At 40.5% G+C, this 106,213-nt stretch overlaps 13 protein-coding genes and 2 long non-coding RNA genes across 18 annotated transcripts; 12 read left to right on the top strand and 3 right to left on the bottom strand.

The window, feature by feature from the left end:
• Positions 1–3,029: 3,029 nt before the first annotated feature.
• Positions 3,030–6,484, top strand: LOC116651624 (uncharacterized). The gene is made up of 3 exons (XR_004304632.2): positions 3,030–3,213; positions 3,270–3,447; positions 5,920–6,484. It is a non-coding gene; the product is annotated as an uncharacterized lncRNA (long non-coding RNA).
• Positions 6,485–13,645: 7,161 nt separating this feature from the next.
• On the bottom strand, positions 13,646–15,482 carry LOC6628994 (casein kinase I). Its single transcript, XM_002052061.4, has one exon. The coding sequence runs from the start codon at positions 15,409–15,411 to the stop codon at positions 14,425–14,427; it is 987 nt and encodes a 328-aa protein (XP_002052097.1). The 5' UTR covers positions 15,412–15,482; the 3' UTR covers positions 13,646–14,424.
• Positions 15,483–15,601: 119 nt separating this feature from the next.
• On the top strand, positions 15,602–16,096 carry LOC6628995 (uncharacterized). The gene has a single exon (XM_002052062.4). The coding sequence runs from the start codon at positions 15,602–15,604 to the stop codon at positions 15,989–15,991; it is 390 nt and encodes a 129-aa protein (XP_002052098.3). The 3' UTR covers positions 15,992–16,096.
• A 3,532-nt stretch (positions 16,097–19,628) lies between these two features.
• LOC116651583 (protein insensitive-like) lies at positions 19,629–20,414 on the top strand. The gene is made up of 2 exons (XM_032438226.2): positions 19,629–19,765; positions 19,823–20,414. The coding sequence occupies exons 1-2, from the start codon at positions 19,689–19,691 to the stop codon at positions 20,343–20,345; spliced, it is 600 nt and encodes a 199-aa protein (XP_032294117.2). The 5' UTR covers positions 19,629–19,688; the 3' UTR covers positions 20,346–20,414.
• A 935-nt stretch (positions 20,415–21,349) lies between these two features.
• On the top strand, positions 21,350–22,322 carry LOC6628997 (probable proteasome subunit beta type-2). The gene is made up of 2 exons (XM_002052064.4): positions 21,350–21,517; positions 21,579–22,322. The coding sequence occupies exons 1-2, from the start codon at positions 21,427–21,429 to the stop codon at positions 22,181–22,183; spliced, it is 696 nt and encodes a 231-aa protein (XP_002052100.1). The 5' UTR covers positions 21,350–21,426; the 3' UTR covers positions 22,184–22,322.
• Positions 22,323–22,996: 674 nt separating this feature from the next.
• On the top strand, positions 22,997–24,310 carry Or23a (Odorant receptor 23a). The gene is made up of 2 exons (XM_002052065.2): positions 22,997–23,734; positions 23,793–24,310. The coding sequence occupies exons 1-2, from the start codon at positions 23,004–23,006 to the stop codon at positions 24,232–24,234; spliced, it is 1,173 nt and encodes a 390-aa protein (XP_002052101.1). The 5' UTR covers positions 22,997–23,003; the 3' UTR covers positions 24,235–24,310.
• A 444-nt stretch (positions 24,311–24,754) lies between these two features.
• LOC6628999 (probable proteasome subunit beta type-2) lies at positions 24,755–26,321 on the top strand. The gene is made up of 2 exons (XM_032438465.2): positions 24,755–24,924; positions 24,996–26,321. The coding sequence occupies exons 1-2, from the start codon at positions 24,828–24,830 to the stop codon at positions 25,568–25,570; spliced, it is 672 nt and encodes a 223-aa protein (XP_032294356.1). The 5' UTR covers positions 24,755–24,827; the 3' UTR covers positions 25,571–26,321.
• Positions 26,322–34,770: 8,449 nt separating this feature from the next.
• On the top strand, positions 34,771–36,577 carry Trf4 (TBP-related factor 4). The gene is made up of 2 exons (XM_002052067.4): positions 34,771–34,913; positions 34,966–36,577. Exons 1-2 carry the CDS (start codon positions 34,894–34,896, stop codon positions 36,482–36,484), a joined length of 1,539 nt encoding a protein of 512 aa, XP_002052103.1. The 5' UTR covers positions 34,771–34,893; the 3' UTR covers positions 36,485–36,577.
• Positions 36,578–41,988: 5,411 nt separating this feature from the next.
• On the top strand, positions 41,989–42,912 carry LOC138911200 (uncharacterized). The gene has a single exon (XM_070208928.1). It carries the CDS (start codon positions 41,989–41,991, stop codon positions 42,910–42,912), a length of 924 nt encoding a protein of 307 aa, XP_070065029.1.
• A 344-nt stretch (positions 42,913–43,256) lies between these two features.
• On the top strand, positions 43,257–44,501 carry LOC6629002 (Gustatory receptor 23a). The gene is made up of 3 exons (XM_002052069.3): positions 43,257–44,111; positions 44,169–44,327; positions 44,394–44,501. Exons 1-3 carry the CDS (start codon positions 43,257–43,259, stop codon positions 44,499–44,501), a joined length of 1,122 nt encoding a protein of 373 aa, XP_002052105.3.
• A 1,414-nt stretch (positions 44,502–45,915) lies between these two features.
• On the top strand, positions 45,916–46,522 carry LOC6629003 (uncharacterized). Its single transcript, XM_002052070.4, has 2 exons — positions 45,916–46,077; positions 46,140–46,522. Exons 1-2 carry the CDS (start codon positions 46,036–46,038, stop codon positions 46,434–46,436), a joined length of 339 nt encoding a protein of 112 aa, XP_002052106.1. The 5' UTR covers positions 45,916–46,035; the 3' UTR covers positions 46,437–46,522.
• On the bottom strand, positions 46,463–47,112 carry LOC6629115 (uncharacterized). Its single transcript, XM_015173274.3, has 2 exons — positions 46,913–47,112; positions 46,463–46,855 (listed from the first exon to the last, which is right to left on the bottom strand). The coding sequence occupies exons 1-2, from the start codon at positions 47,046–47,048 to the stop codon at positions 46,518–46,520; spliced, it is 474 nt and encodes a 157-aa protein (XP_015028760.3). The 5' UTR covers positions 47,049–47,112; the 3' UTR covers positions 46,463–46,517.
• A 1,778-nt stretch (positions 47,113–48,890) lies between these two features.
• On the top strand, positions 48,891–49,889 carry LOC116651577 (uncharacterized). The gene is made up of 3 exons (XR_011416697.1): positions 48,891–49,388; positions 49,464–49,488; positions 49,666–49,889. It is a non-coding gene; the product is annotated as an uncharacterized lncRNA (long non-coding RNA).
• A 3,135-nt stretch (positions 49,890–53,024) lies between these two features.
• On the top strand, positions 53,025–105,577 carry Tmtc1 (Transmembrane O-mannosyltransferase targeting cadherins 1). 3 transcript variants are annotated; one of them, XM_070209061.1, is made up of 10 exons: positions 53,025–53,108; positions 53,661–53,681; positions 62,110–62,461; positions 88,542–88,640; positions 95,889–96,432; positions 96,943–97,807; positions 98,202–98,316; positions 104,338–104,821; positions 104,884–104,968; positions 105,042–105,577. In XM_070209061.1, the coding sequence occupies exons 3-10, from the start codon at positions 62,388–62,390 to the stop codon at positions 105,380–105,382; spliced, it is 2,607 nt and encodes an 868-aa protein (XP_070065162.1). In that variant the 5' UTR covers positions 53,025–53,108; positions 53,661–53,681; positions 62,110–62,387; the 3' UTR covers positions 105,383–105,577. The 3 variants fall into 3 exon arrangements, with proteins under 3 accessions (XP_070065162.1, XP_070065161.1, XP_070065163.1); XM_070209060.1 differs by having other exon boundaries at positions 53,599–53,681; XM_070209062.1 differs by lacking the exon at positions 53,661–53,681 and having other exon boundaries at positions 62,134–62,461.
• Positions 76,824–78,298, bottom strand: Trf5 (TBP-related factor 5). 2 transcript variants are annotated; one of them, XM_015173272.3, is made up of 3 exons: positions 78,237–78,298; positions 77,864–78,167; positions 76,824–77,801 (listed from the first exon to the last, which is right to left on the bottom strand). In XM_015173272.3, exons 2-3 carry the CDS (start codon positions 78,136–78,138, stop codon positions 77,180–77,182), a joined length of 897 nt encoding a protein of 298 aa, XP_015028758.1. In that variant the 5' UTR covers positions 78,139–78,167; positions 78,237–78,298; the 3' UTR covers positions 76,824–77,179. The 2 variants fall into 2 exon arrangements, with proteins under 2 accessions (XP_015028758.1, XP_015028759.1); XM_015173273.3 differs by having other exon boundaries at positions 77,864–78,179; positions 78,237–78,259.
• Positions 105,578–106,213: the final 636 nt, after the last annotated feature.

Genomic DNA, 106,213 nt, shown 5'->3' with positions numbered 1-106,213 from the left:
TGTGTATGTATATAAATCCTACATATATGCATTTGTCAGGCGTTCGAAATCAGTGTGCACAGGTTTGAAAGCGATTTGGGAACTGGGAGCGGAGCTTTGAATTGGGATCTACTCTTGGTCCACACTAAGTCCACATTCGCTGCGATTCGGCGTTGACAAGCGGAAATCCTTGAGGTCTTAAGGACACTTAAGCAAAGTGCATTTTGCCAACTAGTTTCACAGTTCATTTCAATTGCTCTTTTTGATGTAAATAATTACTTGAGCGCCTTTCAACTTTAAATATGAAAAATAATTTAAATGGCCTGCAGTAAGACTCAAGAGTAGATTATTTGTGATATCAAATATGAAATAGATAAATTAAAGATAAGTCAAAATTCTCAATTTCTTTGCTATTGCTCTACGATAATTTCCATAGATTTTACCTCTATTCCCCCGGTATTTTAGTGTCGCCTTCAAGCCTTAATCAAATTAAATAACAAAATATGAAGTTCTTTATATTATCCACTCTCATTTTAGCAACTACTCTGACTACTAATTGAGCTTTATGTATTCATTTCTTGTGCTCGTCTCCCGCAGGCATTGTGCTCAGGTTCATCAGCGTAAATGAACTCAGGCAACAACAAAACAGCTAGAGACTCCCCGTGGGTGTCCATTCTGAGCAGGTCCTTAAAGCTCTCATCCCTGGCGTAATTAGTTGGCAAAATGTTAGAGTACTCGAAAATGTACGTAAATTGTTTAATTGTTGCGCAAAAGGAACTGAATAATCTGCTCAAATTTCATTCATTACTTGTCTTCGCATTGGCTTCTTTTGTTTTTTACTCCAGAGCAGCCAACCCCTTAGCTCTGGCCTGGGCTTGGCGGTTCTCTTGTGCATGCTGAGAGTCGGCGTCATAGAAGCCACTTCATTTGCATAAATGAATTCTGCAAATTTTGAGTAGCACTCGACGTGCTCCACGCCCCCGCAGCACTTGGCCACAATCTCAAATGTATTGCAATTGCCAGTTCCCTATTTTCCCACAGCCTATCTGTGTATCTGTCGGATGCCTGTGCAGTGGCTGCTGTTGCTCTACTCATCTTGTGCTTATCCATAAACCGCAATTCAATGCGTAGACCAAACAAATTGATATGAAAGGCAGCGTTTCCTCCTTTTGTTCTCATCTGCTCTCGACTCGACTCGACTCAACTTGAGTTTGGTTACGAGTGGCTCGCATCACGCATACGCACTGTTGTGCGGCTGCTGTTTGGGCTTTCTATTTAATTAACATGTGAACTTCAGATCGTATGCGTATTCAATGTTGCCATTCAAGTGTGCACTGCTCTTCAGCTTCATTTCGCCCCTCCTCTGTCTTTTTTTTAAGTGCTTTTACTGCGCTGCCACTTGCTATTCAGAATTCACAATTTGCGAAAGACAGCAAAAGTCCATTGAAATTCTTCTTGCATGGGATCAGCCCTTTTAAATTAATCCACAATTTGTCTCGATACGATTCGACTGCATTAATCAACTGCGCCATGCGCTATATGACTACGTGAATATTTTTAACTTCAGCTCGGACTATTTTCAGTTACCCCACGTGGCAACACCTTTCGCATGGCCGCGGGATACCCAACTTTTATCATTATGATGCGCAAATGGGCCAAACTTTGCATCATGTACCGCAGCGTAAATTAGTTACGTTCTAAGCGATTTAGTTTTGTTGATTAAACTTTTTGCATAAACGTTTTGACCGTGCCCGGGGCTGCACCCATAAATAAATATCCAACATTTTGCATGTTTTAAAATATCACACATACGACGTGTTTAACGCTTTAACTATTTAATTATTGTATATGATTTAATTTATGGGAAAAGTCTTATTGCTTTATGTGTCTAATGCCAAGTGCATTCTGAGATTTGGCCTTTGGGGAGAATTCTTAGTCTAGAAAAAATTTGGGTAAGATAACGCACAATTTCCCAAGCCAATTAACTTCAGTTGAGCTGATACCATATGCTGCTGAGCTCATATCTAGTCATCTACAATCCATTGTTGGCCTTAATTGGCGCTGATTCAGAAGCCTTTTTAATAACGCTTCGCTGGAGAAAAATTACATATTTGTGTTGAAACCGCGAGGCTAACCTCAAGCAAAGTTTCGCAGCAATTAAACATTAATTACGAAACCTCAAAGAGGCACATTAGTGGCCGCTGTTGCAACGAGGAAACGAGCAAAGGACTCCAAGCCCAAACCTGAACCGAGTCAACTGCAGAGGCGCCTCGAATTATGCTACATAATATAAGCACGACTTTGAGTGCCGGCATGAGCATGGGTATGAGTATGAGTATAAGCACGTGTACGGTACCCAGTATTATATTATTCGGTTGTGTGTGTGTGTGCCTGTGTGTAGCACTCGTCGGTGCAGCGGCAAACTAATTACGCGCCTCTTTAAGAAATTAAATGCATTTGGGCCTTGTCAACATGCAACACCAACTGGCAACACCAGCAGCCAACAGCCAACAGCCAACAGGCAACAACCGACGACCGACAACAACAAGCAAGGAGCGCTCCTTTTGCCAATTTGAGTGCACACTCAGCGACTGGGTGAGGACATAATTGCCACTTGGCACTGGTCCTTGAGGAATGTTTCTTTGGTGTGTTGAAAAATCAAAAGAGTTGACTCGCAATTAAAATATTTGAAACGTTAAATAAGCCGAGGACCTTCACACAGAGCGAAAACGAATAAACGTATCAACAAAAGCATTTAATTTTTTATTTATTTTTTCTCTTTTCTTTTTTTTTATCGCAGCGCAAGTTGAGGCCATTAAATAATTAAGACAAAAACGCTGAAAACTCAACCTGCAGACAATTAAAGAATCAATTATTTCAATTATTTCTCGGGCTGCAAGTTCTAAATAAAACATAGATTATACTGGGGCTAACGGAGAAGTATTTGACACAAGTCAAAATATTTTGTATTGCAAAGATTGCTAAGAGCTTTCTGTATTAATTAAGTAAATTGCAGAATAAATATACATTTTTGTTGTTGTTTAATTAAATAAAATTTACCAGATTGAATTTAGTAAAATGCCTAATCTAAAGACTAATTAATCATATAAATAAAAGTCCGTTCTGCGTTTTGCTGGTTTAATTGAAATCTTTTCAGCCAGCCCTCGCATATCATATGGGAAACGGACATATGCATAGGAGTATTTGTGATTGTTTAGAATTTTGAGCGGAAAAGTACAATTTGGAAAATTACATTTAAATAATTGAAATAACAAATGTTTTGCCTGTAGACAATTTTGACAACGTTTTATGTGTCTAACGAGGTCGCTCAATTTGATGAGATCCAAGGCCCGATGAATTATGCATGCAAAAAACAAAACTAACTGCGGGCGGACAGCGCAGGGACGGGGATAAAGAAGCAACCATTCATTCACAAGGACTCACACACACACACATACAGTGAGAAATGTAAGTGCCACATGTTTGTACTTGTTTTGACATAAAGCAGGGGACGGAGCAGGGCGCGGAGTGAGCCGTTTTGGCTGTCTTAGGTGGCTTTAAACATATGTACGTTTAATATAGCACCCAGGACACACAATGCTTTGGCATTTGCTGTGCCAGCTGTGGGTAATTTGTAAACGTCAAAAGGCAAACATCGTGTCGTCCTGCCTGCTGCCTGCTACCGGCTGCCGGGTGCCGGCTGCCTCCTGGCTGACTGCCTGCTGCCATGTCAGGAGATCAGAATGAATTCGCACGTGCCCAGAATATGGAGCAGTTGTAGATGCTTCTTTCATTTTAAATACAATTTATTGTGCATGCCAGCCAAAAACTAAAACTAAACGAACCGAGCACTGAGAGCACTAGAGCCTCACATAATCCACATTTGCGTCGTGGCCTTTTAATATTTCATGTGGCCTGGTTTTGACCTCAACTACACATGAATTGGTAGCACAAATAAGTATGTTTATTAATAAAATGGTCCACACAAAAAAGAAGCGCCCAAAACGCTTTATTCCAACTATAAGATATCCTGTACATGTTTCTTTGAGTACAGAAAAGAGCTTGATTAATAAGATCATAAGATCTTCTACAACAATTTTAAGAAGAATTTAAAAAACTGTAATGGAGCTACTTAAAATTTTTTTTTAAGTTTCCAGTTAGATTTAGTTTTTAGTTAGAAATATCGCTCCATATACTTAGGCTTACAGGCGCTGAGATAAATAAATAATTGAGTATATAGTCGTTTCGAATTTTGCTGCTCAAGTTGGCTTTTAGTATTTATTTACCCATTTTTATGTACCCGGTTTTATGATTGCAAAAATGTGCGTCATACAAAGTGCTTGGGGCCTAGACATAAATGCCCAAAAAAAATAAAAAATAGAAGAAGAAGAGTGACATTTGTTGAAAGGCATTTGGGCTGAAACTATTCCCCATATTATTGGCCCACTTCACAGCTTCGATGTCTGCGCTGCTGTCAGTTGACTCACGTTCCGTACGTGTTCAATTTTAATATTACGATGCATTCGCCTATGCCTCAAATTCATAATTTACTGCTCGAAATGTGCGCCATCAAAAGCCTAGAAAATTGACATATGAAAAATATTGGCATTTAACCGAACGTCTGCCAAGAGTTTGTAAAGCTCTTAAAGTGCTTTCAGTATTATAAAGTAATAACATAATTCATAATGTAGAAGATTTTGTGATTTTGTCTGTGGTCGATGTGGGAAAACAACTCTTTGAACGTATGTAGATGAAAATCGAAGAAGCAGGAAGGAGCATCTTCTACCCCATTACATCGATATAATATGTCGATCTTTCAAGTTCTGGATATATATTATTCTATATTCTACACAGACGGTGTTTGTCCGTTTGACATCGCCTCTAATTCACATAGCATCGCTAAAGGCTTTCAGAGAATAGTTCTAAGATTATTAAGGCTATACAAATCAAAATCCCCAAACTTAATATAGTTTTAACAGCAAGACAGTTCGCTTTGGCAGCTTGTGTCCTTAATAGGCTTAAATATACATATCTCTGTGGTAACACGTTTTCAAAATGCAATGCCCTTAGGAAGCCGGGAAAGAGGAATAGGTTAATCTTAAACTTTGGATGTCATTAAACTCTATGAATTGGCTGTATCACAAGCTCCGTCACGTTGCCGGATATTAACTGGGCCTCGTGGCACATGCAAATGAAATACAGTGCAAACATAATCGCAACTGCGGCGTTGACATTAGGTTAATAGCAGTTGCAAGCACATAAACATCGTATTACAACAGTCCCAGCCAAACACACACACACACACAAACTCGTACACACGCGTAGAATCAAAACACGCAGCAGCAGACATCATCTAAATGCATTTGCCCCCTTAAGATGTGGGTGTGTGAGGATGTGGATTCTCTCGCCTGTCGCACATTTGTCCATTGTTTGCTCTAGGTGCATTTTGTCAAGTGTTTGGGGTGTTAGGATGAGGTCTCCTGCAGCTGGCACACTTGGCACGTTCGCCTTTGTGAGCCCGGCTGCCTGTTTGGCAACATGTACAGACGAGTGGCCACTTGAAGATAACTTCTGTCGCCCCAGCAATTGTGGCCCGCAGGCAGCCAGAGTGCCGTGCCGTGCCTTGCCTTGCCGTGCCTATGCGAGTTTACCTTAACCTGCCGCTCTCCCTGTCCCCTTCCCTGCCACAACCACAGCGCCTAAACAACAACAATGTTTGCCACTTGAACTGCGTAATCGCGCCTTTGTAGAATGCTTCAAGTTAGTGCTTAAAATTTGCATTTTTAATGAAAGAGCAACACAAATAACCCCAATGGCTATATAAAGTCGATCAATTTATGCATACAAGTCCAACTTTAAATGGACGCCTGACAGCAGGCAAACTACACGTAAATTGGTTTCCCTTGTTGCGTAATTAAATTTGTATTTTATGTGGCCCAGCGACAAATGAGCCCATAAAGCTGGCTAAAACAGAAACAGACGCCGAAGAAGAAGCAGAAGCAGAAGCAGAAGCAGAAGCCAACGCACGGACTCATCGTGAAATAAAAATTTGATGTCACGTCATTTGCCAGGGGCCAAGGGCGAAAGTGATTAAAACTTAGACGCAGTGCAGCAAAAATTAATAAAGTTAAGTGTCAGGCGACATAAAAATGTCAATCGATGGTCATTGCCCATAAGACAACACATGGCCCAAGGTCCGCCCAATGGGAGCGGCATTCAAATGGACTCCCGCGAGTCGACCAACCATTTGCGTATCTGACAGCGGTGGCAATTTGTTTATCACGTTTGACGAACATAAATATTGAATTTATTAATTAAAGAAATGACGCCAACGACAACGGTTGACATCGAATCCGACGAAAAAAGCTGATTTTTATGAAAATAAAACATTGTTTCATATTTTTAAGGCAATCCAGAAGACTACCACTAGTTCGACAATGAGATATCCCATACAAATATATTATCGAACATATTACAAATATATATATGTACATGTTTTAGTCTCTAAATAAAAGTAGTTGCTCAACAGTAAGGTCTGTTCAACTTTATAAAAATGGATCCTAAGCATATTAATTTAAAAGTCTAACTTTTTTATTTATTGATAGATTTTAACAATAAAATGCTTGCTTATTCGAAGCGTATAAAATAAATCATTTAAAATGCTGTGCTAAACGGTCTAGCAAATTGGTTTTAATTTTTTCTGAAATTTTAAGGCATATGGATTTTTTTCTCCTAGTTAGCTTCCGTATTAGAAGACGTTCAGGAAGCATAATTAACCGGTATACAGCCAGACCTGATTGACCGTTTCCTTAAAGCGACCTTCTCAAAGCTTAAAGCGATTAATATTTATCTTTATAAGACATGCTCTTTCTGTAATCACCGAGCAAAGCTAGGGGAGAAAATATTTGTATCATTTGTGTTTGGGCTTCTGTAGATGTTTTTTATGACACCAAAAAACAGTGAAAGTTGTCAGACAGGCAAAGGACCGACCAAGTTCTCTTAGCCAATAATTTAATTAAGTCATGCTATCATTCATTAGTGTTTTTCTAGATGGCACTTGAACGCCTTTTTTGTGTTTTTTCTTGACTTTTTTTTGGTATTACTTTGGCAGTTTACCTGCCTCTAGCTGTGCTTAGTATCAAGAGCCGTGCTAATATTTTACTACAGCTTAGTTTGCTTGCTTTTCATTTGTATTTACTCGCCAGAAATCACTTTCATAGCTCATCACCGCAAAACCAAAATGAAGCCTCAGCCGCCACGCCCCGGACAACAACATTATAAATACTTATGGGCAAGGTCGAAAATCAGCTTCTCATGCTTGTTGGGGCCCACTTTGTGGGAGGGCAGCTGAAGGCGGCGATGACTGACAACTTAATTGTATTGCTGGACAAACAAGTTTCCATTTTGGGGGCCGCTTAACGAGCAGGTTAAAGTCGCGGCCAACTTTCAACGAGCCGCATCCAATGCCAATGACAACACCATTAATAATTCAATTTGTTGTGTGTTGGTAAAGGAACTTGGCTCGAAGCGCCCACGTTTTGTTGGTCGCGTTGAGTTGTTGTTGTCTCAATATTTGGCAATTACTTTCAGTTTCGCTTAGTTGGCGGCAGGTGTAAGGCGGCCCCTTAGCCCGACACTTACTGGTAAGCGATATCCTTAATCTATTTAACCTGCATGTCAGTCTGGGTCTCAGGGTCTGGAAGTCAGCCTGCCAGCGGCAGTCACAATCTAAATTACCTTAGCTTCTGCACCACCGCAGGATGTGTCGCATATCCTGTAGTTCATGAACACCAGGGTTGGGGTAACAGAAACTGAAGTATCGTTTTAATAAGCGTTTCGCATGTCTTGCGCTTGTTTTCACTTTTTGGTTAATGGGGCACAAGTTGGCCATTGTAAAGTTGCCAGCAGTGCCGACATTATGCTAACTGCTTCCCATTCTGGCCCATAAGATGTTAACCCCGAACCTTTTTATCCAGGAAATGACCGTTCAAACGACCGTTCCTTACGCCACATGCTGTTTAACTGCTTATGTGTGTGTGTGTGTATTTAATGTTTTTCGAGTATGTGCTTATATTCTAAGGACCAATATGTTGTCTCCCATGATATTTCATTGTATTCATGAACTGGAAACGACTACATGAACGCATGTTCAGTGAGTTATCATATTTTTTGGGTCTGATCTCTGGAGTAGCTGCTTAGAATTTAAATAGCTCCTTGAGTTTTGAGTTTCAAAAAAAGGAGCAGAGCAACTGCAAATACTATTCCAGGTGAACATTATTAAAGCCAATAAATTGAATATATAAACATTTGTTTCTTCTTTAAAAATTACATTTAAAAACAGGTATTAATCAAGCTATTATATATATTTTGTTTTGTTTTATTTTTCTCTTATCAATTGTATCTTACAATAATTATGGGTCCTGTTCTTGTAAGAGTAGATATACCTCAGCCTGTGGAATGTGCTCGCTACTGCCCCTTTTACATTTTAGCCATTATACACTTTTACCTCTGTGGGCTCTCAATAGGTTCAGAGAACAGCTCAAATGTACTTACAGTTACCAACTGACAGAAAATGTTTAAAAAGGAAAAAAAATACTGTTATGTATCTATGCATACCATACATGCTATGATTCTCAACTGGCTTAAGCGCATACACAGCTGCTAATTTCCTTAGATAGATTGTAGGACATTTGCAAGCTGGCCTGTGTTGCATTTGATGTACTTGATTGGATAATTGTATAGAGGCAGATAAGCATTTTGCTTGTAATCGATTTACTCATTAAGTCCGATGCAAGCTGTCCCACCCTTAGCTCTAATTCTCAACTAGTTTATACGCTTGCATAGTTTCTGCTCTTACACTGTATATTTTGCGATAGGGGCAAGCTGATGTCTTATATAAGTGAACAATTGAATAGTGTTAGGTAACCGTATATTTGAAGTTGTTTCTCCAATTAAATCTAATAAAAGTTGTCAAACATAACCTCAATTTGCACGTATGCCATTTGTCTGGTATTTTCGCACTGGTTTCTTGACTATTCACAAATACGGACTCTGCCTCTCTGACCTCCTCCTCCTCGTCCCTTAATAGATGCTTGGTATTTATGCGTTGCTAAGTGGCCAGCAATTTCAAGTATTTCATGTTGTTGTTCTTGTTGTTGTTGTTGGGGCATTCACGTGTCAATCAAATGCTAAAAGCATCGACTTAACGGCATCACGTTGCATTTGTATTGGGCTAAGTGGCCATTTATTTGTGTGGGCAAAAACTTCAAGAAATGCGCTTTAATGTGTGCGTGTGTGTGTACAGCTCAATCTGTCTACGGGGAAAGGGGCTGAACTGGTTGGCTGGGGTAATGCGTTGGGCAATTTGTAAATGTAACTGGCAGATAGAAATCCGCTGAGAATGCGTTCATTTCCGACAGGCGGCAGAGGCACATAATCAAAATTAAAATAAGAATCTCATCGCTCAGGCGCAGACACAAGGACACCGCACAGGGCAGGGGCTAGTAGGTAGGGGAGTGGGATGACTGCCGGGCTGCAGATACATTCTAACAGATATGACACACAGAACAAACGAGCCAAACAAATTACACTTTTTTCTACTTTATTGCCGGCAATTTATACGCTGGCTAAATTGAAATACTCGTACACACACAATTTACCTGCAGACGTCATGGCAGCGTTTCGGCGGCCGCGTTGTCCTTGCCAAAGGACTCTGCTCAGCCATTGACTCTGGGGTCGTACTTAGCGAAACGTTCACGTTCACGTTCGCCAGACGACAGTGACATCATCTGATGGCGCAGACAAAAGTCATTTCGGGTCAACATTTCATAAGCCGCAACTACATTTACTGCCCAGTGCCAGAAGCTAGATATTAGCCTTTGATGATATGGCTAGTGAGACCAGAGCAAAGTCAGGCTAGGCCAGAGTGCTTGACTTGGTGATATTCTGTGTCAAGGCTTAACATCTGATTACTAGGAAATTGGCAGGAGAGCTTAAAAGTATGCATGCATAATCGTATAACCCTTTTTTTAGTTAGTCGACGCCGCGGTTAATGGGTCGAGCCAACTCCCTGCCTTTTGATTCGCTTCCTGATCCTGGTTAAACTTGATCATGCTTTGAGGCTGAGTCTTGCTTAAAAGTTCTGTATTTTGTTTCGATTCTGTTTATGGTGAATTTTTGATAAGTGGAATCCGAGTGGGCTACTTTTTTATGCGACTTGATGCCTTGCTTATACTACTCGTTATGCTGCGTTATATAGGGTATAACGAAGTTTGCTAAATCAAGTTCCTGCTGTGTCTGGCAATAGAGCTGGCGAAGTTCTGATTTTAATTTAGATAAAGTGTGCTATGGAAATCAGCAGCAATGGCATTTGGCATACCTCCACTTGGTTTATCCAAGCTCACATCAGTAGCACAAAACTAAACACTCCATAAACACACAAATCCTACGGGGTGGGGGCGTGAGGAGGATCAGGTAAAGCTGTAAATAGCGCGCTTTCATGTAGATAATTAATCACTGGGCACTGCTAACAATTTTCTGCGAGTTATTTGCAACCGCTTTTTGCATTTTGCTATCCGTGAAAAGTTTGGCTCGCTTTGGGTTGGGGTTTCGGATTTGCGTTCGCTTCGTGTTGGCTGCGGCTTGTTTTGTGGCCAATCTAAATGCATTTTATGCAAATTTATTTCTGATCTTATCGCACAATTTTCAAGTTCTCAGCCGTGGCGGGGGCACTGTGTAGTTTTCAATTTATTGCTTAAGCTTTCGTGGCAGGCGCGGAAATGAAATCAATTATCCGCCCTGTTGGCCATTCGATGCACGAAAGGAAATCGAAATTATACGAATTAAGTGAATGCCATTAAACATTTCACCCGGCTCCGGGCAGTATGGGCTTAAGCTTTACCTACGGGAAATTAATATACTGGTATCCCTCCGTTCGATTCGATTTAGCCGTGCTAATCTATCGGGATGTTTACGTATCTGTTAGCGAGAGCCAGAATGTTCTACATTTAACTGCATTTAATATTTGTGAAATTTGTATTATTATTATTTTATTCTATTCCACATATTAGGTTGATAAGTAAACGGAAAGCTTTCGAATCGCTTAAGCTGTTGGGTTTCTTTATGTACACAATTTAAAAACGTTGGAAGGGGGTGAACTTTTGGCCCGGGAAAAGCGGCTAACACCTGACAGCATATACGCTTTGTGAATGTGCATATTATATACAATCGGGTATTTACAATTCTCAGTACTTATTGCTGCCTCCTCTATGCATTTTGATAAGCAATCGACTCTAACTACTAGAAGATGAAAATTGGCAACGAAAACTATTTGAACATTGCGCACACATGCATAACTAAGCTGGAACTGAAGTGGAATGAAGCGGGCAGGCTGTGGACTGGAGTGGAGTGAGTGTGTTGGAGTGGTGCTCGTGCATAAGGACGTGGCAGTTGCAAATGGCAAAATATTTAAATGTAACTCAATTTGGAACGCAATATTGCGCTGGAAACCACTGCAATAAGGATGCAGGCCAACAGCAAGGAGAAGACAGCAAGTGTGCCATTCTACCATAATAACAAGATATTTTTATTTGATTTATTTATAAGTGCAATTTGTGCACATTTCTTTTGCAACGCTGCCAGTCCCCAATGCCTTTTGAACTGTGATACACACACATGCATGTACACACATATACGAATATAAGGCGTGGTCCTGCGACTGCAGGGAAATGCAATGTTTTATTGACGACGGGCAATTCAATTTGCAGTCTGTAATGTATTTTGATGTCAATATGCAAGCAAAAATACTAATCAATAATCAATTGAATTCAATTGAAACGAGTCTAAGTTTCATTCCTAGCATAATGAGTAATATAACACTACGCACAACCACAAAATATGTACACAATCAAATATGGGATTTAAGATATTTAAAACAACAATTAAGTTCATATCTTAAAGAAAACTTTTAAATGTTAAACAACTTGTAGTCAGCATAGAGAACTTATGAAAACAGAACACATGGTGGAAATTGAAAAGACCCAGATTCTATTTCTAATGTGCGTGGCAGAAAAATATATACTTGATATAAGAATAACTGTGACAAATCAATTTATAAATAATAATTAAGATTTCAGACTACAAATATTATTCGAAGTAAAATCAAGTAGACATCGGTCAACGAATATTAAATTAATCAAAATAGTTAAACTCGAAGTAAAATTAAAAATGTTTAATATTCCTTCCTTCCATACCCTGTTAATTAACCTGACATTCAGTTGTAAATTCGGCATATCCAGACGACTTTTGGCTTATCTATGCACACACCTTTAGAAAAATGCTAACTGTTTAGGGCTGCTCGAAACGGTGTGAACAAACGCAAGAGAAATATTAATACGGACACCTTATCAAAAAATGGCAGCAATCAGCACGCTCAGTTAGCACCTCATTATAGGCTCTAAGACAGGAAGGGTGCAGGCAGCCAAATCCTTTGCTGACCAGCCCATACACCCATACCCATACACACACACACACACACACACACACACTTATGTTAAGCGTGGCAGCAAAAACATTTCGTCTTCTGCGGCCAGCCCAGTGGCTCTTGCTGTATCCGTCGAAGCGGGTTTGCTACACGCCCGTCAAAGCCAAGTGGCGTGTCAATTGGCCATTAACATGGGGTCCTGCCCGATAAATATAAACACACAGCGAGCAGCTCTTCAGGCAGGCCTTGCCCTGATTGATGCTGAAAGTGTGAAGCCAGTTAGCCCACCTGTCTAAGTATGCTCGTATTTTCTGCTATTGCCAGGCGGTCAGTTTGAAAAATATATTTCAACTTAAGGGTTGGCTGTCGTGTTGTCAGGGGGAATTGCTGCAAGTTGGCATCCCAAGCGTGATACGAAAAATTTTAATTAAAAAATTAAATGCGGCAACACTTGGAAATTTGTAAGAAAATGCTCATTAAAAGTTTTCACCTGGTGAGATGCTCAAAAGCGCAAATCTCGACACTAGTTTTCTTTTTTCATGTAATTATGTGCATCAACAAAAAAAAAAAAATAGAGAACAAACTTGCAATGCAACTAGAATGCATAACGAGCAAATACCCTGTGCACATAACTTTAGAGAGATTTTAATATGCTAACATATATTTTTATATTTTTCTGATTATCATATAGTGATCGATTTCAAATAAAGTAAACCCATTCAATAAATGAAAATGTAAAAATTAATATTTTAGATAATAATATATTCAAAATATAAACATAATGGAAAAGGTTAATCTTTTCATTGTTTTTTTTTTTTTTTAATTACTTCGACATTCCCTAGTTCCCTTTCTTGGATTCGAACTGTCTCTGGCATAGTTAGGCAACGAGAAATTTTTTAAAAATTTTTACGCAGTGCCTGTTTTATTTTACGTCCCTTGCATACCAATCTTCAAGATACCCTCTTCACCTATACATTTACAGGGTATTCAAACCTTGCTCTTGTGCTGCATGCAATTGTTTTTTCAGCGCCTTACACCCTATTTTCTTTACACACTTGTGTTGTGGCAAGCCAGGCAGGGACTGTTAGCACAAAATGTTTTCACTCTTGACATGATTTGTGAGTTGGCCGTGCGTTGAGTTGATCTAAAGCTCAATTAACTTTTAGTTAACTTTTCGTAAGCCTACAGAAATAAAATTGAGATCAAAATTTAATAAAAAATAACAACAGACTAGTACATTTATAAAAATATGGCCGATTATACAAACATCTTCAGATGCCGCCGAATGGTTGTCGTATTGGAGACAACCCTGCCTGCCTGTCGAGGAAGCCGAAACCACACCCAACTGGAAGAATCATACCACAGCTGGATGTAATGTGTGTGTGTGTGTGCCTAAACATACATTTTAATAAATCTTCATACTGATAAACTGTGAGCAATTGACGTTTTATGGGCGAGATTGGGTTCAAGCAGATCTGCTGCTATTATGCCGTGTTATGTGCAGCCAGGTCCCAATGGAGCTGGGTGGGCGGGGTTTCGGATTGGACAGTCGGAGAACTGCAAGCTAAATCAAAAGTGTCTGTTCGGTGTCAGTTTAATTGCAAACGTAAATTGGATGCTGCCATTTACAACGTTTTCATTTGCTACGAATGCTCCGGCTCCAGCTCCAATGTTGGCCCTGACAGACATTTCTGGCAGTTGCTTCGAGTCCTGTGCATGACCAGGACGCCGACCCATCCACACACACACACTAAATGCAAACGTTGCACAAATCTGAGTTGTGTTAATTGGACTCATTTTAGAAAAGTTGGAATTGTCTATTTCGGATTGGCAGCTCGGACGTTTGACAGGCTGTAAAATGGATTGCAACCAGAAAATCCTGGCTAAAGGAAAAGTCCTCATTTATTACAATACACACACTCTCTTTCTTTGTAAAAGATTCAGAATATAATTATATGCAAAAATCAATTATAAGCAGACTCGTCAGCCTCCTCCTCGTCGTCAATCGCCTTATTCTCGTTATTGCTCTGATCCTTAATTGATTGTATTGTATGCCAGTCATAAACACCATCGTTCACATATTTAAGGCGATTAAATAAATCGCTGAAGCTGCGCCGCAGTCCCAGATAGTTCGGTTGTTTCTCGAATCTAATATTGCGACAATAGATCAGGTACGAGGCGAACTCATCCGGAAAGCCCTTGCAAAGCTCCTCCGGCTTGATTGACTGTTTTTTCTCGGCCAACATCTCGTACTTCTGATGTTTCGGCCCCGATAAGCCCTGCCAGGGCAAGCTGCCACGCAGAAAGTATATGAGCACATAGCCCAGAGCCTCCATATCATCGCGTCGGGCTAGCTCAAAGCCCAGCAGTGCATTGATCGAGGCGTAGCGTGCGGTGCCCGTCATCCTGTTGCCCCACTTGAAGGGTATATGCTCGTTCAGTGCGGAGTCGTAGTATCTTTTTGCCAGACCGAAGTCAATGATGTACAATTGATTGTTATAGTTCCCGACGCCCATCGCAAAGTTATCGGGCTTGATGTCGCGATGCAGAAAGCTCTTCTGATGCACAAACTCAATCCGTTCGATCATCTGGAATGCCAGCATGAGCACCGTCTTCAGTGAGAAGCGGCGCGAACAATAGTTGAACAGATCCTCCAACGATGGGCCGAGCAGCTCCATGACCATCACATTGTATTTGGGCTCAGTAAAATAATCATACACACGCGGTATCCCAATGCCCGAAAGCAGAAATTTATATAGTTTGAACTCAAAAAGTAGCTGCGGATGATTCGCCCCAGTGTGCTCCAGTTTGAGTGCTACGCGCCGGCCATCGGTCTCGTCCTCGGCCATGAAGATGTCGCCAAAGGTGCCGTTGCCAATTTTGTTGATGATGCGGTATTGGCGTATATAAACGACATCCTCGCTCCCATTACTAGTCGGCTGGCCAAACATGGTAAGTGGAAGGGAGGCAGAGATTTGTCCAATTTGCACGCTTTTTGTTTGTTTCTCTCTGTTGCTCAACAGAGTTGCAGCTGCTTTCTCTATCGTTTCCGTTTGTTTCACAAAATTATCGATTGTTTTTATCGTCAGTATTTATCGTATCGTTGCGTTTGCAGGCGTTCTCACTTTCAACGTTTTCACTATGCCGCTGCATTTCGACGTTATGCGTTCCAGCCACGAGAGACGTATACAGCAACTGGAGCAGGAGGTTCTTGATTGTTGCCGAGAACTTAATAAGCTAAAGAAGGAGAAACAATTTCTGGAGAATCAAGATATGTTCATCAACTATATGAGGACCGAGACGCATTTAATTTGGAAATTCGACATGAGCGAGTTTCCAGTGAAAAACATCAAACTGGAGCTTAAGAATAAATGCATCAAACTGCAAGCCTATCGCAAGCAGAAGGGTCAGTTTATGGAGGTCTACAGAAAGTTCCTGTTACCAGACATTGTTGAAATCGATCTGAGCGCTAAAATGGCCATCAATGGTATTCTGACCATACAGGCTCCATTAAAGGCGACAGGTGACTAAGCTGCAGTCAAATTTTGGATTATATCTTTCTCACCTACCTCAGCTCAAAATGGGGATGACTTTATTTTCTAATAAATGCTTTGCTATACTTTCGTAAAGTACAATTGTTTTGGGTCTCCAAGTTATTCGTATCGTTGGCATGGCTCAGATTAGAGCGGTGCCCAGCATTTCAGGCCGGGTTCCGCAAGGCAGCATGAGTTGACATGTGTTGGGCATATGGGGCATGACTGGGCCTCTGGAACACATGGGAACAAACTAATTTGCGGCGTTGGCTGCTGAAATTGTAGTTGAGCATTTAATCGTTGCTCGCTCCTCAACGCATCCAGAAGTTCTCTCTTCAGATCCTCCACATATGATGGACGGCAATCACAATTCGCAGGCTGATCACTGCTCAGCTTCGGACAGCACAAATTTCCGCATGCTTCCTGATTTTTCCACAGGGGATTTGCAGTGCAGAGCAATTCTACCTTGTTATAGCATGGCGCAGTTGCTGGTGGAGAATTTAGAGTGCAATGCGCAACCGATTTACACGGTTGTACTTCGTTTAAACATTTACAGCAACACGACTCTTCTGCTCGGCAGGCATTGAGACAGTGGCCTGCTCCGACTCCGCACTGCATAGCTCTGCCCCTATATGGTGTGCTTTCCAGAAAAGCAGGACTATCACAGACATTTCTTTTGCATGGTTGATTTGGCTCAATTATGTTAAAAGATATGGTACTGGCTTTCTTACATCCAGTCTTCGGTTGCTCGCATTTGGCTGTGGAAAGTATAGGCTTTGGCGTTATGATGGTCTTTATGCAGGTAGTGCTGGTTTTAGGAGTATTAGGTTTTGATTGATTGCAGCGCACGCTCATAAAGTCATTTTCCGTACAAGCGATACTCGTACGGCTTAAACAAGGCGAAGGTGGAATCGACTCCGACACGGTAACTCTACAGTTGCTTCTAGAGTTACAGGGTAATGGGGGTCTTGACATGCTTAAGTTACACTTGCTTCCCGAACACACGGGGTTGCATGCAGAGTTCGTTTTAATGGCACAAGTCGAAGGTATCTTATGGCAAGAGCTGGCGCAGTTGGGCTGTTCCGATAATGAAGGCTTCTTACATGACGATATTATTCCACTGGGACAACAAGGTAATTTTGTGAGGGAGCAGCATGGCTTGGGCATATCCGATACTGCAACGCAACTGTTGATTCTTGAAGCCAACTGGCATCTTGTTCCACTATGGCATTTCGACTCCAAGTGACATTTGTCTGCACTCGACTTCAATTGGCATTTTGCTACACTGCTTGTTTTGCAAACGGGTTCGACCAATGTGGTTGTGATTTTGGGCGGTTCGACCAAGTTTCCGCTGGTGGTGCAAATAGTTAGGTGTAAATTTATTGTACTAGGCACAGTAGGAGTTTCCTTTTTGGAACAGATGGAGCAACAAGATTTCCGTGCGTCAACCTTCGGGAAGCAACAAGGTGTAGGTTCCTTAACATTATTTTGGCAGCTATAAGTGCCGCATCCAAGATCGTTATCTGCATTGTTATTAGCACAGCAACAACGGATTGGGGCAATATCCTTATCGGCAGATCCACAAGAGCCGGTTGCCTCAACACATGCTGCTTTTTGAAGAAAAACAGCACCTTGACACGATGGCTCGTCCAAATTTCTGCAATATTCACTGCAGCATTTAGAAACTCCCCTGTTTTCACACTCAAACTTAGAGTTATTTACCTTCGGAAGATAATTGGTGCATGACATGCAGGACAGTTCGTCACCACATCTCTTCAGGCATCTGTTTTTGTATACCGTTGGGTAAGCGGCGCATCTTGTTTTCCGGATCGATGTGCCGCAACAGCTGGGTTTAATGGGGCAGTTTGGGTACCGCCCACACCTAACGCCACATGATATGCTGCTGAAGGAATTGCAGCAATCAACGCAGGGTTTACTATGCATACGGTTCAGATTGCAGACTGAAGCCTCAACCGGGCAACAGTATCGCAGATTGTGCCTCCGGCAACATTTTATCCGAGACTTGCATTTCGACCGCTTAAAAAATCCAGAAACTTTTTGCTTTAGCGACTTCTGGTTGCATTTTCGAGGCACATCACAAAACTGGGAATGACTGGGCCGAGTTAAAGGATTATAACCATGGCACGACTTCTGACAGCTACTTGGCGGCCAAGGCTCTATGTATGTTTTGACCGGCCCTTGTGGATAGGTCATGCTATAGATATCACAACCCGAGTCTGAGCACTTAAGCTCCGGCTCATAATCAAAGCTTGAAATATATTTTCGCTTCATTCTCTTATATGGGATTTCAACAGCCGAAGCACGAGAGCATAATTCGTATTCTGGATATCCATATCTTTGTTTGGGCATTGCTGCACATTTTCTTGCTTTTTTTAATATGTTATATGGTATCTCACAATCATTAGGGAAAAAATCAACAGATTTCCTTCGAACGGGTGGAAATCTATACATCTCCGGATCTTCATAACAATCATAATCATACTCATAATTATTATACCTATTAGGCTTTGGGTAATAGTATTTTCCAGCGTTTGGAATTGCTGCATTGTGATAAAAGTCCCACTCTGAACCGTAATGTACTGGTGAATACATTGGCTCGGGATTATAGTAGTTATAGGCTGCCACATAATTAGGATCGGTATAACCAGAAGCCTGCCTCTTTTCTTTATAAGGAGCTTTGTTCAATAGCTTGTTATGAGTATACTCATTATGCCCAGAGGGATTCAATTTGTATGATTTATCAGTCACTTTTGTCGGAAAGTCGCAGTTATAAAAAGCATTGTAAAAGTTATTATTTCCTTCATAGTACTTTTCGTGTCGCACCTTCCTTGAATGATCCCTTTCCCGAGTGCGCTCTCTATTATAGCCAAGTTCGAATGGTTCCTTTAACGTTTCTTGTAATAGCTCTCGTTTAGGTTTTCTATGAGTCCGTTCATTGTTTGGCTTATAATTTGCAGAATTATAATTTCTTTCATACGAGTTCAAGTTTAATCGGCTTGGGCATTCGTAAGACTCCATGAGATTTCGCCTGTGCGGCAATTGATTTGTATGTTTATTATTGTACTTTGGATAACGCTCAGGCTTGTAGGGCGGTTCCCTTAGACTTTTGTTATCTTGTTTATAGCTAAGGTGATCGAAACTCATAGTTGACCTCCTACGTGTTGCATTTAACCGTCTATGATATTTGTCGAACCCACTCAAAAAACTACGACTTTCGGCAAAAAATTTGTTTGGCACCGCACAAGACATCGAACTATCATTATTGCATTTATCTTCTACAGCTCCAAATAGACCTCCGCCTGGATTTCGCCCTAAAATGCAATCAATCTATGAAGCATGGAGTGTCCAAGCTTTGATATATGGTTTAACTCACCATTTTGATCTGGTGTAACGACATTGTTGAAATTATTGTTACGATTTTGTACAACCTCCGAGATGTCAATACTAAAGCACATGGATATTCGTTTCAATTGGTCCTCGTCTTCCTCCTCCTCCGAGTGCATGAAGCGCAAGCTGCTTCGCGTTTCCATTTTAGGCCATACAACAAAGAGAACCGCACAACCTCATGGGTCCACCAGCCCAAGCTTTACTCACATTAACTAACAATTTTTGCGCACATTTGTTTTTCGTGCTAATATGCTTAGAATCATCATAATATTTATCGACATATCGATATGTTTCATTCCATCGTTCCACATGAACTACAACTTGCAAATCGGTTTGCTCAGTTTAAAGAGTTACGCCATCTTAGGTAAGCGCTGGCGTATGTGTTTGTACAGATGTTTCTTAGATTAGATTTCACTTTCAGTGCAACTGCCATGTCGGTTATATCTCGAGCGACACAAACGGAGCCCGCGGATCGTCTGGCAGCTATACAATTGCGCTTGGAAGAACTGAAAAGCGCCTTGCCCGAATACGCCGACTTGGCAGCGAATCGTGAGGTGCAGTTTTTGCCAAAACCCATACCTGAACAAATAAAGCTGCACAGCAAAAAAGAAAGATCAACAATCTTTATTGGCCCCAACCTGACCAGAGTCGATCGGGCCGCCTATCAGCGTATAAATTGGGACTGTTACTCACTGGCCACGCGGGCTCTATTGGACGCAGTCTTTGACAAGCAGACACTGGCCACGAGGAATATTTCGGGCATAAAGCTAGGCTCAATGGGCCGCATGCGGTCCACGGATTATATACTAGATCCGCTGAAGGTCAGCGATATTGTGCAGCTGGTGCAGCACAGGTGCAAGGTCAGCGAAACAGTCATACGAAAAATTATCACCATCAAATGCTCGGACACAGCCAATACCAAGCGCTTTAAAAATATTATTTAAAATATCACAATGGATAGTTCTGTTAAAGTAAAGATTTAAATATTGTTTGGTTCTCATCTGCGGCTTTGTGCTGGCGTTCAATTGCAGCGCAAATTATTTTATACTGATTGAAAAGGCAACAACAAAGAAATCGGACGTCATTATTATTTCAAGAGTCCTAGAAAATATGCTCTTAATTGCGGAAATATATTTCCATTTCAAAAATGGATGTGATAATTATACAGAAATGCGCGCATTACCATCACATTAAAATCTCAAACAATAGAGACAGTAAAATGCAGCGCCCGAATAATGAAACACCAAAACCCAATGCCGCCGAATACCGAATGACTGAAAGCGTGTTCAAGTGCGGAAAAGCTGAAAATTATTGTGAAATGAAAGTGCTTTTTAAGTACCCTCCCCCTGCATTTTTTTCAGAACGAGCCACTCGTTACCCTCCCCGGCAACGAATGCAGTTTCGCGACAGGCGGCAATCGCAATTGCCGCAGGCGACGAACATTACGATAGAGCTGGGTGGGATTATCTAGCTTAAATTGTAAGCTTTATGTGCAATCAACTTGGTTTTAATTCAACCCATCAGGTGTAGCCATACTCATATCGATATTAATCCATCTTATTCAAGTTCATATTGTGTAAATATATTAGAAATAATTATTTCGTAACCAATCAAAAGGGTATCGTTCTTATACTGTGTCGCATCAAGGCAAATATCTTTCATGTTTTAAGGAAATGGTGAATTCTTACTTAGTCCAGCAAATACTACAAAATATTGAGCCTGGTTATAGAATATATTGTTCATGTAACAGAGTATATCGACCAGATATAATATTTAGGCTGGACAAAGCTCTATAACTTAAGGACTGAGTAAAATAATAATAATAATAATAATATATAAATACCTTATGTTATAGCTGGTCAAATATATTCCCAGATCAATAGTTATCCGATTTTTATTTCTGAGTACCTCAAGTAGTTTTTGTTTAAGCCATCAATTTACTCCGAGCTGCATATCGTATAAACTTTTGCTCAAATCCCGTTTATTTTATATTTTTATATTTTTTTACTTTAATATCCAAGCAAAATGGAAACAGTCCTGGGATTGAAGGGAAAGGATTTTGTTATGCTTGCTTCCGACACAATGCTGGCAAAATCTATATTTTTTTTAAAGGACAGTAAGTATACCTTACCTGGTTGCAGGGTGCTGAGCAGTTAAGCAGCGGTTGTTCCTTGCAGACAATACAAAAATACGCCCCATTTCGAGCAATAGCATGATGGCGGTTGTTGGCAATAACGGCGACACCTTGCACTTTGCCGATTTCATAGCAACAAATATTTCACTCTATGAAATCAGAAATGGCTACGACATGGACACGCCAACAGTTGTTCACTTCACACGCAACCATATCCTTGACAATATACGTAATAAAGTAAGCTCTCAGGTTGCCATGCTGCTGGCCGGCTATGATTCCGAATTCGGACCGAGCTTGTGTTTTATAGATGCCCAAGGCACCACTATGCCACTCAACTACTCCGGGCATGGACTGGGACATCCGATATGCACAAGCATCTTTCATATGATGTGGAAACCAGATCTGACTTTCCAAGAGGGAGTCGACATAGTTCGCAGGTGTGTCGTGGAGATTCAAAACCGATTGGTCATCAATCTGCGCAACTTTGATGTCTTTGTAGTCGACAAGGACGGAGTTCGCAAGCTGCCGCCATTCGGTCCAATGGCAATAGGTGCTCCTATGCCTCTACTTACTACTTTAGCAATAGGCAATCAGCAAGTGCCAAAGTCTGTTTCGAAACCAGAAATAAAAGAAGAAAGTTTAATATAATACTTGCTTTAAAGACTGCTCCAAAAAGTCTTTGAAATTGATTGACCGCCACCTCTATCTAGAAGTCGGTATCATTTAACTTTGGCTGAACTGTGCCATATGGAATTAATTTCACAATTAAATTATATATATATATCTATCTATGTCTTTGATTTCATGGCGCCGCAGATATAAATACCCTAAATATTTACAGTTTTCAATATGTTATTCTTATACGACTTTTAAATTTGCATTTCCGCAAGCTTTGGGCGTGCTCTTGTCTGTTTCGAGCCTGCCGATTGTAAATTGCTTACTGATCGAAACATTTGTTTATGTATTTAAGTGCCAAAACGTTCATAGAACCTATTCGCCCCGGAATTCCAATTTAATTATTCTTATAAACTAAACAATAACTCAATTTAGTTTATATTAAATCAGTCATCAAACTTGGTTGGATTCATAATAAAAAACTTTTGATGTGGACTTGTCTTCAAGAAAATGGACTTATCTAACCATATTTGGCAGATGGACCTCTTGATAGCCCGAATCTTTATAAAAATATTTATGGAGTGCAACATTTTCAGTAGATCGGGCAATTATAAATAAAATGTTTCTGCTAATGAACCCAAAGTGAAGCGTGCATGTTACAAAGCTGTACTGTAATACCCTCTGACAGGGTATACGAAGGCTTTTCGCAATTAAACGTCGCAACGCTTGTCTTTGATGTCGATAATTGTACGAATTAGCCTTAAATGCTGTCCACACAGTTGTCCAGGTATAAAAGCCGCTAGTTTGGTTCCCATTGGTCTTAGATTTGGCTCAAAAGGACAACGCACAAGTTATGTCAGTCAACGGAAACAGACGAAGCGTCTACTTCGGCATTATTTGGTGGGCGTGGCGATTGTTAGGCGCAGTTGAGCTGAATGCCAGAAGTCTAGGCAGCTATCGTTTCTGGAGAGCCGTGGCCTTAAATGCTATCGTCACAGCAGCTTTCCCGGTGATGCTTATTTTGACAACGCTTAGCTTTGAGCTGCCGCTGGATAATCTGATGAACTTTAACATTTCGCTCACTTCGGTGGCCACCTCTGTGAAGTTCCTGATCTATGTCAGGCAGCTGAGAAAAATTCCGGAGATTGAGCGGCTGTTGGCTAAATTGGACACACGCGTGAGCACGAACGATCAGCGTGTCCACCATGCGCAGACGAGCCGAATGTTGAGCATTATATCCACATTGTATAAGTTGAGTTATGGTGCGACTGGCATTAACTCGAATGTAGCCGTTTTTTTTCGCGAGCAACGCTCTTTGCCCTTTCCGGCCTGGTTTCCATTGGACTGGACCAATTCGCTGACCAATTACTTCATTGCTCTGATGCATCAGTTTCTCGCGATATCCATGCAAATCCTGCAAAACTTTGTAGATGATTTATTTCCGCCTTTAGTGTTTATTCTCATTGCTGGTCACTGCGATCAGCTCGTCCTGCGCCTCTCAGCTATTGGCTACGACCAAAGTGATCGGCGCAGCAACGAGCAGGAGCTCATCAAATGCATTCGGGATCATCAAATAATCTGTAGGTAAGTCGCTCAATTGTTGTTTACTAAAGCAGTTGTACATTTTTGCGCTAACTGGCAGGTTGCACCTGCTCGCCATGGAGGTCATCTCGTGGCCATTACTGGTCCAGTTTATTGTGATTTCCATTGATGTGGGCGCCGCCTTGTGCGCCCTGCTCTTCTATGTGGAGAGCATGCAGGAGCGTCTATACTATGCGTCCTTTATTTTTGCGCTGGCCATGCAAATATTTCCTGTTTGCTATTATGGCACCCTGGTGGAATATTCATTTGGACGTTTGCACTTTGCGGCATACAGCAGCAACTGGGTCGACCAGAGCATCACCTACCGAAAGAATCTGATTATCTTTGTAGAGCGAACTCAGAGGCTGCCAAAACAACGTGCAGGCAACTTTATACCAATTGCGCTAACCACCTTTCTAGCCAACTGTAAGGCGGCCTATTCCTTCTGTACTCTGCTCGCAGACAACGGGACCGATAAAGAGGAGCTATCAAGACAGCTTTAAAATCATATAATATATATATAAAAGCTTTTCGAAAAACGTTTTAGGTGTTCCGGAAAGATTAATTGGAGCTTTAATATCTTTTCAGCATACAATTTTATGTTGCTACTTTAAAAGCTTTACTTAATATCTAGAAAACAATACGAGCAAAAAATAAATTGGCATTTGATTATTTTCTTTTTAAATAGACGTTAAATATGCCACATAATATTTAATGGGATCAAATCAATGTTAAGTGTTTGCATATGAAAGTAAAATATTGAAAAATGAACTTTATTTTAAACTCTATTACTCTGCTTTCCTTTACTCTTTCTCCCTCTTTCTTCCTCTTTCCCTTATATTTCTCTCTCTACCTCTCTCTCTCTGCCTTTCTCTCTGCCGTATTTTATTCCTTTTTGTGAGACACTGCCATTAAATTTAAATTATGTCCAAATTAACCCCAAAAAGCCCATTTTTTAACATCGAATTCATTTGAAGCTTTTATGAGATTAACTGCATCGAGTTATCAATATGATTTCATTCAAATTTACGAATTAAATTTGTAGCTCAAACTATTTTCTTTTCTTTGGAGGCAAATATCAAAATTAATCTTCACAATGGCAATGGAAACGATTTTGGGCATAAAGGGTTCGGATTTTGTGATGCTTGCTTGTGATACAATGCAGGCAAAGTCTGTGATCTTTATGAAAGATGGTAAACCAAAGCACTCTCAGCACATATATATATATATGAATGAAGTTTATCATTAAATAATGTTCAAACAGATCAGTCAAAAATTCATCGCCTCTCCGAGTTCTCAATGCTAGCCGCGGTGGGTGATGGCGGCGATACGCTACAGTTTACTGATTATATAGCCAAGCACTTGCAACTATATAAGATATCCAATAACTATCATTTGACTCCACGCGGCACAGCGCACTTCACGCGCAAGAATCTTGCGGACTATATAAGAACAAATACCAGATACCAGGTATCGATGCTAATGGCTGGCTACGATGTCATCGAGGGACCCGATTTGCATTATATAGACTCTTATGGCGCCGCAATGCCCATTAATCATGCTGGCCACGGGCTGGGCAGCCTGTTCTGCGGCAGCATTTTCCAGCGGTATTGGACAGAGGGGCTTAAACCGACCCAGGCCTACGATATATTGAAAATGTGCGTGGCCGAGATCCAGAAGCGTTTGATCATCAATTTGCGCAACTTTGATGTGTTCATTGTGGACAGGAATGGAACCCGTCAGCTGGAATCGATCAATCCGGCCTCCTTTGACGCTGATATGTTATGTCTTTCGCTCTCAGCTAGTATTCAAAATTTAGGCAAAAAGTCTTTAAGATAGATCTAAGTATGGATGATATATGCACATATGGCTATCACCTTGCAAGTTTTAATGGGTTAAGCTAAATGCTGTGGATATCAGTTGATGTGTTAAGTTCTTTGAGAAAATTCCGAACTGTGGGTATCAGACAAGCAAAAAGCCACAGGAAACTATAAAAACTCTTTATTAGGCCGTCTACCTTCTATCAACTAGAAAGAGCCCAAGGTTAGTAAGTGGTTTTGCAGGAAATTGGGAAATGCATTTCCACAGCTCCGGGCAACTAAAAAACGGAAACGTTGACAAGTATGATAACATAACTCCACTAATTCTTTCTAAGGGTAAGGGATGGCATCCCCAATTTTTTTGGGCATCTGCCGCTTATCAACTCAATAAATTTTCTACTTCTGCAGTAACTAGATACTGATCCTCAGTAAGGCAGAATTTCTGCGGACTGCACTGCTATCTTGCACAATAATAGCTAGATTCTCCCCAGTTATTTTCTTCTAATTTTAGACATAACTTTTCAGCCCACTCTGAGGAAATTGTAAATCCTCCCGACATTTTTGACATTTTGTAAACAAGTCTGAGCTTACGCTTATAAAACCTAGCCCTTTAGCACATTCTCCATTTCATCAATCAATCAGTGTGTCAGTCATACAGCTAGGGCAAACAGTTTCATAATATAGATGCTGATAATAATATTAGGTCTTTCAGGTTTATATATATATATATATATGTTATTATAATAGACCCATATGTAATATATATATATATGCGTATTATGTATATGAGTATCTGAATGTCTAGCACATTAAATGCTGCTTAGCTTTTATCGATCAAAACTTTTAATGGTTAGAGATAAAACCTCGATGGGATTAGTTGGATAGAGGGGAGCTGGTGATTTAACTGAGGACATTCTATGGTTGGCTGCGTTCATGTATTAGCATATGTGGCCTGCCTGCCTGCCAGTATGAGGATTTGTTTGTGCAACAATGGGTAAAGTTGCACATAGAGCAACACATACACACACACACAAACATACACAGCATACATGCTGTGGCATATGGCAACGTCAACTATTGCAAATCGGAAGCAGAAAAGCCAACATGTCTCTATTTCCCCATTTGAACACAGCAGTCAGTCATGCAGTCGGACGGACAGACAGCAAAACTCATAAAAATGTGCACAGCTTGCAACAAAATGCAGTTGCATGGAACGTCTGCGTGTGGCATTGTTGTTGCCAGCTATCGAGTGTGGGTGTGTGTGGGTGGTGTGTTGCCAGGAATTGGCCGTCAGCGATTTTTATTTGTTTGCAGCCGACGTTGCCATCACTAATTGGCCGCACATGCCAAAGTGTCACTCGGCGAGATGTATCGCTCGCCTGAAGTGAGTTGCTGTATGGAGCTGAAACATGAAAGCCCGATGAAAATGAACAAAAAAAAAAAAAATTGAATGCAAATAAAGTAAGAGCTTGCTTGATAGATATACAACAAATCTGTTAACCAGCGAGTTATATCAATCCAATGTACGTAATCGAGAAAAAATTCATTATTCGCGCATGAAATCCCAAATGATTTAAGCATACATTTGGTGATTACATAATAAAATTGAATAACTACTGGAAATTAATATTTAATGAATGAATTATATACATATTTAATTGATAGAAATTGAACGAGATGTCGAATATTTTCGTTTGCATAACCCTTAATATGACTATGTGTAACTATATTTGCATCCACTTCACATATTGCTATTATTATTATTATTAATATTAATATTAATATTGATAACACGACACGGCTTCCCAATTAAAATCGTTTCGAGATAAAATGCAAAATTATCTAAGAAAGTTTTTTACGAGTAGGATTAAACAATTATTATTCAAGTTGTTTCCAAATGATAAGCTTTGTAAACGAAAAACTATTCATCCATCTATTCATCAAAAATTCCTTCTATTCACGCTTGCATCACCTCAGGTAACTAACAACCAATCAGTCAGTCAATCAGTCCGTCAATCCATTAGACAGGAGTATTCACATAGGCTGAAATATGGTGTATGTTCTCTGGAAAGAGGTTAGCTTCGTTGATTCATGCTAAGGAACAGACCTACATATTTAGGTTTAAGCACCTGCTTACAATGTAAACAAATTTCAACTCGAGTCACTTGAGGTACTTCTGTTAAATTAATGTGTTTCTCGCACCTTCTGAAGAATACTTGTGTACATGGCAAAAACTTTTGGTTTCTTCTTGAACTAAGCTCTTAGATAATGCGCTTGTAAGTCCTCCCAACCACCACAAACACACCCCTCATGTCACCCCCTTTTTTATGCACGGCATTCGCAGGCACGACATGCCAGCAATTTGTGACGTTTAAGGACGCAACTTGGAGGCAGCGACTTCTTGACAGGACATTAACTTGCACATGGATAAGTTGAAGTGGAAGACAGTGCGAACTGTCTAACTGTTTTGTGTCTCTATGTGTGTGTGCGAGTGTGTATGTGTGTGTCATATGACTGCTCTGATGATGATTCATGATGATGATCTTTGCCTTTGCCTTTGCCATTGCTTGCAGTTTTTGCCTTGGCTATTTTCGTTGTCATTTTTCACTCGCAAATGTTGTGTGTGGTGGGCAGTGAGGGGTTCGGCTGTGGAATGTATTCTACGACTGATAGCAATGTTTGCCTTCCGACCTGCCCGCCGGCCGCCTTTTTCGACAGCCTATTAGTTTTTATTATTTGTTGCAATTAGTTTTCGGCCTCGACAGGGCCCTCGTCTGTTGTGCACGGCCCGACGCGGCTCGGCTCAGCTTTTATGACACTTTTGTGCGCATTTTTCAACGGAATGAGCGTCATCTGTTGCCGCTGGGCTGCTGTTTTTCTCGCTGCCATTGACAAAAGCCAAACAACAGCAACAGCAACAAGAATAACGACAATAAGTGCGAGCTGCCTGATATCTATGATAAATTATGGCCAAAAGTCAAAGTCATCAATCAGCGGACCATGTTCTATTTGCCTCGCTCGTGGCCATTTGCCATTTGTGTAGTATGCACAACGACGGAGCCACGCCCACGCCCACGCCCACGCCACGGCCTACGCCAAGGTTTCTGTTAAGGAGGGAAGACATTGTACATCTGCTAGCCAAAAGGATTAAATATAAATCAGCAGTGCGTTGTGTAGCTCAGGTGTCGCACATTTCGATTTAATTTTCATTAAAATTCAGGCATTAAATATGCAAAAGGTAAACTGCGGCAACCGACCGCTTTGGGCCCCCACCGCATCGGCCTGACCGAAGCCCATTAAAATTCCTTAAAGACCAGGCCAGAACACGGCTTGGCACGACTCCTTTTCATTTTCGAGTGCTTATTAATATTGCAAAGCACCAGAGCCAGGATTTGCGGACATTATGATGCGGTGAATGCGAATTTATGCGACTCGTTGCCCGACCACCCCACGTCCAACCCTGCTGGCTGCAGCTATAAAATTCTCTCGCCCAGCTTTTGCCTTTTTAATTATGCATTTTTATCTGGCAACAGTTGCCGAGTGGGCCAAGCAAAGCCATTTTGGCAGCTATTTTTGCCACTTAGCTATATCAACGGCACATCTATTGCATTAACAACTCTTCACTGCTGTCCCACATGGCGTATGCGCAATTTATGAATCGAGCTCTCAGCACATTGCATTGATCACCTCTGAACAGCCGTCGAGTTGAATGAGCGTTCTCGTCAGTGCTTGGCACTTGTGCAACGCCCCCCTCAGCCACATTCAGTGCACGAGTGCCCCTCTCTGCAAGAGGGCAGACACGGTAGCTGCCGCCTGTCAAGTTGTAGACGAAAAATCCTTGACATGCATTGATGCTGTCAACCGCAGGTTTCTGGCACTCACAATTAGAATCAGTTGTAGTTCAAATAAGTTTGATTTTAGGAATTATGAAGCAGATGATAATTGAATGACCTTTAATCAGAAATCTGGATAAAGAGTGTATCAATGAGACAATATTATATATTGAATGATATGTGCCTATTTGCATCTTCTCCTTTTTCTTTATTTTATAGATTCAATCTTTCATTCTTCCCCTCTGTATATATTTTATAACCCTTTCAGCTTTGTATTATATCGCTAACAGTGTAAGAACTTGAGCTAAATGTCTGCTTGTCCCATCCCCTGGACACGTACTTGAATCAAGCTTAAAATGAATTGAAACCTTTTTTACCTCAACACCTACGCAATTTACCTTCACCGTGCCATACCGTGGTCCCTCCTGGCCGCTGGCGCATGTTTTAGATATGCAATGCGGATGCCTTTGGGAAATTAACGGCACATTTTAAGAGCACCGTCAACGCTCGCTTAAATGTCTTTCATTGTGGCAAGACTTCAGGGAGTATTGCGCAATCAGCGAAATTTGCACAATTTTAAGATGTGTGTCGTCAACTGGAGATTGAGAAAAGGGAAATAGGTGAGAAGGTAGAGAAACCCGCAGAAAAGAAGAACAAAGGCTTAACAAATATTTGGGGATTCATTTACATTTTGACATATCGGTTCTCAACCTAAATCATTTGGCTTGTAAGGAAATTTGAGAAAAGAAATTAAAGAAATCTGCAAATCCAAAAATAAAGTGTTAGAAATAATAATTTTAAAAATGAGCACAGTCATCGCCAGATAAACTGTCCAAGTCACTTTGGCAACTCAACAGTCAAGATTCGAGTTCGTCTTATCAGGCAAGTTGTTGAATGTCGGTTTGTTTTTGCCGCAGATCAGCGATATTTTAAAACATACTCACTAAATTATAGTTTACAATAAATTAAATATCTAATCACATGCAGCTTGTTCTCATGCTTAGCAATAGCTTAACGTGTAAAAGCTGATAAAAATGAAAGAAAAATTTTAGATGAAGAAGGTACCTTCAAGGTAGGCAAATATTGCACTTGTTTTCAGTCAATTCGAACTATGGATTCATAGTTTACACTCATTTAAAGATTTTATTATATAGAGCTACGATTTTTAAACGAGTTTATACTATTAAATTGCACACAAAATTCGCGGTATACCTTCACAGCACTTAAATCTGTCATGAAAATGTGAAGTTGAAAATTACATCATGTTATGCCCGGCCAGAGCCGATAAACAGCCTATAAATCACTCACTTTGATCTCATCGATATTTTCCCAGTGCAACAATTTTATTTCGTTGCATTTTGGTGCGCATAAATCAAGTTGCATGTGGAGTGCTGCGCGGGGTGCGCAACCCAATCAACCGACTTGCAACAATGCCAGCTTTAAATACCAACGACGGCATAATTTATGATGGTACGCAGATTCCACAGAGTCGCATCGACCGGAGACAGATGTGACATCTACAATGACCAGGACCACTGGGCGCGAATGGAGTGTCGAATTTTGATAAAGGCTGCCGGAATTTGAAAACATCTTTCAAAAGTTGAGTTATAGGCTGAGTAATATTAGGGATGAAGCTCTAGCAAGTCTATAAAACATTTCAGGGCATATATTGGAACACTTTAAGCAAGTTGGCAGCCCTTAAAATATAACGCTATCAAAGGGGATTAGAAACACCTCAAATTGGTGTTCCTATGAAAAGTGCAATAAATATTATATTATATTAAATATATTAACTCCAAGCTAGTTGCCAGCTCACAAATAATTTAGATAGATCAGAGCAGACATCCCTTAAATTTGGCCAATTCATTGGTTTCAACAACATGACTAACAAGGTGGCTTCATTCTTTCGACTAATCTCCTTGAATGTAACAGAATCAAAACTTAAAATTGGTATAACTATAAAGAATATAGTAATTACTTTCTTCAAGCTATACCCATCGGGATTAACAATTACACGCTTCAATCTTGTAAGCAGGTTGGCAGCTCTCCCATTGACAGGATCACATATATTTGTGTACATGGAATATTCTATGTACTCGTAGTCTTGTGTGCGAGTGTGGGTGAGCTGAAATATAGAAAAAGTTGCAGTTGAACTTTTCAGCATTTGTCAGAGAGTCAGAGGATTTGTTTGCCTTTGGGGGCTGGCCAAAGCCAACAATTTTGCTGGCTGGTCCGCTCCTTCCGTCGTAGTTTTGTATTTGTTTGTTTATTTTACGTTCGCCCCACTATTTGTTTTCTTTCCAATTTTGTAATTTCAAACTTTTTCTATTGATTTCTTGGCACGCATGAACACCTTCAGCAACAGCGCCGATGACGACAGCAATTGCTATTACGAGTCCTGCGGATGGATGCGAACGGATGTGGATGCGGGTGATTCGAAGACAGCAAGTTGCAAAGTTCTTAGAGCACAGGGGGGCCAAGAGACGAGCACTCAATTTAAGTTGTGGGCGAATGGGATTGCCTTGAAGCTGCAGCTGCAGCAGCAGCTCCTTCGTCTTGACCATGCGTGGAAATGCACAATTTAAAAGAAAACAAAAAAAAAGCAGCTAGAAAGATAGAGAGAAACTTTCTAATGCACTTAACACTCTATTTCGCAGCCAAAAACTGTCAGCGGCACTTTTCAACATTTATTAATGTGTCAATCGGATGGAAACTTGTTTCTGCCCTCTACACCCATTTGAACCTTTATATTTTCCACGGAAATTCTTAAATAATTCATATGAAGCGCACACAATATATCTCACCTCAAGCGAAAATCTTCAATAAATAAAAACTTGACGGTCAAGGGCCTTACAGGATCATCTCTGGCGAATTCTGCTTGGTGCATATAAATGAATAACTTAATGATGTCTGAAGCTCCAAGAATAATTTATTTTAAAAACTCAGCTTCATCGTCGAAAAAAAATTCCAAAGTGGGCTGAAAGTTTCCGGACTTGCTTTCGACCCATAAAATTCAGATTCAAATCATTTTTTTATAATAAGTAATATAATATGATTAGATCCTTTTGTTTTTTGTTACTTTTCATGAGTACAATAACATAATAATAAAGTCTAAAAAATTCCTTTGATTTTATATACTTTTTTTTAATACATTATCTCTACTATTTCCTATTTCAAAAAATTTTACTTCATTTAAGAAACCTTATGCCTGCCTTTTCTCATCCAAGCTAAAAGCTTACCTACAAAATAGTTGAGTATTAATATTCTAATGTTTAGTTGCCATTTGCAGCTCGCAGCGTGACTCGCTGCAACTTTAATGCTCAGCGAGTGTTCATCAAATATTCCAACAAATTATAAAAGCAAAAGTCGCAGCACAAAACGATTACATGACTCGAACCCCCAGTGGAAATCAGCCACAGAGGGCAGCAAACCAACTGCGGAGTAATTCCTCGAAATGCACGTCTCCCCGCCTAATGGCGATTAGGTAAATGAAAACATTGCGTGCTGGCGACATTTTATATGCGACTGCTTGTCGGGCACAGGGCGCCGCTTTATTTGCTATATTTCATGCCTGCCTGCACTTATCTCCAATTGTTCATCACACCCACCCGGCAGAGGCACCCATTGGGTCAACTGCGTCTGCGATTGGAACTGGGACTGGGATTAAAACCGAAACTGTGGGGCTGGCCAAATGTCATTTCAGTTGGCAGCAAGCTTCGTTTCAACTTTACGTCCTAATTACTCGCACAACACAAAAACGCCACTTCAATTTGAATTAAAATGAGTGGGCAACACCGCAAGGCTAACAGACCATGGGATTTACCCATCGCCCATGGTGGGTCACAGCTGGCGCCACAGTTTTTAATTACCGCCTACACAAAATTACCGCTGCACTCCGACCACGAAAAAATCTATTAATTGCCGACTGTGTGGGGCGTCGCTTGTAATGGTTTATAATCGATTTAAGCAGCGCCATTATGGGGCCCCTTTCTAAATTGCATTTTCGACTGTGACAAATGGGATTTATGTTGTACAACTTTTTAGATTGTTAGGACAGCGGACTATGAGGTTATGCCTAAATATTACTTATATAGACAGGGTGCAAACATGTTCTTTGGACTTAAATACAAATAAATATGGGGCGATTACATAGATGTGTAGAAATTTGATCGGACTTAAATAAACTGACACTTGCGCTAATTGTAAGCCCCTAGTCAAAGAAAGTATTTTGTTCATTCTTATATTTATTTATTTTCAGGAAGGGTTTTTGTGCCTTCTTCGATTTTCAATACTTCTGCCTAAGATTTAGTATGTTATATTGGAATAATTGATTGATTACATGAGAATCAATCGATATTCGGCCGCATTGGTTAACCCGTTGGATTGCGGTTTGCTCCCTTTTCAAAGTGAACTTCCAATTAGAAGCTGTTGCATGTAGCAGTTGACCATCAAAATCAGTCTAGTATAAGAGACATATTCCTTTCTCTCAGTCTCCGTCTGTTGTCGTCCCTTTGTCACCATGTGCACCACCATCATGGATGGACTGAGGTTAGCTCGTTATTGTTGCCACTGGCTTCGCCGTCAATTGCAGCTGACTGCACCACAAAATTCAACGCAATTTGTAAAATGAAATCGATTCAATTGATTGTTGACTTCGCCAAACACACACACACACACACAAACAGAGAGATGCACACACACACATGTGGCATTGTGTGTCCCTTATAAAGCACTGGATGCCATCCTGCAGGAAGCAAGTGCCAGCTACGGTGACAGGTGTCTGAGGGGTGAATGTGTTCAATGTTGTTGTCCTTTGCCGGCCTTTATTCAGTGTGTGTGATTGTGTTTGTGTACGTGTGTGTGTGTGTGTGTGTGTGTTTTGCACTTTGCTTGATTAAATTTCAATATTTACTAAAATGTCGCTGAACTCTTTTTGACAGCTCTGTAAATTTCATAACCAGAATGGACATAAAATATGGTCAACAGTGTGTAAATTTGAACATGACAAGGACATAAAAGGACATAAGTGAAATGAAGAGAAACCATTCGATTTTTTTCCCCAATCACAATTTGCTATAGTTTGTCAAGTGTTTACAAGAGTTTTATTAAAGCGCAGTCTCAGATCAAACTACAAATTCATTTTTTATGCAGTTAATCAGATTTAAATGGAATTTTGCTTTTCATAAAATATTTATAAATATTTTCATTTGTCGATAAATATTATTGATGGCTTTTGAATATTACTAGGATTCGAATATTGATAAGTTTTAACAAACAGAAACTCATGCCATTTAAAATTATATATGTAGGATGAGATCCTGCTACTTTTCTCAAAACACATGCATACATATTACATTAGGTTCTTAAAAAACGTTGATTTTACTATCACAATTGACAACTAATATTTAGATTTACACTTTTGTCGCTTTAGTTTGGTGTCTCTCAAAAAAAAAAATATTTTGCATGTTTGATAACAACTTGTTGCTTTGAGCAGATAATATTATTAAACATGGATCCTATTGAAGATAGGTAAGTTGTATTTTTGAGAATTCGTAGCTGGGTTCTACTAATCGTACATCAGTGTGTGTCTTGATAACGATAATGAAAAGCTTGTCGCTGTTCGCAATAATAATAATGCCGAGGAAACAACAGCAGTTTGTTTAGAAGTAAATGAGGTTCCGAGTAGTATCAACGACGAAGATCAAAATGAAAAGATTAAAGGCTTAATCAAGATTGAGTTGCATGGGGAATTGGATTTTCCAGGATATGCACAACTTGGAGAGTTGACTCAGTTTGATTTCCATGAGGAATTGGATTATCCAAGTCGTATCCAAGAAGCTCAAAATGAAAATATTGAGGATTTGGTACAGTTTGAATTGCATGAAGAGTTTGATTATCCAAGTCGTATCAAAGATAAAGATCACGATGAAAAGATTAGAAAGTTGATTCAGATTGAGTTCAACGAAAACCCTTATGATATAAAAGAAAAGGCACAAGATGAAAGTATGAAAGATTTGGTTAATGATGACAGTCCCTGGTACGAAGAGGAGGAACCAGTCTATAAATTTGGCAACTCGAAGCAAGTAGAATCAGAGTATATTGATTTAGACTGGGACTTTAGTTTTGGTAATACCAAAAGTGATGACGATATAATTGGAGATTTTGTCAAAATTGACTTTCCCAAGGCAGAAGATGGTAGCGTGAGCGGTATCTACAGCGGCGATATTGATTTATCCAAAATGGAAAAACTTTTCGAGACATCGGAGATACTTTCCTTGAAAGAAACTCTCGAGCTAAGCGGCTTTGAAGATGCGCAGGAAAATCCGGTATGCTCCGATACCCACTCTGTCGAGGGTAGTTGTTGCATTGACAATGAAACACCCATAATACCTGACTTTGAAATTGATTATGATAACATTTATGAGAACATCGCAAACGCGAGCAAAATTGAAAAGCACCTGCAGCTGCTTTATAGACCCTTCACCTGCCTCGTAGACGTCAGCTGTCGTTTCAGCCTGTACGAGCTGGCGATTCTTTTGGATGACGCCCGCTATGAGCCAGCCCATCATCCGGCATTGTTTGTCCGCCTACGTAATCCTAGTGCCGAGATAAAGATATACTCTGGCGGCAAAATAACCTCCATGGCCCTGACAGCAGTTTCCGCGCGCACAGCTCTGCTAAAGGTAATCCACATGGTCGAGGAGCTTGACTACAAGGCGGACATCACGCACTTTTGTAAGAACAATGTGCATGCTTCCTTTTGCCTGCCCTTCAAAATTGACCTGGAAATGCTGAGCGAATTGCATAGCGAACAGATTTCCGCTAATCGTGAGGTCCGACCCTTCATCACCTACAAAATCGATGGGACAGCAATCAGATTCGCAGTGTTCGCCAATGGCTATGTGCTCGTCCTGCACTCCAAGCAGCACAGCGAGACTCGAGCGGCCATAGCTGGCTTTCTGCCGATCTTGGCGCAATTTCAGAACGGTTACCTAACTCCCTCCGAGAAGTACGGCACCCTGTGTGGCGATATCTCGTTTAAGCTGCTGTGGGAACGCAAGCTCGAGGAGGATAAGGAGGGTGTTTTACTCTATTCATGAGGGCTGCTTTTCTACAGTATTTCTTTGTCGTTCTTCTTTTTTTTTGTTTCAAAAATGCTGTGAACATTTGTCATAAACCAAACTTGTGTAGTACGTGCACTGTTTACACTCTGAAGTTTGGGGCGCACTCGCCAACTTGTTTAAATACGTGATTTATTTACCATCCAGCTGCTGCTACGACTGCGACTGCGACTTCTACTGCGACTGCGAATGCTGCGGGGCCATCACTTTACTGGCGGTTGGTTCTGGTAACTGAATATAGGGCTATGTACAACTCGAAAGCCACGCCAAAGTTGCCAAACACAACCAGCAACACACAGCGCACACACACACACACACAAACACACTCACACCTCCACAAATAGAAGAACAACATACAAATTGCAACAGAAGTTGCCGCAGAAGTTGCAACAACTGTAGCTGCAACAGGCGCATACATAAATAACGCAACACTCTGCGCAACACAATCAGTTGAAGAAGATGTCACATTATGCGGGCACAAAACTTGCTCCAAATACGTTTTAGACGTGCTAAAAGCACCTACTACTCGGCCTTAAATGGCACGGAGTCGTGGGCACTGCTCTAATTTTGATTTTAGAGATCTTATCTTAGTCGGAATCGAGTCTATTTAGCGATATGTTAGTATACATCAAAAGTATACTTATTTTTAATTGTTAAACAATCTATGCCAGCTGCATATCAATTTGGCGATGAATTCCTTCGATTACCTTCCGAATCGTCCAAAATTAACTCTTGAAGAACGCCGTTTTCTAGATGGAAGAGTTTTTGTACCGCAATTACCTCAGAGTTAAAACCGTGCGCACCCAAACCGTAATTTTGAATACAATGTCTGTATATTTAGTCATCTGACTAATCAAATAATCAAAGTATTGGCAATTGCATTAGTTGAGAACACAAATGTTGCTCTACATTTATGTAGCTAATCAAAGATTATGTTATCAGCATTAATTGGTTAATAATCATCTGCGCAATAAAATAAATATCGAAATCAAACCGCTGATTAGCAAAAACATTTATTTATTTATGCATTTTTCGGTATCGCATAATGCGCAGTTCTTTATTGCGCATAGCCAACATAAATAAATTGTAGATAAGTTTCCATTTGAAAATGTTCAACAATTGCATGTAATGCGGTCCGTTTTGGTATTAGTTTTTGGTCATTAAATGTTGGCAAGTTGCCAAGTTGCCGACAGTCCGACCGTCGGACAGTTCGACTGTCCGACCATCGACGCCCATTTTAGTCGCATCATTTGGCGCCAGGCGTTCAAATAGAAATAGCAAAAAATAAAATTATTCTAGCATATCGGTTAAGCATTGCTGAACACGTACGATATTATGGCACATACGAGTAGGAAAAACGAGAAAAAAATGTATATATAATTCCCTGACAGCAATTTTACACAGAGAGCAAACAATGCATTGGGGCATGCCCCATATGTTGTTTCTGTTTCAAATGGCCTTTATAATGTTAAAAGGGACAAATTAAAACAAGAAGCAAGATATACGAGCATGTGACATGCTGAAATTAAAATAATTGCGTCTGTTATACCATCCGATTCAATTCTAAACAAGTAGGAATCTTTTAGACGGACAATATTAGCTGCACAATACTCTGTTTTTGCAAAATGTAATGATAATTGCAGCTGTTTATCTCTTAATTCTTCACACGATGCACCAGATGAAAACCGTCCTCCAAACTGACTAAAAGGAGATCTTAGAATACAAGATCATAAAGTAAGAGATAAGCTGAGCTTATGTAAGTTATTGAAGCCATTCGATCCGCAGAGTTGGAAAACAATCTATTTTGTATGGCATTCGATCAGCAGATGAGATGGGATCCATTAAGAACTTTTTATATTAGAAAAGTGACAAATGGATGCTGTCTTTATATTTAATAAAATAAAGATTACTTTATGTGACAAGAGAAAAGTTTGGAATAAATTAGTTCAATTTATTGTTTGTTCTCATTCTCATATGAACTAACAATATGAACATTTGGCATGCGGTGTCACGTTTCAGATGACTGAACGATACTTGAAAGCAAGTGCGTAATATGAAAGGAGCATGTTGTTCATACTAGCTGCTGCTGCTTGATATGTTTAGCACACACGTGCATATACACATACATATACTGTATGTATAGCATACTTATGGGGGCTGCTTTGTGTCGAAGAGCTGTGACCAGGGCCGAAACGCCAAAAAGCTGCTTCAATTTAATTTGACTTTGATCGCCAGCTGACGCAGTTGGTGTCATCCCCATGTCATGTACTCGTCCTCCGGCTCGCATATACATATAGAAAACAGCCCTATTAGATGGGAGCTTGTCGCATTTTGTTTATGGATATGTTCGCAACATCCGCGCAAGCTGTGCACAAATTACAAAACGACTCAAATATCGTATTCAGAACATTTTGTAATTTCAATCAATGAAATTTATGAAATTTGTATCAACAGTTAAATATTTATCACAATATTTTTTATGCTCTTTTGCAACGTTCTTTTTCAATCAGTTTTTTAGGCACTTGAATGTAATACTCTTTTACACTTGAGTTGGTTTATGGAAAATTTCATTTTTATAGCATTGCGTTTATAAACGAAGACAGTAGGATATATTTTTTTGCCCCATCAAGATTATTGTTGCTCTTGTGTGTGTTGTGTATTTTTTTTTTTGTTTTTTCATCTACTCTGCGAGTCTTTAAAATGTAAATACATAAACACAAAGTTGTGTATCTCATGTCGAATGTGGGTTGTGTTTTATTGCCAAAAGTGCTGCGAAGTAGCTGAAAACTTCATAAATCACAAAAGTTTGTTTGGCCATGAAAAGGCTTAAGGGTTTATCAAAATGAAAATTTATTGGTGCTCAAATACTTGGAATTTTAGATTTATGTATTTTCGTTTCCCTTGTCACTGGCCTTAGGAAATACGCATAACATCGATATCTCGTAACATAAAAACGAGCAACAAACTCGAAAAGAGATTTGCTCGAAACAAAACGAAAATAGAAACAAAACCCAGCTCTACGCAATTTCCATCACAATGTTAATGCAATTCTCTCCTTATCGTAACAGTAGAAAATTGCTGTTAATTTCAATTTACGAGACAGTTTCAGAAATGCTTCGCTGCAATGCAGGCCAATTTGGCCAGGTAAACGATACCAATTACACGTATTCATTACAATTGAATCCGATTGCGGGTCAGTTATGCTGCAGCAACACAAATACAAGCAACTAAGTATGCATTTTTTGTTAGATTTGAAGTTGTTTCCATTGCTGTATCCTGTGCACATTAAAAATAACTAGAATGATAAAAAGAAACTGAGGTCGACCTCATCTAGATTATTTCTAGCGGAAAGAGGACCTCGGATACCAAACATAGATAAGGTTTGTTTCGGGTAAGAAGTTTTCTGCTCAAAACAGGAATCTCTTCCAAGCTATTTAAAACGCAACGCCAATTCTTCTGGAAACAGCTTGTTCTCTTATCTATATATAAATCAAGTGAATGCAAGGTGTATTGATTTTCCGAGGGTTTTATATTGGTAACCAAAACCATCCAAAATCTATTTGATATCTATCCCAACCAAAGTGTCTCGAAATACCCAGAGATTTCCGTGTCAGACCTTACTACAGCGTATCTCCTAGTCGAGCACTCTCAGCTGTTATACTCTCACTTGCTTTTAGCATCATTTTTCAAAGCGACTGCGTTTCCTGCAGCATTCTGTTGCCAAGTGAAGCAGCTGGCATTAATTTTCATTTAAATTCCGCTTGTTAAATATGCAAAACTCTCTTTGTGGTCCAGTTGGGCAGCACGGAACCCGCAGCCCAGGCACCAGAACATTTTCTCACCAATCTCTGACAGTTGCCTGTTAACGAACCAGTTGCCATTGCGAGTTATTATTAAAATTGCAATGCTCCGTTCTCCACACCTTGGCCGAGTGTGTGACGTAAAATCTTTGTGGCTTCTCACAAAGTTGCAATTGTGAACAATTTCTTTTTGTGTCTTTGTGGATGTTTGTGGCCACAGTCTGTGATAAAGTATTTATGGAAATCTTAATGAAATGATAAGAGTCTCGCATTAAACAAGCTGCACATAAAACTGTATATTTCCGGGCACATCGGATTGCATGTTAATCGAAATTGTGAGCGACAGAACTTTCACAAACTATTTTTCCATAAATTATACCCATTGATAATTGTTAAAGAGTGTAACCGACTTTGTAATTGGCTTCAAATTCAATACAAATATCTTTGGAGCTTGTAAAATCCCTCCGGTCCAGTGGGGTACAACATAATATAAAGTATTATTATAAAAAATGTACCGCGCAAAGCCGGATAATAGTGAAATATTTTATATGCATTTGAGCACATATGTAAGCTAGGCTATGCTCTGTTAAAGGGTAACTTCTAGTTGCTTTTTCAGCTGTTCTACTTGGGCATTAATTATGAATAAATACTTATTCGCAACTCCAGGCAGCTAGTATATAAGTATTTGAGAATTATGCATTTTGAGCGCAATTATAAATGCAGTGGGTGACTTGGGTGTCGACCACAGGAGCTGTGGCAATACCAGTTCAACCTAATCTTCAAAGCAACCACAACCCTTTTTAGTTGCCATCCAAGTAGAGAAAAAAGTGGATAATTTTTAGCTTTGAACGCAGAGTCCCCCGCTGGCTAGAATACATAATTCATAAACCGGCAGCCATTTGAACTGCGCCCACAATGCTTCTCCGCAGAGCAAGGGAGCGATAGACAAGGACAGTTGAATACAGATATAGTGTGCGAAAGGGTTAGAGCCAACTTTGACGGTTCAACTTTTTAATCGGATTCCACAGCTCGATTGCCACCACATCAGCAGCTACCATCGGCACTTTCTCAGCGGTTTACTAAGAAATTTTGACAAAAAGTGCTTCGGGCCACGAAGTTTGCCTACTTCCACAATTTGAAATGGAGAAATTTTGTACTATTTACCCCAGCCCTGAGATGCGAACTGAATTATCTTATGCATGTAAATCAGAAATTAGCTGAGAGTATATATTGTGCAAGAAAATGCACTTACTTTTCTATTACGAATTTTGTAACTCATATATATTCTTGAACGGTATCAACAACCGGGTTCTATACATTACAGAGCTTAGCATTTCAGTTTCAGGAAAAAGTTATGTCAGAATCGACCTAATCAAATCACTGTATCATTTGGCTGACAATAATTCTCGGTCAAAAATTTTGTTTATACATGTTTCATTAAATATAGCTCGTTTGAAGTCAATAATTTTTTCTTGTTGGTATTGCACTTGGCTAATTTTTTGCTTCCTTATACACATGAGCCATTATTCCAACGTTCGACTGACAAACGCATTTAAACAGTCATGCAACTTAATTGTTTATATGATTTATTGGCTTACTAAAAGCCCGATTGAATATGTTTAGGTCTTAAAGTGTATTTTAGCTGTGCGGCACAGTGTGGATTGAAAGTTCTTGAGTTGCGGTATGCATTCGCTGGAGCGTGTGACCGCACGTTGCCTGTTCGGCATCTACTGGTGGATGGGTCTGGTGCCCCTGCCGCTGAGTTCTCAGCTTTTATGGTTGCTGGTTGCTTTGCTTGTACGTTGCATTTGGCTTGGCTACTATCTGATGATGCTGTACATTGGTGTCTTGTATTTATGGAATGATAAGGGACTGAACATCAGCTACATCAGTGGAACGACTCTTTTCATAGGCTACTCATTGCTGGGACTGCTGATACAGGCGGAGAGCGCACTGAAGCATCGAACCTACGCGCGCTTTGACATTTTGCGAGTTCAGTTGCGACTACGGATGCAGCGTCTGGGCATGTCGCGGGGCTGTAGCCGAGCCTGGCGCCTGCTACTGCTGCTGGGCACACAGATCGGCAGCGATGCGGCCAGATCCTGGGCCAATGCACATTATAGCATATCACCTGTACACATTATTTCCCTGCCCCAGAAGTGGCTGCTGCGCCTACGCTACGTCCAGCTGCTGTGGCAGGTCATGGAGCTGAACCAGCGTGCCCGCCAGCTGCGCCATTCGCTCCTTGGCCTGGCCGCTGGCAATGACCTCTGGCAGCCGTACGGCTCGCAGGAATGGCAGCAGCTGCAGACGCTGCGACTAAGCTTTGACCGCATCTACGAGTGCTACGAGGCCTTCAGCGACTGCTACGGCTGGGGCATGCTGGGGCTGCAGATGATGTGCGGCCTGGAGTTCGTGTCGAATGCCTACTGGATAATCACGGAGGCCTACATGACACAGCGGGTCTACATGCTCATCTACAATGGCAACAGCTGCTTTGCCATGGGCACACTTATCGTAGCGCTCTTCTGGTATGGCGACGCAAGTGCCAATAATGTGAGTATAATCTACAGCTCGAGATCACAGATGATCGCGCTATATAATTGAACTACAACCCCCCAGCTTTAAGCCCGCACTCCTCAAAGCATTTATTATCTTCGACCCTATTGTTTCCTATTGATCTGCGAGGAAAACAAAAAACGCAAGAGAAGAGCCCAACAAGTTCGCCACAAGCCACATTTAGGGTATTAAAAAACACGCTATAAAAAAGTAAAAGCTGTCCCGTTGAGCCACCTAATTGATCCGATAATCTCTAAGAGAAAGGAAAAAACTTGAAATTACTTCAATAATTATGACAGTGATGAATTGGTTGAGCTTTGACCTGTGAGCATGACTGACACAACAGAAGCTGACTCCTTCTGCCTGGTCTTGGCACCCAGTTAACAGTAGACATGCAGCTCTTGAGCGGATCGGTGTTGGCGAGGGAACTTTTTCACCTGGTGCTGTGTTTATTTGGTGTGCGATGGAATGCGCGGCTGCATCGGCTGCAGTTCGTGCCCTTTGCACTTTGGCTCTGCTGGTTTGTCGTGATTTGGTTAGGTGCTGCAAGGAATATAACACTATTTCCGGATTGCAAACTCGAGTGTCTGATTGCACTCTCAATGTTTGTTACGGTGACCCTAGCACATGGCATCATTTTACTGGACACCTTTCTGCAGCGTCGCACACATCGCCAGCTCGAACTGCGTTTGGATGTTTCCCGTTTGGAAGTACAGAATCAGCGACATGTGTTGCTGCGCGTATCTGGCGTCGTTGTGCCCTTTCTGGTGGTTCACAGTCTGATCGTCTGGTCGAAGATAGGTCTCGCGTCGCAGTGGTATACGCCAATCTTTTGGTTTGCCTCGCCCAGTGACTGGGGTGTGCAGCTGAAGATGATTGCGTTTCTTTCGGACGTCTTGTTGGCCAATGAGCGCGTTCTCTGTGTGCAACAAAGCCTGAAGCAGCTGACCCGACAGCCCAACCACGGCAGACAGTCGCCGAGTGTGGTGTCAGTGATCAGATTTAAGGAAATGTACCGAGAGCTGCATCACCTGTTTGTGCAGCTTAATTTCGCTTATGGCAGCAGTTTGCTTATTATTTTCATAGTATTATTCTTCAACTTTCTGTTCAACTCCTTTTGGCTAGTTAGACACACACTGACCCGGCTTAAGAGTCCAGTCTATATATACATACATTTGGGCTGTTTACTCAACCTAGGACTGCTGCTCTCTGCGACCTGTTGGCACTGCCAGCAAAGCTTTAATCATGTGAGGCATAATCCTACATTTGATTTTATTTAATGTTCTAAAATTCTATTTTTATAGAGTCGCCAGATCGGCTGCTTGATACCCAAGCTAGTGAACCCTATGGGTAGCAAGCGCTACAACGATTTGGTCAGCGAGTTCCTGTTGCAGACTTTGCATCAACGTTTTGTTGTGACGGCCAAGGACTTTTTCAGCCTCAATTTGCACCTGCTAAGCAGTGTCAGTTAAACGCTTAACCTTTTTTTGGGGGGGGGAATAATAAGGTTGTCCCTTCTCTTCTTGCAGATGTTTGCCGCTGTGGTTACTTATCTGGTTATTCTCATACAGTTTATGTTTGCCGAGAAAAGCTCCCAGGCTACACCCAGGCCGGAGAAAATGACAACCAATGACTAACAAGCGGTTGTGAAATCCTTTCAAAAGCGCATAAGAATATAAGAACAATTTACAACTAAAAATTATCTCAATACACAAACTTGTTCTTTAAGATGAAGTACACATATACATAAATAATATTCAGATATATAAATATATATATTCCCTGCTTTATACAGTTTTCAAGCTTATTCTACGTGTTCTTAACCTGATATACGTGTTTAGAGGATAAAAAGGACATGCAAAGAAAATCAGAGCGAGCTTATATATATACACCAGCTCTCTTGCTCGAGAATTGCATCCTAAGTATCCTAGTTTAATTCCAATAAAAAATAAAGCATCACAGATGTGCTTCAGGGCTTTTATTCTTACAATTCCCAACCACGTTTAACACAGACTCATTGACATGGTTTGGCTCAAGCCGCAAAGATTGTTAACACAAAGATGCTTCCTATGTCACCGCAACAGCTCAGCTCAGCTCAGCTCTTTGTTTTATTTTTTTTTTTTTTACATTTCTGTGAACTACAGTAGACACTGATGGGAAGGACTTAAAGATAGCGCATCTGCTGCCGTAGCTCACCAACCACATGTGCCTTAATTATTTATGCCGCCCACAGAGCGTTTTTTGGGCTTGGGCGTCTCGAGTGCCCACATGGAACTTAGACTACATCAAGTTTAGTTATTCTTAAGCAGACAAAACTACTTCACGCATATTAAACTGGCATTTCACAGGCTGAAAAACTTTTTCTAATATGCAAATTCATGCCGAATCCTTGTGCATGCCACAGAAAGGATAAAGTGGCGCCAGCAGCAGGGGCACATCCTTGAATTAACACGTGCGAGTTCGCATTAATTTGTAAACTGCTCGGGGGGCCTACACCAAGCTGGTGCTATGTTGCCTGTGTTTTATCAGTTCAGAGATACTAAGAGATTGAGAGACAGAGCAAGAGAGAGAGAGAGGTAGAAAGCCAGAGAAAGAGCTTGGGAATATAGTTTTTGTCGTTAGCTATGCAAATGCCGAGACATGTAAATATTATTTACCACATGGCCAGATGCTCGAAATGTAACTGTGCCGCCACTTCTCGTGTTAATTAACATAAAACAACTAAAACACTCGATTTATAAATATGTATGAGCCCCAAGCATTAGTGCACTAAACTATTTTTATATGCTGATCATGTTGAAGAGGTACCAAAAATTGACATGCGCTTGCACTGGATAGAAGACGGCTCTCACTTGGACTCCATAATAGGGTCTAGACCAACTATATGGACTTATTGAATGTAGGAAGATCTCGAAGAGACTCGTCTAAGTCCAGAAAGTCGTAGATCCTAGGAAGCAGCATGACTATCTTAGAACCTCTTATTTAATATAACCAAAAAAAAAGTTTCTATGAAAACCAGGCAACCATTGAACTGCTTGTCAAATTTGGATTGTTTTGCAAGTCATTGCAGGCTGTCAAAGTGCCAGCATAATATTAAAGAACGTACAGAGCAAAGTAGCGAGGTGGAGTTTCATTTTCTATTGAGTCGGAATTATCTATGCTAGAAGCAGCATGAATCCCAGCTTTGAAGAAATGTGGAATGGTTCTGGCTCCGTAAGTTGTTGTGAATCTGTGCTAATCGCTTGAGCTCTATCTTATTCAAGATATTCTAACAGCCGACGGGCAATGAGCTGGATGACGACATATTCGCATCGATGCAACCTTATCGAGTGCCCCTTGCGACAGCCGCGGGCAGCGATGCGCAAATGGCGATGGCCTACAGGAAGGCACACGCGTGGAATGTTTACGAGGCGACCTACGAAATGGAAATGATTAGCACAAAGACCATTTGCAGGAAGTGCCTGTTGCACGTAAAGGTCTGTCGCACATATGGCCACAACCTGAAGAAGTACGAGACAGACCTGCAGATGTCCAATACAGCTGAAAGCTGTAGAAGCAGAGACTGCAATTAGAGGGTATTCAAAGAACACAATTCCTCTTATAATATACAAGCTACAATTCTTTATTTATACGAATTAAACTACAAATAGTTCCTAAATCATCTTGGGCTGATTGGGCAACCGTATGCGGGCCATTTTGCTGGGCGGTGCGCCATTCTCTGGCAGATTGTTGCCCTCCATTTCGGCCAGCACCTGCTTTAGCTCGGCATTGGCGCCCACCTGGCAGTTGCGCCACGGCGGTAGCAAGAGGCTCGTGGTGGCCGAGGGGGTGGAGAGCGGCTGCACAATGGGTTTGGCCAGCAGCAGTGGGCCGAACTGGAAGTCGTCGGTCTTCTCCATTTTGGCAATACGTAAGTCTTTGACATCTATAAAGGTTTTGTTGTTCAGATTGGCAAAGCGACGCGCCTCGACTAATTGATTTCTGGCCATGGCTGGCAGGGCAAATCATGTTCAAAAGGAAAATGTTATCGTATAAATTGGCTTCTTACTGTATGATAAATCCAGTAGATAACGACGTGCATCTGGCTCGGCCTGAGCACCATAGCATTGCAGCACGTTGTCTATAAAGTTCAGATCGAATCTGAGATTCAGATTGGCCTCAGTTAATTTGTATTTAGAGTCCATGTGCAAAACTGAAACAGGAACAACTTTGACAGGCTGCAAACTCTGCAAGGCACTGTGTTCGAAAGTAATCGATAAGCAGAAGCGTTACCCAACACTGAACCGCAGTGTGGCAAACAGTTTTACAGCACTCTCAACTCTCAATCTTTTTTTTTAAATATCTGCACGTTGCAAAAGCAAGATAAGTTTTTGCGGAGTTAAGAGTTAAAGCTAATTGCTTTTTAGAGTGGACGAATTATTGGCAAATCCAACTTTTGGACTAATAAAAAGTTGCGTGCATGTATGAATATTTGATTCATTTTACAAAGCATTCAACTTTTTTGATGAATTTTCAATTTGAAGAGGCTTTTGTCTACGAACACCCAAACGCAACGATGAGGCGAATCATTTGGCAAAACTTTTTAAATATTCATAAAATTCCAGCAGACAACTTTCCAAATTTAATTAGTCAAATGAACGAAACGTTCAGCTCACTTCAGCTCAGATTATGCAGACAATAGAGTTTAGCCCTTAGAGATTTACTACTTATTTAGCATGGGACTCAGCTCAATTTAAAGTTTGAAATAGATTTGTAATTAATGCAAAAAAAAGCAACTAGCTTACATGTGAGAAGGCGTGCACTTTTCCGATTGCACACTGTACACTTTATGGCAAGAAAAAAGGACGAATAACAACGGCTAATGGCAAGCCATAGTTTAAATACCCTTATAAACTTGCTTCTATAAAAAACTTTGTTCCCAATCGATTGTTCCCAAAGGAAGGTTATAATAAAGTAGTTTGATTGTATAGCCATGCAAGGCAAATAGAAAGGCGCGTTCTTTTCGAGTTCGGTTGTTCGATCTAGTCGGTTCCGGAATATGAACTGCCTAAACAGAGAGATGGACTTATGCTTATGGCTTTAAAACATAAAGACTAGTTTACATAAAAACTGACAGACGGAGAGAAGAACTTGTCGGGGTCGGATATACCTTCTTTCATGTATTACAAACAAGAGCATAGCAGCAGAAAAGAATAGAATAAAAAACCAGTAACTTATTTCAGAATGAAATTCAATTTGAAATATAAAGCCAATTGGCTACAGAGAGGCAAAGGGTATATACCAGTCGCATACGCCCGACCAGCGCATTAGTACATCTTTACATTTACGTTCTATGCTCGTACGTATGCCATATAAGCCCGTTTGGGTTTATGGCCGGCAATCTATTGCCATTTGTAGGCTGGCAAATACGTTTTTGCGCCTCGTTCTGCCCATTTGCCATTTACGTTGGCCGCAATGTGCGCAGGCGAAATCGAAGTTTTATGCTAATTTCTGTAACAGCACACACACCAACACACACACACATGCACACCTACACACAAACACACATGACAAAGCGTCAATCTTGTTGCTCTTTGCAGCATTCCATTTCCCACTGACTGAAAGGACCTTATCTGTTAGTCGGACGCCTGTCAACACAAGGTATTACAAGGCAATTACGAATTTGTTTATGGCACTGAAATCTGAAATTTTTGCGGCTGTGCCGAGCTTAACCAAAGATCTCAACAATTTACAGAAAAGCAAGCAATACCCACCTTTTTCTAGTTGTTCAACGCGTCTCACTTCAATTTGCCAATTAAATAGGAATTCACCTAGAAATAAAGTACAAGAAAACAATTCAATTTGTGTACTTTATATTTTTCGAAATCGGTTTAATAATATGTTGAGTATTTTGGCCAGCATTGAATTGCAGGCTGTACAAATAGTGTTGGAAAGCAAGCAATAAGCGCATTTTACTCAACACGGAGCCGCACTGTTAAGTTCAATTTCCAGCACTGGCACATAGCAGAGATTTTTCACCTGATTTTCGTTTTTGTGGCTTTCAGAGTAAAAGTTTAGGTGTTCTTTTTTTTTTTAAGAAAAGTCCTAAATAATTGGTATGAAATTTGCTCAGTAGTCAAGAAATTTAGAAAGCTTGTTAACATGGACACTCCACAAGGAAATCAGTTGACTTTTGTGCAATTGATTGGAAAAGAATTCGAAAATGAGGAGGTCTATATATCTAGGGATTTGAGTGTCGGGCACACGTAGCCAATGTAATCAACAGCTGTAATCAAGGTCCACACATGCAGAGCCACAAATTACTGCACACAAGTCAAGCCTTATAAATTGTACACTCCATCCATAATAATCCTCTTCCACTCAACCACCTAGAACGCTGTCCCAAGTGCCCAAGGGGTAGCAACGGAAGGCGGAGGCGAGAAAGAAAAAAGTGCGTCACTTAAAAGTTTTGCACTCACTTGACCAGAAACTTTTATTTTCTGTTAGGAAATTTCCCACGGGTGCCCAAAAGCCAGTAACAAAATGTACGTAGTGCGACGAATAAAAGTTTTCGTGTCCACAAATTGAAAATATTTCACAGTCATATTTAATTTTAGTAGAGCTGCGACGTCACAAATCTCAGAGGTAATCAAACAGATTGAGAGCCGCATTTTGTTCAATTTCATTTGGCGCAAAGCCCTCAGCTACACACAAATCCATATGTACACATGTATATATTTATGTATAGTATCTTTACTACATACATATATTTAATTAGACTCGTAAGTGATCGCCTGGTCGTCGACTTGGTTTATATTTCAGCCTTCTTGACTTTGTCGTCTGCAAATTTAACGCAGCACAATAAAAATGTCAAACTACGTACACAACTTTGCGGACAAAAAAGAACAACCAATGGCGCTGTAGGCAGGCATGACTGACTAGAATATACCCTCTACTTAGCACAATTACAATTTAAGAATACACATATTTTTTAATAGAATTTTTATAATAATATTGTAAATATATAGAAAAAGTAAACACCACAACTAGCTAAATCATCAGCAAATGTGTTATTAAATAAATTTGTGTGGATTTTATGTAGGATATTTTTTTACTAAAGTCTTGTTTTAAAAGTCCTACTTTTTAAAGTTTGTAAATTAATAAATTAAATTTCCTTTAATATATTTTGTGTTTTTATTAAATTCTTTGGAACTAAAAGCTGGGGTAAGCTCCAACAAGAAAATAGGCCATTCTCGAATTCTTGTTTGAAACAATAAGAATATTATTAAAATTTGAATTTTCAAGCAATTTAACAAAATATCGTTATTACAAAAATCATTGAATTTCAATACAATTTTTAATTGTTTTCAAAACTGGAGAAAAGTAGAAGGAAAAACTTCAACAATAAAAATACCAAAAAAATAATTGGTTTTCTTCCAATTCCACTAACTTTTACAAACCAATCCAACCCATTTGAGCGAATCCCCTAAGTGCAGGGTATTGAAAAAAGGAAGTAATGAGCACATAGAGAAAGCAAAACTAAATAAATAATTCAGTATAAAATGTCAGGAGCATCAGAAGCGTTCATCATGGTGACTAACAAGGAGAGTGTGGAAGGGAATCGGCGTGGACTCCACTCTACTCCACGGCTCGGCCGAGGACCGTGGAGCGAGGAGCGAGGGAACGTCTCACAATTTCAGCGGAAATGGGATGACAGCGACAAGGACGTAGTGGAGGCGGCAGATGCATTCAAGGAAGCAATTGTATTGTCTGACTGCTGTTTTCCACTTTACTTTGCCACGCCTTGCAGCCCCCTGCACCCTCGCTGCGCCGCCCCTCGCCCCATCGCGCTGTGTGTAACTTGTTGACGTTGATAGTTGTACGTGCCGAAGGTGAATGGCATCTGTGGACGCGAAATTGAATTCGTGCCTGGCAAGTTTCACACACAACTGAATTGAGTCACAGCGACAAGGCGTCAGGAGATGTCCTGGCAGGTGCTGCTCCCTACCGTTGGCTAGTGTTCCAGTGCTTGCTGCCTGCTGACTGGTGCCTGTTCCTGGCTCTGGCTCTGGCTCTGGCTTTACCCGCTGACTTCGATATTTTGTCGCATTACGTTGACAATTTAGATGTTTGTCTGCGCGCATTCTCGCAGGATTCAATTTCGAAAATGCAGCCCGGAAAATTTGCAATGCGTGCGAAGTGCAAGCGCTCCCCGCTGTCAAACAGAAATGCGCGCAGACAAAAATCATTCGACTAACGCTCAAGGCCCACGTGAAGGCGGAGGGGGAGGGGGGAGGGGGGGTTGTCCGCGTCGTACTTTCCAGTCATTCATTAGAAACCATAATGTGCCACACAGTGTGCCCAACAAAATCTGCCATGTACCAAATAAAAATTGCAACACTTTTTATTCTGTTCTACTCGAGAACTGTCACACGCCAAGCCAAGCGCAAGGGTTGCGCCCCGCCCCACCGCTCCCCGCGCGACCCGCATCTAAGCCCTAAACCCTTGGAAATTGTAATGTGAATGTCGCTGGCAGCGCAAACCCAACTGGCATTTCATTGTTGTGCTTTTTTCACTACATTCTATTTTATATAATGTGTCTCGAATGTGTGTGTGTGTAAGAGGGTGTGTGTGTGTGTGTGTGTGTGTGTGGGAGGGTGTGGGTGTGTGTGCGTTCTATCAAAGCGCAGGAAACACGTGCGGGTAAAACATTTTTCAAGCTTTTAGCGCTGCATACAAATCAACCCCAAAAAACAAAACAAGCCAAGGGAGCGGGTGCCAGGGGGGAATGGGTGCCGGGAGGCGGAACTAAAATCCCATTCACAATAATTTGTTGAACTTCATAAGAGCCCAAAAGTGCTGGGATGATAAGAAGCTTTCCTACTCAGCAATCTGTTGCATTATGATTACGCTAAACTCACTCATCTGAGAGATTCACAAAATGTGATAACAGTAATCACCGGAGTCGAGGCAGGTGAACGACAAATCACGTTGATGCACTGCATCAAGCTAATGAATGGCAATTTCAAGGGCAAAGCCAAACAAATCATGACCTGCGACTAGTTTAGCAGAGCGCAAATAAAGACTCCGGCTTTAAACAAGACCCAAGCGAAACTCAATTAATCCAATTGAATCCAATTTAGTTTCGCTATTATCTTGCAAAATGTTCCCATAATTGAAATTAGCAAAAGTAGAGTTACGAAATACCCTGTACCCAGCTTTGAACAAGAAGACAGACTCATCTCTGCAGAGGTTCGTTCTGCCCTCACCTACACGCTATGGAAAATGCATTCTTGGACAACTTCGCTACTTATAAGATTCTCAAAGATCAAAAGGATATCCAAATAACTGTATCTCCGGTATCAAAATTTGAATATTTTCTTTTGTTTATATGAATAAATATTAGCTAATATAATTCATCTTTATTTGAAAGAGTTGCTTACATACTTTACAGGGGTGCACGGTGCTCTAGCAATAACAGATTTGATTTACAGTTTTTAACCTGTTTACTTTGACATTATGTTCGCTCTCGAGGTCAGACAGTCGGCGTTCACTGTTAAGTAACAGAATTATAGCAAGAGGGGTGAGTTTTAACAGCAAATGTAAGCATTAACATAACAGCGGATAAAATTTAGCAGCACAATTATCAATGTGCATCTTAAGCTTATGAGGTCAAACTCCACTTTTATTTAATCGGAAATTTATTAATGAGTTATATATCTTGAAATTTTAAATGGCTGGCATTTGAAAGCTTTAGTTATTTAATATTTAAGGTTTTTTAGGGCTTTGCCCCAGTTCTAACCCAGCAAGAAAACAAAAGTTGTTCAGAGCCAACTCAACGCCAAACTGTTGCTCCTTTTAACAGAGCTGCATATTCACCACGATAACAGCAGACGAGAGAGCAGGCGCTTGCGCACAATTTCCGCACGAGCTGCTGTTACAGCGAGTGGGTGAGAGGCGTACTCTCTCTCTCTCTCTCTGTCTCTCGCTCTCTGCTTATTGGCGGTTGTTGTGGGCAGTGTTGAGGCCGATGCGCGTCGGCTACTCGTTACAGCTGTCGCTGCTGCTATTTATGTTCTCGTCGGCAGCATTGCCACCGCCGCCGCTGCCGCCTCTGCTGCCGCTGCTGCTGTTGCTGTTGCAGCTGCCGCTGCTGAGCCACACTCAGTCTGCTTGTTACATTTGAATCGCATGGTGGACTCGGTCGGCTTCGTGTCTCGTGTGGGCCGGCAAACTGAGATTTTCGAAATACGAGTTTTGTGCACGTGTGTGGCAATTACGAATCGCCCGAACACCCAACCCGCTACCCTTTGACCAACTAGCATTCATAGCCTTATTCCATTTGCCCGCACTTCCCCGCCGCAATGTCCAAGCGGACGTCGTGTTGAAAGCGCCCAATGTAAATATGTGCACACATGCAGCCACATAAATTAAATGCATTTAAATCCGCAAAAGATTCAAACTAAAGTCAAAATACTACAATAATTAAGGCACAATATTCGCCAGCACAAAACACTCGCACACACACACACACACACACACACAAGCACGCACACACACATATAAATATATATAGTGTGCTATTACAGGGAAATGTGCTGTGGCGACATCTGTTGGACGACGTGTGTGTGAATTCCAATTTCCGCTCAAAGCGCAGACTTTAAGCAACCTTCATCCGGTTTTTTCAGTTTATTTTATTTTATTTTTTTGTGTTTTGCTCTGTTTTGGGTCTCGATTGCGTCATTTTTAATTAAGTTGTTCCTTTTGCGTAAATCCCAACCATTTTGCGGCTATTTATGGTGCTTTTTTTAAAGCAGCTAATCACAGAATTAAACTAGGTAAGTGTTTTATTATATTTATAAGATAAAATTAGATATCGTGGAATATGTCAAAAAAACAATTTGCAAAAATGACACTTAATTTAATTTTGCAATTTTGAGCTATATATTTACAGGTACTCTTACTTCTTAGTAAAAATACATATATATATTTCGTTTCGAATTAATTTTAAATTAACTCGAACTTTAGCATTAAGTGTTGCCTAGTTTTCGGCGTTCGACTTGGACAGGTGACTTCAGCTGTGCACAGCTTAGGTACTTTGTGTTTTATATATCTACAAGACCTCCTTTTCAAATAGTAGTAAATGCTATCAATAACAAGAATTATGATAAAGAGCTGCATATTTTTCAATATGCTAGCCCTGCGGCAAGCATTGTCTGGTTATAGTTAAAGCTAAGCCCATTTATTTATCGCAGCGATAAACTAAACGAAACGAAATTTCAATTTCCTTCTCAAAATATCCATAGAAATGGCTATTGAAATGAAAGGCTTAGCCCTGTGCCGCTTTCAAGATAAACAACAGCAGATACAGCATTAAAATGGCAACTTTAACCTTGGCCAGTGGTCAGTGGGCGTTGGGGATGGGTAGATGGGGTCATGGGGCATGCAACCGCATCAAGGCCACAGCCGTCAATGCACAAACACGGCCCCTTTATGGCATGTACTGGCACGCCCAGTGTTTGTTATTTGTTATTTTTACTGTACACATGACAATAACGCCGCCGGCTGCCGATGCTGTAGCCGGGCAAGGAAACGTCGTTGCAGGATGCAGGCGCCCGGGCTGGGACCGGCGCCCAGACCAGAGCCGTACACTGGCCAAAGAGTAGTCGGCTTGTGGCAAGTGCAATAGTTTTGAGTGGACGGGGCAACTTTTTCCATTATGAATGGTGCGGTTGCGCTTTTGCCCCATTCATTATTTACGAGTTTCGAGTGCAAACTTGTTTCGCCAGCAAACAAGTGGCGGCCAGAGAATTAGAAGCGCCGCTCGACCGCTTAAAAAGAACGAATGCCGCTATGAGACGGCACTTCAAAGCAGCACTCTGCAGCTTGCTCTGCGCTCTGCGCTCTGCGGCTAAGTGCTAAAGTTTTCTGCCATAAACCAAGACAAAAGCAAACGCCCACATTGAGTTGAGAAATCGCAAGAAACAAAAAAAAAAAAAAAACAAATAACCAACTAAATGAACAAATCCAGAATCTACAATCGTTATGCGTGCTGTTCAGCCTTTTGTTACCCTTGCAGGGGGTCTTACAATCTTGTCAGAAAACATGTAGAGACCAAAAAAGAGACAGGTATGACTTGATTGGTATCAAGGGATTATTTTCTAGCCGAATAAACCAACCGAATCGAACCACTATATCATACAGCTGTTATAAGAACAATCAGTCTACAAATAAATTCTTGCATAATAACTTTTCACCTCTTCAAGATATCTTGATTAGGCTTGGCATTAATGAGATATGTTAGGCCCCATGAACAACCTCGAACCTTAGATGATATAGCTCTATGGGAATGATCGGTCGCAATATAAGTTTTGTATGGAAATCCTATATAATCAGCTACAGATTTAACAATTATGAACTGCACAATTCTGCTCACATATGTACAAGAGCGTAACGCCATATGTGTGGAAGGGTATTTCATCTGCGAAGTGACATGCTCTCTTGTTTTTATTGTTTTATTTTTTTTTGTTTTCTGAATTATGTATTGATAAAATGGTTTCAAAGTTTTCAGGCTTGAAATGAACGAGCGCATTTATGCGTGTGCATAATTTTCAAAATCACTTGTGAAACAAAGTCGCAAGTTTTTCGGCACACACACCCACATCCCCACTCCCACTCCCACACACACACACACACACACACGCACACACACCCATCAGAGTTTAGGCTGTTGAAGGAAGCACCCACTAGCCCCGCCGCCATCAGGACACAACTTCTCGTGCATGCAGCACATTCTCTGACATTGATAAATGATTTTCCTTCACCCCACATAAAGTTGGCGCATAAGAAAACCGAAACAGTCGCAGCAACGCTGCATTCTTGGGCAACAGCGGGGCAGTGTGGGACGGGGTGGGATGGGGAGGAAACGGGGGTTTTGGTTATACCGGATGCATTCATGGCTAGAAAATTGTTGTTGTTCACTAAACCGTGAACTCTGTGGCTTACTGTGAATTTGGCTAGCCGACTGAAATTATCAGCAGCAGCAACAGCAGAACACTCGACGCCTGGTGACAGTTTCGGAAGAAAAACTGTGGAAATCATAAATAAAATATAGATACGACTACTTCGCACAGACGCTAGAAATGTAATTATGCTCGCTGCAACCGAAAAAGAACGAGAGAGAGAGAGAGAGAGAGAGAGAGAGAGGGGAGGAGAAAAAAGAAGAAAGTACTTCAACACAATTCATTCACTTAAAAGTCGTTGGGAAACTAAGTTCGTCCAAGCGAATGCAAATGAAAAACCGCAACGCATGCTCAAGTCGAGTTTTCCACAGTCGCCAAGTTTCGAGTTTTCCTTTAGGCCAACATGTAATTAGAGCCCTAGCAATGCGCGCACTTGCCAAAAATGTTGTGGGCGCAGCGCTTTGATGTACACACACACACACACACACACACACACATTTGTGTATAGGTCTGTATACACATATATATAGGTGGTTCGCAGTATGAATACAGCTGTGGGAGACTGTGCAACAGTCAGCAGCTGGCCGGACCACAAAAGTTCAAGTTTGCTCAACTCCGAGGACGACGCTGCTTGTCTGGCGCTGAAGTCCTTGGAGTGGCTCTTGCCTGCCGCAGGACCAACTTGTCTCTGTGTGTGTGTGTGTGTGTGTAAATTGGACGAATGTGCCGTTATGTGTCGATGTGTTGACATCCAAGTGCACAAAAACTGCAGAACTTTATTTGATGTCGTTGAGGACCGGGGGACCGGAGACCGGCATCCAAGCCCATGCCCATGCCATTGGAGTGCGGTCACAACAGACCATAAGAAAGTTATGCAATTGGTTTCTATGCTATTTCTACTCTCTGAAGATATTTTAAAAAGTTACTCACAAACATTCCTAGGCAAGCATGATAGCGGCTAACAATTTCTGCTTTATTTAAAACATTTTTTTAACCAATTACCATTAATTACGAAAGCGATCCTTATGCGAAATGTAACTCTATAATCGGAGCGAAAGGACAGTTTCTTAAAATTTGAGTCAGCTTATAAATATTTAACATTTCGATTAGTTAACACAAAACAATGTTCAGATCAATTATTGTTTTTTTTTAAAGCTCTACATACGAACTTAATGAATACGTGTTTCAGTGATTTGGGAAATATCACCCGCAACATTCATTAATTACCGAAAAACATTTGTATGAAGATGCATGCATGCCTACATACATACATACATACATACAAAATAAAATCACCAAAGAAACAAAAAAAAAAAAAACACCAAAAAAATACTACACTACTAACTAAGCCTGAAAAGCTGCAGAGCCTACTTGAATTCTTGAGAATCGAGGAGTAGAGCACTTGGTAAAAATCTGTTTTATTTTAATTTGCAGCATAGCGTCAAATATGCTTGGACTGCACTTGGCATTAGAAAATAAGCATACATGCTTATATATATAAATGCATAAATGCATACACATAACACACAGACACACACGCACACATATATACACTCACACACATATATTATACGCACTCGTACAAAAATCAGTATTATTATATGCTTTGTTACAGATATTTCTGGTGTATTGAGTTGATGAGGTAGGTCGCAGGGGTCTAACCTAGGAAGCGCCTCTCTCTAGTGGGAATTAATAATTTAGAGTATATTCAACTTACATTTAAATCTGTTTTTGTAATAATCTAAAATTTTAAATATTAGAACAGATTTATATGCAATGCTGTACTTAATTACAATGCTAGCTAAACATCAGTACATCAGACTAAGGTTAATTCCAGCTGGGAAAACAAATCATTTTATACTTGCGAACACGCATTTGAACACGAGTTTATTGCGTAACAATTAAAATGCAATTTTTTAAGGCATTTTATGGGAGTGTGGAAGGCGGAACTGCGACTTCGGGCCTCTTGACATTCGCAGTGAGAAGCAAAAGTCATAAAGTGGCATACTTGCAATATGAAAATGTTGCATAAATTGAAAATTATAATTATTTATGGTACAATGTGTCGTATAGAAAACGTTAATGCGAGACGTGGGCTATGCAGTTGGTCAGGCAGCAGGTTGTTTGGCGAGCTCTTAAATATAAAACATTTAACGCTCGCCTTTGTTGACGCCTCAACTCGACTCCACTCGACTCATACGCTTCATTTGCGGGGAATGAATAAAGCTGCCGCCTGCCGCCTGCCGTAGTTTCCATTCATGGGTTGCATTGTGAGTTTTTCCATCATTTTGTGTTTTTGTTTTTTTCTTTTTCCATTCAAATAAGTAATGAAGTTCTCTTTTCAGCCTGTCTGTTTGTGTGGCAGAGATCGCTGTTGCTTTGTTGTTGCTTTTATTGGATTTTATATTTTTATCGATGCACGTTAAATTTTATTGCAATTGTTATGCGCACATCTTTGCTGCAGCGTGGTTTTTATATTTAATAAATTTAAATCACTTTATATGTGAGTTTTATGTGCGTTAATAATGCGCCACACATCAGGCGCGCGGGCGAGCCGGAGCGGGAAAGCGGAAATGCGTTTTAACTTTTTCTCATTCACAATGAACCAAAATGGCGCTAGAGGGTGAACAAAGGGGAGAGCGAGTTGAATTTATTTGTTTCTGGCTTATATCAACTAACAAACTTTATGGCCACGTTAATGGTCTGCCAAAATTTAAAGTATTTTCCGAAACGATAATACTTATGCGTTCGTTTTATGATTTTGCAGCGGGTAAAATGTGGAAACATAATATATATGCCTTTTGCCGCGAATTGCGTCTTCAAGGAATTTATGAAATAGTGAAATATATTTTTTTTTAGTTTTTATATCAAAAACAATTTAGTTTTCCAAATAAAATTCAAAAGTTTATGTAATTTCCTATAATTTATTAATGTAATATAATTAACCAAGCCGCATATTTTGTTTATTATGCAAAGAGAAGGTTACTTAAAGGACTTCTAAAAGAAAATTAGCAAGTAAAGAGCTATTCTTTTTTTTTTAAATTTATAGTAGCATATTATAAATAAGCATCTAGGAAAATTACAAAAAAATGAACCTAAAATAATTGATATAAAATTAGTTTTAATATATATATAATATATTATTCATTTTATTGCTAGTCTTCAATCATTCCCTTAATTTCTTTAGCAAGTGCTATTCATCTAGTCTTCATATAACATTTAAAATGATTGTCGCTTGCCTTATATAAATGATTTTTTCTCATAACATTAATTTCCCCTGCCCAATAGCCAGGGGCACCCGCCCTACAATTCAGTGTAAATTATAAATGCCTTGAACAGCGAACCGCTGAGTGCTGCTGATATTTCAGTATTTTATGCCATATTTCATCTTCAGAAATAATGATGCTAAAAATGAAAATAATAGGTACATATTGATGAAATTTAATATGATGAGAAAAGCTCAATTTGCGCAATGCCAGCGCAGGAGAAAAGCAAAGCGTAAAACAACAACAACAACAACAACAACAACAAAATCAACATCAAATACAACAACAAGAACGTGCAAGTAAAAACGTTTTTGTTATTTCGCATCAAATTTCCAATTAAACAAAAATTCTAATTTATTTTTCGTTCCACTTTCGTGTTTGTTGCTGTTTGCCCCCGCTCCGCTGTCCTGTTGTCGGTATGTGTGTGTTTGTGTGTGTGTGTGTGTACATCGCATCTAATACTATTATATAGTAAATTATTTCGAGGTAATTATTTGCTGAGAAGTTGATATTTGATGCCAGCAACTTTACGTGTGGCAGCATACCCAGTCTCAATAATATTACACAATTGAGTACAGACAGCAGCAGAACAGACAGAAAATGTAGATAGTTTATATAATATTATTATTACATTATATTTAATAGAGACATATAGTGTACACACGGAATGCAAGAACTTGTGAATATTTATTACGCATGTGGGAATCCAAATCTTTCGATAGTTCGTGAGCGACAGACAAAGGTTAAAGAAAAATTAAATGCATTAAACTTAAGTGTGATGAACTTTCAAACAGGCATTGTTGCTGGCAACTCTTAAGAATGTGTATTTTATTATTATTATTTATTGTTATTATTTTATAATAATTTTGTATGATTATTAATTATTATTTCCTAAATAATTACGTAATTATTATTATTATAGATATAACGTTGATTAAACATAATAAAAACTAAACGAAAAAATTTTAATTTGAAAAAGATCTCTTTTATCTGTGTGAAGTGAAATATATAATTTAAGTAAATTACAAGAACTTGATACAGGATGTGACATAGTCAATCAATCTCTTCTTATTATGCTACATGTATTTGTTTAAATAAACAATTATTTTGTTTCTTTTGTGTCTGATGCTAATTTATACATTTCGAGTTGATTGCAATGCCATTAATTAATCGTTAAGCGACTTTGTGCTATGTGCATAGATACTTTTAATATATATTTTTATATTTTATGCAAACAAAAATATATTTTTAATTTTCCAGCTAATATTTGTTTAGTTTGCTGTGCACGTAATTGAAATTGAGGCCTAATTAGTAAAGGCTTTCGCCTCATTTGGCCAACAAAGCGTTCTGCCTGTGACGCGTGTGTGTGTGTTTGTGTGTGTGTGTTTGTGTGTGTGTGTGTTTGTGTGTGTGTGCTTGCATATGTGTGGATGTGTGTTTGTATTGGGCGCGTGTTTCTGCATCTATTGGCTGTCTATTGCGCGCTTTGGTGTTGTTTCTGCTTTTGTCAGAATGTCAACCGCCGAAATGCGTGCGCCTGACAGTTGGGTACGCCAAATGGCAGCGCATTTGTATATGTATCTAGATCTGTATCTGTATCTCTATGTGTGTATTTGTGTTTGTGTATGTGTATGTGTTTGAGTCTATTATGTGAAAATGCGCATGTGGCCTGTGGTGGCATATAAATGTCGTTTTCAATAATACAAGAGACCCAAACGCACACATTTTAAAATCGACTTATATTCACACACACACGCACACACACACACACACACACAATATCACACACACACAAACGCACACAAGCTCAACACATGTATATTGAGGCAAATCGGTAGGCCAAAAGCCCAAGAGTTGAGCGCGTGTCACGCACATTTATCCCCATTCCACAGTCAGATATAAAAAATCAGCCCACCAATTTCTATGCGCATTTTTCTATTATTTATTATTTTATCGAGAAGCCTTCTGGGCTAAGATGTGTATGGTGGAGCGGACGGAACAAACACGTTGACAGCTGCCATTGATTTCGCTGGGAGACGCTGAAAATTAGCCACGTTTCCATTTTATTTGCATGCTGCATAAAAATAATACTGTGCGTTCATATGCGATATACCATATTAATAATACATTTGTATGGCGCATAAATTGCGCATACGCCACTTGTGACGCCCAGTGGGAACAGCTGCGAATTTCTAAGTAAATTGGATTGCGTGTTCCGGAATTAACTAGAAGTACAGGACAAAATCCGTAAGATTGTGATTGAATCAACAAATTTAACTTACGATTTAAAGGCAGACATGCGAATAGTGGGCCCTTAGACATTTTGGGTGCTATGGATATTATTATCGATAGCTTTTCAAAAATATCAAAGACTTTTAGTATCACATTCAGCTGTTACTTGGAGCTATCTGAGTAAAGATCTTCCTTGTACCTCTTACCACTTTTCCTTATTGTATTTTAATATTCACAAACAAAATATAATAATCTAATTTGATTTGCAATTCTATAAATATATAGAACTTTACAAAGCCCATGCTATGAATTTTGTTCTCTATAAAAACGCTGTTTGTTTGACAATTTGAATGAAAAGCTTCCAGTTTCGATGTACTTTTCTTTCTATACTTATTTATTTTGTTGTATTTTAAGCTGTCGTACCTATAAGTTATTTGGCTGCCCACCTGTTGGCGAAAATGGCCAAGTCAAGTACTTTGCTTTGATTTATACACAAAGAAGATGCAAAAAGTATGTAATACGCATTGTGCATTCGTGCTCTTTTCATAAAAATATATTTTTTCTGCCCAAACCCATAACATAATTACTTGCGAATCAGAAAATCATTCGTAGGGCTTTAATAATGGGACTGTGGCCAACAATGGGTAACTTATATTGCCAGCACAATAATGCGATATGTAAAGCTCTCAAATTGCATTTCGCTGTTACAGAAATATAAAATAATATCAGTTACTTCTTTGTACCTTAATAATAAAATACCAAACAATGTAATATAAATTGAAAAATATTTAATTCTTTTTTTGCAGCTCGTAAATGTTTGATAAACGCAGGGAATGAAAAAAAAAACCCGACTATCGGAAAATATAAAGAGAAATTTAATTAAACCTTAAAAGAATTCGCTTGATTAAAATGGTTGCCTCGAAGTGAAGTGCCTGCTGCAAGCAAAACAAAACAAAACAAAAAAAAAAAAAAAAAATAGTAATATTTATCATACTTGTATGCAGTGCGAGGCATGAAAAGTCATAAAAATTTCATAACTATGTGAAAACTATGGGAGAATGCATTAATAAAATCATGTGTAAATATGGCAACAAATTGGATGAAACTGAAAAGTGAACAGCACTGTCACAACTGCAGCACCAGAAGCCGAAAACTAAGGTAGGATAAATCTAAAAACACTTGAGAGTGTACTCTTATGTATATATATATATATATATATATATATATATATATATATATATAAATATTTATATATACGTACGATCTGTATATACAATATTTTGATACAATTAAATTAAGTGCGACGTGCAAGAGGGCTGCAAATTTAATAAGAGCAAAAAGCTTTTCTTCACATTCAAAATATTTGGACAAGTTTTTCAATAATGCAATAAAGTTGCCAATGGCCCCAAGGAGCTGGGCAACGACGACAAGGACACTGTTGATGAAACAAAAATATTGCCCACAATTTGTTAGCAACTCGCCATCGACTTTGGACCCGCCATTTGCGGCCACTTGTTTATCTTCCGGGTAGAGCCCAGAGCGCGCAAGTCGGCCGAGGGTGGGAGAGGTGTGTATGGGTGACTTTTCAATAGACCAAACGACGGACAGTCCGCAGCGCATAAACAAATAATAAAAGTAAAAGAGAGCCAAAACCCGCGACCCTGGCAACGACCTTTGTAGCTAGCTCATTTATCAATGCACGGCACGAAGAAAGCCAAGCGCCCGCGGCTCCAAGCACTCCCTTTCCTCGACAAAGCGAAAACAAGTGCCCGGAACGCATGCTGCTGAAGACAGTCAAATCTGAGCAATGGCCGACAAAATAAAAAACAAAAAAACAACAACAAATTAAAGTTGTACTAAGCACTTTAAGGCGCCGCCCAACAACAAATCGAGTCAATCAACAGTGACAAAAAATAAAAGGAACTGGCCACAAGCATCTGACTGAGTGGGTGGGTGCATGGTGGGGTAGGGTATGGGGTGGTGGGCAATTTTTACAAGATTTACCTGACCGGCATAAGTAATCAGGCTACCAAATGGCGCTCCAATCGAATTCTAAACTGTCGTCCAAAAGCGATTTGGACACAATGCTCCAAGCCCAGAATGAAAAATCCAAGGAAAAAAAGTGAAGCAAAGGCCAAGGCAAAACGTCATCAATCGGAGCAGTCGTATTAAAAAATACATATGTGGATGTTCCAGAAATCAATTTTTGCCTTGTTTCGACCATTTTTTTACACGTTATAATCGGCTCTAGGATCTCCTGTGACACTTGACATTGACTCACGTCAAGGTTGGCAAAGTTGCGTGCAAGAACTATAATTAGATTCGATTTCCTAATAATTATAGATATAGGAAAAAGGTCTTTGTTTTATTTTTTTTAAGCTTTAAGGGATATACACGTATATAAAACTAGACCCGACACTTAAACAAAATCAGTTCAACAAATTGAGTCTAGCAAAAACGATCTTAGAAGAAAAAAAGTCATGTTCAGTAAAAACATTTTGACAAATGTATATATAAAATATACACAAATTTAACGAAACGCAAAACCATGCTGTCTGAGGTTCTGTTAAACCTTTATGCACAAATGCTGCTGACCAGCCCCGAACCCGTGGAAGGGCTTTTGAATTTTGGGAACACATGCGAAAAGCTGTCATCAATGAAATCGATTAAGTTCGCATGTCGTTGCAACCCCCACCCCGCACCCTCTCACTCCCTTTGGCACCTTTTACTGGCAGGGAGCAGCAACTCATTAAAAAGCATTAAACGCCAGGAGCGGAAGTCATTGGACTATCAGACGGAGACACGCTTCCGCTTTGCGCTTCAGTACAGCTCGTCGCAGATTTACGGGCGAAAGTGCGTAAAACGTGGCGAACAGCAACAACAAAAAGCAGCTGGAGCAGCAGCCGATTGTGTCCTTGAGTTTTCTTGTTTTTCTCTTTTTCCTTAGCTTTTCTTTTTCTTTCGTTTTTATTTTTTTTTTGTTTTGGTACAAAGATTGTCACCGGGCCAATTGCAGGGAACGACAACTTCAAATGATTTATCGCCAGATAGTTGAGTTCAAAAGCGAAACGCAAAGGAGCGAAGGCAACTTTGCTGGGCGCACAAATATTTATTTATAAAATTGTTATCCTTGCCAGCGACGAGGCCAGACTCCTTTAATACACCTACCCCACCCACCCACCGCTCACTACAGTGTCTGCGCTTTGTTTTGCTACAGCTTTTGCCACCATTCTTCGTTGGGGGAGTCCGTGCCGCGTGCCTTGCTCATTGCCAGGCATTCGCTCATTTTCAAATCGGATTTTATCAACTGAATGCCATTCTTGTGCAAATATCTTATCTCTCGCTGGCGCACAGGATAATGGCAACTTTTTCTCAGCCCTCCATCCGCCATCCTCTACCGCCTGCCATCTCCACCCGCACCACAATTTTCACTCTCTTCTCCTCCGTTCGCTCTCATTGTTCCGCTGAGCGGAGCTGAGCTCAGTTCAGCCTCATCTCGGTTCATACAGCTTTGTATGGCTTTGGAATTATTTTGAAAGCGGAAATTGATTTTCCTTTCTTATTGTGCACGACTTTTGTGTTGCTTTGCTGATTTCTTTCTTACATTTTTTTTTTATTTGCTTCACACCCACCACCCCACCTCCACACCTTTACTTAAAGCTGCCCACTTACCCTATCGGCGCACTGGCTTTACATACATATAAATAAACACATCAATTTATAGGGTATCAATTGGTGCGATCTGAGCTTGTCTGGACTTGGCGACTTGTTAATACACCCCTTAATTATAATTATATCAACAATATAATATCTGAACGGCTTCGAATCGCCTCTTGGACTCTCTATAGCTTATGAGAGCGCACAACAAATATCAAGGCACGAGTTATCGATGTTATGTCTTTCGATTTTATAGGCTCAAGCATCTGCTGGGGTTGGAAAAGTCTTATTCTGCCTCATACATTTGCAAAAAATCAGCATACCCTTTTTACCTATATTATGTATTACCTTCTAGCAGGACATCAAACATAAGTACTGACAAATTGTCATATTCTGGAGCTGCATTTAAATTTAAAGATAGATTCGGCTTAAAGGATGTTACCTATATAATATCCCTTCAATAAATAATAGAAAATTCTTATATATTCCAAGGCCCAAGCGTATTTCACCTTTAAAGTAAAGAGAAATCGGTCATATGATCTGACCCACTTTATGCACATTCATTTTAGCAGTTCCCGCTCGTTAGAGCTCCTGGGCCTAGGCCCAGCCTCTGCTCTGAAAGGGCACCACGTCGGCATCTCTGGGTCGAGGTCGGGGTCGGTGCAGGGTCCTGTTCACTCGCGTCTGACATTATGAATGATCAGCATAAATTTCGCGGACTCTCACGAGCTGCAGCTGCTGCAAAAAATAGGAGACACAGACGCGGGCTATGTAGATAACTAGGAGAGCACAAACTGAAGGACGGCTCAGAAATTCATTTCATTTCATTTCCTTTGTACGTGAGTGAAATTTTTTATACAATTTCTAGTCTAATAATTCTTTCAGTCTTTGCTAGCTGACTACGCACCACTTGAACTGCCAAATACAAGAGTGTTAAGCATTACAATGTCTAGGCGGAGTACATAATTTTAAGCAAATAATTTAATTTGCAACAATTAAGTGTGTAGGAATATGAAATTAAATTATTTTATAAATGAAATTTAACCCCTATATTCACATAGAACACACCACAGTTGTTTGTACGCGTTCCATAAACCCTTTTTCAAAAATTTGTCTGAAAAGGAAAACGCATAGCCGAGCAAATTGTTGTGCCAGTTGAATGCCTTGTCGAATAATTCAGCAACAAACTGGCAATGAAGACAGCAAGCAAATGCCAAAAACTAAATTCAGTTTACATAATATGGCTCATAAAATATTTTTCGCCCTCGACCTCTCTGGCTCAGGCCAACAGAGAGGGGGAGACAGCCCTTGGCGACAAACTAGGCCACACTTCAATGCGCCTTGAAACACAGTTTAAGCATAAACAATAAAGAAAAGCGACGAACTTGAAGGAAATAAAAGTTGAAACTCGAAATATTTACATATGAAACGAAACCTCTCGCCCACTCGACACGAACAGCCAAAATTGTGGCGGAACATTTTGGTTTTGGGCGGGGTAAAAGTGCCTGGAAATTGGATACAAGCAAGCCGGCTGAGGGGGGGCTGAGCAAAGGGAACTTGAGGAAGAGACAGCAGACTAAACAGCACTAAATTAATTCTGCACAATTTGCATTAAAATATGCAAATAAAAAAGTGAAAGAAGCAACGGAAAAAAAGACACCCAAGTAAGCCCCACTCTGCCCCAGAAAGCAGGCAACGTTCAAGCCAAAAACTAAACCCACACCCACAGACACAGCCAGAGACAGCGCCAAAGCCAAAGCCAAAGGCAGAGCCAGAGACATATTCCCAGCCGTAAGCGTTAAGCATATGTGTGCTCGAGTGCCTGACAGACAATGGATTGGGGCTCCTGGAGCCTTTTAAATTTCAAGTGTGCCCCGTTACGGCTTTAATGTGGAAAGAACCCACAGGAGGTTTGTGGCAGGCTATCGGCACCGGTTAGCTGGCATTTCGATTATGAAAGTGCTGCCCCTCCGAATCGAGTGCCGCCCGCTACCAGCCACAGCCCAATGCATGTGCAACAACAACAACAACAGGAACAACAATGAGAATATTATGCCCAGGGGCAACAACAGAAATTCAGCTGGCTGCAAATTTGATTGTTCTTGAAGCTGCCGCTCCGCCAAGAAAACGAAGCTCCAACAGAAACAACCACACGGCGAGGGCGCTGGCGAGAACGGGTAGCGGGGGGAGTGGGCATTGGCGTCGGCCTCCATTGAAGCATGAAACTTTAGCGCACTTGCAACAGTTTTTTTTTTTCAATTTTTTTTTCCCCTTACATGGGGCATTTCAGTTGCGTCATGTAATATGTAACGCTTTGCAGGCAAACGGCGTCAAATTTGGTAACTTTTTTTGTTAAACAAAATGCTGCTTGGCAAGGATTCAGATGGATTAGGTTTGATTTTATCATAAGCATATTATTTTCAAATCTATTTCATATTGTTTGAAAGTAAACCGGGTTTAAGCTCTGAAACCTATTAATTATTAATTTCTTAAGAATGCAAATTGAGAATTTGCAAAAAGTTCTGCTAATTCATACAAGTTCTTAATGATATATAAACAAATATCACGCTTATGTAAAATCAGATAATGTCTCAATAAGCATATTCTTAAATATATTTTATTTTATGTAGCTTGAAGTATATATGTACGTGCATCTATATCCGATTTATTGTTTACTATCCGTACCATATTCATTCCAATTGGTTTATATTTCCTGCACTAATTATCCCTTGAACTTTGAATATATTAACAACTTGTCAGCCAGGGTATTTAGTTTTCGGACCTCAGCAATTCTTTTTCCCTTCTAATATTTGTTTTACTATTTCTTCACTTGCATTTCCTGTTCGCCTTTCTCCAGCGCTCACTCTGCAAAAATATGTTAGCTGCGACTTTAGTAATCTGCTTCGACTGGGACAGTAGTATGTGTGGGTGCGTATGTCTACGTATCCGTACATCCGAGTATATCCTTACACTTACACACAAATACACACACACACACACACACAAGCGAGTGGCAATGCTGAAAATGCGTGCACATTGCACAGCGAAGTGGCGCAGGAAAAAAAAGAGAAGTTTAACTTCTTTGTGCAATACGCACCGAAAAAAAAAAGTGATTCGAGCAGGGAAAAAACGAGCTAAATGCGAATTTTCAGTTACTTTGTGGAAATGGCGTATAACTAAGATATGTGTTCTCCAAACTAAGCAACTAAGCTCTACAATTTATGAAAACAATGGCGAAAAAAGTGTTTCAAAGTTCCAGTTTGATGTCGGGAGTTGAAAAAATGTTGAAATGCAAAATAAAACCAAGGAACAAGCTCAAAGACAACTAGCTCTTATTTAATAACCATTTAATTTCGTCCAAAATATGAGTATCAAAAAAATATATGAAATGAAATAATAAAATGATCTAATTAAAAACCCAACAACAAAAATAAGACGTTATAAATTGGGGAACGTTTCAAAATCTTAACTCCTCTAGACTCGCCGACGTTACCAATTGAAGAATAAAAAAGAAATATAGAATAAACATCGAATAATTCTTGAAATTGAATTTATTTACTTATTTTCTAATATTTTTCCTTTCATTCGTTTCTTTGAGAAATCTGATACACAATCAAATAGATTAGACAAATTGTGTAAGCAAAAACATTATTATATATTTTTCTAACAAAGCCAAGAAAAATCGATACAGATAATTATTGTCTGCTTTACAATAAAAACATAATTTTTGTTTAATAATTTAAAGAAGCTGAAAACATATGCTTCTCTATATCTCCTTTCGCAGAAACATTTTCGTAGACCTCCCACCATCTTTGCTGTATCTAAACATTATCTATTCCCTTTCGCCTAAGCCTTATTGTACTCCTTCCACCATGTGCGCTTTATCTAAACATTATCGTAAGCTAAGTTATTCCAAGAATCTACTCAAAACAGTTCCATGCGCCATAAAACAAGCAAGCCTTGTGCCCTTTATAGGCCGTTTAATAACATTCGTGTACACTACTTAGAGTAAATATATTGGCGAGAATGCGAAGGCAATGCACCCATTAGGCCAACCGGTAAATGAGCATTGAAACAATTCATAAAACTAGCCAAAAAGGCAATTTTATTTGCAACAGCCACGCGTAAGTGGACGCCACATGGAATGAGATCTAATCCCGACCCTAGAGGCACTTAGAGGCGCCGAAGTAATGGGCGCGCCGGTCGGCCCATGGTGAAAACGTGTTTACGCTTTTATTATGTAGAAGAAGTCAGGCAGGAGCCGCCATAAAAGGCAGGCAATTCCAGCTGCAACTCCAGCACCCAACTCAACTCCCAACTCCAGACCACACAAATCTGCGCCGGACACTCACACGCGCCGTAATGTATGCAAAGTAATTGTGCGCATTTATTGTTCTGTTCTGTTCTGTTCTGTTTAGTTCTGTTGCCTTGTAGTATACCCTGTAGATATTATGGGTGCACAGCGTGTAGCATAGTTGTATATTCAAAATGGTTAAATAGCGAATGTTTTTGTGAAAATATATATTAACATGTAGAAGGAAACATCTCCCCCATAAAGTGTATTTGTTTTAGTCCGTCCCCGTGAGCACGTATATCTGGGCAACTAAATATATATATATTGCCCTATACCATTTCCGTTTGGGTGGACCAAGAGAAAGATTCCCTTGAAGCAAGTATAGAAGGAAGCTAGAATGTCAAGGTGAGTCGGCACTGATGTCGGAATATTTTCTAGTTTAAGAGGACAACAGTAGCATTTATCTTCGTACAGAGTATCACTAATTCCATCACATGTATCTAGCTTGGTTTTTAAGTAACTCTTTAGGCATGCGGTTTTTTCTTTGGCAAGAAGAAACAATTAAGAAAAACAGAAAATGAACCGCGTATCATAAAAATGAAAATTATGCAAATGCAAATTTTAAGCCAGCAAAATGCCAAACAATATGAGAGAATTTACAAAAATTGTGTGTGAGAAAAAGAAAACAGTGCAGAAGACTTGCCCGTGTTTTGCTTTTGCTATTGTTTGCACTTATTTCCCTATTCAGAGTATGCAAATCCCATAAAAACTCATTTTGAGCCAATTGGGCGCATTGTTGTTGCTGTTGCTGCTGTTGCTGTTGCTGCTGTTACTTGCAACCGAGCTGAAAATCAACATTGAAACTGACGACGTCGTCGTCGTCGTCGACACCGCGCTCGTCCTGCTCGTGCTGCAGCAACACTTCCCATTAATTAACTAAAAATTTGTTTGGTCTTTGTTGTTGCCAGTTAAATGGAAAATGAAAATGAAAACGGAAACGAACACAACACGAATTCATTCATTTGTAAAAATTGTTCTGCGCTGCAATCAACAAAACAAATGTAACTGCAACTGCTACTAGAAAACGCACACATACACACACACACACACAAACACACACATACACACACACACCCACACATTGTTAATACAACTGCAGGGCAATGGATGGCTACCACAGATCCGAAACCCATATAGACCCGCTGTTACACTCTTCCATTAGCATCGCCATATGTAGTGTTGGTTTTTAATTTTATAGCCAAACAACAAAATGCTTACAGCTTTCGGAGTGAGCTCTACATTTTTATTGCAAATCGATTCTCAGCACTGAATCTGCTCTTGAACTTCTGGTCTACATAGATATATGCACGAGTAATGTATATGGGCAAGCAATATGGCATAATCCCAGTTCAGTTTGTGGCTTTGCAATTTAAAAAAAACATAGCCACATTTGAAATGTGATCTAACCGAAAAGGCCATTAACCCGTTGAACTATTGCAATTTTAATCCCTGGGATTGGTTGTGGCTAAAGTCAAGTTTGGAGGGGATTTACATACCAATTGAATAAAAAGATTGTTTAAATTCAACTATCAAATCGACAGCTGCTATCTATTTTGTGTTTTCATTTCATTTCTAAATCAAACGTTCTTCGTTAAATGTTTTTACTAACCATTTTGCAATTTTGCTCTTGTAGGATTGTCCTACGTGTGGCGCCAATAATATGCAGCTTACCTAAAAAATAAATTTGTGTTATAATTCGGTTAGACATAAGCTTAAAAAAAAAAATTTAAATAAATTTATAGAGATATATTTTAATATAAATTTTATTGGGGATCTCCCGTACCTCCTAAGAAAATTAATTTCACTGCCGAGATTCCCTACTTTGGGCGCAAACTTAACATAGTTTAAATAAATATATTTTATATAAATATCAATCAATTTCATTCGATGGTCGAATTTACTCGACACTAGGCAAAAAATATTTTCAAGGGAATTTTTAGAGATGAAATACATAGCACACATTTGCTTAAATACATTTTTTCCATTAAGCCGAGTCGCTTGATTATATTTTTTGTTAAGGCTTTCACTTAACGAAATGCTTTCTTTTCATTACCTCAATCTGACTTACTTACTGACTTCTGACTGGCTCATGTTGGGCGCCAATGAGTTAAAAAATATATTTTCTCGTTAAGACTTGTATTAGACTGTCTAACCAAATGTTTCTGATTATTTAATACCTGTTGGTTTCATTGCTTAAACATTGTAACATCATGGTTAAACTCAAAAATTAAACTCTGACTTTTCAAGTGCTCCAATAAGGTAATATTTTTGGCACTGCACCAAGCCAAGCCATGGATTTAAGCCAACTAAGCCAGCTACTTGCCACAACAGCCAGCAACAGCAGCAGAAGGAACAACAGCCATGTTGTAAGTTAGCAGGCAACTATTTTCGAAGAAATACCCGTACAAATTTTCACAATTAATATGCACTTCCTGTGCAGACGACTTGCAACCATTTTCTGAGTGCAGCCAAGCAACAAAAGTTGCACCAACAACAACAAACAATGCAGTTTATGTATGTGTGGGTGGCAAGCGAGGGGCTCTGCCTCCTCGCCCGATGGGCTGACATTCTTCAGGGCACACACACACATGCTCACAACAGCCCACGGCCCACGGCCCACACTCTATTCACATGTGAGTTCATTGCTGCCATTAATGAATACGTGTGCAGCAATAAAGCCATTTTTTATGTGCAAGAGTCACGTGAGAAACTATTTAGTACAGTTAAGTCACATGATGGGGCTGAAAGTGGGCGGGCCTGAAGACGCAGGCGAAGACGAGTCCAGTGCAACTTTGTGCCTGGCACAGTCAAAAGAAAGCCAACTTCATTTTTACATAAATACTGCACACACACATGATTGTATATATATATATATATGTGTGTGTGTGTGTGTGTGTGTGTTAGCCAAAAATGGAATCACAGCTAAAAAGTGAAAATATTTTTACCACATACACAGATAAAAACTAGAGGCATTTTGTGAGCTAGCTGAATTAATTTTTTGGCGTTTATCAACGAGGCAAATTGAAATCGTGTTTGGTTGGAAAACATTTAAGCATGTGTGTGTGTGTGTGTGTGAGTGTGCGTGTGTGTGTGGCATCTTTAACCCAGTTTTTTGGCAAAATTGATGTGAGCACTCGGAACAACTTTACTTGCCATGTTTAGAGGGCGTATGCCGTTGGCCGAGTGTTAAATAAAATGCATCGTACTTGCTCGGAGGAAAGTTTTTGCTAGCAGCGACTTTTGACAGGCGGCAGCAAATTTTCCTAACTTTTCTTTATACACTCTTTTCTTTTTGCTAACAGCATATCAACTAATTGATTTGCAAGTGGAACGCCAGCATTTTTTGCTACTTGAAAAAGTCTTTCGGTATGCACTAGAATGCTAATTAAATAATAAATATTTAATTAGCAAAATTGAAATTGGTTTTTATCGAGTAGAAATAGTTCCGCCAATAAACTAGTAGCTCTTCCATCAGCTTTAATTAACATTAACATTGGAATTGTGTATAAATTTAAAATTTTACACACTGCCTAAAATAACTATATTGAGTTTTTGTTTTCTTTTAACAACGAGAATTTGAACATTTTTAGAATTAAGGGCATTGTTTACTCCTTGAGTCCATAATAATAGACATGAAAGCAAAATTCCTTATTTGAAATCAATTTGTTGTGCTACAACTTGAAGTTGAAATATCACATTTAAGAAAATACTACTTCAATATTATCGAGCTTAAATGCAAAATACTTGAATTGAGTTAATTTGATTTCCTGTCGTTGTTATACAACAATGTTTGGCCGTGTATGGGCCTTTATTGCAATTCGTGCATTTATACTTTATGTATGGCATCCATTCCAATTACCCATGAATTTCATATTGCTCGGCGGAATGAAATGTGGAGTGTGTGATTTCAATTACTCGTATATTTGACTCAATAATATAATGAAAAGTAAATGCAACTCTGAAAGCGAAATGCGCGCCCCGTGTCATTCCACTTGTAATTGCGTAATAGGGCTGGAATGCTTTAAAGCCGCTTGCTGTTAACAGGCGACATGATGAGGAAAGCGAAATGCACGTTGGTTAAACATGAAATAAAATAACATGTTATTGCACTTTGCCTTAACTGAATGCAACGCACTTCGACGTGTGCTTTCATCCTTTATTTTACAAACCACCCCTCCCGCCCCCAGCATGCGCACAGATGACAATTGCCAGGCGCTGATAAAGTCGGCGCATTTGTGGTTGCCTTTCTCGCACGGACATCGTGTCGTCCGCCCTTTTTGCACAGATTCACAAGAAATGCAATTTAAAACCACAAAAATAATTAAAAAACTTTACGCGTCCATTATGCAGAATCCGATTTACATACATATACTCGTGTACATATATAGTACAGTGAAGCTATAAATGATAAAATCAAAGGCAAGTCTGTTGGACTTAACGTGCCTGCAGCCTGCGGCCTGCTGCCCTCTGTCCACTGCCTGCTGCCAGTTGCCCGCCCCGCGGTTAATGAAATTGTCTCGTCTCGACTGCGGCTATCCGCTGACATATCAGTTGATGGTGTGGCAACACTGTCCCTCCGCCATCTTTGTATATGTCTGTGCCGTGTCTGCAGCTACCTGACGGACTTTGATGCAAGCTTTCGTTCTCAGTTGCTTTTTGGTTTTTTCTTATATTTTTATTTTCAAAGCGCAAAAGCCAAAAAGTTTACGGAACATCTCGCGCGACTAAGCAAAGTCAAAAGCGTCAAGTACTTTCAGTAGCTCTCGCTCACAACCACTTTATCGCTCTCTCCCTCCCTCTCTCTCTCTCTTTTAGTCAGTCTCCCTCATGTCTATCGCTCTTTGTCATTGCAGTTGCTTCATCCGTTGCGCTTTAGGTGCGACTTTCTTCTTCTTTAATGGACATCTGCGGTGTACAGTGTGGAGCGAGGGGTGCGCGAGGGGTGCGCTGCGCTCCAAGTTTTTACTCTTAGGCTCTTGGACTTGCGAGCGACGCTCGTAAAAAACATTTGCGCAATGTCAACAAATTTGCGCGCTTATTAGATTTTCGTGGTTGCACACAATTTCGCCAACTAAGACCGCCACAGAAAGATAAAGTGCAGCAGCGGCAGCGGCCCAGCAAAAATATGAATAAAATAGCGAAAACTTTCAGAAATGAAAGTGCATGCTGCGTTCTGGCTTCGGTTGACCAGCAGCAACGCCCCCAACTCTCCCTTTGGGCATTCGCACGCCCTTTGCCGACAATTCTAACGGCATACTCGCCGTCTCGGTCACGGTCGCCGCTTCTGCTAATGAGTTTTGTTGTCAGTTCTTGCTGGCCCATGCACAAATTGGGCAACGGCTGCTGCGACCTTCTCTCCCTTGCTCTTTGCTTTTGCTTTTGGTTTTTCTCTGCGTTGCGTTTTACATGAATAGCATGAGAAATTTTGCACACAATTTATGTGTGTATATGCATGCATGTGTGTTTGGTTATGTGTGTGTGTGTGGTAAGTTAATATTTGCTGCATAAATTCCACTGCTTTGGAATTTGCTGCGCTTCGTTTCTTCCTTTTGCACCATTGTCATGCCCCTCGTTTTTTGTTGTGCAGAAATTATGAAAATGCAGGCACAAACACGCACACACACACAGATTTCTAGCCTCTTCCAATAACAACAAGAAGCAGCAGCTTCGTGAATGCTTGGTCACTCAGCACCCCGCCGTCAGCCCCAGCACAACAACAACAGCATGTCATGGTCACTCTAAATATGTCAGCACCCACGCAACAAACCAATATTAATTATATTCTGCATTCTTAGCTCTGCTTTTTTGCGTTTCTAGTTTAAATTGAGCAGATTTAATAGTTAATTTGCTTATAGCGCAAATATTTTTGAATGCTAAAGTAAAATTTTCATTTAGCCAAGAGCGAACGACACCTACGCAAGAATTTTTCTAGCTTCGTGCAAAAAATGTACGCCAGAATTCTTACTGGCACAATTAAGATTATTAGAGTTGCGTGTATGAATACTCACCTGGATTGCCCGGCAAGATAACAATTAAAACAACAAATAAAACAATTTATAACTGAAACACAAACACGCACAGATTTTAGTTTAGGACAACTAGCACCAATTACTATCGATAACACTTGTGCACCTTAAGCGACATATCGATAATGTAAGCACCTCTCGTAAGCAATTGACCGTTGCTGTAACGAGCAAATTTTGAAAATGTGTAAGAGAAAGGCTATTATGGTTTGTGCAAATGTGGGTACCCGGGAAAATTATGGCACATTTTCTCCCATTAGTACCCTTGGTCAGCATCAATAGTCAATCTGCCAGAAAGTATTAGAACTACAAACCTTCTATTTTTTTGAGGTAAGAAAAATCAAAAGGGTATACAGGGTATACGCCAATCTAATGAATAAGCCCAACAGCCCACAAGCCACTCAAACAGAGCGAAAACAGGCGAAAAGCCGTCAACGGTTCAAAAATGTTTCAATACAAACAAAAGCAGCCAAACGCGACCAAAAACTGCAAACAAAAATATTGAAAATTATCCGCTTATATCGTAACCGCTGCAGCCATATCGCTCTGGGCCAGACCGGACCAGTGAATACTCTACATGGGTGGGTGTGTGTATCGCAAAACAAACACAAATGCGACAAGTGCACACAAATATGGCACTGAATTGTTTTTCACGCCGACGAAAACTATTCAAATGCAATAGGTCTGAAATGGCCAGCAACTGGGCGAACGACAGTTTCAAATTTCATTTCACACATTTGCGCTGCGATCCGGTTTCTCGTGGCTCTCGGAAAGCTCAACCTCAACCCCAAACTCAACCTCAACTCCAACCCCAACAGTCCCTGCCCCACCATGTGGCAAGCCCTGTCACTGTCATTTTTATGTCTGCCAAATGCAAACATGGAATTCGATGAGCTGCATTTTGAATTTACATTGTAAATTTGTGAGTGATTTTTAGTGTTTTTGCGCCGCGACCCCTTAAATGGGTTGACATTTGTGTGTGGAAGCAAATGGAGCTAATGACTTGTAAAAAACTCACATAAAATATAAAAAAAAAAACAATAGAACTCTAGTCGGCAGTGCCCGACTAGCAGATGCCCTTAACCAAGAGACGAGCTGCCGTTCAAGCATGAGAATTTCTTATAATCTTTTTTCTATTTGCCTTAACTTCACTTTATGGGACCGCCGAAAATTAGTTCAATTTTGGGCAAAATAGGGGGAGTTTTCCAAAATGTGAAACATTCGAGAATATACATAGCAAGCTTTATATTTATAGCTCCGATAATCTCCGAGATATGCCTAAGAAAGCTTGTTTCAAAACCGATATGTATCGATTTTTTATATAAAGACGGAAATGGCTGAGTCGACTGAGATTGATATTGATGTGATCGGAGATGCCTGCTTCTGCCTGTTACATGCCTACGCATACAAACAGGATATCATTTCTTAACAATTCACAATGGGTACAGGGTGTATAAAAAAGGTGATAGTAGAAATATATTTTCATTTATTTACTTATAAAATTTTAGCTTTCAGCATTTTTCTTTGTTTTCGCTTGGAATTAGCTATGTACATATTTAAATAATTTGCGTATGTGTTGGTGTTCGTGTTCGTGTGTGTGTGTGTTTGCATAACGGCTCTTGTCATTTAAATAGCCGACTAAAAAGTTTCCTGTGCTCCGGGCGCGGCATTTCGACAGTTATGAGAATACACCGGATATGCATGCTCATATAGAAAACTTTGATATTCATATATGAAAATTTAAGTTTGGCTTCAACGCCAGCGCATAAAAAGCAACAACAACAACAACAACAACAACAGCGGCAGCAATAAAGAATCAACATTGTTGAACAAAGTTATTGCTCATCTGGAATATTTAAGAGTGCCTTGGTATGCGTTCTGGAATTCATTTTCCCACAGCAACTTGAAATTGATGTCGCCGCTGCTCAGCTCCGCAACATTGGGCCTATTGGCGGCTCTATGGCGGAAGAGTATGGGCATTATGAAAGCGATTGCCTTTTGGGTGAAACGCGGCTGGGAGGACAGAAGTACGTACACATAGCCAACGTGAAAGATGGCCAATTTAATGGAGGAGTTGCGTATTTGGTATGTCAGATATGGACGTGTTTCTGGATTGTATAAGCAATCCTCATGATATTCTCTATAAAGCTGCTCTAGGTGAATGCTAAATGGCATACAGAATGTCGCATTGACCACATTAAACTTGGGATTCTGAAATACGGGCGAGTAGCCCAGGTGCTCCATGGTGCCAATAAAGCGATGTATGCCCAGGGCGGCGCTATCGTAAGAGTAGCCCTGGCAGCAGATGTTTCCATTATCGTAAAGCCTTAAGCTGCATATTGGACTCGAGAGCCGTATGAGCAGAGCCGAGTGCTTATCCGGCTCATAGCGCGTGTCCGACAGAAAACAGTCCAACTCTGAGAGTTTGAATTCGCAATTGGTTTTCACGAAGCACGTGAACGGACTGAAACGAAAACTTTTGTACACACTCCCTCCATGCACATGAATCGGTCGGTTCTGACTTACCGATAGAGCATGTTCAAATAGCGCTCTACAGCGCTTAGTTTTGATATATCCGCATAAATGCTGAGCACATCGAAGTCGGATATGACCGGCTCCGTCTGCTGCTTATTGTCGCCGTTGATCTGTTGCTCTGGATCGCTGCTTATTGGACCTGATTCCGTCTTGTGCTTTGCCTCTTTGTCTCTCTTCTTTGACTTTTTTGAATCATCTCGGTGCGTTTTTGAACGTTTCTTATCTTTTTTCGCCTTTTTGACTCTTTTATGATCTTTATGCTTCATTTATATATGCCCTTTACTTTACGTTCCTTCTGAAAATCATACTAAATATATAAAACGAGCAACTTATTTATTGTTAACTACGCTCGGGATGTACTTACATCAAATTAATTTCGGACAATTCGTTTATCTTGTGTTCTTTTCAGTGTGCCCAGCTTTTATGTAGAGCACAGGTTTGCTGCCCTGAAACTTAGTATTTCTTCAAACAGCTAAACGATATATCGTATACCACATTGCTTAACATGATTATGTTAACAGAATTTAGTTATTGTGTTTTAATCATTATAATGTTTTTAGGATTTCAATATGTATTTGATATACTTTTTGAATATGATATTGTTACATCAACTTATTTACCGAAATTATTGGTAGAAAACTAAGTTTTAGTATAATATATTTGTCATTTCTACATTTCATATACACGTACATAACTCTGTAGAAACAAACGACAAGATTAAACTAAGAAATATGTACCTGAAGAAGGATTACTTGGTCGAAACTAATATCTAACCAAATTTAGTAATAGCTTGCTGAACTAATCTCCATTTAAATATACGTGACCTTACTCAACAGATCTATATAGGGCCCTCTGCCAAAGAAAATCGAATTTTCTGGTTTTTATTTCAATGTAAATGAAGATCTTATTTCTATGAAAATGGGAACGGACTTGGAAATTTTATAATCTGCACATTAATCGCTCATTCAGCTAAAAACTTTGAAAAACTAACCGGCAAAGCAAACAATCAAAATATCATTTAAATTCAAATCGCAGAAATTGCATAATTGAAACGCCATTGAAGTCTATTAATAACTTTATTATGCAGCCAACGAAATGCAAACACGCACACATAGACAAACGGGCACACAAAAGCGCACACACACACACACAGACGCAGACACAGCAAAACAGAGCACTCATATTTCCAGGGTCGATGGGTGGTGGGTGGACTTTTGGGCGGTGCAGATGGCTGACGTTAGCTCATCAAACCCGAAAAACCACTTTGCTCAACTCTTTTCAAAGTGCATACATCATCAACGCTAAGCCAAAACAAAAAAGTGTGGTGCAAAAGCATGCTGGTTGATTGTGGTGGAGGTGGTGTAGGTGGTGCTGCTGTTGCTTGGTGGTGCTGGCAGCTGGCATCGGGCGCTGAAAACTTTTGTGCAATGTTGATTTTTCCGCAAGACTCGGTCGGACGTCGAGACGTTCGAGGGTCGTGGCTCCATCGGGAGCAGAGCGGAACAGATGCCGCAGGCACTTTATAAAAAAACCCGCAGCTCAGGCAAAAGTCTTTCAATAATAAAAATATTGAGGTACAGGAACAACCACAATAACAGCGAAATATTGAGTGAAAGTGCACAGTTGGGCGGAGAATAATATGAGGATGTAAAAGGTAAGACAGAAAGTTTAATGCAACCTATAAAGAGAAGAAACTAACTGACAAAAAGGTTCGATGCTTCATACTTGTGTCTATCCAGGTATTTAATTAATATGTTAAATAATACAAAAATTTAATTTTCTTCAACTAAAACTAACTTGGATTCTTCATTATCCAACTTGTCCGGTTCATAATTGAATTGCCATAAAATTCTTTGTCGAACACGCGTGACTTTTTTTTTTTAATAGAAAACTAAAATGCTAGACTTGTCTTTAAGCTGTTAAGCCTTTAAGCTGGCCAGCCCCCTTTTGGCCAACCGATGATGTTGCCCCGTTGGCCTCTGACGCTAATGTTGATGATGACAAACAAAACAATGGAATCAAAGCGTTTTAATGGCTTTTGTGTGTAAAATGAATGAATGCGGCAACGTTTCCTGCTTTCATTTCCAGCGTCATTTGCTTTGTGCCACCAAAAAGTACAGCCCCAATCCAACGCTGCCCCACACAGTGCGCCTGCAACCCATATTAGCTTATATAAGTTAAAGCACAGCAAGCAGTTGTTGTTGTTGTTATTGTAAGTGTGTGTGTGTGTGTGTGTGGGTGCACACACTCATAGGTAGAAACAGTTACATGCGCTAATCGATAAAGGGGCCAGCTGAGCCGACCCACGCATACCCTCACTCACACTCACAGCTCGAACCACCCATAAGGATGCTGCATGTGGCTACAAGTACAATCTCAGTGCCATTTCATTATTGGTTTTTTCTTACAACTGGCAAAGCAAGTTACGAACTTGCCACAACGTAGCTGCCACCCATACAATGTTGTGTGTGTGTGCCTGTGTGTGTGAGCTTGTAAGAGTGACAATTAAATGAACATGTATGTATGTGTGTGCACCAGAGTCTGCTCGACTCAGATATGCATTGAAAGTCTTAGATTTCATTCGACGTCAGTTTCAGTTTACCAACTCAGGCAAACCAAATGTCACAATTATGATTTTCATTTACGACTTAAACAAACGCATATTTCATTAAAATGACATTTTCTGCTAATTTTTTTTTTCATTTTAGCGCCACAAGACAAAAGTTTTGTTAGCCCTGTGGCATGTTTAGCAGAAATTTTGATTAACTGACGGCAGCAGAAACATGTTCGATTAGGATTTTACTATGTCGAATAGTATGTTGTTCTAAATACAAGTATATCCACTTTTAGATACTAATGTATAAATTCGATTTAAATTGATCGAACAAATTGACTAAGTCTATATAAAGCAACGCAAAAATAATTAATAATAATAATATAATATATTATAAGCTATATGTTATGATAATATAATTATAATTTAAATAATAAAATTAATAATTCTAATAATTAATAGTTACATTAAATAGATTTAGAGACAAGTCTGTACTCACTGCCAACACTTTTCGAATAGGCACAACAAGTGGCTCCCATTTTGTGCGCCGCTTCAGCATAAACAGCGCAATCTTCCAATGCTGGCAATATTTTATTTATTTATTTAGCTGGAAAATGATATGTTTTGCTGTGGCGCCGAGGCGACATTTGAGCTCAAGCTGAGCGCATGAAATGAAACCAATTTGGAGGGCAGTTCGACTCACACCCTTTTTGCTTTCAGTGTAGGCTTGTGGCTTGTGTGCAGTCTAATCGAGTCGAGACAGTTATGCTCTACACTGTTACATTATACATTTAGTAGCATTGTTTCCAATAAAAAGCAAGTCTAGAATATACTCTACTTTATACACTTGAGCCTACCCTTCATCTGGAATTTTTTGAATGCCGTCGCATTAAAATTTCCAGTTACGCGCAGTCAAATCGAAGCCAATGTCAAACATTCAGCTAATTAGACGATCAAGGGTCGTGCCCATGTCAATGCACGCCCCTAAACTCATTAGGGAGGTGGTATTGCGATTGTGGAAGGGGAAGCCGAAAAATCAATAGCTCTATTATTGTGGCACAGAGTGACGCGAGTGGACGCGTTGATTGACAGCCCAATTGAGGTTCCTGACTTCTTTAACTTTTGGGGCCAACGACCGTTTTAGCCCCAGTCGAGCCATTGTTGAATTCTGATGTGTGCTAATAATAATATTCCAACAGCAACAGCAATGACAGCCCCATTTGGACAACCCTTAAGACATTAAATATTTGCTGCAGCTCACACTTGAGTATGGCGTGCGGCTTCCGTTTGAATTTTTTATTGATTGAACTGTTTAATGTCAATTGCTGTGCAAATACTAATCAAACGCTTGGTTTACGCAATTAAGAGGCAAACACGGTCCAAAACGCCCCCGCCCCCACCAAAACACACACCCACGCGCACACACACTTTGCCACGCCCAGATAGTGGCATGTAACGGGTCTTAATTAGCATTTACATTGCGTGCAACACAGTGCAACAGAGGACATAAAATAAACGCCCAGCACGAATGTGGCAACTCCCCCTCTACCATCTCGACCCACAATCCCTTCGCCTTCTTCAATTTTGGGCTAGCAAACGTCATGGTTAAAACCCATCTGAAACATCGGTCAAAAAACCCGTGCAAACGGCACAACAATGCCAAAGTCTGAAACGGATATCCAACGTAGTTTGAAGCCGGCCCATTAAAAAGTCTCGTCAGTTAGTACTTCAACCGCCTCCCCCCTTCCCACACACTCCCACCCCCTCAACAGTTATTTCCAACTTTATTCCGAGTTGAGTTTTTTTCTTTTTTCTAAATGTTTGCTATTGAACTTTCAAAGGGCTGAGCTCTGAACTCGGTTTGAACATGACATAACAAAAGCCTGGTGAGAAAAGTTAACGAATATTTTATTTATGCATAGTTTTTTTTTTTCCTTTATTTGTTTGTTACTTGGTTCAATGGCCCAACGATGGTTTATTAAAAGTTTCACGCCAACCGTATGGCGGCGTGTATTCGTTATAAAAAGGAATTGATTCAATTAACAATAAATAGATTTTGTAAATGAGCATAATTTGCGTACGAAATCTGCATTTGATTTATTTTTTATTAAATAACACAATATGCTTCATTTAGATTGAACCATTTTAACAGCTCTCTAGTTAATAATTTAAAGGAGAGTATTTTAAGTGGTTTTTAATGTTATCACATTGGATTCGTTTATCGAATTATATAATCAATAATTGTGCTAATTTCTTACACCTGAGTCGATATATATATATTAATGCTTGATGCAAACTAATTAGGTAGCAGCTGCCCAATTATAAACTGAACCAAAACCGAACTACATTTATTCAGAGCTAAAATTAAGAAGAAATGTAGCTGAAGCACGAACTTATGCTCCTTGTCATAATTAGCTTTAGCCGGCAGTCCATAATAATTTTGTAGCCTCGCAAGCTGACAAAATGCCAGACGCTGGCGCCAAGAAAAACGTCTGTTCTAATAATCTTTGCAGAAAAAACCCCAAACTGAATTGCATTCGAGTGTTTTAAAACGATTCCCATTGCACTTATATGCTACTTACTTTGGACAACATACACACACATGCACAAACACCCTGGGAAAGACATGATATCCGTTTGTGCTCATTCAAATCGCATGTAAAAACTATGTAGCATACTTTTTGGCACAGCCCGAGGAGTCAGCACTTGGACTGGTTCCAGCAGCAGCAGCAGCAGTAGAAGCAGCTGCGGCGGCGGCGGCACCACCAAAAATAGCAATATAAAACGTGGAATGCTTTTGGGCGCTTCAAGGCACAGGAAGCGGCGGAAGCACATAGCGCTGAAATAAAGTGTTGCATACTGTTTGGCGCAACAATAATAAAATATCGCATATTTTGCGGCTGCACAAAATTATAACAGCGCTTTTTATGGGCCCCCTGCCACAGTGCTTCACTTGGTTGAGTTGTTTTCAAGCCGCGAGCTAATCTGCTGCATCTTTAAAAGGATTTCTACAACAAGCTTATCTCGCATTTGCGCTGAAATCGAAATTTTTGTTAGCTAGAAACCAGTTGAAGATGGTTTCGATAGCATTTAAAGGAGGAAATTGCGATTTTCAGTTAGATAATCAACAATAATATTATCGATAGGCGAATCTTTAAATTGTTTCGATTTTCGATAGTTTTAAGTGCCAGTTTTTCTTATGTCATTTCATGTTAAAATTTATCGATGTTCAGAATAATCGATCGGAACGATAGCTTTTTATCTCCCGATAGAGTTTACTATCGATTCTATCAACAGTCATATCGAGCATTTTCCAGCACTTTCAGCTAACGATTAAAATGTAAATGTCCAGAATATTGTGCATCCATTTCTCTTTCCCTACTTGCTTATGCTGCTCACTGTACCCTCTGTTTCCAATTTCAAAGCAGAAAACTTTAATGGCAACAAACGCTCTCCCGCCAGCTTCATTTTATATTTGATATTTTATTACATTACATTTCCCTGGCTTATTACATTTTGGCTTTTAAGCTGTTGACACAACTTGATTTCCGCAATCGTTTCGCTGCTCCCACGAATCGCCGCGCCCCGCACCGAAGCCGTGACTGGTCAGCAGTGCCCGAGTGCAGTTTCGGGGTCCTCCTCAGGTTCAGTCCTTAGTTTAGTCGAGTTGTGGAGTCTATTCGCTGTTTTGTGTCACCATCGAGGGCCACCCACGTCGTTTTGTTTTAGGTTTACGTTGCCTGGTTCTTTGCTGTTTTGTTCTGTTTGCTGTGTTTTTGTGTGCTTCCACTTTTGGGAGTTGGAGCTGCCCAGCTTGTCTGCCTGCCGCCTGCTGCCTGCTGCCTTCTGCTGCTGCTGCTGCTTTTTGTGCTGACGCCTGACCCAGAAAACAGAATTGTGTCTAATGGGTTTTTGTTATGTTTTTTGACATTTTGGGAATAATGTTTCCGGTTCCGGTTTAAGGTGTGCTGTGCGCCTGTGTTCCAAGGCACTGTATGCGACAATTTCCGCCCACTTGGCCCCCACATTGGGCGCCAGAAATAAGGTCAACATGCTCTTTAGCTGATTTCATAAAACAAAAGTCTGCAAGTCACCGAAAGCCAAAAAGTCTAAAGTTTCTGCTTAACTTAGAAATACTTGCAAAGACACCTATATATAGTATAGCATAAATTGCTGTCACTGGGCGCGACTTCTGCGCGCTATCAACATCAAAGATGGTAACATTTTGATACTTTCAGCTAATTTCAGTGCGCCGTAAACATGACAATGTAATTATTTTTTTCTGTCATCTGCTTTCGCCTCTGAGGGATGCTCCACAGTTAGTGCCGCACGATAAGAAAAGCCCCGGCAATGGGTGGGTGACTATACTGTGATTAATGGCACAGGGCCCAAGCGACATTTGCATACGAAATTGAAAGCAAATATTTGCAGTGATACAAAAAAAAAAAAAACAAGTAGCAATGCTCTAGTCGGGAATGCACGACTAGCCGATACGCTGAACCTCGCGTCGAGCGCACTGTGAGGCATTCCAGCTTCCTTCTTTCATACACAACAACACGCATACATACACACATTCTGCGCACAGATGAACATTCAGATAGACATGGCAAGATCGGGTCGACTTTCTGAATCAATAATATATGAATATATTCAGAAGGTTCGGAGATCCGTTCTGCTGTTTGTTACAAGTGAAGATGAATACACCCTTTTTACACATTTTCAATTAGTTCAGGGTATTAAAAGTAAAATGCGAAGCCAAGCACACAGCGTTGCGCTAATTGCACTTTGACTTCTCAACCGTATCAACCGTATGGCAATGAATTTGCGACATTGTGTATACAGTAGAGCACGGTGTAGACACATGATCAAGAACGTACACATGTGCTGGAATTGGGGCTGCTAGTTGGTCTGTTTGACTGTCTGTGTGTCGGTGTCCTTTTATGTCTGGCTTGACAAAATTAGCAAAGTGATTCACAGCACGGTGTCAGTCTCAAGGCCTCTTCATGTCGCCCAGACGGTTGTTTTCGGGCGCCATTTGATGAATACCTTCATTTATTTTTATTGCGTCTCAGTCTATTTATGACAAGCTAAATTAATTTCACGGCTAAAGGTTAAAGGTGGAAGATTCTATTGAAATTTCCAGCAAGCACCTGCTAATTTTGGGCTACCAGTTTTTCAATTTGTTATCCTTTCCAAGCATAAAGAAAAATCAATATAAATACCTAAATGAAATCCACACCGAGATTAAAGAGCCATTTTAAAGCTACAAATGTAACATTGGCGTAGGCAGGAATCCCACGAGTCTAAGGCTTGAAATAATGCTCTCATTTCAAATGCGCATATTCCGGCTCGATGAAAGACTAAACACAATTTATGAGATTTGCATAAGCGAAGTAAAATGTTGTTATTTATATAAATGGGTTCGGGGCTAGCATAATATTTTAAGTACTTTGAGACTTATTTTGGGTTTATATTTGAAAAATTCATAAATATGCATTTGCTTATAAATGGTACTTGACTTATCGACGGAAAGTATTCATCAAGAGCGGCATGGAAAAACATGTTTTTCTGAATTTTGCTTGGGGATACCCTAAACCTTCTTCGACAAACACCTAATGCAGCTTTCGCTAGGCGGTGGCTGTAGCTATAAAATGAGAGATGCTTGATCTGTATACCCATATTATTCAAGAAGAAGAAACCCTAAGAGATTTGCTCAGAAAATAGAATTTCGAGGTCTACTTTTATCGATTGCTTGGGGAAAAGTTATCGACTATCGGAACGTTTCAAATTGGTAGTCCCTGGCTCCTATAGGTTATCATATCAACCCGTTCCTACATACGGACGGATAGACGAATGGACGGGTACGGCTAAATCGAATCGGCTTTAGATACTGACCAATATATATACAACATGACATGACAGCTATTATAATAGATTGGCATTTCTTGTAGGCTCAAGTCCCTTGGGCAACTCCCGAGGCCCATCCACAGCAAAAACCATCAAAAGAAATTACGAATCAGCAGTTGAGGCATTTATGAACTTCAGCCTGCAACTAAACTAAAATTACGTCTATTTACGTGGCCCCAGATATATATATGCATATACCCTGTATTTATTTTTAGTACATGGCAGCGAAATATTATCGTTATTAGAACTCATTAGCAGCATCATTTCAGCTATAGATATAAAGCGAAGGGCAGATAAGTGGGTGGATGGCAAAGCGAAACGATATACAATCTATTTGAATAGGTTGGGGCTTGAGTGTTAGCATGTGTGAATGTGTGTGTGTGTGGGCGCCTGGAGTGCTGATATGAGCCCAGACAGAGCAGCCATGAGTATTGAATGTGAGCTAATTTGCCTGAACGCTTGGGGGCGCTCAAGTAAACTGAAATGCGTTATTATGTTTGCCGAACAGCCGGTGCTTATCATTGGGAGTACTAGATGGGGGTCTTGGAATGCTAGGCTAGCTCAATTGGATCATATCATTTTGAACAAAACAATTCACTTAATTTGTGCAAAGTGAAAGGAAAATAAAAATAAAAAAAAAAAACAAACAAACAAACAATAAGTTGGAAAACTAAGAAGAGCAAAGAGAATGAAACAAAAGTTTCACCTGCAGCAGCGGAAAGCCAAACAGAATGACAGCAACATTCGCAACGAGGCGGCGCGCAGTGGAATGGCGACCATTGTCATTTGCAAACGGTGCGACTTAATTTCTGTGCTGGCGCGTGCACATGCCGTGAGATGGTCGGTAGCAGGATGATAAGGGGTAAGGGCAGGACATTCGTGTCTTTTGGGGCGTGTACATGTGAAAATGCCTGCCGGAAATCGTCTGCATTGTGCGAGATAACAATTTTCATGCAATGACCGAGACGACCCAGCCAGCTAACCAATGCTCCACCCAACTACCTACCGCACTCATTACTTGTAATGGCGCTTGATGGTGATGATGACAACTACAGCAACAACAACATGAGCAACAACAACAACAACAACAGCAACAGGAGCAACAACAATGGTGTCCAGCACAAAAACAAGCAACTGAAGCGGAACCGGGCAGCGGATTGCATTTCAAGTGGCATTTCTGGATTCTGCATTCAGTTGTCCACCGAAGCCGATAGCCATGCACCATGCCAGGCCAGGCGATTCCAAATGTACTCGTAACGTTTAATTTCCGTCACACAGAGAGAGAGAGAGAGGGAGACAAAGAGAAAGGGAGAGAGAGCAATGCATACAACACACAACATGTCTGCGGCTAATATAAAACGAAGAATGCCATGAGGTACGACGAACAGCGCATTATGTGCAATGGCGATGACGATGGCGATGAGGATGAGCATGGGTATGGAGCTGGGACTGAGGATGACAACAGTTCACCAGATCCAGTGCCATGTCCTGGTCCGGTCGTATCCGCATTCGCATCAATTACATAACATTCGAGCAATAATCGTTATGAACGTGCGTTACGCTTTGTTTGAACTCAACAGTTTTTGATTGCTGATTTGTTCCCGTTATGGCGACACGTTAATCCAGACCAGAAATATTTTGTTATATCCATTACAGGTTACAAACTGGGAGCATGTGTATTGGTAACATCTGTGGACGCAGGAATGTTGCTCATTGCTATTGCGTTTCGTTCAAATTCGAATATTTTAAAATTGATTCCAAAAGCGAACCAATTCCGAAATAGTTATCAGAAAGTCTTAATGGAAGTTTTTAATATTGACTAATGAAGAGTTATTTAATGAAATTTCAATATCTAGAACTTCCTTCTGATTTCATGACAAAGTAATCTGAGAAGAATATTGGGCGACAAGAGACATTTTAAAGATATTACACTTCTACCTTTAAGAATTGTAGTATTGTAGCAAAGAAACAAAAAACAACAAAAGCAAAAAAACAAATAAAGAGAAACCCAAAAAAAAGTGATTGCCAGCTGGAGATGGGCATAAAAGCTTTGCCTCCGCCAGGTGGGATTATGTGCTTTGTTGTCGAGCCTTTGAGAATTAATTTGAGCATATATTTTATGACACTCAACTTTAATATTTGTGAACATATTTTCTTCATTTGTCTGACTGTCTACTTTTGTTTTGTTTCGGCTCGCTCTCTTTGCAGCATGGAGGCCACCGACTACGCAGGACTTGCCGGCTGCACGATGCTCGCCTTTGTTCTATACTTAAACACATTAAACGCCGGATTTGTCTACGATGACAGGTGAGAGAAATTTAACCGAATTAAAAATTCCATATGTCAGCAAGTTGACGAAGGTAAATGGGACTCCAGTTTACCACGTCTGGCTCTCAGCCTGGACGACAATTCTGGCCAACTGGATGAGCGGTTGGTCTCTGGGTGGTGCAGAATGCTTATGATTAATTGGGCCGCCAAGTGCCGCCGTTCGCTTGATAAAAATCACAATAATAAATTTTCGGTTTGCCTAATTGTAAAACTGGCAACGAGCTGCCAGCTTATCGCTGTATATATTTTCTTCTATTGTCAAAGTCAGACGATGGCTGCTGGCAAGCAAATTAAAAACAAAAATTGTTGATTTATGTTGTCGTTTTGCTGGCAGTCACTGTACAAAATTGGTCTGAACTTGTTCTTAGGCTCATTCTGTTCGCTCACCTAGCATTGAAATGCTGCTAACGCAAACCCAAACCCAAAACCAAGCGCAAACGCAAACGAAATTACCCATAAATATCAAAAGTCATGTACAATGGACAGGAATTTCCCCCGAGGACGAGCACTTGGACCAGCAGCAGCACCAGCACCAGCAACAGTCAGGCGGCAGCCACAGTTCACAGTCTGTACACCGCCGGACACGGAGTGACCCCTCCCCCAATACCACCACCCTATGCCATTTCCATTCCCATTGCCATAGACGAAGTCAACCGCTGCGTTTCTGGACGCCAAGTGACGCCACAACTACAAAAACGAGCAAACAATTGTACTGTGTACAGCCAAATGGAGGGGGTCTGGGGACAGAGCTTACGAGGGGGTCGTAGCATAAATGGGAAGTTATGCACAAAGTGCTCAGCCAAAAGCTTCAGTTGTAGCTCGTTATTTTGTGCAGTTCCTCCTGTTTCTATACCCAGTACCACAGAACGGATCCAAGGAGGCATGCTAATGCCAAAGAAATGTGCTATGCCAGTTAGAGTCAAATGTCAAAGCTTATCAATATAATTGCTTCTTAATGGACATTATTATTATTATCATAATACGTTTAATGACCTCAGCAAATATAAGATTTTAAGCTAAAGCCTTCCACATATTAACATATTAGATAGAACAGCTCCAAAACTTTAGAAAGTGCTTACTGTAATACCTGGCTTTGCCATGTTTTTTTTTCTACAATTTTGAGAGACCAGTTTTCCACCCATAAGAGCTTAACATATGGAATATGGAATTTCTAAAAAACGCTGAAAGAAATATATATCAAGATAATTCACTCATACCACCCGTTGTCGCCATATTCGGAAAAGTGTTTTAAGACTTTCGAATGAATTTTCACAAAGATCTTTGTAAGCAAGTCTCAACCCGATTGGAAGGCTAATAAAAAAGTTGCATGCAACCGTTTGCCACTCGATTTTTCATAGTCGCAGCTGAAAATGTTCACTAAGAACTTCAGCTATACAATTTTAGATATGCATTTAGAAAAATTATTACCTATATACAGTATCATCTAGTCAATGATTTTGTGAATAGCGCTTACTTTGTTGTTCCTTATATTTTTTTTTTTTTGGCTTCGCCAGAAAACAAGCACAAAACTTACAGACAGACTCAAATAATAAACGCAACTTATATAACTCAGCTCCACCTTAGCCCCAATCCCCTACAGCTACTGCCCCTACTAGCCGAACAAGGCGTCCCTTTCGGGGACAAAAAGTTCTTGGCGAGTTTATGTTTTTTGCCCAACAGCGGATGCTCCTGTGGTCACTTTCACGCAGCTGCCAACACCACTGGCAGTGCCTACCTATGTAGCTCCTATTGTTGTTGTTGTTGTTGGCGTGGTTGTTGTTGTTGTTGTTGTTGTTGTGGTTACACACACAGAACATGGCCACAGTTGCCACATGAGCACAAGTTATTATTGTCAAGCCAAGCCAAACAAAACATGATTTATTAAATGGCAGCATTCCCTTCAATTTGTTTCCTATCAACTGGAAAAAGAGCAATGGCCAATGCTTATACAGAGGCGGTGGCAAAATTTTTGTGGGGGGTTTGGGTGTTATGGTGGGGTAGGATCAGGTGGAGGGGGAGGGGGAGGAATTGTGTGGCATAGCGATCCATAAACATTTTTCACGTGTGTTGTGAATTGTTTCATGTTTCGTCGTTTTTACCATTTTGTTTATACTCACAGGATATCACATTTTATAGGTATGGGTATAATATGTATGCTGTTGTACAATAGTTGCAGATATGAGCTGTTAAAAAGTTTCACATGATATATTTCGGATACAAATCACAAATAAAACGAGTTATGTTCAAAGTTACGGGCCATATATCGTATAGTGATAATAAATCCATTTAATTAAGTGTTTCTGATGATAGGATAAGCAGAGATTATATGTATAAATTTAATGCAAACATAAGAAAGCTTTTAACTTCAAAAAATGTAGTAATAGTTAAGCAGCACATTATTTAAGAGCTCACTATCTTCAATTATGCTGAAGTATCTTAGTTAAAAAGCTTTAAACATGTTTTTAAGCTCTTTTTACAAAGCTTTAAGTTTTAAATCATATATAAGATTGAGTTTCATAACATTGCAATTTTTCAATGTTTGGAAATATTATTTCAAACTAAATCAACTAAATATTTTAAATTTGTTTTCTAGTAAGTGCTTGACTTTAAATATGTTGACAATTTTAGAGAGCTTTCATGTGATTTTCAAGTTATTTTGCTTAGAATAACTTTGCGCATGCTGTATGCGGCTTTCTTTAAAGTCATGCTTGTAATTTTTTTTGTTATACTTATGCCCAAAGCAGTTCAAATCTGTAATGCTCTCAAATTGTGCCCATAAAGCTTAGTTGCCCAACAGGTAGACAATGTATATCATTTTACCGCCCAGGTGATACTCATCTCTGCTTCAAAGAGTTTTCATGGCAGATTTTAAATAGGTTTGCCTACGGTCAAGCGTTTTACACCTCACAACTTGATATATTTGCCTTTCCGAAAAAATAAAGGTAGTATGGAAAAAACAAGAACAACAACACAGCTACAAAATGTTACCAAAGAGCCAATCTGCAGTCTTACAATAATTTATGTGCCATATTAAAAGGACAGCGACAACAAACGCCCAGCAACAAAAAGGTATAGAGCCAACGTTACGTATACGTAATTTTTTGATGGCCACACGCTGGTAAGGGTCCAAGCGCACTTCCACTTCCACCTGTGTAGAGTAGCAACGGCATTTTGTGCTTCTTTTTTTATAGAAAATCGAAAATTTTCACTTTACATAAGCAGAAGCAGCTCCACAAAACATACAAGTGTTTGTGGGTAGCCATAACGCCGGCGTGCCAGGTAAGGGGAGCAAAAGAAGGTGATAAAGAAATGGGAGAGCAGCGGAAGAGTGGGTTAGGAAGGGGGAGCCAGTTGAGTATGGTATGTTCACATTGGGTGTCCTCCTCGCTGCTGATGCTATGATATATTGTCTTCAACAAAAGCCAACCACAGTCCTGTGAGTGCGTGTGTGTCTGTGTGTGAAGGCGAGACTCCAGAGCACAGTGGAACGATTACCTTATTAAAATTCCCAAATTATTGAACAACAAAAGTAGTCAAAATCATGCTTATGCCAACAAAGCTAGCTATCGATAACTTACAATAAAAATCGAATTAAAACCGATGACGATAAAGTCATGAGAAAAGCATATTTTATTCAATATCGATAGAGCTCATCGACTGCAGTAATCGATAACCTGCCATTGATAGATATACATAAACGATAACAACCGAAGATTAATAAAATTTTTAAAGCGTGCCCATCACATTGCACTCTGCTTAAATATCGATATCACTTATCGATAACCACAAAATTATTATGATAGTATATATATCTGAAACACTTTAGCGCGTTGCTTGCTTCTGTCTACAGAGTCCACTGTCTCAGCCTGTGCCTTGTGCCTCTGGCTACGGCTCCAGCCTTGGCAGCTCCTGCTGTCTACTGGCTCCAGTGCCGGCTCCTGCGACGGCTCTCGACTGCGAGTGAAAAGCGAACGATAACGGCAGCTACTACATGCCACACTTGTAAGCTGCTTCAAGCTTGGCATTTTCGTTGCTGCTGTTGCTGTTGTTGCTGCTGCTGCTGACAAAGTGCCCCACCAATGTTGCCTGCTGCTGGTGGTGTTGATGTTTTCGTTGTTGTGCACCCCCCCCCCCTACCGTCCCTGCACCTGTCCTGAGAGTATTGCTATTCATTCACTAGTTACGATGATAAAGCACAAAAAAGGCACTGCGGAAATTCTGCTGATGAGACGATAATGTTGACGCTGACGTTGGGCGACAAGTTTCAGTGTCGTCAGGGCAAGCTAGCTCCTACCTCCCCGCTCCCCTGTTCCCGCTCACCACACCCCAATCTCCACCTTGACTTGTGCGTTGCGTAGCCAGAAATTAAGCCGAAAGGCAGCACACACAGCATGGGGCATACAATGTCCCCCGGCAGCTCTTCAAGGTATGCAGCCCGAAATGCTTTTCAATATTTGCCATCGTTTGGCTCCTCTGCTTGAAATCCTTGCAAATGAGGCGTAGCTAAATTTTGTTATGCGTTGGCATAGCGAGAGCAAGAGAAATGCAAAAATTGAAACTGCAAACCTAACACTCATACACACACACACACACACACACACACATGCACACTGTGGCAGCTACTCCAGCTCAATGTTCAGTTTTTCTTGAGCTTTGTGCGCTTCCGATAAGAATTTGTTTGCTCTCAACAACATTTTTGTGGCTGCTTTGCGCAGAATAAAATGCCAATTGAAATTGAAGTGTGGATGAGTGGCCCAAGTGATGGCTGCTGGTGCTGCTGCTGCCCCACCAATCACTTATCCGCGTCTCGCCGTCGAATTTGCCAACCCAATTTGTGGCATATACCGCACCCGTCCGCACCCGCACCCGCCCCCACACTTGAGAATCCGCTTTTATGCCACCATTCATGCATATGAAAAGTTTCATGCAACACAAACACATAAATGCCATAAAAGAATTGACGCCATGCAAACCTTTCACAATATATACTCATGGTATTTCCGGCCAGCTGCTAAATAAAATATTCGTATTAAAATTGAAAAATGCATTTATACATATATATATATAAATATACATACAGATATGTATGTATATATATATATACTGCTTTAGAAATTACAAAAATATTTTGGTTTTGCATATGAAGTGCTTTTATTATTTTTTACTTTTCTTTTATTTATATTTTTTGTTTTTTTTTTTATTTATGGTTTGAAAACAGATTCGTCCCTTTTATAGCCTGCAGCTAGGCAAAAATAAAGCCATTTGGTTGTGTTAACTTTTGAGTTTGTATGCCAAAAACCTAAAACTACAGCCCGCGGGGCAGTTAAGACCAAAGTAAACACAAATTACTTTCGTGTGAGGCCCTCTGCGTGTGTGTATGTGTGTGTGTGTGTGTGTGTGTGTGTGTGTGTGTGTGTGTGTCTGTGCTATTATCTATGGTATATTAACAGAGCTTAATGCATGAAACAAAAATGTGTGCACATTTTATTTAGGAACACAAATAATTCATTTTTTTTTTTTTTCTTTAACAAGATTTGTAATGTTAACATACCTTGCCATTTGTTAAAGTTCACTTTAGACAAACACTTAATTATATTCACATTCTTAACCTTTTGCAAACTAAATGTTAATAATGTGCAACATCTCAGCAATAAGCGGTCAACTTTGTTCGAAAATGCATTCACATTATTAGAATTTTCACATACCTTTCCATTTTTTAAAGTTCACACTAAATGAAAACTAAAATTATATTCATATTATTATTTTTCAACTGAGTATTAACAATATGTACAAAATGTACCTCATGCACTTTGACAAGCAGGCAACCTCTCAGCGATAAATATTGAAAAAATCTCAGTGTTAAGTAACTCTTTGTTAACATCTCGACTGAAACTATTTTTCTGGTGGGTTGACCAAATAAACAGCAGGAGGCTCGACTCCCGGCTCGATATTTTTCCAGTTTACAAAATTATTATTTTAAGCGCAAACAAGCTTGTTTGTAGCTCGCAAAGTTGCCAGCATTTTCATCTGACAAAATTGTAAAATTCTTCATTTGCTTATTTGTTTTTTTGTTATGCAAATGTTAATTTATTTTATGTTCACGCGTATTTGGCTCTGTTAAAATGTTGTTTTTCTGGATACTGATCAATTGGCCGTCCGCTCGTATGATTTTCTCTCTTTACCTCCCTCTCTATGGAGACAGTTATAAAATATATAAAATTATATTCTTGATCAGTATCAACAGTCCGCCCGTTCGTCTCTCCATACCATCATAAATACATAATAGTTATTTTAAAAAGGCCTCTCGTAAGAAAATCAATCACTATGTCGGACCTTGATATCTTACTTTTGTTTAATACTTGCTACATTCTTTTTTTTATCCAATAACTTTATTTGTTTACCTTTTATCGTTGAAGCCTTGGGTGTGTAGGAAGTGAGGGAAAGTTAATTAATGGAATTTGCTGGATAACGTTGAAAACTAATTATGCATAAAATAGCTAAGGTATTATTGCAAACCTACTATAAATTTCAAACTGTGCAACAATAACAACAAAACAACACCGAGAACAACAGCAGCAATGGCCTGGAACTGGGCCCCAGTGCGGGTGGGTGAGGACGTTGGCGGAGGGCGGGCAGATGTGCGGATCTGGGGCAGACTGGAGACTCTGGAAATCGATTAGAACAACAAGCAAAGGTACAACGGTGAGGCAATTACCAAAGAGCCGTTGACTTTGCCAGTGACAATAGACTGAGCAGATGTGTGTGTATGTGTATGGCACAACAAATACAATAATAACAACAACAACATGAATAACAACGACACCAAGTGCGCCAACAAATCGGCAATTAATCAAGGCACGAAAAGGGGGCTAGAGGAGTCCTGTCGCTCGGCACTTTAACAATATTTATGCCGAGCACAAAAGCAAAAGGACAATAAAATAAGCAAAGGCACAGCCTTTGAATTTGAGTAGCTCAAGTTGCATGTGGCAGGCAAGCCGATCCGAGCTGTGCCCAATAGAGTGAAGCAGAGTGGAGTCGTGTCGAGTCAAGCGGCGAGTTAAGTTTGGCAGCAGGCAGTAGGCGGCAGGCCGCAGGGCCTGGCCAGGGCGGACAATTAATCATTTTAATTAATAGGACAGGTGTGCCACAGGTTGTTGTCGGGCCCAGGTAATGCGAGCTCATTTCTTTCGCTCTATCTTTCTCTCCTTCTTTCTCCCTCTCTTGCAGGCGCGCCATCTTGGGCAATGCGGATGTAACTGGAGCCGGGCCGCTGGCTCAGCTGCTGCAAAATGATTACTGGGGCACACCGCTGACGGACAGCGGCTCCCATGGCTCCTGGCGTCCGTTGTGCGTGCTGAGCTTTCGTCTCAATTTCCTGCTGGGCAGCGGTGCAGCTTTTCCCTTCCATCTGATCAACCTGCTGCTGCACGGCCTGGCCACCGCTCTAGTCGTGCTCGTGGCACGCACCCTATTGCCCACACGTGCCGGCGTTTGGGCCGCCAGCGCTCTCTTTGCGGCACATCCCATTCACACGGAGGCCGTTGCTGGCGTTGTGGGTCGCGCGGATTTGAGCGCCTGCGTTTGCAGCCTGTTCGCCTACTTGACCTATCGCCGCCACATGCTGCTCAGGGATTGGCGCTCACTGGCAGTAACACTGCTTGCGGCTTTGGCCGCGCTGTTATGCAAGGAGACGGCCATTACAACGCTGCTGCTATGCGGACTGTGCGACGTGCTGTGCGGACTGGGACTGAAACATGCCGGAGATGACAAGGTGAGTGGCAGCTAGAGCCCTTTATAGTTAGCAGAAGTGTGAACCACGAACTGTGCCAATGACATTCAGCTAAAGCAACAGGCACTTGAGAATTATAAGCGAGCTGCTCTTAAAACATAAATCTGTTTCTTAGGTCACTTATTAATTAATTAGTTTTACTTTGTTTTCTAGTTCTTAAGGTGAAATAAGTCTAATTATGATTACCAAATACTTAATTTAATGGAATTACTTAAATAAGTAATTTGTTTAATATTTCATTATTTTTTAAAATTACAAAAATACTGCCTGCTTCTCATTATAACTTCTATCTATTTTCTGATTTTCTTATTATTTTATATTTCGCGAAGATCTTGTTTTGATTATTATGTAATTACCAAATTAATTGGAATTACTTTATAATGATATGCGTAATATTTGAGAATTCTTTGAAAATAAAAAGGAAAATGTTTATCATCCTAATATCTGTTTTATTTTTATTTTTTTAATTAACTTTTTGCTTTCTAATTCCAGCATCGTCTGCGTTCTCTGTCCATTTTAAGCATTGCTCTGCTCTGTGCCGTGTATTGTCGCCTAAGCATTGTGCCACGCCCCACTGTTGCCTTCTCAGCCGCTGACAATCCGACCGCCCACGAGTCCTGCTGGTGGACACGCACACTTTCCTATCTGTACCTGCCCGTGGTGAACCTTAAGCTGCTGCTCTGGCCACAATACCTGAGCTTCGACTGGGGCATGGACGCCATACCGCGCATCAGGACGCTGTGGGATGCGCGCAACATTGTCAGCGCTTGCTTTTATGTCACCTTGCTGGCCGTGAGCTGCAAGTGCCTACGATTGCGCTGCGGTGCCAGCAGCTCCTCCACGGCCTATACAGCTGTGGCAAGCATTTCGCTGCCGCTGCTCCAGCGCTTGGGCGGCAATAGCTGCCAGGCGTGGCATGGACTCGTTTGCGGCTGCCATCATCAGCTGAAGCAGCAGCGATCGCCGCAGCAGCCAAGTGCCTCAGTTATGGGCACAAGCTCATCTGCCTGCTGCCTCTTCCCAGGCAGCGCAACATCCGCATCGAAGTCTGTAATTGTCATTTGCATTGGCTTCTTGGTGCTGCCGTTTCTGCCCGCCTGCAATTTGTTCTTCCACGTGGGCTTTGTGCTCGCCGAGCGTCTGCTGTACCTGCCCAGCGTGGGCTACTGCCTGCTACTTGGCCTTGGCTTTAGCAAGCTTTGGCAGCGTTTAAACGGCGCTGCCCACAGACTGTTGCTGATAATCTGCCTTAGTATACTGCTGGTCAGCTTTGGCCTGCGCACGTTGCAACGCAACCGCGATTGGCACAATGAGGAGCAGCTTTTCCGCAGCGCTGTGACTATCAATCCACCCAAAGGTAAGTGCCAAACACGAAACAAAGCCGAAATATTATGAAACATGGCAATTGAGCGTTGAAAACTTTCAGCATAAAATAAATATCATATTCTTCAAGAAATTTCTATATTTAATTCTGTCATACTGTGAAATATGGAAAAAAGCTGCGAAAAGTTTAATCAGAAGTATCTTGTTTGAAAAGCTGTAAAATACTTAAAGTCCGGCCGGTTCAAAGAAAGCGCTTAAAGCTGTGTTTGTACTTAATAAAATTGCTATGAAAAGTTCAGCCTTAAATGAGCTTATCAAGTTTATTAAAGCATTGGATTAATTAATTACTCAGCTTTCAATTTATTCCACTTAAAGCTCATCTGACTCCCAGTGACATCGTATTAAACTAGTTCTGCTTTCATTTGCAGCGCTTGGAAATCTGGGCAGCGTCTTTAGCAGCCAGGGACGCTACGAGGAGGCCAAGGTGGCACTACAGTCGGCCATTGCATACCGGCCAAATATGGCAGATGCGCACTTTAATCTGTAAGTAAACGAAGCTTAGCACGTCCAACTCATCATCTCTATGCAGATTGAGGCGAAATTCGCGCCTGCATTGCAATTTTGCCAGTTCAGCGTTTTTTTCTGCGGCTGCCAAACATGCAACCTGAATCCTCAAAATGGATGTCAGTTTTTGCGCGCTGCCTTTTTGAAAATTCAAAAGCTCAAAGTGAATGGCTGGCGCGACCTTGGCGCAGTTAAGGGCCTGCTAGGAGCTGAAGTGCTGGCGAGGAAAGGCTTGGTCGCCGTGGTCTGAGGCACGCCAAATGGCAGCTGCTTCTGTCCTGTTTGCCACTTGGCAAAAACGTTTGGACAACATCTAAGAAGTTGTACAAAAAAAGAGCGCTGCCCCAAACCGCTGCGCGCATACAAATCATCTGGGCGTACGGGCTGGTTTTGCAACGGGAAGGGGGAGGAATGGGCAATGGTATGGGTATGGATGCAGGACGGACACGGGCACATGTTCTGCATCTTTTGGATGGTAATTTGCATGCACTCGACAGCCATCAACAGCAAACAGTTGCCCGCTGGCTCCTCAATCTATACATATTTTTTTTTTGCGCAACTTCCCTTTGCCCCCACCCATTAACTTGCCTTGCCCCTAAGCGCTACAAGCAAAGGCTTTGAACGGGTATTGCGCTGTAATCCCCTACAGAAACGAATGTGTGCCATTAATTAGGTCATGCATTGCAGCCGCGGGGAATATGCATCCCATGCAGTCTAATCTCAGTTGTCATACAACTGCTCACACATTAAAGTTTGGGGGATAACACAAAAATGATGGCAAACTTCGCAAATAATGCGCCAACATTGGGGCTACTTTCTGATGTCATCTACACTGAGGCAATCATCGCGTTAGGTACCGAGAATAATAGTTGAATTACTGAGGAAAACTTTCCAGTGCTTGATCGTTTGTGTTTCGTGTTCTCCCTATTGTTATTACACCAGCTTCAATATCTTATGTAGCACTCTTATGACCTCCTGACCTAGCTCGATTTGTCGTATCGTAGCTGCTAATGTATAGAATGGAGATCAAGAACAATGCATCTTTAACTTAAACAAAGATACCTGATGACGGACAACGCCGGTCAACTACGGATTCCATTATACTATCGTTTGAAATTCAAATGTCTGCATTACTAAGCCTTAGGTCGGGGCTTGTAAATATTTGAATTCTTCAGCTACAACTCGCTCCACACAGAATACTCTATACAAAAATATACGCTTGGAAAGTTGAATTTTGATAACTTGGCTGCATGCAGATGCTAACTTGGGCCAGACCTTATGCTCACATCGTTGGACTCAATTATGAACTACAAGTCCGATAAAGAGGATGAAGGGAGGTATGTTAAGGTAAAAAGGAAATTAAGACGGAATAAAATATGCCATTATCAGCACCTTCAACTTGTGATGTACACAAGCTGGTTGTTTTTCAATAAGTTTAAAACAGTTTCCACTGCATGCCAATTGGCCAGTGAAATGGAGGACACAGGAATGCGGCTTATAGCATTTGCTGGTAATAGCTGTGCTCGTTGCAAGCTCTATTGGCATTTCTGCACTGTGTTGCAGTTGATGCAACAATGCAGCGAGAAAATACGAGTTAAACTGCTGATGCATTACGTCGGCATCCGCTGGACGCTCAGTGGTTGGCACTGCGACTGCGACTGCAGCTGCCGCTTTGGCTTTTAAGGCCAATGACACTTGCATTTAGCCAGGCCGTCCCTTTCCCCCTTGCCATGGCAGCGGGCAGCAGGCAGCAGTGGGAAATGCATTCGCGCTGCGGCGACCGCCCGTAAAGCTGAGCTGCCTTCCAGTTCCCATTGGGATCAGTGGCAGCAATGGCAGCGCAAACATGCGCCAACATGCCAACGCATTACCCCTGGCCGCACCCAGGCTCTTGTGTTCAACGACCGCACCTCCTGCTTGGCATATGAGCGCGAGTGTCCTTTTGAATATGCAGCCACGTCATTTTCAGTTCTTCACCCTTACAGTCCTGCAGTCCTGCACAGCCAAGCGACCAATGCTCATACGCCCCGTTGTCATTGTCATGATTGCTGTTGTTGTTGTCGCCCCTCTTATTGTTGATTATTGTGTTTGACATAATAGGCTTTACGCTCCAAAAAAAAGAAAAAAGAGAAGAGAAGAGTACCGAAGAGAAGGAAGGAAAGAAAAGTATATAAAAGAAGCGGCAAACGAAGGCCAGAAATCCTTTGCTTCTTTGGCAAATTGTAGGCAAATCCCTTTTCGTTCGTTTGCCAACTTTCCTCCAACTTTTCCCGCCGCCCCTCAGCGACAAAAATGCAAACTGAGCTGGCGACAGCTGTGCGCCCAATACAAATAATTGCGCACGACTCCCGGTTGGGCACCCGGTGTGCGGAACCGCAGCAGCTGCTCAGCTGGGCCAACTACCTTGCGTCGCATAAAGGAGTCTGTAATCATGCGAGTATAGTACATAATTCCCCCTGCCCCGCCAGTTGCCAAATTGCCTTCATTTAGAAACAGAGCGTAAAAGCTGCATGAGAAAGCGCCAGAGACAGAACCGAAAATAAGAAACTAGAAAATCCAACCTGGATTCGACGATGCGTAATTACACGGAGCGCAAAAAGAAGAACAGTCCCGAAAAAAAAGAGTGCTCTAGTTGGGAATATGTCTGACTTGGCAATACCCTGCACCCGAAGGCGAGCTGCCATACTTCCCACTATGCACATCATCAAACAACATCAAACACACATGCATATATACACATACATACACAAATAAACGTAAACACGCATACCTCATTTTTCCTCATTAGGCTACAGCTAGGAGTTGTTAATTTAGAGGGAACAGAGTTGCAGCAGGCATGCTTGTGACCATTTCTAGGGTATTTCATGTAATTTAAACAAAGTTTGTTTGCTCTAAATTAGTCTATAAACTTGCATATTATTATTGGTTTTAAAATTAATCAGATTAAAAAACGTAAAGCATAAATAGATTGAATAATAAAGTTATAACAATAAAGTGCGGAAAAAAGTTAGCATAAGTAAGTGTAGAATATGTTTCCAACCAGTTGACATCTTGGAATTTCAAATAGAGTCAACGACATAAAAGCAAAGCGCGAACTTCATAACTGCTAAGGCTTCAAGTTATTAACTTGGCTCAAAGCGATACCCGATCCCCAGTTGCTGTTGCTGCTGCTGCTGCTGCTTTCCCGGCTGTCATAGCACTATCCAGAAGTCGGCAAGTCCAACTAAAGCCAAAGCACAGAATTCATTTTAACGACGGTGAAAGTTTAAGACGCTTTTCTCTCGCATTTTCCTCGTCTGCGCCTTTTACTCAATGTTGGCCGTTGCCTTTGCAGCTTATCGGAAAGTTGCCTGATTGAATTTTTCTACACCCGCCGCCCACTTGCATTATGCAGCCCAGGCGAACGAGGACAAGGCAGCGAGCGGGGTGGCTTTGCCGGCAGCCGCTGCTACTAATCTCAAAGTCAAGTTGGGTCGCATTTCCATAAACACTTCATATGACGGCGTCGTTGAGCACCTTAAAGCTGCCAAGTAATAAAAAGCAAGCGCCTCAGAATGTCACATTTCCGGCGTCTAATCGAAAATCAATGTCAATAGCAAACCCCTCCCCCTCCCCCTGCGGCAGCCAACATGCAACGTGGATAAGCAGCTGTTTGTACATTATTTACTCGTAAAGCCATCAATAGTCGTACAACGAAACACACCCCGCCTGTAATCCCGCACTCTACTTGCAACCTGCGGCTGCGAAATTTTCAGCTGCTTTTACCTTGTGCCACGTGTCCATGAGGCGCACGTCGTGTCTGCGGGTCTTCAGCCCCAGTGCCAGTCAACTGTCATGGATTTATTGTGCTGGATGCTGCTGTGATTTTTAGCTGTAGCATGCCACATCAAAGCTGGGGCAAATGGGGAAAGGGAGCAGTACTACAAGTAACAGGCAACCAAACACCAAAACCGAAAAATCACTGAGCTGTATAATTCGATTTCTGTTTTTCACTCTTTTTCCACCCCTTCCCCTTCTTACACTAGCTCTTGTTTGCTTACCTGCCATAAAGAGTGAAAGAGAGAGTGAGACAGAATGGGGGTGAGTGAGGGCGAGAGAGTGGGCCGAGACAACATTGAAAATGGTATAAAACAACATTTTCGGTTTTCTATATTGTGGAATAGTATAGAATAGAAAAGTCGCACTCAATATTCAGTTGAGCAAATCCATCCGTTGTTCGCTTGCAATTCGCATGCATTCACTTGGCTCGTTTCGCATTGCTTCCCACTTGTCTATCCATTCGCATTGGCATTCCGGGTTGCGAATGGAACCAGCCCTGGCGGAATGGAACGGAGGGTTGGCCAGGCTCTAAATTTGTGGGCAACGGGAGACTTTACAGGGAATCTCAATGGGTTGCTGCACTACGATAAACAAAATTTAAGCAAATAAAAAAAATCCAATTGTAGCTACTGCATATGCAGGGCTGCTTGAAAACTTGTACTTTGACTTTAAGAGTTGAGTGCGATGAAAGTAATAATAATAATAATAATAATAATAATCAAAATAATAATAATAAAAATAATAATAATAATAATAATAATAATAATAATAATAATAATAATATTCATTATAATGATATTAAAAATATTAATAATAATAAATATAATAATAATAATAATCATCATCATCATCATAATAATGAACAATTATTAATGATATTTAAATTAATACTAATTATAATAAAATAATAATTAAATAATAACAGTAAGAATGTTATAATAAAAATTCAAATAATTATATTAAAGATTAAGAAAATACTTTCAATTAACAATTACCAATATTTTTATATATTTATTCAGATTTGATTATGCAAATTTTTAAATAACCCTCGAGTTGATTTTATAGACTTCTTGTCGCAACTCAACACAAATTTTAGAACGCATCGTTTGTTTGAATAACTTATTTTTGTTGTTGTTGTTTCTGTTGCTGTTGTTTTCTGTTGTTGTTGTTATTTTTGTGAAGCTGTTGTGCAATCTGTGCTCGGGTTTATTTTGCACTGTTTTGTTACGTTCTAGCTGCAAATAAAATGCATCCTTTATTTAAAAGCACTTATTCATGCATATACGAACTTTTTGTTTATATTAAAAACCCAGACCAAGAGTGCCATGAATATCCATTCCCATTGATATTTGTTTACCCAATGTGCAAGCACAGATTCGCCGGCAAGTAGACATTTTTGAATCATCCATCCCCCTTTCTCCCTCTGCCCACCGGAGTGTGTTCAGTTAATTAAATGAAGCCAGCGACGTGGCGAGACCGAATAAAAAATATAAAAACAGAATACTAAGTGAGCGCCCAGTGAAAATACTTGAAGGTCAACATTTTGAAGTATTTGAGCGAGCGCTGCAATTAGAGCAACAAAACCCCAGAGAAACCCCACAGAAACCGCTGCAAAACACTGCGAAAGTTAATTTACTCTGGCACTCCGGCACACTATTAGACCTGGGTAGGGTCCAATCTCGGGGATAAGTAACTGCCTGCTAATATTTTTTTTTTTTCGCTATCCACTTTTGCATTTCTAACAAGTTTTGCTTTATGGTTGCTTTATGAAAAAAATAACACAAGACGGCACAGAAGCAGATGAACCGTTGTAGATACAAAATGCTCTGGAATGTGCTTATACGCGCAGCTGCTTCAATTTATATAATACAAATATGAGCTAAAGGCACCATATGTTAGGACTAAGCATATTTCTTTAATGCTAAATAAGTTATTAAATAATCCCTTCAGTTGTCCAGACGCATAATCAGATTTTTTGAGGAAATTTATGTCGAAAACCTTAATTATTTGGCTTTTCAGCTGAAAACTAAACTTAAGGAACTTTACCCGGGCTTGCAAAACTGAACTAGCTTGAAATCGGAATAATATTTTGAATACACCATTTTGTGGATTTATATTAGCAGAATACTCGCTTGACAGCTTGCAAGTTTTTATAGGTTGTATTTTGTTGCATACTTTCAGGGGAATCGTGCATCAGCAGCAGCAAAACTACAGCGCCGCTCTGCCCTGCTACCGCCGGGCCATAGAGCTGCGCCCACAGTTGGCGCTGGCATATCTGAATATGGCCACGTCGCTGTTGGCTTGGGACAAGGAACGACACGAGGAGGCTGGCGCCATGCTGCTGGCAGGCGCCAGGCTGCCAGGGCATGGGGTGCGCGATCGCAACACCCACGAGGAAGCGCGATACAGCGCCTACCTTCAGTTAAGTGCGCTGCATCGCTCGCGGGGCAGACACCAACAAGCTGTGGAGGTGCTTAACGAGGCGCTGGCAACCTTGTCCATGGACAGGCGGAAACAACGCGCGGTGCTGCATCAACGCCTGGCGGCAGTGCATGTCGAGCTGGAGCAGTGGCAGGAGGCTGAGCAGCAACAACGATTGGCGCTCCAACTGCAGCCCGAAGAGGGTGTTGCATATGTGTCTTACGGCCAGGCGCTGGCCAGAAATGTAAGTGTGAAAGCTTGTTCTCAGCTCTTTCCTCTTTCTTTACTCTATCGGATATTTTGCAGTGCAGTCGTTCTGCGGAAGCGGAACTGTGGTTCAAACGCGCTGTGGAACTGTCACCCTTGGAGCCCAGCACGCATCACCATTACGGTAAGATGAAACAACACTTCGTGGTTACGTACACATATCCCTACAAGCTGCTCCTTTTTGCTTCCTTCACCAGCTGACTTCCTGGAGCAACAGCAGCGCCCGCAAGAGGCGCTTGGGTATCGACTGCGTGCCGCTGCACTGGCGCCTCACAATTATGCCCTGCAGTCAGCCGTCGCTGATGCACTGCGTCTGCTCAATCGCCTCGCAGAGGCGGAGTTGTGGTACCGTCAGGCAGCTGCACTGCATCCGCAGGCGGCGCACGCACACGCCAATCTGGGCGCCATCCTGCAAATGCGCGGCCAACGGCAGCAGGCGGTGGAGTGTTACCGCAGGGCGCTGCAACTGCAGCCGGGACATGCCACAAGTCGCGCTAATCTGGCCAAAATGAATGTCAACATCGATGCAAGCACGTAGCAGCGGCTCAAGTCGAGGCTCTATAGGTACTAGTTATAATCGGTAATAGTTCAGATTTCCCAATCAATGAGAAAGGACAAAAACTAAAAGTGAAACATGCAAAAATAAGAACATGCGATAGATAGACTATATATAATTTATTATATATATTTAACTGAACATGAATGTTATCCATTGTAAGCTACGATTAAATATAAACGTAGAATATATTTTCCAAAACTTGTTTGAGTTTATAAATCAAGATTGAAACAAAAATAGGTAAGTACGAGAGTAGACTATAAACACATATTCATTTTGGTGGGACATTTTGGTTTCTGTCTAAATAGGATATTTGAGGATAAAATGTTTACATGATTTTCGAACAAAAATAATTTTACCAAATTTAGTGACAATTGGTATAGAGGCCAAAATGTGAACAAAAAAGCGAAACCTCGTAAAAATCTGTTGAGTTTTGACCAAGTTATGGGGCTGGGAAATTTGGACATTTGTCTATATAGGATATTTGAGGGTAGAGTTTTTTTACCAACCATCAATTGCTATAACATTCCAGGATAATTTTACGGGCAGAATTAACAACAAGGCGCCCACGCTATGCAATTCACTTGATGTTCGCAACAGGTAAAAGTTTACGCTCCATTAAATTCGTTGGATATATACGAGAGTTCACAACAGTTATCTGCTTTGCCTGGCCCTTGCTCTGGTTGGGCTATCCTATCAGATAATTTATTAATTACATTGATGCCAGCTAAAAACTTAAGCTCATTCAAAAAGGGAGCCCCCGATTTGATGTGAGAATGTCAATCTGTTGAGGGTCATTCAGGCATTCGTAAG

Source organism: Drosophila virilis, chromosome 4 (genome assembly GCF_030788295.1).
Source record: "Drosophila virilis strain 15010-1051.87 chromosome 4, Dvir_AGI_RSII-ME, whole genome shotgun sequence".
Taxonomy (NCBI): domain Eukaryota; kingdom Metazoa; phylum Arthropoda; class Insecta; order Diptera; family Drosophilidae; genus Drosophila; species Drosophila virilis.
The sequence above is the reverse complement of the archived record's forward strand: the minus strand, read 5'-3'. Positions and strand labels throughout refer to the sequence as shown.

What these genes read in the sequence shown, in the direction of transcription:
- LOC6628994 (XM_002052061.4), bottom strand. Translation starts at nt 15,411, where the DNA reads ATGTTTGGCCAGCCGACTAGTAATGGGAGCGAGGATGTCGTTTATATA.
- LOC6628995 (XM_002052062.4), top strand. Translation starts at nt 15,602, where the DNA reads ATGCCGCTGCATTTCGACGTTATGCGTTCCAGCCACGAGAGACGTATA.
- LOC116651583 (XM_032438226.2), top strand. Translation starts at nt 19,689, where the DNA reads ATGTTTCATTCCATCGTTCCACATGAACTACAACTTGCAAATCGGTTT. An exon ending in AAAGAGTTACGCCATCTTAG is followed by an intron (nt 19,766 to 19,822) that starts GTAAGCGCTGGC and finishes TTTCACTTTCAG; the next exon opens with TGCAACTGCCATGTCGGTTA.
- LOC6628997 (XM_002052064.4), top strand. Translation starts at nt 21,427, where the DNA reads ATGGAAACAGTCCTGGGATTGAAGGGAAAGGATTTTGTTATGCTTGCT. An exon ending in TATATTTTTTTTAAAGGACA is followed by an intron (nt 21,518 to 21,578) that starts GTAAGTATACCT and finishes TGTTCCTTGCAG; the next exon opens with ACAATACAAAAATACGCCCC.
- Or23a (XM_002052065.2), top strand. Translation starts at nt 23,004, where the DNA reads ATGTCAGTCAACGGAAACAGACGAAGCGTCTACTTCGGCATTATTTGG. An exon ending in GATCATCAAATAATCTGTAG is followed by an intron (nt 23,735 to 23,792) that starts GTAAGTCGCTCA and finishes GCTAACTGGCAG; the next exon opens with GTTGCACCTGCTCGCCATGG.
- LOC6628999 (XM_032438465.2), top strand. Translation starts at nt 24,828, where the DNA reads ATGGCAATGGAAACGATTTTGGGCATAAAGGGTTCGGATTTTGTGATG. An exon ending in TGTGATCTTTATGAAAGATG is followed by an intron (nt 24,925 to 24,995) that starts GTAAACCAAAGC and finishes ATGTTCAAACAG; the next exon opens with ATCAGTCAAAAATTCATCGC.
- Trf4 (XM_002052067.4), top strand. Translation starts at nt 34,894, where the DNA reads ATGGATCCTATTGAAGATAG. An exon ending in ATGGATCCTATTGAAGATAG is followed by an intron (nt 34,914 to 34,965) that starts GTAAGTTGTATT and finishes ATCGTACATCAG; the next exon opens with TGTGTGTCTTGATAACGATA.
- LOC138911200 (XM_070208928.1), top strand. Translation starts at nt 41,989, where the DNA reads ATGCATTCGCTGGAGCGTGTGACCGCACGTTGCCTGTTCGGCATCTAC.
- LOC6629002 (XM_002052069.3), top strand. Translation starts at nt 43,257, where the DNA reads ATGCAGCTCTTGAGCGGATCGGTGTTGGCGAGGGAACTTTTTCACCTG. An exon ending in GCCAGCAAAGCTTTAATCAT is followed by an intron (nt 44,112 to 44,168) that starts GTGAGGCATAAT and finishes CTATTTTTATAG; the next exon opens with AGTCGCCAGATCGGCTGCTT. An exon ending in ATTTGCACCTGCTAAGCAGT is followed by an intron (nt 44,328 to 44,393) that starts GTCAGTTAAACG and finishes CTCTTCTTGCAG; the next exon opens with ATGTTTGCCGCTGTGGTTAC.
- LOC6629003 (XM_002052070.4), top strand. Translation starts at nt 46,036, where the DNA reads ATGAATCCCAGCTTTGAAGAAATGTGGAATGGTTCTGGCTCC. An exon ending in TGTGGAATGGTTCTGGCTCC is followed by an intron (nt 46,078 to 46,139) that starts GTAAGTTGTTGT and finishes ATATTCTAACAG; the next exon opens with CCGACGGGCAATGAGCTGGA.
- LOC6629115 (XM_015173274.3), bottom strand. Translation starts at nt 47,048, where the DNA reads ATGGACTCTAAATACAAATTAACTGAGGCCAATCTGAATCTCAGATTC. An exon ending in TCTACTGGATTTATCATACA is followed by an intron (nt 46,856 to 46,912) that starts GTAAGAAGCCAA and finishes TTGCCCTGCCAG; the next exon opens with CCATGGCCAGAAATCAATTA.
- Tmtc1 (XM_070209062.1), top strand. Translation starts at nt 62,388, where the DNA reads ATGGCAACAAATTGGATGAAACTGAAAAGTGAACAGCACTGTCACAAC. An exon ending in GGATTTGTCTACGATGACAG is followed by an intron (nt 88,641 to 95,888) that starts GTGAGAGAAATT and finishes CCTCTCTTGCAG; the next exon opens with GCGCGCCATCTTGGGCAATG. An exon ending in GCAGATGCGCACTTTAATCT is followed by an intron (nt 98,317 to 104,337) that starts GTAAGTAAACGA and finishes GCATACTTTCAG; the next exon opens with GGGAATCGTGCATCAGCAGC.
- Trf5 (XM_015173272.3), bottom strand. Translation starts at nt 78,138, where the DNA reads ATGAAGCATAAAGATCATAAAAGAGTCAAAAAGGCGAAAAAAGATAAG. An exon ending in TATTTGAACATGCTCTATCG is followed by an intron (nt 77,802 to 77,863) that starts GTAAGTCAGAAC and finishes TTTTCGTTTCAG; the next exon opens with TCCGTTCACGTGCTTCGTGA.